Here is a 115,064-nt window from a genome sequence, read left to right on the forward strand (position 1 = left end):
ATGCATTGTCAAACTTTTATAACTGCGTGACTGAGATGATTAGAGGAGGTTAACATTTTTTTAGCATTGGAACTTCATGGGATGTTTGAATCTTGATTTAATCAAGAAAATGAGGATAAATGATTTTGCAATCCAGTAATCATAAATTTCTTTTCTCACCTACGAGCTCTATTCTACTACTTCTTCAGGAATAGCACTTGCCTTGTCTCTATTTTGTGAGAGAGAGAAGAGAGAGAGAGAAGAGAGAGAGAGAGAGAGAGAGATTTGTTGCCCTTGGATTTTAGCTCTTTTGTGCTTTTCATCGCAAAATGCAAAAAGTCCTCCACGCCGACTACAGTTTATTAAAGTAATAGAATAAAAGGCGGGACTAATAGGCAGCCTAGTACACCAAAAACCCTTTCCATTTTCAACGTAAGATGCGTGAAACAGAGTTTTTCCAACGAGTCGTCAAAATCCGTGTAAGCCTTTCGGCTCGGAAAAGTAACTCTCTATAAAATCATTATTTAACTATCCACCAATGAAACTGTATTATATACATAAGACACGCTAGGTATTAGGCTTTTAGTTTTTTCCCCTAACCTTACCCTCCTGTAAATGAGTCCGGTTTCGGTGCTCAGCAACTTGCTTGCTTGCTGAGCACTATGGTACTCATCATAAAAAAAATATGAGCCATCCAAATTTTAATTTGAATGGTTCCAGATTTTTTTTAATTTAATTTTTAATTTATAAAAATAAAATTTATAAATTTTTTTGATAAATATACTTATCATCAATCTGGATCTCTGGATAGTATTGATTAAATTTGAATGGTTTAATTTAATGTTGTAATTTTTATAAATTAACTATCTGGATGTACTCTGAACAATCCAGATTTAAGATTAAATTTTTATCTGCAAGGCCTAGATTTAAAGTTTTTATTTTTATTTTATATTTATTAAAATAAAACATTTATTAAAAAATTTTAATATTAAATCTGTCTCGTCCAAAGATATCTAGGTAATTAGTTTATAAACAATTATAATATTAATTGAACCATGAAGAATCTCAAATTGAATTAGTATTGTCCAAATTGATGGTGAATATATTATCAAAAAATTATTAATTTATTTTTATAAAATTAAAATTAAAAAAATCTAAAATATTTTTATAAAATTAAATTAAAAAAAATTGGACCATCCAAATTAAAATCTAGATGGCCTAAATGTTTTTTAATGATGAGCATCGCGGTGCTCAACAAAGCTGCTGAGCATTGAAACCGGACTCCATGCATGTGAGACAGATCATGTTAATGAAGAAAAATGAATAATTTTGATATATTCTTATTATAAAAACTTGGGGGAAAATATATTAATCATTCCAAGAAATATGCAAAATACCTTACATAATAAAACTTAGAGCTTTTTCAAAACACATTTTATATTTAAAACGAAAAGAGTACTATCGGAATTAGGTTCCAGAGAGGGGGATTAGTTTCTCATATCAGGTCAACCAAACATTTCAAAAATTCAACCTATGAAGATGATTATGTTACAAGGTTGTGCTGGAGCTAATTATGGTGTTTGTAGCGATGAAAACCAAGCTTTCCTTTAATCACGAGCGGGATCAAGCTTGTTCCTTTTTCCTTTTTTCTTTTGTTTTTTTTTCAGAGAACATCAACCTTAGATATGTCCAGACAGGTTTTTTTTTTTGAATAGAATGTCCACACAGGTTTGAAGCCAGTGAATGCCTGTCCTCTCACTTGTCACTTGTGTTAGTTCACTGTTCCTCAACAGACCTCATTTTCCGCCTCACAATCTTTACAGACTTCCAAACCAAAACAAACGTACACTTGAATAACAGCCGTTTCAGTTATTCAAAATATCCAAATCATCACAGCCATGCAATTTCAAACACTTTCTTCCTCTAACCTCTCCACCTCATTCTAACATCTCTGTGATTGATTGCCTCCTATTCCATCCAAATGGGTTGCTGCTTCAGCAATCCTAAATGCCCAAACAAGATCACCCAGATCACCAAAATGGTTCGCATGTCCATCAACCTCGTCCGAGATCTCCCGAAAAGAAATCAAATGCCACTCATGAAATTGACAATCAAGCTCCGCCAGGACTGCCGCCAACTGTGGTGGAGGAAACTGTGAAGGTTGTTCTCTCAGAAACAACCATTTCCAAACCTCAAGTTTCAATTTTGGTGGAAGAAAGAAGCACCCAGATGGCTGTGATTCAGCCCCGAGTCGAGAAATTTGAAAAAGTTGACGAGGTCTCTGAGGTGTCTCAAACATCAGAAATATGCAGTTTAAACGAGAGCTTTTCAACCACGACGACGACGACTCCAATTGCAGAAAAGAGGGAGGACGAAGCGACTAGGAAGAGGCTGAATCAACCTCCATTCTGTAATTTAACCAGAAAGCGTTCGTGCAGCGTCGATAGCTCCGACGGCAGAGAGAGGAGGTCCAAATCTCCGGCGAGAAGATCGGAGCCTTCACCGGAAAAGAAGAGGAGGCAGGGTGCCACGAGGTCAGTTCGCGGGAGGGAATCTGGTCAGGTGGCGACTAGGAAGCCTAATGTGGGCCCCAGAAGAGTCTGCCGCGACGGCGGCGAGGCATCTGACCGACGATCGAAGTCGCCACCAACCCGGCCAGTCAGTGCCGCCAGCGGTCGGAGCCAGGTCAAGCCACCGGCAAAAGCAGTGGAGAATAGTGAGAGTGACAGAGTAGGAGAGGAAAACGACGATGTTTCGAGGGAGCCGCAGGAGTCACTCGATAACCCACTCGTTTCCTTGGAGTGCTTTATTTTTTTGTAGATTTTGGCACAGAGTTCCTTTTTTTTGTTCTTTGCTTCCACTTTGCAGGAGCGATTTTGCTTTGATACAACAGCTTATGAAGTATTTCTTCAAATCTTCATTCTGGAATTTGTCCCTTCTTTTTTTCCCCCCCATGCGTGTGTGAATCTGATAACTGATTGCTGATCGTTTGCTTCTGTAAATACTCTTAGTCCACAATTTCCTGAGAATTCAATGTGCGTGAAGTAAATCAGAAAGAAGCTTTCTTTCAAAAGGATTTTCTGTCTGTTATTTGTGGAGACGAGGAAACACATGTTGTTTTCTATCTGTCTTGGGCTTCATCTTGTTTTAAAAGTGATGGGCACGACACAGACAAGACCAAGAGATGATGTGTGAGATCTTGAAACTGGGTTGATATGACATTTTGTCCATATTATTTTTGTTAAACCTGGAAACTTGTTCCGAGATCCACATTACTTAGAAGCCTCTGGACTACGCAAGTTTTATTTGCAAGGAACCAATGACCCTGAAAAAGTTTATCAACAGAGTTCCTTGAATCGCAAGCATCCAAGTCGCTATGCAGACACGGTTTTTTATGTTATTCTCTGACTGCATCACCCATTCTCACTGCTATCGAAAAATTTCCTTCTCTGTAATGCCGATGTCGACCGTTTTTCGGAATCTTTTACTCGTCCACGTTCCATAGAAAAGACAGCTCGACCTGTATATCCACATCTTACATTGATTCAACTACAACATAGAAGCACTAATAATGAGCAGTGAATGTTTTCGAGTACTTCATGCGTTCAAATTACTCAGCAGAATTTCTAGTGGAGTCGCGTGATAATCAAAATGCTTGAATCTTCACCGGCGGGGTAAGAAATTGACCAGTCACAAAGTTCACCTATTGATACTCAACATTCACATGGTGAAACTGTCGAGTTTGTGGCGATTGACAGTTTGACATTACCCATCACACCCCCACGAGGCCTCTGTGTTTAACACGTTATTATCAAATTTTAAATAACAGCAAAATAAATAGAAGAGTCTTGTGAATTTGTTACCGCTCAAGGAATTCATTGTGTCTCTTGGTTGGAGTAAATTGAAAAGGCCTACTCGGTAGGCCCATTCAAAGTGGGCTATGTAAAGTGAACTATTCTAGGGCCCATTATCTATCCCACGCTAAACAAACCATGATGGTGATGATGAGCTGAAACTGAAATGGCAACAGTAGGATTGATAAAGATTAGGTTATGTCACGTTGAACACCAACCCAAACTTCCCTGGGTTCTGAATTTGAATCTGAACCTAGAGACATTTTTTTTTTTACAAAAAAAGGTTGAGTCATACCTTTATTTTAAAACAACATTGAGAGAAGTATTTATGTAGATTGAGTGTGCCACATCGTTTATAATCTGTCTAATTAAAATGTTTCAAATAATTTAAATAAAATATTATGTAGTATTTTTTTAATTGATTTTATTTTTATAACAAAATTCACATTTAATTTCTTACTTTTTATCTCTTTATTATTATTAATATCATAATCAATTTATATTTAATGATATTTAAATATCATATTTTTATTGGATAAATCACAAATGACATAGTGTATCCGGTCTATTTAAGAATTCTTTTAAAATTGAATCTATTTTTATCAACCTTATCTTCCTTAGTGGAATCTCTCCACTACTTGACTTAAGGATAAACCAAATTATGCCTTTGGTTTAAAATACAAGTCCTGTTTAACTAATTTTATACGGATGAGCAAACAGACTTAAAAGTAGTTAATTTATTAAGGACTCATTTATTTAAGATTAAAAAATAAATAATTTTTAGATATTTTAGAGATTTTATAAAAAGAGATTTATTTTGTAGAGATTTTATAAAAATCAGACATTATCTTATGTTTAGTTACAATAATAAAAAAGTGATTATTAGTTAGTTATTTTTAAATTTAATGATATTCTCCTTGCTTTTTTTTATAAAAATAATTTATTATTATATTATTTAAACATTTTATGATTTTTTTGTATATCTCGCCTTTTTAAAACATTCTCTCTCGTCTACTGTATTAGATTAGTTTATGAAAATAATAAAAAATATGCTTTTTTTAAGATTATGAATATTTTTAAAAGTTTAAACAAATATATTAAAAACTTATAAAATAAATTTTTTCAAAAAATAAATAATTTTTTATGGAATAAGTTAAAATAAACAGGCCATAAATTACATTGCATCGCACTGTTATCCCCATTGAATTCAAATATACTAACCCTCCTACTTTTTTTTATGGGTAATAAAGAGACCACGTACTAGGCTCGAGGGCCATTAAATGTGACAAAACCAAGGGATAGAAACTCCTTTCACATCTTCAAACGCAAAAATCATGCCTTGTTTGGTATAGGAAAGGAGATTTTTATGAAAGTAGGAGTCGGAGTAAAAATGGAAGTGAGATAACAAATATATTTGGTATGGTGATGGAAGTGAAATAAAAAATAATAGGAGGGATGAAATTGAGTTCTCATAAAAATAAGAATTGGAGTTCCACTTCAACTTCTCCGGCCAAAATTCTCGCGTACAAGACGAGGCATTAAGGATTGATACTAACCCTCTCATATTTAATTGCAAATAGGGGTAAATCAAGAAAAAAAAAAAAATTGATGCCATGGACGTTATCAAATTGAACTTATTTGTTCGTATAAGAAAAATTTGGAGGAAAAACCTTATGGAGTAATTAAGCTACTACTTTAAAGGCTTTACAAATCAAAGTCCTTACTTAAAATTTTAAAAAACTATGAATTGTATTAAATACTCTTCAGGAAAAAATTAAAAAATAAAATTAATAAATTTTCAAGTCATTTTTTATATTTATATACGATCTTGAAACGTTTCAAAAGTAAATTTCTTTTATATTGTAAAACAATCTATTTTTAAGTATGGTTTATTATTTTTCATCCGACATTAATAATATTTTCATGCCATGATAGTGATTTCAATAATATTATATACTTCCTTCGTTCAAAAATATAATGTATTCTTAGAGGAGTTAAATGTTTAAAAATATAAGGCATTTTTAGTCTTTTGAAGTGTAATCATTGTCTTTTTTCAAAAGTGCCGCTATTGATAATGACTTTATATTCATTATAGAGTATTTAATAGAGATAAATATGAAAAGATAAAATTAGTTTGAAAATAGGTAATTATTTTATTGGGGTGAGATTCAGTTAAAAATACCTTATATTTTAAATGGAGAAAATATATTTTAATATTTGGCAGAGGATAATTTTATAAAGTTATGTATGTTTTTTATTTTAAATAAAGACCACAGCCTTTCAATAAGATTTTAATATTTTATGATCATTAATTAAAATTAATAAATTTGGAGAGCCTTTAATTATCATTTTTTAAAATGAAATCTAGGTTGAAAAAGAAAATCATTTTTTATGCTTTACAAAGCATTATTTGCGAGGGGATGTCACGTGGAATCATGAAAGGCGTCCACAATACGCGCTTGTGAGGGCGTGAATGTTTTATGCCACGTTTTATGTTAACTACTGTGAACAATAATTGTGGGGTACATGACAAGTACATATACCCTTACAATACAGTAAGCTGCAAGCCACAGGTTTCCCTTAAAAAATCATGAAGCCTCCGAAAATGACAAAGCAATAAAGCACAATGCAACAATCAATGGAGCGGAGAGGATCGGACCACGGTGTTGGACCTGGGCGCTTCACTGCTTCAAAATTTAAAATTAATCAGAATTAAATGAAAGGCAAAGAAGAGGAAATATTACATCCAATGACCCCAATAAGGTGTGAGCAAAATCAAATTAATTTTTTTTAATTGATTCGATCTATTTAATTTTTTTTTAAAAATTCAGTTGATCGATTTGGTTCAATTAAAAAGGTTTAAAATTAAATAAATAAAACTAACCAAATTTTCATATATATATAAATATGTAATAATTTATTAATTTGTAAATTATATATAGTTTATTAGTTACTTCAATTCATTTCATTCTTTTTAACTTTAATAATTTAAAAAGTAAATATATAAACTAATTAATAAGAGTACATGTAACTCTATTCTCACTCCTCACATTTTCACTCTTGTGTTGTGTTCTTCCTTTCCTCGTGACCTTTTGTTCTTTGGTTCTCTTTTGAGTTTCACCCCTCTCTGGCTAGCCTGACATCCCCTAAGTCATTGCCCACACTACCAATGAGCTCTTGCAACCTTATTGCCACGATCTCCTTGCTCCAATGCTAGTGATCTCTACTAGTTTAATAATGATTAACTCACCCCACCTCTCACCTCTCATAGACTCTCTCCCCTTCCATCTTGCTCTCTCCCCCTTTCTCATTAAGGAGTTGTGCTTCATCTCTTGGAGACTTCATCAGCTTTAAAACTTTGTCATTTGTCATCTAGGTTTTTGTTTTGGGGTTTTTTATGCTTTAATGATTTTTTTATTCTACCTTTGATGTTTGAATATTTTGCTAATTTAGTGTTTTGGTTTCTTCAAGCCATCATTTTTGCGTTTGATTTCTTCAATTTTTGAATGCTTTGCAATAGTGACTTGCCAAATATCTCCCATTTTAAATGCTTCATATTGTTTGAATGTTTTGTTGATTTTATACATTTAGAGCCTATAAATCGAATAGACCGACAAATTGAATTGTTATAATTCAGTTTGATCAAACATTTTGGTTCGATTCAATCCAAACATTTTATGTAATTCAGTTGATTAGTTTTGAAAATTTGACATCAAGCAGACCAAACTAAATTGATGCTCACCCCTACCTAGAGTTGGGAATTAGGGGGCCCAACATTTAAGGGTTTAAATTCTAAAGCCTGGTTATCTAAAATTTAACCTAATTTTGAGGCTTAGCCCTTATTTACAAGCTCAGGCCGGGCTCTTAAGCCATCTTTCCACAAAAAAATTAACATTTTAATTTAAATAGAATATTCTAAAATTTAATATAAAATAAATTAAAGTCTCACATAAAATTTGATAAAAATTTTAAATTTTAAATTTAAGTTGAAGATTAAAATCTTCATCAATATAAATCTAAATGCCATCATCATTTAAAAATAAAATATTAAATCTCTCAAATGTAGGTCCATTTGTCGAAGATGAAGGTGGAGATTTAATGTCAATTATATATCTCTGCAACTTCTTTTTCATCATCTAAAACAAATATTAATCAGATTGTGTTATTATTAATCAAATATATGTATGTGTGTGTGTATAAGATAACCCAACTTATCAAAGTTTGAAGGGCTACTCGAGCTCGAGCCTGAGTACGAGCCCCTTTTTACAAGGCTTATCAGGACTAAACTTTCAAGCCCGATTACTTTAAAAAAATTTAATTTTTAAAGTCTGCACTCTTATTTAAATAGAGTCTCTAAACTTGGCTTTTATTTTTGACTCTACTCTCACCCAACATTATCAAATTCATGATTTATTTATGATGAAGGAGTTTTGCTTACATTTTAATTTATTCAAAGGACTTTCATTATCAATCTTGTTTCTACTACAAGTCATATCGTAATGAAATCTACATATATCTTTGAGATGAGGCTTGCCCGATTGCTACCATAAACTGTTGTAAAATTTTCTGCCCTTTGACGTGATATATTGTACTCTCTTTGAATGTAAGGCATTTATCATTATGTTTTTTTTTTTAAGTATTCCTAATAAATAAATTATTTTATATTTACTTTTAAATAAAATATTTTATTAAATAAAAATAAATATGAAAAGATAGTATTAAGTTAAAGGCAATTAACTATGTTATGGAGGATAAAATTTAATTAAAAATATCTTCTATTTTTTAAGAGAGAGAGTAACGGTTTTTAAGAAATCACTACAACTTGTATCATGGCTGTAGTCCAAAAACTACTAGAATAGAAGGAGACTCTTGTAGCTAAAAAAAAAAAAAAAAAAGGTCCAAGGTTCACTTTTGGCTGGCTACTAAAAATAGGTTGCATATATCAGCGTTATGTGCATTAAGAGAACTCCAAAACGAGCAGCTTTGCCCTTAAGGATGTTTACAGTAGAAGGTAGATCGCCTAGTTGTAGAGGATAGGTGGAAAAAACTCATCAAAACTGAACTTTGGAGCATATTCAAGTCTCTACACGATAAAGATTGAATCATGTGGAACTTGAAACAGCAAGCTATATGAGAATTTACCAAGCAGGTACTGTTTGTTGGGATATCTGGTGCACTGCAACATCTTTCTTCGATGAGAAGTCCTTTAGAGATATTTGTGGGCTTAAGAATAGGAAGATCGCATTTGAGATAGCTTAAGATAGTTTGGGGCTTAGGAAAAATAATAACATCTTAATTTTCAGTACTTAATTAATATTAGAAAGAAATTATGCCATGTTAATTTGAATCTATCATCTAATTACTTGAGTAAAGAAAATTTTACGCGTAATGAAATAAAATCGGAGAATTTAATTTTAAGACATCTTTTTGTGGAAGGAGCAATTTATGAGATTGAGTAAGATTGAATAAGTAGGGTCTTAATTTTTTTAAGAAATTATATTTATTTAAATATTGTTTTAAATTATATTAAAACCAAATACAATTAAGATTTAATTTTTTATTTTAAAAAAAACCTTGACTAATATCAAAAAAATTATACTAGATGATTTAAAGTACCTAAAATAATTGATATATATATATATATATATAATGTGCAAATAAAATGAGAAAAAAAGATAGGATAAGTGAAAAAGGAGAAGATAAATAAATCAAAAGATGAAAAAAGATAGTAAAAATTATTTTTCTTTTTAAGAAAAGAAAAGAGAACAAACAAAATAAAAAAATTACTTTGAAACCAACTATGGGCACGTGGCTCACCATTAGTTGGAACAAAGATATATATAGGGGTGAAAATAAGTTAAGTCAAACTAAATTTTAGCTAAATAAGTTTGAATTTGTGTGATAAATTAGAAGTTTGAGTTTGGCTTGAAGCTTATATAAAGTTATTCTTAAAACTCAGGTTTGAGCCTACTTAAAGTCTGACGGGCTTAAAAGCCTATTTAAAAATATGTCTTTTAAATAGACTCGCATTTTAGTTTTAAGCGTTTAAATATATTTTAAGATTATTAGTGTAAATATATAACCTCGTCTATCAATTAAAATATATAATAATTAAAAGGATTTACCAACTATAATACAATACAATGTTAAAATAATAATATTACAATCAATATATAAATCTAATATGATTGAAAACATAACTAGAAATATAAAAAGAATAGATTGATCAAAGATCAAATGATGAAACTGATATATGTATGATACATTATATAGTGTGTGTGTGTGTCTGTGTCTGTCTGTGTGTGTCTGTGTGTGAAAGAGTGAGAGAGAGAGAGAATAGATCGGTCTATTTGGCTCCTAGGTTAGGCCTTAAAAAAAAGGCCTAGCTTGTTTAACTAAATAGGACTAATTAAAAGTTTAAATCTAGCATAAGCTTATTTATTAAATAGGTTAGGCCTGGCTTGCAGCAAGCCAAGACGTAGGCCCTTGATAGAGACATGGCCTATTTCCACCCCTAGGTATATATAATGGGGATGAAACCTTTCCTGTTCCTTCTTACTGGTGATTATCCTCATAAAAATTAGGATTATTCATTCCTTTTCATTTAATCTAATGGCTATTGCTTTTCTTTAAGGTTATTAATCTAAAAAAATTAATGAATGGGGACAAAATTTTAACTTAAATAATTTATGTCAAAATCTCCAAATACTAATCTCATTAAAAATCATAACTTAAGGTAATTAAGGGATTAACCCATAAAGAGATTACTAAGTTTAAAATTTTAAATAACAAGGATCCTAAGTTTTTTATAATTTGAAACAAGTTAAAAATCATTCTTAAATCTTTAATCAAAATAAAATATGTTACGGAAGCATGTGATATATCAAAGGAGTGAAAGAAGTTGAAAAATCTCAAGATTTTGAAACAGACAGTGTGCCACGGCTTGTGTATGATGCACCACGGCTTGTCAATCTTTGTGCCACGCGTTGCAACATATTGCACGTTATTAGACAACATATCTGTTGTCATTTGACAGTAGAATCGGGCAACTTTTAACATGCCTCGTTTCTCCTTACGAGGTCTAAATGAGATAATCTAAGTGTTTATGACAAGGTCATAACATAAACTAGCTAATTGCATGGGTTTCATTTTCAAATCAAGTCACATTGAGAAGTTGGATAGTCAAACACATTTTCACAAACTTTCACAACAATGGGTGTCTAAAACCCTATACAAGTGTCAAAAGTTATTTTTAACACTTAAACCATATTTATTGAATCTAGGACTAACGATATAACACAACATATGCACACACACTACTATATTACATTTTGACTCCTTAACCCCTCTCTGTAGAAAAGAAAAGAAAAGAAAAGAGAGATTTTAGCATTGCATTTCACCAAGAATAATTCATATCACGTTTAAAATAACCTTATTACACCTGTATTAGTATTTTGGCCCTATCAACATTTATAATTATCATAAATAATATCTCAGAACCTAAAATATATTCCAAACATCACAAACAATTATATAGTGCAAGTGTAAAACAAAAATGCATCATAATTGGCAGTATTTGATCTATCACACAAATAAATGAGAACGAGAGGCTTTAAGTAGGAATTCAAGATTCATAAACCTCTAGAAGCTTTTTCCTTTTTACACTTGAGTCAGAACCTGTAAAATGTTGAAGTAAAGCAGTGAGTCTAGCTACTTAGTAACTAAGGTACACCAGCCACATGCAATTGCATGTCAATTGAATAAACACACATATTTAAAGTTGATTTTCTCAAAACATAAGTATTACCACATGTAACATAAAATTGTCATTCCTTATTTAACTCATTGTCATAATTTTCATCTCAAATCATATAATACATTGTCACAAGACACACAGACATGTGACAATGACCCAATTTATTATTACGACTTGTCACAAACTTAAACAATCATATGACACGTTATATTAATAAATATGTGACAATGACCTAATCTATTATCACGACTTATCACAAACTTAAACAACCATGTGATACATCATATCAATATATATGCATGATTAAACCATTCTTATATCCTCCTTATTTCTTCCGATTGAAACTGTGAACTATAATATTAAATAGGGCTCCGTCCATGTCATCAAACTACCCAAACTTAACAATTGTAAGGTGTGATTTGGTCAAATATCACAGAACTCACCTGTAGACCACGGTTTCCTCCACTCTCTGTAACATCCCGATTTAAATTTTATTAGTTAATTTAGGTTAATAAAAATTTTAAAAATATTTAGAAATAAGTAAATTATTTGAGAGATAATTATTGAACTAATTTAAGATAAAATTATATATTAAAATCCATAGAAAATATAATTATTATTATTACTATTATTATTGTTATTAAAAAATGAAGAAGGAATAAAAAGAGAGAGTAGGGAATAGGTATACATATCCGTTTGTGTCAGTGGGTGTAATGTGTATACATTTACCAAGAAGAAAAGGAAATTTAAAAGGGAGAGAGAGATTGATAGATGAATATATATATATATATATATAGAAAGGGAGAAGATTTTCCATTCGTGTAGGTAGAGCTGAGAAAATAGGCAAAGCCTGTAAGGCCAGCTCATTAAGCTTAATAATTACTAAAGCCGAGCTTGAGTTTTAGAGCTTTAAAACAGAACATAGGCTTATAAGGGCTAGCCCTAATAGGCTGAGGGCCTAAACAGGTTAGCCCTGTAGGGCCGAGGGCCAGCTCGTTTAGGCCCATTTATTTATTTATGTTTTAAATATTATTTATTATAATAATATTTTTGATAATGTTTTAAATATTTTGTTGTTAAAGTAGTTTTTTTAGAATTAAAATTTACATAATACTTTAGTTTGTTTAATATTTTTTGGATAAAGTTTGGTTTGTTTAATTCTAGACAATGATATATTTAGACAAAAAAAGTAACTGTTTGATTTAATTTAGATTCTAGATAATAATTTGATTCATGTTACGTATGTATGTTAATATTTCTAAATTATATTTTTTAATAATAGGTTATTTTTTATTTATATAATTTTGTATTGTATGACTTAAATTAAGAATTTATAAATTTTAATGTTTTATTATTTAAAATAAGGGAATTTTTATATAATCAAGATATTGTTGATATTAAGAATTAAGATGTTATTTATGTGATTTAATATTGAAGTAAGATTTTATATTGTAACAGAATGAATTAATTATTTTTAATTCAAAAAATGAAAAAAATGTAAAAAGGCTTGAAGCCCATAGGGCTAGCCCTAAGCCCGTTATGCTTACGGCCAGACTTCAAATATAAGCCCCTTGAAAGAAACTTAGAATTAGACAGGTTGACCCTTTTAGGCCCTAACCCATCAAGGGCCGGCCCATTTTCCTAGCTCTATGTGTAGGATATAAAGCAGAGATTTAAAAATCAATGAACTAGACGGTTGGACAGGTCAAATTGTCAACCAATCAGCTAATGGTTTGGTCAAGCAAAAAAACTATTTAGGGAGTTAGGCCAGATTGGGTTGCTTTGAACTGGCGGTCAGATCGAGAATCGATTTCGGTTTTTAAAAACCAGATTGTTTAAAAAATGCCTTTTTTGTCATTTTTTTAAAAAATGACCAATTTTTTCAATCATTTGATATTATATTATATTATGTGGTTTATTAAGTAATGATAAACTTAAAATATTTAATTTTATTTTTAAGTTAAGTAGAAATTTCATATTTATTTCTTATATTTAAATTATTATATACATGTATAATTTTTTAATTTAATTATTACATCACGGTTCGACTATTGGTCCAACTCAATTGGATCATACGAACCATGAACCGTTAACCTTTGTGATTCAATATCTATTTCGATTATGAAAATATTGGTATAAAGTAAAAAAAAAAGATGAAGGGAGGAGTTTTATAGCGTGGTACCCACATTAAAAAAAAAAAAAACAACACCCACCCCTCTTTCCTTTTTTCAATTCCCTCTGTCTTTTCATTTCCTTTTTATCGTGCGTGAGTAGAGATGGAGAGAACATGAGTTACCGGTGATTAGGGAGCTAGTTTTTAAAGGTGAAACTTTCTAACAGGATATCTAAGGTGTAATTTTAAACTTTTTAAGACTATATAAGTACTTTAAAAAAATTTTAGTCATCCTTCTTCTTTAGTTTCTAATTTGGTGATGATGAAGAATTTAGAGTTTGGAAGAGGGACAAATTTATGTTAAATAAATGTAGTTGTTGAGGTTATTAGTAGTATAATAAATGTTCTAAAATATAAATTTGTTAATAAGATTTGAATTTGAAGCTTATGAGTTAAACACTAGACTTTATGGGTATATTTTTATTAAATATGAAAATATATTGACTTATTGAGGTTTAGATAATTATTTGAAATGAAAAATAGATTATTATGGCTATAGAATGATGATTCTATGCTTGAGAGTAAATTTACAATTTTGGGTATTTTCGTGTACGAATTTATGAAATAAAAAAAATTTTGATAGTAAAAATTAATTTAGAGGTTGATTTTACCTTATTAGTGTTTATTCATGACTAAAAGATGAGTTAAAAATTTTATTTGATGGTACAAACTCTAAATTTGTATTAATAATGAGATTAATAATTATGTTATATTCTCTAATTCTATTATTAGAGTTATTTTATTAGTTTCAATAATTGAAACTAATATTTATAAATAATATATTGTTTGTAGATTGTATTGTTGGTAAAGATTGTGGTGGAAGAAAAATTGTAAGGAACAATTTATCAAAAAATTGTAAGGAATAATTGAAACTAATAAACTAATATTTACAAATTGCTTTAATTTGTGATTAGTGTTGCTTCATATTATTTGTGTGATTATTAAAAATTTGTGAATTATTGTTAGAAAATTATTTTGTTATGTTCATGGAAAAAATTATGGAATGGTAAATATGTTTTTTAAATGTTTTTGCCAAGTGAAATGTTATGTTATGATATTGTTGAAAATAAAAAAAATTGTAAAGATTATAGTTTACAATTGTATAATGTGGATGTGAAATTTTTTTTTTTATTTGTGAGAAGTGTTGGAAGACTTATTGATGTTGTATTTTTGTGCCATATGGTACGTCTCTATTGGAGGCTCAATAGGTGGCTTGTAAGGGCTTAAACTAATTTACCTTTGATCAAGTAATTTAGCACCGAGCAAGGGCTACAGCTTGAAATTAATAGATGGAGATAATGATAGCTGTTTGTCATGCATTATAATATTACTTATATTTTTGTTGGAATTATATGATTATTGTTTTCCACTTATCAAGCACACATTTAACTATTTGTATACACTATCATAAATTGATATTTGTCATTGAGACTTTTAAGTCTCATTACATGATTAATAATTTTCAGGAGAAGAACTGTGAATGGCGTATGGAGAAGTCCCTGAAACTTAATAGCATATATCCACTATCTCTTTAAGTATTTTAATTTATAATTTTTAATGTGTTATATTATCAATATTAGGATTTTTTATTTATTGATAATTATATGAATGTAATGTTATAATCATGTCTTTCCAACTATTTTTGCTTTTGATACACTTTGGATGACTATAACTTTGATATCCACTTTATTTTGAATAGTTTAAAATGACATGGTAATTAGGCTGTATAATTGGCTTGTTTTGAAAATTAATTGAGCTATCTATTTTGATTATGAGTTTATGGTTTGTACTTGTTGGAATATAAGGTTAAAAAAATGTGATTTTAGTTTAATGACATATGGGAGGTTAAAATTTATTTGACGTATTGAATTGTGCAAACCTAAATCAATTATTAAATATTTTTATATTAAATTTATTGATATAAAATGTGTTGGATGACTGTAATCTAACTATGATAGTAATGTATATTAGCAGTACTAAAAATTATTTATGCTATTTGGAAAAGTTGATAAGTAGTTTTAAGATTTTAAAATGCATAACTATTTTTATTTTTCCTATTCTATTAGGTTTATTGTATTCTCAATTTTAAATAGATCTTTTGGGCCTTCACACTTATATTGTTTTTAATTGCTTGGGATTCCAAATCTTAGAAATGACAATTTAAGAAGTTTAAATTCTACTTACCATAATAGTACTTATTTATCTAGCTTAATCTTCTCTGTCATGGTAGTTATTTTACAAGTAAAATATTTTATAAAATTATATCTTATCATTTTCTCCCATGGTAGTAGAGCTAGGAATTTGGGCGGGCTGGGCCTATTTAAGCTGAGCCTGAATAAGCCCGATCCGAATAGGCCTGATTCTCTGAAAAGCCCGAATAACTAAGCCAGCATGAATTTCTTCGAGCGGCCCAAATACTTAAATTTGAATTTTAAAATCATTTTTAATTAATTTTTTAACTTTAAAATTAATTATTTTATTTTATAAAAAATAAAAAATAAATATTTTTGATCCTTAAACGATGCATATGACTCAAATATATGATATTTTAGCATAAAATGACTTAAAACTTAAAGATTTAATTAATATTTATTATATATTATATATATTTTTAAAAATAATCTTTTTTTATTTAGGTATTTGAGCTAGCTCGAATAGGTCTGGACATAAAAAAATTATAATTTTTCAACTCATTTCACATTTTCATTTATTCAATGTTAACACATTGAGTTTAAGATAATACACTACATAAGGGAGCATCAATCTCATTTTCACATTTAACACATTTATCTATCAATTTCAATTCAACAAAACTATCTCTATCTCATTTCACTTATCATAAATCAAAATTTATCATACTAATTATCAACTACTCATTTCAATTTTACATTGTAATCGAAATTCATTTCAAATTCATTTTCACATCTTTAGCCCAAATAAATCAATATGCCATCTCATATTTCATAGCATGTATATACATTCACCAATCACAACTATATGTGCAAATAAATGCATTTCAATTATAACGTAATTAATAAAACAATTACTTAAAATAAGATTCTCCCAATTATCTCAAATCTTTTAGAGGCTAAAGGTTTGCCCCTCAATAATTTACTTCTAAGCTTTTTTTTAAAGCCAAATACGGTGTTTGAATGATTAATCTACAATTAATCAATTTTAAATTCATGAACATTATCAACAACACATTTTCAACTCTCATACTTTCTCTTTTACAACACCCTTATTTCTCACCTTTAGGCTTACCTATTAGGTTTATTAACTATCTTTAGCTCTCAACATTATTAATGAGTCATTAAACCTCCTTTAATGGCACTACAACTTCTCCAACAACTCTCATTAATGCCATTTTCGGATATTTATGGCATTTACCAACCAACAATCTTTAAAACTATTAATACTAGGCTTAAATACTTTAAACAACTCTCATTAACTTCATTTGAGTCAGTGGGTTTGAACCCATAACCTATATGGACTGAAAATTATCTCTCATTATCAAACCCTAACTTAAATCCTAATGAAAATGGAAAGGAAAGGGAGGAAAGGAGTGCGGGACACATACCTTAATGATTGGGAGCTTCAAACCTTCTCAAATCCTCTATAAGATCGTGCCCTAGCAGAGCAAAGATGAGATCCTTTGTTTTTCCTTTCTTTCCCTTTTGTTTTTTCGCATTAGTTCACGACTTATTTGTGCATAACACATACCGTGCATCGCGACATGTGGTACAGAAAAGACAATCTCACGTTTCTTGGCCTTACTCATCGCGGCGCGTGTGTGGCACCGTGAGATGTGGCATAAGACTTTTCTACTTATTTTTCTTTACTTTTTGATGTCTAAGTGACCTAATTTCACTTTAAACTCAATTTATATGTAAAATTCTAACTAAATACTTATTAGTCTTCTCTGACACAAGCCATGCAAATCCTACTTAATCATTCTTAATTACTAAATTGTTAGGAGTCTAATCTTCGGGATGTTACAATTTACACAAAAAAACTTCGCCCTTCTAGTAAGGTACATAAATAGTTATTTTTACCATTTCCTAATTTTATCTCCATTGCAAACTTATTTCTATGACTCATTGCTTATTGTTTATCTCTCTTTCTATTTTTAATATAGGTAAAGATGAAAGAATTACTATTAAATCCCACACAAGTAAACCAGACATAAAAAAGTCTAATATAATTAGAAAAGTTTGTTGTATTTACATTGCTTTGAATCTGATATTTCAAGCTAAACTCAATGGGGTCAACCTGAATAAACCAAAAATTTTAAGTATGAACTTAAAAAAATAATATATTTTAAATGTTTGGACTTATTTATACAGACCAAAATATGTCCAAAAAAAATTTGGGCCGAGCTCAATCTAGTCTGGTTTAGTCCAAATACCCAAATAACATTTTATTTGTTCACAAAATATATATAATATATTAGATATTAATTAGTTATTTAAATTTAATTCATTTTATACTGAAAGACCATATATATTGGAGTACATTATTGTAGATATTTTTTGAAAAACATTAAAAATATTAATATTATTATATTTTTTATTATTTTTAATTTATAAAATACTTAGAGGTATAAGAATAATTTTTTTCATTATTTCTCACAACCTGACAAATTGAGATTCAAATCTTCATGTAGAAGTGCCCTCTTTGTGTCTGATTGCACGTTAAATAAAATTACTTTTAATAAAAGATATCTATTAATAGTTAAATATATATAATTAAGATTATAATGTATTTAAAAAACAAGAGAAAATTAATTACTTGATCCCAAAATTTTGACTCATTCAAAACTCAGCAACTAATTAAATAATTTTAATTAAAGTTGTTTTCAAAAAATAATTAATATTTCACTAAAGTAATATTCATGTGTCCAATCTCTAATCTTTTCGAGATCGGTCGCTGTGAAGGGAACGGAAGCAACGTCTTGGAACAATTTTGGCTCCCAAAAAAAAAAAAAAATAGAGGCTTGGAGCGATAGCCGTCAGATTAAATGAAAAAGAATGAATGGTGATGATTTTACCCGGATGATCACCAACAGAGAAGATCCAGGAGAGGTTCCGATTCCATATATAACACCCTTATTCCATATATAATTCAGAGTTTTATTTTTGTTTCTATTCATCATTTCCTTGATCATTTATCTTAATTATAATTGTGCAGAGTTATTCTTTTTCTACTATAACAGAGTACTACACGAGAGAGTTTCCTTATTTCCTACTACAATAGACATGGGCAATTAATTGATTGTAAGTTTGCTATAAGATCAAATACTTTTAGCCTTTAGTACTATGGTAATCTTAAATGTTATGTGAAAACACTTTCCATTGGTAAGGGTTTATGTTAGTCAACTATATTTATTCTAAATATCATGGTAAAAATAAGGGCAATCATTTTTCTACCTTTGATAGTTGAATCATTCATTTTCTATCATGATAGGTAAATCCTTTACTACTATAATAGAACAGGGTTAAGTGTGAAAAATTAGGTTGAGGTTGTTTCATTTTGGTAGCAAAGCTTCACAATTTGAGAATTTACGAAACCGTGCATTCATATAGTTGCATTGTGGCAGCAGGTATGTCTCCTTCATTCCCTTAGCTCCTAACTTATATACGTTATATTATAATGTTTTGTTATTCCTGCTCCTCTAGCTAAGGTGGGTTGCATATTTAGGAGGAGAGGAGATGGTGAACATCAAGAACACCAGGCATGTGCAAGTATTGCCATTGCCGCCGCCGCCGCATGACGACAGTGAAATATTGCGAGAACTGCAACAAACGGTTCCAGAAATTAACCAAATGGTGCGCAGACGTGAGCAAGTCTTGCGACTTCGGAATGGGAAGACAATTGGTGATAGGGATATAGGCTTATTTCGTCTGGCCAATTTGGCTAAGGAAACCATACAGATAAGTACTCAAAGACACACTCTGGAGGCAGCATTGCATGACCTCCCAAGACACCTACTCCAGATATCTCGAAAGTTTGGAAAAGCTTGAGTCACTTCAACCCTCCACCATCGGCTCGAGCTTGAAGCTATCGATTGGAGGAGAATGGATTGATCGTCTCGAGATCATTTACACAGCAGCCACCTACAACTCATAGCGGAGGGTCTTGTTGGCAGTCGAGCGCAAAGAGATGGTGGATTTTGCCAGTTCGTTGCCCAAAATTTGTTGGCAGTCATTGATTTTTGTCCATTGTATTATAATTTTTTGTCACAAGTCTGTTGCAGATTTGGTGTTGTATGTATATATTTTTTTTTTGAACGATGTGGGGGAATAGAGGACGAAGTGGAATAAATAATAAATTAATTTTGTCAATTTAATTTATTGAGTTTTGAAATTTGCTGATCGAATGAAAAAATTGAATCGAACCATATGATTGAGTAGAGTGAATCAACCAGCTGGAACTCAAATCGATTTTTGATTTTGGTGAGCCCCACAAGTGGGTTATAAAGTGGAATAAATAACAAAGAAGAAGAGGGACGCTGGGATGAGGAAGGACAGCACGTGAGAAACAAGTGGTGGGATTGTACTTTGTTGCGGTGCAAACGACATGTGGTCTTTTCTTCGATCTTTGGAAAATGGTCGGCTACTCCCTTCCCCACATCCATCATGCCAACATGGTAGCCCTCCATCAACCAAACCAAACCCATGTGATGTTCAAGCCCATTTTCTTCTCCTTTTTGTCGCTTTTACTGCTTTTGCATTTTAATTCAAACTTCATCTACCCTTGTGCTTCTCACCCAATATCCCTTCTCCAATCTTTTCACGCTACATTTATTTGTACGTACCATATATTTGTGCTTCTTTCCTATGACATTGGGTCACCTTTTTTAGAAATCATTTTTAACAAGCTCACTGAAATTAAGGTGAATGGGTTAGAATAATGAGATTATCTTAAAAATAAATTACTAGAGAATGTTTTGATGTTTCGGAAGAGTTTTAATAAAAATTGAAATACTGCACCTTTTTTTTTGGAATTTGCCGAATGATACTTTTAGAATTATATACCAAAAATTAAAAGAAAGTGACTTATATAAAAAACTAGAAAAGCTTTTTAGGATGTGATCTACTTATAAAAGAGAAAGACAAGAGGGAGTGTCACTTAAGTCTATCATTGTTTTTGGTTCCCAGATTGTTAATTTTGATGCCCAAATCCAACGCATGATAAAAGGCCTCCAAATAATCAAAAAGATATTAATTAACAAAAACTACAACTTTGAGCCACTAAGTTCAGGGCAAACAATGCCTCCACATTTCACTCACAATGCTCAATATATGAGATAAACTTAAATGAGTTGAATTTTAGGGATTCATTAGGCTTATGATATGCTTTCAAACTCAATGAGTGATTATAAATCACCCAACAATCAAATAATTACATCAGCAATGAGATTTGATCCTAAAATTTTGTAGGTTATGGGTCAAATTTTTACTAACTAAATCAACATTTATTAGTTGCTAATAATTTATTTTAATTAGTCTTTACATCTGAGCTGTAATTAACGTTGACTTTAGTTCATATACCATTTCCATTTAATGTAGTTTATATTTTTCTCACATTATGTTTAACTCATAACTTAATATTCGGGGACTACAGCAAGGGATTCCAAGAGTCTATTTTTGTTTGATAAAATGTCAGATCAATGTATAACTTTGAGACTATTCGGGTCTCTAGCACGCTTTACATGTTTCCAACAATTTTCCATATATAATGCAACCACACATAAACACAAGGACGGAGTTAGAAATTTTTATTAAGAGAGATTAAGATGATAAAATATATATGATAATTAAAAAATAAATATAATATATATATATATCACCGACATAATATAAATATTTTAACACATATATATTTATATTTAATTTTACACATGTATAACATATATATATATATATATATATAAATTTTTACTCATCATTTTTTATGGTATAAAAATGATTAGTTATTATGTTTACAATAAATATTTTAGCAATTTCCTTCTCAATATGAATTATCATTACATTGATGAAAATTTTATCATCCTTATAAGCATTAAATGTTTTAAATACATCATTAGAATTTAAAATTCTATTTAATGTAATAAGCTATATTATTTTTTTATTGAATTTACTATTTAATTTTTTTTCAATTGATAATTGTAGTAAATAAATATATCAACATATTAATAATGTTCAATTGTCATAAAAGCTTTATATCAATGAGATCAAATTTTATTGGAGTAAAAATCATATATATCATAAATTTTAATAGCTTGACTATTTAAAAAAAGTAATTTTTTTGTAAGAATATTATCACCAAACCTTTTAACTTTTGAATAAATAATTTTGTGATAGATATCAAATACATGGCATTCAATATATGTTGAAATTTTGTTACAATGCTTAACAAATTTTGTTAATAATAATTCTCATAATTTCTTTCAGTAAATATAAAATAAAAGCAAAATAAAATAGCATTAATACTTTAAGAGCATGTATAGTATTATCTTGTTAAAAATGAGTAGATTCTATGACAATCAAATCTTCGAGCTACTGAAATGGTTGCGATATACATATATAAAAGACTACATATTGAATTAAAATGAGAATTTCATCTAGTGTTTCATAACTTCTATAATATACCAAGTTAGAGGAGATGAAAATATATAACCTATATATTTTATTAAAAAAAATTAAAAAGTTAAGGGGCCATCGCCCCTACCAGTCCCTTCTCTCTCCACCCTTACTTAGACATCATCTTCAATTGTGTTAATTGCTTAATTTAGCCATAACCTATAACCCTTGTATAATTAAGAATCATTTCATCATATGTGGAATTTTTCTGAAAAAGGAACGGTGCAAATTCATTGAAGTAGCAAACGAATAAAAAAAGGAAGGGGGAGGGGACCAAATGGTAGGCATTGGCAATTTAAACAACACATGCATGTATAGATTTTTTTTTTTTAAAGGCCAACACATGTATAGATGAATTCTTTGAATATACACCAATTTAGAGAATTTATTGGTTAAACTGAATTTTTAGCTTTGATTAATTAGTACTTGATGTATTTTTTTCATGCAAATACATGAAGAATTTCATGATTGCAAGTAGAGTTCTAGGAACTCATCATGGTCAAGAACAAGTTTTACCACTTATAGATTCCTCATCAAGAGATTTATACATTATTTATAAAAAAGAAAGTCTCCTGAGAACAACGATGAGATCACTTAAACTAAGACATTTTTAGAATATTAATCAAACACTTACTACCTGGATCAACATTTAACATTCTACTTGATTGCTTTAATTTTGTACAAGAGTTTTGTTTGTGGAAAATTGATGTTTGTTTTTGTCAAATTTATTTTGTTTAACATTGAGTTGGTTCGGTCATTTTTTATTGTCAATATTCTTCTCGGGTTCTATTTACATGACAGAAAGAAAAAATTAATTTTAATCCTATTAATAGAATATTTCATTATTTTTAATATCCATTTTTAGCTTTATACGCTTATAAAATATTAGAAAAAATCATTAAAAATAATTCTTTTTGTAATTATTAGAGGGTATAGGTAAAAATTTATTAAATTTTATGATATAATTAATGAAGTTTAAAATTTTTATTGATTTCAGTCAAATATATTAAAAGCATAAGGTGTAAAATATATCATCAATATATAGAAAGCTATCATAAATAATGTAACTCCAAATATAAGTGATTTATATCCTTTTTAAGGCTCCCCCTCGTACATTTCATTGGGTCCTATGCAATTTTGTTTTGTTCCCTTCCATATCATGTTATCAATAGCAATAGGGTTACCATATTAGAAAGATGTAGACAATTTTTTTTTTAAAAAAATAACTAATTGTTATCTTCTATATGCACCACACATGAAAAGGAATCTAACTCTTGGCTAAAATGACTACAAAAGCCTCACATACATGTGAAAATTAAGATCGATCCCTGCACGTAGACAAGATCTGGAATTTTCGATGCCTTGGGCTATTCTTTTGTAAGGAACAAGGAATCTCTCCATTCATGGGATACTAAATTAAATAGTAGTTTTTTAAAATTAAATTATTACATGCATACATACATACACATACGAGTTTGATTTTAAGTTTAAACTCACGATCAATTGTGAGAAAAATTCCTTCTTCCCACTTTAACTCGGGTTGGTGATGTCTTAAGTAATATTTCGTTTTGTTAGACTTAATTATTTAATTTTAAAGTTGCGTTATATTTATGTTTTATAAAAAATAAAAACAAAAAAAAAAACTCCGGATCCTGAAAGACAAAATGATTGACAAGCCATTTATGTATCAAACGTCGGCTAGTTATTTGTGGTAATTCCAAATTCCACGCCACTCATGAGCACTCAGTCCCATCCAATTTCAACGCTTGCAATCGATTTAGGTACGTTCCTGTCGCATCCCTTTTTTTTCTTCTGATAAGAAAAAAAGGAAAGGAAAAAAGTGGGGGGGTCTGTTATCACTGTACTCCCTTTAATTCACTTACATATGTTTTAAAAAAACTATTTTTAAAATTTTGTAAAAATTTATTTATTTTTTATAATCTATTAATCTTAGTATCAGAACTCATGAGTCAAAACAATTATTCGTGTGTCTGATCACGTGACATGATTAAGTAACTCCGCGCGCGAACGCACACCGACTGAACTTGGAGGGTTAAGCAGACTTCATTGAGAATACTATATTTGATTACACGAGTAACATAAAAATTCGGACAAAAACTAGCTTGCTAACGAAATGATCAGTAGACATACTTAGCAAATTCAAAATACGACCTTAACAAAGTATACCCAACGAAGTAGCTTCTTCTCATTCCCGGGAACAGTAAGCAGAGCTACGAACACTTTTCACGGTGCAAGTGTTAAGAATCTTGAGAAGCACTTGATTATTAGTGCACCTAGGAGTCTTGAACTGGCTCAAAGCAGCCCCATTAGCGACGAAGTAATCTAGAATCTTCTTGAAGGTTCCTCTCTCCACCAAGCGAAGCTCGAGAGGTCCAATGGAATTGGTCTTCCTGGACACCACATACCCATGGTCTGCAAAAGCTCCATCCATCTCCCTACAACATTCCTCAAGAACCTCGTCCTCCACCTCACCTTTGACTTCCCAGTATATAACGTAGTGTCCCGGTTGGTTCGACACGTCAGCATAGCTCGTGAAGTCCACTAGCTCGGCTTTCTTTTGGACCGTGCTCAGAAGCTGCGAGCCCCTCTCTACCACTAGTTGGAGGTCCTTCTCCGTGTTCTTGTCTATGTTCACTGTTAGAATTAGCTTCCTTCTGCTTATGAAGTTCAGCTTCGGCGTCCTGTTGTGAAACCCTGCTACTTCCACCACGTCCCCTAATCGACATCTGTATAGCCCTGAAAGCGAATGAACGGGCATTAATTTGTTCGGTTCTAATCAAGTCTCTGTTGATTTGGTTTTGCGAATTAATGCATGATCAATCATGGGGTTAGGGATATGAAAATGACAATTCCGCAACCACCCACGGCGATAATTGTCAGAAGAGACATTGAAATGACAGCTACGTAACGTCGTTAATGGAGGTGGTAAAATGGCAGTATAGGTCACGACACATGGACAACCCGTGTGTTCATGACCAAATTATCGATGCCCCGACAAAATTTTTATCTCCAGTTTTTGCGTGTGATATTAGGCTTTTTTAATAACAAAACAAGAAGATCGAAGCAAGCGATCATGAACAAGGGGCAAAATAAATTAGATTTGGGCAAAGATATCGTTGAAATTGTTGAAGATGAAATAGTTAAAATTACCGGTGAAAGTTGTGAGGACTATTTCATACTTCTGTCCAACTTGAACCAGGGACAATGGGATTGGCTTGTCTTCCACGAAATCATCACCAGCCGAATTGCATTCTTGTGCTTTCTGGGATCTGTGGAGTGGTATGAATTCAAAGTAAGAGAAAGTGGGCACTACAGCAAATGTCACATTCTCTGGAGGCAAACCCGGATCCACATTAACCCCAATCCAGCTCTCTGTAGATCCATAATCAGCACTCACTAATGGCAAACCCTTTGCATAATGCCTTAGCTTTTTCAAATACGGCTCCATGGACCCTGTCATTATGGAATACACATACTTGGCATTTGGCCACAGCTTAGGAATTAAACCAAACCAGTTCACCTTTTCTAGTTCCTGGCATTTGACTTCTATTTTTGAAGCCAGAGACGGGTTTGGATCGGAGAGAATCCCCAGAACAGAATTTCTCACTCTGGGTACTTTAATTCTGGAACTCACAGTACCATTCCTGAGGTCGCAACATATTTCTCTCCACAGCTCTTCGAAGTTGCGAAAGGCTTGGACTATGCTGTAGACAAAGGCCGAGGTTATGAACTCGACTTGTTCAGAGTAAAAAAGGCCGAGGAGGAGGTGGCAATAAGTGACTTGTTTGTAGTCTCCTCCAGATATTACTTCGTCTGGACTGCAAGTAAAAGACTTCGTTTTCTCCTGCTTGATCTTGAACTCTTGGCTCTTGTAGTAGTGCGTTGTGGCCGTTCCTGCCGTTAAGCCTCCTTTTGTTTTGAACTGCTTGCTGCTATATATGAATTCTAAAATCCTCCCTCCTTCTCTTGTGGGATAAACTCTGCAATCATTATTATAATCAGCAAAAGATCGAGAACTTGAAAAGGAAAAGGAAAAAAAAAAGGAAAAAGAAAACGGTCAACAGAAACTGAGGAAGATTAAGACAAACTTTGATCTATAAGCTGCTGCTAAAGTGAATATTTGGAGGGTAGTCTGCGCGCTATGGTGGGTGAAAGGTACAAACTTCTGCCTCCCCTCTGTGGTTCCAGAACTGCAGAATATAACAATTCATCAGGAGAAAAAATGGAGGGTTTTCTTTCTTTACAAAGAAAGACGACAACTTTATGCTTCAACTAGCAAATTCTCAAGAGATAAAGTGACCGTACAAGCCCAAAGAGGCGTGTGCGGTCTGTATTTAATATTCTAATTCCTACCAACGTGACCATAAAAGAAGAGAGGAGGAAGAACTATACCTCAAGGAAAGGGTGGTTATGGATTGTTGAGTGAGTAAAGGGGCTGTGTCCCCATCCGCAATCCTCTGGATAAAGGGCTCAAAATCGGCATGCGATGCCAGAGGAACCACAGAAGTGAAAAGCGATTCCAATGCACAATCATCCATGTCTTGAACATTATAGTCCCCGAGCCATTTCTTGAGGTATTCAGCCCCACAGTTCTGCTTCAGAATCTTGGATAGCATCTGCGTCTGAACAGAACCAGCGTTGTTGGTTACATCTTCAAACCAGCTTATGATATCACAGACATGGCTGGTTCCGCCATTGCTACAACGAAGAAGCGGTTCCATCAACGACGATGCTCGGTGTTGAGGCATCAAGGCGAAGAAGAAGAAGAACGAGAAGGAGCTGTGTAGCTCTGAGTAAAATTTATCTGCTCGTGTATGGGGGGCCCGAGTAATTTGAAGATGGGAAACAGAGACGAGCAAAGGGAGCCCCCTAGTTGAAAGGTCTCTCTCTGGGTATATCCATAATATCAAGGAATTTTTCTTGCGTTTGAAAGGCTCAGCAATAAGAAAAGCTAAATGTCGCAGAAGCTCCATGGAGATGAAGATGGGGAAGATAGTTTATAGACCACAGGAAATGGGGTCGCCATTTTTAATGGTGGGAGAGAAATGGATTTCTTTTTCATGCGAAGATAGATATGGGTTGGGGCCTGGGGGCTACAAATACAAATGTGGCTAAGGGCAGCTTAACAATTTCCCTCCAATTTATTGCGTGAACCACCTTTTGAAAATCACACCCTACTCCGGTTACTCCTTAATCAATCTATATTATCAAAATACTAAAAAATGCACAAGTAATATACCGCTATCTCATTTCGGTATTTTTTAAATTATACGCAAAACAAAACATAAACAAAAATAAAAATAGGAACGAGGTTGGTTGCACTTGCACGTTTTCAATTTCATTTGGGTTAGCGGGACTGGGGACCGAGTAGAAGAGGTGGAAGGCATAGGAAAAAAAGTTGCTGACAGCAAGTCAGGCTCGGACACCTAAAGTTGATTAATCACTGCAAGGCTTGGAATTAAACTCGTGTTGAAGCCTAGGAGGAAGTCATTCTCTCGTTTTACGTTTGCAAAGTGTGTGATCTTCATAACTACTATTTCTCCTATGCAGCCACTAGATAGTAGCCTAGTGGCTACACACGAATTTCACTGTAAACAAGCTTAATTGTGATAAAGTTAAACTCTTCTCCTTACGACCAAATCTATTAATTCACCTGTACATCGATAAATCTTCTATATTTATTAGGAATATTTATAGATTGAATTAGATTGGTCGAAAACTTGGAAGTAGAGTTGTTTTATTGACATTGATGAACCTTTTCTTTTTTCTTTTTTTTTTATTATCTAAAGCTGTCATGATATTAAAATAGAGTTTGTAAATGAGCGAGCCTAACTTACATTGGCTTGATTTATATAAGCTTTTTTTAAAAAAATAAGCTTGGTTACTGCAAAATTATTTTTTTTTAAACTCAACTCTTATTAATCAAGGTCAGTGCTTATGAGCCCTTTTTTATTTTTTAAAATTTTTTAAATTTTTTAAATTTAATTTTTATATTATAATATTACATATTCTTTTTTTAAAATACAAAATATAATGTCAAGAAATTAAAAATAATTCATATAAATTTTATTTTTTAAATATAATTATATATTTTATTTTAAAGTCTACATTTAATTTGAAAATTGATTTTTTTTTTTTTAAAGGTAAAATAAAAACAGGTCGCCTGAACCGAACTCATTTTTACATGATCTACGTGGGTTGAGTTTAAAAGTTCACTTACATTGAAATTTTCTAATTTTTCAAGCTCAAGCCTTAAAAAAAAAAAAATCAAACGAGCTACCAGCTAAACACAATCCGCTTTCCTAACTCTATGTTAAAGTATTATGACACAATATCAGATTAAGTTGCTATATTTGGATTCACGGGTCCAAGGGTCCAATAACATTTTGTAAAGAAAAAAAATTATTTTTCTATTAACCTATTCCCAAGTTTACGGAATCTTCACTATAGTTGTTTTCTCATCCATACTTACCTATCTTGAACTTATTTAATTTCGCATTAAAAATAACTAAATTTAAGATTTTTGGTGAAAGCGTGTAGTAAATTTTTTGTAGTTGCAAAACCATACACGCATTTTCACAAGAAGCAGTTAAGGGAAAAGCCTGGCTTGTATAGAAGGACAAGATGGCAATAACTAGTATGCAAGCGTTGTGAGATATTCATGTTCAAAAGAGACGGGGACATCAAATTTACAGGTCTAATCTCACTCAATTGAATTGACACTTCAAGTCTAATATATTGCAGTATTGCTGATCATAAAGAGGTAAACACAGTTAATGCAGTGATTTAGTTCCTTATTGAGAAAGATTTTCAATAACCCTACTCTAGATAACTCCAATTAATCAAAGATCACGCACTCAAATATCAAGACGAGGATGGTCCGCACAAGATTTTCACGTGGCAATTTGTGGGTGTCTTCGCTTGATAGCTATTGTTTATGAAGTCATCATGATATTTCCGATTGATCACTTGTCTGATCAGAGATTTTGGAACTTTATACATTGCCCAGTTCCTTTTTTTAGTGGTTACTTTTAAAGATATTTTTTGGTTTTTATTTATCTGTCATTGTAAACAATATGGCATTATTTTTTTAATTATCGTATTATCTTTACTAATTTTAGAGTTCCACAACAACATTGATTATTAGAAGTGAAAATATAATTGTTAGTTTATATACTTTCAGTGTGTTTTAATATTAATCTCTATTTTTTATTCTAAGTTTATAAAATTTTATTGATATACAATATTAGTCTTTATATTTATAAATATGACCGTAAAAACTTAACAGTATCCAACATGAAAATAAGCTGTGTTACTTCTTGTGTTAAATGTTAAAATTAGGATAGGCAATAAAAAGGGGGAAAAATCAAAATGTTAAATCAAAATCTTTAAATTTGTAATGGATAAAACTTTAAACATGATTAGGGCTCGAACCCAGCCCTTATATATTTAACAATTTAATGGAGAAATATTTATCTATTTCTCTCGGTGCCTCATAAGTGATATTCTTTGCTATCGATGAAGCTTGCTCCTTACACTAATAAAAAAAGGAAAAAAAAACTAGGGTAGATGGACAGTAAGATTAGTGGCTATTTTACTTATACAATATGTCTAATTCATCTCAATTTTATAACTTAGCAATAGAATTTATAGAGTTATATATATATTAACATATTTAATTTGGTCAGTGATAATAAATACTAACATTGTAAATAAATGAAACTTAAAAAATTCAAAGCAATGAAAAAATAAGTATAGAAATTAATATTAAAATGTGAAAAAAAATAAGGGCGAACACTTATATTTTTCCTCATTAAAATAAATTAAGGAGACACCAGAAAAAAATTAAAAATTGGCAGTTGGATTAGCATTTGTATTTCCTAATGCCCCACAAGGTATGGGGGAAGTGATTTTGGTGAAAATGAACATAAAAATGAAGATGGATATGAAAACAGATATGAATATGAAATTTAAAAACATGTTAGGCATAAATATGAAAACATGATTTAACTTTTAATTAATATATGCATCTAAAATGAGAAAATACAAAAACACCGTCCAAAATAATAATAATTAAAAAAACTCCAGTCCACCTCCACCTGAATGAACAACAGCATTGACAAATCTGGCATAATCAACAACCCAAAAACTATGTGCAGAAAGTAGAAGCAAAAATCAAATGTAGCAAGTAGAAGAAAACGGTGAAGCGAAGGTGAGGGAAGCAGAAGATATCACCATTGACCTTCAATGGTTTCTAGATCGTAAAATCATTGGAGGTTGTCGGAAGTCATTGATTGCAGATCTGGAGGATAATTGTAAAATTCTAGATTTCAATCGTAAAGTAATAAATTAATTTTAAGTAATTTTGGGGCATAGAAAAAAAATCGAGGCATAAGAAATTATTGATAGAAAAAAGATAATGTTAAAATTGTTATATTTAATGAAATTTTAATATAGTTAAAGTGTTTTATATTTTGGGACGGAGAAACTTTTTAAAAAGTTTCCTATAATTTAAAATAAATGTAGTATTAAATAAAATAATACTTTCTCTGTTTCTATTTATAAAAAAAATTATCACTTTTTAGTTATTTTTTATATAAAAAAATTACTTATTTTAATAAGTATTTATTACACATTTTTTAAATCAACCCTCATAATTTACATTAACGAGAAATAATTAATGCACACTTATATTAATTAATATAAAAAATTTTAATTTAATTTTTTATTTTTAAATATAATTATTATAATTAATTAATTTTATTAAATGTGATATAATTTTTCTTTTTTATAAATAAAATAAAAGAGAATATGTTTAAAGAATATATATATATATATATATTTATATATAAGAAAGTGGGTGGTTGTGGGGGGGGGGGAAGATGTAATACGTGTGTATCTATAATTTATAATATTATATATATATATATATATTAATAAATTATATTACATGAAAAAACAATAACGAAGGAAAAGGTCCGTCCCATTGATTAGACCTCGTGAATGGTACACGCACCTATTGCACAATTCCTTCATAGCGGCGCTGTGTGGACACGAAGGAGAGGGGATTTGTGGTGCTCATCATTCAGAAAGATTTTTAATTTAGATGATCTAATTTTTTTAATTTTAATTTTAATTTTATAAAAATAAAATTTATAAATTTTTTAATAAATATATTCATTATCAGTCTGAACAGAACTAATTTAATTTAAGACTTTGGATAGTTCAATTCAATATTATAATTTTCATAAACTGATTATCTATGTATACTCTGGACAAGATAGATTTAATATTAAATTTTTTATAATTTTTAATTTTAATAAATATAAAATAAAAATAAAAATAAAAACTTTAAATTTAAACCTTGTAGATAAAAAATTAATATTGAATTTGGACTGTACATCTAGATAGTAAATTTATAAAAATTATAACATTAAATTGCACCATGCAAATTAAATCAATACTATCTAGATTGATGATGAATATATTTATTAAAAAAATTTATAAATTTAGATGGCCTAATCTAGATGGCCTAGATCTTCTTAGATGATAAGCACCACGGTGCTTAGCAAGTGGATCCAAAGAGAGGATCAACATCACAAGTGGTGAGTGATTTTAGAGCTTAGGTTTTGCAAGCAGATATTTTAAAGATGGTTGGAGACTTTTCAAGACTATTCTTTTATTGAGAGCTCTCTTTAATTAACTCAAAGGTTTTTTTTCTGTATGTACAAACCATATTTAATATGGTGATTTACACGAGTATTGCTTATTAATTTTATTTGATTTAGTATTATACCCATATATAGACTATATTTGTGTGATAAATTGTTGAGAAATAGTAAAGAATATGATTATGAAATTTAATGAATTACTTAATCCTGCCTAGTATAATTGTGACTTATAGCCATGATTCAATGAGGTACTATGTTTTTTTTTAAGCCTACATGTAAACTATGATTGTTGCATATGTATGACATGCGTTGGTAATGGGTTGAGGAGATGATGCTATCGATGTTAATATATATATATATATATATATATGATTAAATGATTACATAATTTGCCTCCACTTTTTGCATAGTGGTTGGTTTTATGCAAGGCATCATTTCTCAATGCTTACTTGGCTAGGTTTGTAAAGGGAGAATATAAGATAATGACACCTTCTTATTGGATTCTTTAAGGAAAGGAGTCATAATTTAAGCCTAAACTTTGTATCTTTAGTTAGATACATCTCAAGCACTGAAGATGCTTTGGTTAGTTCAATGTGTAAATTAGATCACGAATAAGCATATGGTTTTAATTAATAGTATAGGGTTGGATAGGGTAATAAGTGGCTTACTTATTTTGTGTATTATCTATTGCGCATAACTATATATGATGAATTATAGCCTATAAATTTGTATGCTCATATTTTATGGTACTGCAATTTTATGCATACTTGTAGTTAATTATGTATTGTTGTTAATCTGTACATGGATGCTAAGATTTTAAGTTGTTGAGACATTAGTGCTTACCCATTTTTTGTAATATTTTAGGTAAGCCTAGTGAAATATTTGAAAAGCTTGGGGCTTATCTTGAACAAGCCTCAAATCCTATTTTAATTTATAGAATAATCATTTGTTAGTATAGAATTTATTTATCATTTGGATTTGAGTAGGTAACTTGTTTATTATTTATTGAAGATTTATAAAAGCATTGTTAGTGGAGGCTTGAGACCATATGACTTGCATGACTAATTTACTTGGAGTAGATATTTTATTATAAAATTTTATCATCTAGACTTTTATTGAGATAATTATTTAAGTATTTGTGTGTACAGGTTTTAATAAGCCTAAATTTTATGAAATTGAATATTTAATTTTAGGTTTTTTTTTCATTTATTATGTTAGACTATCTTCTATTATAGTAGGGTGTTGTTTATAATTTTAAATAAAAAGGTCAAACTTTTATAATTTTAATAGCCTTTTAATTAGTTTAGTCCTTTTCTATTAAAGTTTGTTTTTAATTATATTTTTATTAGGTAAATTTTTCATAACCACAATAGCTCTTGAAAATAAGTTTAACTTTTTTTTTTATCACAGTTATCTTTAAAAAAATATAATAAATTTGAGAACAGGTTTTAATCTTTTATACTGTGTAAAATATATTTTGTTTTATTTTATTTTTTTTGTTTAAATTTTTTTTATCACTGTAATATTTGGTTAAGTTTTTTTCTTGTAAAATTAGGGTGTTACAATAATGGTTTTCCAGATCTTACGTTAATGGCCTGACGCCTCTTCCTTGACGCTAGAAGTCCATGGGTTGTAAGATGAAGTAGAGAAGAAGACAAAGCTGGAGATCTGCAAAACAAATGAGCCATCATCTTGCTTCAACTAGATGCAACGGAGAAGACGAAGTAGAAGCTAATGGAAATCGTCAACCTTCAACATAGCGACCACAATGGCGGCAACACCTAGTCTTCCCATCGATCTTCTCACTGTCAAACGCACGGGGTCTTCTTGCCGCCATAGATGGATGGAGTCCAAAGTGGAGGTGCAAAAGGGTCGAAAAGTTGGGTTCCATGGAAACCAATTCAACTTAGTTTGATGGAAATCAATTTAACATGAAAGTCTAACTCATGTAAACCAAACGGATAAAATCACAACTTCCTTACCCACTTCCAATTCCTTCTCCATCTCTTCAATTTCAGCGCACCAAACGGACCTCAGTCGTGTGTTAAAAAATTCATTAGAGCCTTTCAAGATATATATTTAATTACAGTATTATTTTGTTCAGTTCCCGTTATTTTATAAAACAACAATAACTGTTCAGTGCCCAACTTAACAATTACATGCATACACATACTGCTAGTAATTAAATAAATTAATGATCCATCATGATCTTATGACTGAGCACGTCAATGATGGACCTCAATAATTGGATATGGTAGTCCCGATTTCAAACATACATATCAAATTTCGAATGTTAGAAAATGATTCTCTATACCAATAATTTGTGAGTTAAAATGGTTAGCATTTTATTTTAGTTGACAGAAATAGGAGAGAATAAAAATCCCAAGGGTGTTCTGTGTGATGAGTGACGTGTCGAATGTTTATGTGATTTTGAGATGTTGTATGGGCAAGAATTAAAGAGCTGGTTGCTTTTTCTGCATCACAAATTCACAATGTGAGTTGGGACGCAAGCAAGGTTGGCATCCTTCATGATTCCGAAGAGGCAGAGGTCAAGCCATCGCTTTGACTTTTTTAACCTTCATCATCCTAAAAGGCCGGTGGGATTAATGTCTTGATTCGGTACTTATTAATCAATAATGTCTTATCATTACTTTTTGGTTTGCAGTTTTTTTAATTAGAACGAGAAGAAAATAAGGAGAAAATAAAATCAGAAAAAATAAATAAATTTTACACTTGTTTATCATTCAAACGAAATGTGAGACTACAGGGGAAAGAAATTGGTGAGTGCAGAGGAATTTAAATACATCCATGTATTCCTTTTTCTTCATAATCCTTGTGCTTGCATTTTTCTATTAGTAATTGAATGAATTTTCCTTTGTTGGTGTTTTTGGCATCATGTTAAATCCAATCTAGCACTTGTGTACCGGTTTGCCCCGACTTTTATGGGCATTGGGTTACCCGGAGTTAGGTCCTGACATGCAAAGCTCTTTTTTTTTTTTTTTTAAATCATACGAACACCCATACCAAATCATATGTTTTTGTCACTCTAAATTATTGTAGTTTGGAAGGGAACGAGATTGTCTTTAAAACAAGACTAAAAGTGCAATTATACCCAACTTCAGTGATTATTATTATCTGTTAACATGATCTTCCAATAAATGCTCGGTTCACGAAAACTGTATGGCCAGAGCAGTCAAGACATGAATATGCCGTACTCCATAATTCATGAACTGAGAAGATTCAGCTGAAAAGTGAAAAAAAGACTACTCCTGACTTTTTAAGCAGGGCATTTGCAATTATTTTCATGCATGTTAAAAAAATAGAAAGGGGAATAAATATATTAATTGGTTTGCACATCAATCTTCATATGATAATTTAAATATCAGGATCTTTGATTTTCCGTCTAAGAGGTGTAAGAATTTTTATACTTACACATGACTTGATTTGTTATCATTTTGCTCGGATTTTTCTGACCTTTTATAAAAAAAAAATTCATTTAGTCTCATAACAAATTGACATGCTTTTATACTTTTACCCTTAATCCCAATTACCACCTAAAATTTTAAAGAATTGAATTAAAAAGTGACAATTTATGCTCTCGTGTTTTAGAATTGCATGGGAAGAGATGCTTTTTCAATTCAAGTTTACCAAGTGCTGTATTTGTTATGAAGAGTAAGAAATAGCATTTATAATGGGATTGAATAAGAAATAGTTTACCAAGTGCAAGTCTTGAATAATAGAACAACATATAGCTTCCCCCCTTTCATCACAAGCCACTTGATTTCTCTCTCATAAACTACTTACATTCATTCAATACGATCATTCTCAATACACCCCCTGATTAACAGGCACTATCAGAAAGATCAGAAGCCTCCTCATGCAAAATCAAATCGTCACATTCGATACCATTTCCAAAATCTAATAACAACGCAGGCTTACAAGTTCGCCTTATATGGCATGATAATTGGATGCTACAATTCATAATAACCCTCCTTCAGGATGGGTGTAAGGTCCTTTTGTTATCAGATTTTAACTAATGTTATTATCTCTTGCAAGATATTAATAATGACGTTGTAATTATTTAAAAAAAAGAAGAAGAAGAAGAAAGAAAGCGGGATGGCCTTTGGCAGTTAGGCTCACCCCCCCCCCCCCCGGTTTTTTTTTGGTAGGAAAAGAGGGCTAGCCTTCCCCAAGTCATATACCATCCTTCTCTCCCCAGCCAACTCCATCTGCTACTCCTCTATTCACTGTTACAATGTCCTGCCACATTATTGATTCTTCGTTGGTTCTGACACACCACTCTCTCTTGATGAGGTCTCTAGTGGCTGGGTATCAGACATTGAATTGCTGATACTGTTCTTCCATCTCCCCGGATATTCTAAGATATACCACTCGCACACGTGCACTTCCCCCATATTGAGCAAACAAAATGCGTGTGTCAAAGACTTGGCAGATGTCATCAACCACTATCTTAAAGAAAGGCACTAACACAGGAGCTCCTTACTGAAAACACTTGACAATCCACGAGCCTTCATATTCATACATGCATTACACAGCCTAGGCAACGTCTAGCCAATGAAGTCATCTGTCAACAAGGTTTTGGAATTTGACCCGTTTTTTAACACTACCCATTCGATCATACCCAATACCAATCTTGCTATGCATCAACTTTATGGCTAAATCTGCATTCCCGGCTTTCCTCAAGGCATTAATAAGCACAGTGCGAATTTTTCCAGGTATTTCCCTGCCTCTATCCACAATCCCATCAGCTAATTTGCAGGCTTCCTTCACACGTCCGGATTTGCATAGCACATTGATCATGTCTTCATAAGCCGTCTCAGGAATAATCCCCATCGGGGCCAGCTCATCCATGATCTTACATGCTCTTGCTACCTTGCCAGAAAGGCAAAGTCCGATTGAGAGTGCCCTAAAGGAGGCTGAATTCGGCGTGATTCCTTTGTCAATCATCACATCCCACAACTTCAGCGCCTCCTCATTTCTATGCTCATTGAAAAGTCCACTGACGAGTATTGTGTATGTATAAACTGTCTGTTCGCAACCTTCATCCTCCATCCGCTTAAAGAGTTCCAGCGCTCCATCCATTCTCCCACACTTCGACATGGCATCAATAAGGGCATTGTAGCAATAAGAATCCCGAGAGCATCCCTTCTCTGCCATCTCTTCAAAGAGCTTCTCAGCTTCATCTACTCTGCCTGCCTTCCCTAGACCATCAATCAGACTGGAATAGAATACAGCATTAACTGGGATGCTGTTAACACTACAAAACTTAAAATACTCCATGGCTTCCTCTAACCTACCGCACTTGCATAACCCGTTGACAATGGCTCCAAAAGTAACTTCATCTGGTTTGATCTCATCCATATTCATCCTCTCAAACAGTTTCATTGCCCCTTCCATGTTACCACTTTTTGCATAAGAATCAATTAACGCAGTATATATAGCCTTGTTTGCTTTATGACCTCTGCGAAACATAGTCTCGAACACGGTATATCCTTCTACATATTTACCTTCTCTACAGAGCCCACAGATTACTAAGCTATAAGCATGAGGTGGAATTGCCAATCCTCTTTCTTCTAATTCTTGGTAAAGACTCAAGCAAGAATCAAAATTCCCTTCAGAATAACACGCCTGAATCAGAGTCATATATGTAATCTTATCAGGCTCCACGTTTCGATTTTCCATGGCTCGAAGCTTCTCTAATGCTTTCTGGGTTTTACCAGCTTTACAATACCCTTTGATAATAGTGTTGTAAGTTACGATATCTGGTTGGATTTTTCCATCTTCCATTACCTCAAAAACCCGCTCAGCTGATTCTATAAACATGGAATTCACCAACCCATTCATCAAAAAATTATAGGTATACAAGCTGGGTTCTATGCCATTCTCTTTCATTTGACGCCACACCCACAGTAATTCCTCAACCAAACCAAGACTACCAAAACTTTTAACCAAAGAATTAGCAGATGAAACTGTCATCAAGAAACCCATTTGTTGTAGCTCCGCAAAAACATATCTAAACCTGTTCAAGTCGCCTGATGACAACAAAACATCAATTATAGATACATAGCAATCGAGAGTATGGGCATACTTCTTTTGCTTGCCAGCCCAGTAGAAGAAACGCAAAGCAAAATCAGGGTTTCTATGTAGCTCAGTGGATCGTAGAACATGTGCAATGAAATTTGGGGTCAATTTGATGAAAAATTTGCGGCAGTAAGAGTCCAAATTGGCTTCCATATTTGAAGAACCATCCAAAAGATTGATAATTTCTTTCAACCACGGTGAAGGCTCTAATTTTTGAGGAGCTGAGACTACATCAGAGACATCACTGAAGGGTTCTACCCATTCTGGAGGAGGAAGGGAGCTAGTGAACACAAACCTGTGCTTTGTGAAGAAACAGGATGTATAATCATAGTATGATGAATACGACGTTGACTTGACATTTTCACACAGATTTAGAGGTCGACGAGGAACAGGGATCGCTATGACAGTCAGGGGAGTTCGCCGTAGCAGCACAGGGACTCTTCTCATTAGGGTTTTGCCACACCGTAAGTCCGTAAGACTTGACCCCCCACATTGTAAACTAACACCAAGTCATGTTTTATAACGCGAACGGGACAACGAATCGGAAATGTTAGCGGCTCACAAGTTTATAACCCGACAAGTTGGACTGGCAGTTAAACTAATAACCTAATAATTAAATAACAAATAATATATATATTATGAGAAATAAAATACAACAATACAACAACGCTACTTGTCATTAATAAAACAAAAACATCACAATGTGTTCTATTCAAGTCATTAATACAACAACGCCACAAGTTCACAGGTACTACAAAACAAAATCCACATTCACAATATCATAACCCATAAGTCATAATTTCATCAATCATCAAAGATTAGTGGATCTTGATTAATCCAACAGAAAATTAATCAAAGCAGAGAATATAGCCTTCCAAGAGTTCTGAGTTTTTGACACATAGCACCAACACCACAAAGCAAGGCAAAACATGAAATTATAAAAAGTTTAGCTTTTCATGCCAGCAGTATGAGCCTGTAATTTGTCCCTTTTTTCCCCACAAGTCCAAACATTGTAATTGTAACTAATATCTAAATGATGTTACACGGGTTGGAAAAAATCATAATTAAAATCAGCATTTTGTGGCAGCAATAATTTCTGCAACCTTCTTCGGAATAATGAAAGTAAGAAGTCCCAGCGAACCAACAAAAGCCAGTACAGACAGTAGTCAACCATAATTATGAATGAAAGCAGAATACTATTAAGCATGTTCTTGGTTCTATGACGTGCACCATTGCAGAACGAAACATCAACGTGTAGCAGACATAATTATATAGTTCAGACTAGGAATATGAAGTAATGCTGGCTTTCATAAGCCAGGCATCGTCTGAAATGGAAGATTTCCACATAAATTGTGACATCTGTGTTTGGTCCTCATTCTCTTTATTAGAACACATTATTGACAGTTTTTTACCTATATGAGCATTTTATCTTCCTATGTGCATTAAATAATTTAAATGTATCATTAGAATTTAAAATTCTATTTAATATTATAAGATCTATCATTTACTTATTGAAATTATTATTTAATTCTTTTAATTAATAATCATAGTAAATAAATATATTAATATAGTAATGATGCTCAATTGTTAAAATTTTTTTATATCAATGAGATTGAATTACATCCGAATAAAAAGTATTCATATTATAAATTTTAATAACTTGATTGTTAAAAAAAATAATTTTTTTAGAAGAACACCTCAACCATAACATCTTAACTTTTAGATAAATAATTTTATTGTATATATCAAACACATGATGTTTGATATATTTTGATATTTTTGTTGCAATATTTGACAAAGTTTGTCAATACTAATTTTTCTAATTTCTTTCATCAAATATAAAATAAAATAAAAATAAAATAACATCCATATTTTAAGAGTCTGTGTGGTATTATTTTGTTAAAAATAAATAAATTTTATGATAATTATATCTTTAAGCTATTAAAACAATTGCACTTTACATACATAAAAAATTATATATAAAATTAAAACAAAAATTCTATTTAGCCTCTCCAAAATTTATATTGCGTTAATTTAGGAGTCAAAAATATAAATAATTAAAAAGTTAGGAGACCATTACCTCCTAACTTCACCCCTATCTACCATCTCTCTCACAACAACTTGTAGCGTGTGATACAGTAACCAGCAAGCCACAACTGTTGATCCAAACAAAATAATTATAGAAAGATAATATTCCTTCTAAATCAATTTATAAAATATTTTTTAAAAGTAAATTATAATCTAAAATATCTGACACTTTATAATAATTAAATTATTTTTTTAATTTTATGTCTCCTTGATTAGCATAATGATATTTAATATAGTTGCATTATTATTTAAAGGTAAGGGCAAAAAAAAAGTACATATCACTTTTTTTTATGATATAAAAAAATTATTCCCTCTATCCTAAATTATAAGACGTTTTTAAAAAAAATTTAATATTTTAAAATATAAGACACTTTGACAAGAATAAAGTTTCCTTAATGATATTTTTTTAATATTACCCTTACTATATATTCTATTTTTTTAATATTTTTTATTAATAAAGCATTAAATGAATGATATTTTTAAAAGTTTATATTTTTGTTTGAAAAAAGTAAGATTGTAAAGTATATTTAATAAATTTTATTGATATATAAGATGTTATCTAAAACTATTTTATAATTTAAAATGAAAAAAATATTTTTTTAAAAACACATGAAACGCTTAAAAATTTTTTATAACAACGACGGGAGAGAGTATTAATTAATACAAAATATAAAAATTCTATGAATCGGGGGAAAAAAATGAATGAATGGGAACCACGGTTTCCTACGGTCGACGCAGCACCAGAAAGCGGCGAGCAATCAAATTTTGACTCGCAATTCATGTTTTCTTCTGGAAGAGGATTACTTGCTCTATAGAGTATCCCACCCAATCCCATCATCCGATCCAGCTTCTCGCATGGCTTCTCTATGTGGCGTTCACGCTCCAAGAGCTCTCGAGTTTTCGCCAGCTCCCACTCAATTCCCCAGACCCCAAATCTCTACTGCAGTCATATCTTCTCAATTCTTCCGCCAAAGCACCCCCTTTAACAAAATCCACCGCCATAGCAGAACGAGAGATTGGGTCGTCGGCTCCGTCACGGAGGATCGGGAGGTAGTTCCGGTAAAGGATGACGGGTCAGAGGACACCGAAATCCGTTTAACTCTACAAGGGTCCGATGAACCTGAGGGTCTCTCAGCTTCTTCGTCGTCGTTTTCATCCAAAATGGACGCAGGTGGCGGTGGTGACGATTCTGATCGACTTACGAGCCGAGCAATAATGCAATCATGGTGTTGGGATTTGGGTCTTTTGCTGTAACTAAGTTACTAACAATTGACCATGATTACTGGCATGTGAGTTTCTTGACTACAAAGTGAATTTTAGTTTTCCGTTTGAAGTGTTACTTTTCACTTGCAGCTAACTGCATTTTAGTTATTTCTGTATACAAAAGTACATGCTAATATAATTCCTATAAAGACTCCGTTATCGCTTTACTTTGGGTTAGTGATGCGCTGACCCGCTTAATAATCTTTAATTATGAACAGTAATGCGCTTATCTGAAGAGTTGTCGGGATTTCTACCTGTTTTTTTTAATCGAATATAGGTATAGAGACATAACACTTTTCCGGGGAGATATATTTCCAGGGAAATATAATCGAGAGCGAAGATTAAGACATTTTAATAGTACAAAACGTTCCAGAAGATCCAAATGGGCCTCAGATGGACTTTCATAAACAAAGCAGGGAAGCGTGGTCTAGTACATCTTTACGAGTGCAAGCTTAAGAACTACTGTCTAATTGTACAAAGTCTTATATTTTTGATAGTCTAATTCAGTACTTAAGAAAACGACCAAGCAACGGTGTAATTTCTTTATAAGATATTTGAAGAACTGAACAAATATTATCTTCTTTTTATTCAGGGTTGGACCCTTTATGAGATACTAAGGTATGTACCTGAACACAATTGGATTGCTTATGAGCAAGCTCTGCAACAAAATCCCGTCTTAGCCAAAATGGCAATAAGTGGGATTGTATACTCCATAGGAGACTGGATAGCTCAGGTACGTTGCTGAGATGTTGACTCAAGAAAGTCAGTAATGCTCATCACACATTAGTTTTACTAACTCTTCAATGACCTCTTGGTTCTTACTAAATGTGCAGTGCTATGAAGGAAGGCCTCTTTTTGAGTTTGATCGGACTAGATTATTCAGGTCAGGCCTTGCTGGGTTTACTCTTCATGGATCTCTTTCTCACTACTATTATCAACTTTGTGAGGTGATTATTGCACTAATTTGGTTCAAACAAGAAAACAGGGTGATATGCTGTATGTGACTGAAATTATTTGATTGTTTTACAGGCTATTTTTCCTTTCCAAGGTTGGTGGGTTGTGCCTGCTAAGGTTGCTTTTGATCAAACTGTGTGGGCGGCAATTTGGAACAGTATCTACTTTGTGGTTTTGGGATTGCTACGAGCAGAATCCATAAGCAACATATATGGTGAACTGAAGTCAACATTTTGGCCCATGCTCACTGTGAGAAACCATAACCATTAATTTGTTTTGCTCATAACTAAACTGATTCCAGATGTCATGTATGATTAACTATCAGTTTGTGGACTTGATTTTAATGACATTTTAAGTTCATACAGAAGTCAAATATTTCCAATCTGAAAACTTGGCTTTCTTTGATTGGTGTGTATTCCATTCCCCTAGACTCAAATGGTTATATTTGTTGCTCCTGAAAGCTTGGAAGACAACTTCAGGTCATACTGTATCTTAAGGATCTCTGATGCTGCAATCATGGTTTTTTACTATGTTTATCTGTTCTATTTCTATAGGGTTTTCGTCTAGTGAACTGGAGCATGCAGCTGATTGAAGATGACACTTTGGCCTTTCTATACCTGATTGCTCCTTAATTTTGAACTTTACAGTTGTTGCTTCTCATCCATTCAAGAAGAGGGGAAAAAATCAAATAGTAATTTAGTTTTATCTTCCTGCCTAAAGACTTAAAAGGGGTAAGGGGAAAAAAGGGAGAAAGTAGCAAGGAGAGACAATTTATTTAGCATAGTAAACATTTTAAAGGGTGAGTAGTTATTTGATGGTAAACCAAACTGTTTGCTTTTGTAATTTTTCCAGTTCGCACATACTTGTTGATTAAATTTTGATTCTCATCCTCACGCAATTGATCAATTCTTGACGATATCCGTTGTTTATGGTTAACTGTGTTCTACTATATTCATCTAACAGAATGTGCTTTTAACACTGCTCTAATATTTCGCAGGCAGGGTGGAAGCTTTGGCCTTTCGCACATCTGATCACTTATGGTGTAATTCCTGTGGAACAAAGGCTTCTTTGGGTGGATGGCGTGGAGCTCATCTGGGTCACAATACTTTCAACGTAGGCACCTTATGTTGTTTTAACTTGAACTATTGCACATGAATCCGTCTGCCATGAACAGCACTAAAGCAGTATTATAATGTTCATATTTTATTTGGTTACTTAATAATCCCATACTGTCATTTCCATTTTTGAATGGTTGTTTGAATGTAAAACTCCATTAATAGACCTGTCAAGCCCATATGTCTTTTCTGAATATTGAGTGCATCGTTGTAGAAATGTATCTATTTTTGATGAGTATCTTTGCTATTTGGTCACAATTGTCATGAGTCTGGTATTACTCTGAGCCTTGTACTTTTCTTTCCGTGTTTAGCTATTCAAATGAGAAATCAGAAGCTCGAACATCTGAAGCAGCCGCGGAAGCAGCATTATCTAATTCTTCAGATAACCAGCAGCATGAGAACCGAAGGTATGAACGGATCCGCATACTCTCTCGGAGGCCTTATTGAATGAAAAGGAAACTATTCGGTGCATGTTAACCGTTGTTCATGCATTAATGATCTAATGCATTTGTTTACTAGTCAAGACGTGCTAAATAACTCGTCCTAAACGAGGCACGTAATAAACGTACCATATACTCATCCTTATGCAAAGCCGAAGTCATGCGTTCCAATAAAAGGAAAAGAAAATCTCCCATTCTCTTATTGATCTAGTACATGGTGACTTGAGTTAATAGCTGCAGCTTCTTGTTTACCTTGTCTATTACCAGGGAAAAATGAGTTGAAGAGATGGAATCTTGGAAAACGTGAATTGAAGGCAGTCACGAGAGTCACCAACCTTGCAAAAATGTTTGATTCAATGTTGCTACTAGCCTGCAGGGTAGTTCACATCCTTATGCCGTTGTGGACTACGCTAAGTTGCAGTACCAGATCGAGAGAAGAATATATGATTTCATATATGAATACTTACACAAAGATTGTTTATGCTTGTTCTTCTGCCTAATGATGCGTTGTAATGACTGAATCTACCTGTATGTATAAAGAACGCCTTCTCTTGCATCGACTGGTGAGGAATATCTAAAACCTCCATTAATACCAGCTAGTGTATTTTTTTTCAGTTGTTACGTATGTTATAGTTGGCATTAAAACAAAAGCTTCTTATTTATATAAACATGTGAGTCTGTTTACTGGAAGCTACTGGCACCTACCTAAATTTGTGTAAATTCATTTATCCATGCAGCCTAAATTCCTCTTTTAAGTGCAAACTGTCAATCTGTATATCTATATATATAATCTATAACATGTCACCTGATAATAAGTAGCGCATTTCGCTTTAATATATATTTTTATATTAAACTGAATATGTATAAATTTCGTGGTAAGCAGACTCATTTTTTTTATAAATATACTTAAAAAATAAATTCAAAATTATATTACACATATTTTTAACTAAATCGGTTCAGAAATTGGCAATTCAATTGAAGTCTTGGAGCTTCTTCTTTTTGGGGAGATGGTGACCTGTCCGACTATAAGAGAGAGTTTGATTTGGACTTCCGTGGAAATAGCACAATGGGTTGGGTTGGAGGCCCAACATTTTCCGGAGCCTCCCTAGTACCCCCTGTTTTTGGAGTTCCAGTGTCTTCCCGGGTCGCAACGGACCTTCTTCATCCTCTGCAATTGGAGGAAAATATAACAGATTCGTCATATCCCAAAGGCTTCAGCTGTGCAATTCGAACTCATGGCGAAGCTTGAAGAACTGGATGATTCCAAGTCCAAAACTACGAAAAGGAATCATGGATCTACCCGATTCTTTGTCTTCGTTGACCACCTCTTCCTCTTGATCTTTTTCGCATTCTTAGTCTTCATCATTTTCAAGATGATCGGCATTTGAATTCTGATGTAGGCGAAGCACGTTGGTCTGTTCTGAATCAGGTATCCACTATTTCCAATCATCCCCTCTTTTAATTTTTAACTTGCCGCACCGCTATTTTGCTTTCCAAATTCATGATACTCGTTATTGCTGCGCACTGGTGCAGGGATAAATGGTATGGGTACCGACTACAATCCTGTAACCTTTAGTGAGCTCATGTTGTAATTTACAGGGCTAATTCTCACATTTTCATTTTCATCCAAATTATAAGTTCTTTAATCTTTTTTCCCCATGCGAGTGAATGAGAGTTCTCTTTCTGTGTTTACCATTTCATCCTTGCAATTAATATGCTGCTCTCTCTCTCTCTCTCTCTCTCTCTGTTTTTTTTTGGTGAATATGCTGCTCTATTTTACATCTATCACGTTGTACTATAGAACAATGCTATTCTCTATGTATTAACTTGTATTTTACTTGTCAAAGTTATTGGACAAAAATATGGAACAACGCTTCCAACTTTTTTTTTTTTTTTCAGTTGGGTGTGGGTGGGTGGGTGGGTGTATTCTGGTTAACTCCTTTTTCCCCTCGAAAGTTTTAACTCAAGAATTTACGGTGTTACAATTTCCTCTAGCTTGTAGATTTAGACTGATAACATTTCTCATCTTGAGATTGTATTTGTGTATTTGGTAACCTTCCTTCTTTTCATGAGCAGGCTTTCCCTTGTTTTGTTTATCTTCTTTCTTGCTGTTGGCAGGACTCTCGTGACAGCTAGGCTTCGATATGGATATACTTGCAAGGGGAAATGTGGCGGTAACTGTCAGTTTTTTGTAATCTTTGTTTTTTGTTTTTGTTTTTGGCCAAGTATTGAGAAATATTTGCTTTGTTATTCTGAAGCTTGTGTAATTGTATTCCCCTTCTCTTTTTGCCTGTCATGTAATACTCGTATGTCTCAAGTTTACAATTGATGGAATCCTTATTGATGTCTAATGTCGGTAAGATGATCTAACCCTATCTATTTTCTACTTATCATCATTTACCCAGACAAGGATGAATAACTATGGCAGCTAAAATCTTGATCAAAATGCCAAGTATAGAACTTAGATTGCGTGGGAAAGACTCAGATCAAAACTGATAGTGACGGGATAGTCATTTTTCTTTCTCTTGGACGTTGAAATGGGATTTCCTTTGGAAAACAATATTATTCCTGATCTTTGATTTTGAAATGAAAAGACATATTAGGGATAAAACGCCTTATGTCTAGTTATAATCACTAATTAATTACGGTATGCAGCGTTTTAATCATTCACATAAAATTTCTTGCATTTGAAATTGATGAGTTAAGGTCCTTTTCCTTAATTTGTTTTTATCGTTTTAATTATTACTATTTTGTTGGGATGGGGTAGGGGTACCAGGGAAGAGAGGTTGAGATTATTTAGGCGTAGGCATTACTTTTTCCGTTATTTGGAGGATTGAGAGTGGGGGAGACTGACCCAAAACTACTATTCCGCATGCGATAGATTCCTAGTAGTTAGGTGATGTCACTTGCTTATCCATGGCACGCCTGCCTGTAGCTTTCAATAGGAGTATTCATGAGCGAGTGTCTTCAACAGGAGTATTCATGCGAGATGCGATTGAAACACTCTCATCTCAAAAGTTATCCTGTCCTGTTATGAGTTAGGATAGAATAGAGACAAGATTAAGATGTCTTGGTGTCCCAATAAATAAAATAATATAAAAAAAATTTAAATAATAACATTCATTAAAATTTTAAATCACATAATTTATTAAGTTTAAAATTAAAATAATACAAGGACATAAATCACAGCAATTTAAAGTCTAACTATTGAATTATATTAATCACAACTACATATTATAATAGTAAATCTAAGTGATCTTTATGCTATAAGAGTAGCAATAACAGGCAAGTCAAGTATAATATCATATTATTGTTCTTCTACTTTAATGGAGATGTATTAAGCTAATTACTCTTCTAAAAATAAAGTAAAAAATACATTATAAATAAAAATTACTAAACAGATGGATATAAGAATAAATTATTTAATATAATTAATATATTATAAAAAAAGATATCGTCATTTTTATTCCATGTCATTAAAATTATCAATATAAAAAAATTTTAATTTGAAATTAGAATTGCAAGTATTGAAATTATAATTGATATAATTAATATAAGTATAAATTATATTAATATAATTAATATATTTATAATAAAAAATAATATATAGTATTATTCGGGACGAGACGGGACGTCCCAATGATAATTCCGCGTCCCGTCTTGTCCTGAACCTCTTTTTTGTCCCATCCCGTAAAGTTTCATTTTAATTATTTTTGAGTCGGGACAAGAACTGTCCAGAAATGATTAGAACGATATCAGGTCAATCGAGACGGGTTCAAGTTGAACACTCCCAGCTCTCAGTGTTTCATGAGTTGGTGAGCAAAATTAAATGACTTTGTTGGTTCTAGCAATCTTTAAAATGTAAATTGAATAAACATGTGGCTGATGTGGAAGTGTGCAGCTGAAGGACTGTGACGTGAAGAGATTCATAGATAAACTCAATGCATGGCTCATATAATGAGATATTGATTGTTAAGTTCTGTCGTCGAGGAATTCTAGGTAAGCTCAATACCGAGCTCTATAATATTGATGAGTCATGCATATGTGTTGGGCACTAGTGGTAGTAATGTGAACATTTACTTGATTCTGGAAGGGAAGCCTGGGTCAATTTACCCCTGCTGATATTCTCCTTGCTGGTTGGTGAAGTACGTTTGTAAGATTAAACCCTATATTTCCTTTGTTATAACAAATTCTGGGTACCCCATATTAGTGTAACCTGGACAACTAATTGTAGGTGTTTTCATTTTCAATTTCTACTTTTCTCGATGCAAGTCATCTGCGTGTGAAGATTTGTTTCCTCCAGAGTTTCTGAAGAAACCCAAGTCGCATGTATAGCACTAGACGATGAAGAATTATGATTCAGGATGCATGATCAGCATCTACTTCGGGAGCACTACAAAATTACAAATAGCATGAATTTGTAACTCACAGCATGTTTATTCATCACGAACAGAGTAGAGCTTAAAAACTATTAAGTTCCACTCCCTGGAGCACACTTAATTATGACTAGAAAACGTAGCATAGATCGATTTAAGTAAGAAATAACACAATCTAGTTTATTTATTCATGCATGATTGCTTGGTAGTCATAACCGAATGATCTCAGGGAAGAACAGGTGTCGGAGCTCCACCGCCACTAGTTCCAGGATACGGGACCTCATAACCTGGATTCGGTACAAAGATATCATCACCACCTGGAACATAACTGCGTCCGGTCGGTCCTGAACCTGCTTCGATGCCTCCACCGGTGCTTCCACCAGTGTAGGGGTAGTGAGGAAGTTTAAATTGAGGCGGCAGTCCTACACGTCCAATTCCAGGAATATAGGCATCGCCACCCGAGTGAAACAAGAACTCTGGCTCTTTCTTGTCCTGGGGTTTAGAGTTCTTAGTAATGTGACGTCCGGCAGCAACAGTGGCTAGCAAGATGTAGGAGATGAGAAGAAGTGCAAGGAAAGTGGAATTGCACTTGTAAGCCATTGTAGGAGAGGAAATTTGTGGTGATATGTTTTTGTGTTGAAGCCACATGAGAATGGCGCCAATTTATAATCAGAGCTTTGGTGAAGTTGGATGAAATACGACGGCGACTTAAGATGGAGTCGTCTGAAATAAAATGGGGCACCTTGGTAGTTGATAATTTGGTGCTTAGTTAAATGCATTACACTTGGTTTAAAATGGTTTGGGTATCACTTTTATTACCTGCTTGTTTGGGAAATATTCACCAATGTTGCAGCGGCCAGTAATGGAGATTCCAGTCGGCTGATTTATGAGCCGACGCTCGAATAAAACTTTGATTGCTTTCCGCTGTATTTGTTGATGTTATCTACCCTCTTAGATACGGTTCTTTTTTCCTCATCGTAACAGATTACCCATAAACCTGTTTATGCATCTATTTCTCTCCGTATAAAGAGAGATTCATCCTTTAATTTCAAATTTAAATTTGAATTAGAGGTTTTTACTTTTTAGTTTAATCTCCGAGGAGTTTATAGACTAAAAATTGTTGAGAACTGCTCCACTTTCACCTGCTGTTATTGTGTCTTGGTGGGAGAATTACATTTAAATCTCACTCAATACAATTAATTACTTTGACAATTTATGAGTTGTCATTTCCTAAACTCAGTTGTTAATATACTTAGGAGTAATTAATTGTATTGAATAAGACTTTAAAATAATTCTCTCTTTTTTTCCCATTATTTTCTTTATCCAACCTTCCCGTCTGGCCTTTGCATCAAGTGAGAGAGAAGATTCGGTTCAATTTTCTACATGTTTGCACCTGGCAGTATTGACTTTATCTCCTCCATTAATTATGCTTATTTGTTTTGTCCATAACTTCTACTAATTAAAAATTGCATGATTCCAGTCTTAGTTTTACAAATATATTATCCACTTTTTCCCCAAATAGGTGCAAAACCGTTGAAAGATGCATTTTTTAAAAAAAGGGGGGGGGGATTGGAATAAAATGTTGTTAAATGTCTGCTAACAAATTATTCATCGAAGATATAACTAACATATAAACATGCCATACATCGAAGGACGAACCAAGTAACAAAATCAGCTAAAATTTCTCCAACAAAACAGTTACTTCTTTGAATTCACATTTCACAGTATAGCTTGAAGTGTTACAACAAAGCATTCTCATTTCTTGTCTACAAACCAAAATCCAACAGGATTCAAGGGGTTGGTCTTTCCTCGGAAAATCGAGGAAGCTGGACCAGTGAATTTACACGGGTCACACCTTCCAAACCTGACCAGTTTTGATCTTCTACAGATGATGTCGCTCCATCTTCGACGTCTACAGGCAGCCCTCCATAAGTCTCATTTTCATCCGAGGATCTCACAGTGAAGTTCCGGTGCAGAGATGGCTCAGACTTCTGGCCGTCATCTGATTCAACTGGATTGCCGGAATGGTTGCTCTGGATGGTCGCTGAAGAAAAGCCTGGCTCATCATAATCGGATTCTGAGTCCATCTTCCCGTCCAAAAAGAGACAGACCACAGCACAGTCATCCATCTTTGATGTTGGATACTTAAGCTTCCACTCCCGAGCTGCGGAATCCACCAGAATCCTAGCAGCTGATGATCGAGTCGGTGCTGAAGCTATTATCTCAACCACCTCTTCATTGCTCAACACGTCCCACACCTGAACAGAACAAGAGAATCATTTGTGTGAAAGCAAAAGATGATGACTCATCCCTTCTATGAAGAATAAGGGCAGCATACATGTTAAATAGAAACAATTTTTACAGGTTAAATTAGTATTTTGATTCCTTAAATTTATTAAGTTGATCTGGCCTTATAAGTCTATTTCATGCAACAATAAGGCTGTCAATTCCAACTATATGAGTCATGTGCATGGCACGATAGCAATGAGTCGCACTGTTCAAAAGTTATAAATGATAGACACATTTATATTGATATCGATTGATAAGCATGGCATGTATAGTAAACTATTCAACTACTGCCAAATTCACAAACATGAAGTCTGGTGCTAATACGAAACCCTGTGCGTCTGTAACTGTTTAAGATCAATGTATAAATACACTAGCAAGAAGCAAAAGTAATCAAACAAATCGAATCAATACATAAATTTGATGCCTAAAATTATTATTGATCCCAATCTATCCGGAGAAATCTCTGCACGCAGAGATTGATAGTATTTAGCAATAAACTAGAAGAATCAATGAAAGACATAATAGAAATCAATGGAGAAATAAATTATAAGAATGGAACCAGGAATTTACCCCATCAGAAGCAAGAACAATGAACTGATCTTTGTCTGTAAGCAGCCGATGAGAAAACTCAGGTATGGAAATCACACCATACTCCTTCAAGCAGAAATCTCCAAATGCTCGAGCCATTGCTAATCCTGGTGCATCATCAAAAGGCAACCACACTCTGGGAACTTCAGGCTCATCTTGCAGTGCAAATACTCTGCCTTTGCACCGTTTAATTCTTTCCGCTTCCCCTTTAAAGATTTAACAGAATTAGAGTAAATTAGCTTTAACAACAAAGCATAAACAGCACGAGGAAACAATTAATGAAGGCAGTATATCACACACTTGGCAAATCAGGCTTCAAATCAACAGTTAACTGAATGGCCACCATTGAATCATTGCTGTCTTTGGATCCCATGATTGCTCGCGAATCCCCAATGTTCCCCATGAACAGATTTGAACCCTGTAGAAGTGTAACAGCAAAAGTAAAATAAGAAAAGGGGTAAATAAAAACAAGAAGAAGAAGAACTCAATCACATTTAGAGACTTCATAGTTCACACAAACCCTGTACTAACCTGCTTCACTATAGTGACAGCCGTGCTCCCACTACAGAAGCAGTCCAGATTTGGATGAGACCTAAGTTCTTTGTCCATTGCCTTATAAGCCTTCATGAAAGCTTCTCTCCAGAGAGAATTCACAATATCCTCAGCAGAACAATCCTTCTCACAGACTCCATCATCAGTATTCCCATTCGCTTTGAAACAAGCTTTGCCTGAGCCTGACCCATTTCTCTTCGATTCACAAGAATGCAAAAATGAAAGTAGTTTTACAGGCAAGGTATCCCTCACATTGCGTGCAACGACATGACCATATGGACCATGGCCATCAAAGACACCGCAGAAAATGGCATCATCCGAAATAAAGTCCTACAGAAACACAGGTCCAAACAAATATATGTATGAAAAAAGGCGACGGAAATAAATTCATCCTTGAATCATTGAGAAGAAGAAGAAGAAACTCACTTCCCATACAATCATGGCATCCTGATTGATACCCTTTTTGCCTTGCTGTGTGAATATGCAAGAAGTCCGGCTCTTTCCATTGGTTAAGATTCGATTAGGTAGGGACGGAAGATGCTGCAGAGCAATGACATGATCAGAGAATGTTCTCCTTGTTCTCTTTTGCCCACAGAAACCAACTTCCAAACAAGATGGAGAGATCGTGTCACCGTTGCTCCTACTACTACAAGTACTCCGACTGCTTGTGGAGACACAACACCCCATTTGATCAGCTCCACGAACAAGGCATCTGATCCAGTGAAATTGAAGCCAAGTTCCCTTGATTTTTTTCCAATACAGATCTCACATAAACTTCTGAGATCGCAAGCCAATAATAGTCAAAATTCAAAAAGTATGACCCACTTCACACTTTAATGTCCGAAAATGAATCTTTCTAGCTTAGTCAAATTTGATGATCTGCCAGCGGTTCTGCAAATGAATGATGAAAACGGCTTATAGAAGAAGACAGGTAAATCAATGGATAACTTAAGGTCTCAAAGATCCTAGCCTGCATGTAAAAATAAAATTAAGAAACTCAATTAATCAATATGTGTGAATTTAAAAATCCTAACATGAGATAAAGGAGCGGAATATACTGCCAAGGAAAGGAAAGACCGATTATTTGTCTTTCATAAGAATTCCCATCGAAAGCATCAAAATGGAAACTATGAAATTATTTAATCCAGAAACTAAGCTTCAAAATTTTAATTTAAGCAGATGAAACCAGAAAAGCACAACTATTAGTCTATCAACCCGTCCTCTCTAGATTTTTCAAACCTTATCATTCTCCGTCTTTCCTTTCCACAGAAAATAGATCTCTCAAGTCACATTGAGAAGGGGAAGGAGGAAAAGGAAGAGCAATCTCACAAGAACCCAACTTTTAAGCGGAACAGTGAAAGGAAAACGAAATTAAATTGTGAAATAGAGATGAGAACATTAGAGCAAATAAACTTGAAGTAAACCTACCTGGGAATGGGAGGAAAAGCCCGCCCATGAACAAAAAATCACTTAATTGGAAACAGAGATCTTCACTGACTTTTCGTCGTTTACTTCTGCAACAAAGAAGAGCATAAATTTGGTAAATGGCCCCTTTTTGAAATGAGGAAAAAAGCTAAGGTAAGCAAAAGAGCGCAAGCTCAAGTTTTCTCACTACGGAACGACAGGAGGAAAAGTGAAAAACGCAAAAGCAGAAAAGGACGAAGCAAAGTTATAATCTCGTCAACAAAGAATCCCGCGGAGACGCAGAATAAAAATGCATTGGAGATCGGGTAAATATTACACAATTATCATAATGACAAAGACCCAAAAGTAGAAACAGTAAACCCAGAAATGTGAATATCTTTTTTTAAAAAAAAATTCCCACCATGGTGGTGAACGTAACAAACGAGGGTCCAGACACAAACACCAAAATAGCAGAAGATACTAAGAAACTACCAACCCAGAGATAAGAGGCACTAAACTGAATTAGGGAAAGAAATTTAATTAAATTTTCAGGAATTGTAAAATTACAAACATTCAACATAAGCATTGCACATTGATCAAAACTGGTAGAAAAATAGAAGAAATCAATCGTGTTCTCTTCGGTCATCCCGGCCAGAAACAAAGTCGAAAAGCCCAAACCCCAAGAGGGCAAGGCTCTACTATGAGCAGCGATCCACCAAAATCAAACCAAAAAAGGCTCATAAGTCATACCCGCAAAGAATTTCGGATGGAGGAACTTGGAATCGAGCCTGCATAAGTAAGATGAGAAATGACGATGGGTGGTTACTTCAAAAGGGAAGGGAGAAGAGAGGATTAGGAAGGCTAGAGGACACCCATCACCTTGGGAATGGAGAAATGAGGCTTGAGATAAAAGGATAAGAGAGCAGAAGCAGGGCAGGGCAGAGAGAGAGAGAGAGAGAGAGAGATGGAGAGGGAATGAAAACAGGAAAGGGTAAGAGAATTAATAAGAGTTGATGGTGAAGATGGGCGGGTGGTGCATTAATTGCAAGAGAAGGGCATACAGAAACGCAAGGAAGAAGAAAGTGAGAGTACAAGCAGGGGAAGAGAGAGAGTAGGGTTATTATTATTAAGTTATGTGATGGTTCAAGGACGAAGTTGCTTACCCCTCGACCATAGGTGGTCATTACGTACCTTCAAGTATTTCATTTCTTTGAATCAATTTCATACGGAGATACCCAACAAAGCGCGTATAGTTCGATTTTCCTCGCATTATGATGTTTTTTCCTTTCATCGAGCCAACGTTTTCGTGAGCAATGGGATTAAGGCGTTGGGGTTGTGGAAGATCCGCGGCACAGGCCAAAATCCGGCACTGATTATTACTTATTAGTGTCTCTTTTACTTTTTCTTCCTTATATATATATATATATATATATTAACACAAGACCGCAGCGCAAGGAACAAATAATAGGTATCTACATCCTATATGACAATATTAAAGTTGTTTTCAGGCATTTGATGAGCAAGAGAATCAACGCATTTTTGCCTTTTCTAAAAATATAATCAACAATAATAATTTAATTTTTCATAATAAAATTTTTAATTCTATCAATGATCCCAAAGAGGGGATAATTCTAATAGAAATTGTCTTTGATAAACGACAAAGCTTTTAAAAAATTAAAGTAACTGTAAATTTTGATTAATTTGATATTTTAATAAAACTTAATTTCTTCTAAGACACTCCAGAGTTTGACAATAATACTTTGATAACATATGATATATTTGGAGAAGTTCATAATACAATTCCTTTAATTATCATGTGTGAGACTTTTACAAGTGACGGCCCATTGATATTAGGTAAACCATCATCCTTTTATTTATATTATTTTGTATTGGGTTCTCTTTGTGTTTTATTCATGAGGATGTTTAACTCATGTAACTAAATATTTGTTTAGGATTATTATATCCTGATTTCGGATTAGTGAATGATAATTTCTATCTCCATTTGTGTTAATGTCATTCTTATATATACTTATTTGTTCTCAAACACGAAGAACTTGATTAAGACTTTCTTTTAATGTTTTAAAGGCATTTAGGAGTAGAAAATTTAGACCAAGTTAAATGAATCACGAGGGATTGAGTATTCGGTCGCTGAATACTTTTATTGCCTTGTGAATAAAAATATACCTACTAATATAACACAATCACATCAGGGCTTGCACTTGGTCAAGCCTGATACAAAATTCACCTAAGAAACTGGGGGTTAACATGATTGGAAAGCTCTTTGTTGCTTGAAGTCTTTAACTAGTAATTAAGAGGCGTAAATCAACACATATAAATTTAATTTCAATTAAGGATGAAAATGGATAGTAAGAAGCAGTTGAGCCAACAATAATCCAAGTCGCGACTTAAAATCTACTATAACCATTTGCATTGACCATGGATTAAATTTGCTTTATTGTTATAGTTACATTTTTAAAATATTATAGGACCAAAAACATAAGCTCCGTTGATTTCTGCATAAATGTAGCAGATAGAAAGAAAAATAATTATATCCATGCATAAAAAAACAAATGCATATATTGATGATTTTAATCGAATAAAATTAAATTTTAATGAAAGGAAAGATGTGGCAATTTGATTAAAAAAATTAAAAAGGAGAGGTTGCAATTTTTGGTTAAAAAAAAAGGATGGGAAATATTTGGATAAATATTATATTAATACAAGAAATAAATAGGAGTAGACGAGGAAAGTAAGATAGACTCGCTGCGAAAGGGAAAGAAGGGGAGAGATGAAGAGAGACAGAGAGGCACGCGTCCACTGACCGATACACTGGGACACGTGACGTGGCGGTTGAGCAATTTTTTTAAAAATGGACCACTATCATTTGAAAATAATAAATGTTATAGTCCGTTTTAAATTAGAAAACATTTTAGAACAGATTCAATATTCAAAATATACAATACTTTAATAAAAATAAAATTTCATTAATAATATTTTTCATTACTCTTTTTTATTTTTAATATTATTTTCTAAGTGAAATATTAAATGTTGAGCATTTTTAAAATTTACATTTTTATTTAAAAAATAAAATTTTAAAGTATATTTAGTAAATTGTATTAATATATATAATTTTATTTAAAAATATTTAGTAAATTGAGAAGGGACGTATAATGTAGTAATTAAGAATTATTATTTTCTATTCATGATTAAAAAATCGTCAATTTCCCAGGACTCGACTGTCAAAGAGAAAATTCCCAAAAGTTCAATTTCTATTCTACGAAATCCTTGATTCTTCACAGCATCACCTTCGCCATCTTTTGCGCAAAAGAACAAGTCGATACTTTTCTAATTTTATATATATATATATATATATTTTACTGTTAATATGTAATATATAAAATTGAGACAATGAGAACAAAATTTTTTTAAATTATGTAAATAATATTTTAGTTTCTTGAAATTTCATAATTTTTTTAAAATTTTTAAGGACTTTTCTATCATTAAAAAATTAATATAAATGATCAAATTATACTTAATTCAAACTTACGAATTACTATTGAATTCTTGCGATTTAAAAAAAATAAATTTTAAAAAAATTATTAATGACAATTGATATTTGTAGCACTTGAGAAATATTAGTATTTTAAATGCAAACTTATGAATTCTTATTGAATTCTTGTAGTTTTAAGAAGAAAAATTATAAATTTTAGGATAAAAGTTGTGAAAATATTTGAATTAAGAATAATTTAGTCATTTATATTAACTCTTTAATGATGAAAAAGTACTTATAAACTTCAGAAAAATTATGACATTTTGAGAAATTAAAATATCATTTACATAATTTTAAAAAATTTTATTATTATTTTTCTTATAATTTTTTTAACAAGACACTGGTATATATTAACATAAATTGTAAGGGATCAAAGCTCATACCATGTGAGTTGATTGTAATTGTTTTATTTTACTCATTTCATTTAAAAATGTAAGATATTTTTAATTGAATCTCACATTCTAATAAAGTCATCCATATGATTATTATTACAAGACACTCTCAATTTTCACGCATTTTGATATCATTAAAAAAAGATGTACTTTTTTTTGTTACTCTTAACTTTTAATACTAATATAACTATATTAAATATATTTAGCCCTTCGTATTAACCAATAAAAAGTAAAATTGTAAAGGTAGTTTAAATGTTACAAGTTATCTTACATTTTAGACAAAGAATTCCTTCTAAAAAATATTCTACAAGTAGGACCAGAATTGAAATAATTACTTGTCCTCAACTTAATGTCATTTCTTCATATTTACTTATATTTAATAAGATGTTTCGCTTTAAAATAAATATAAAATAATTTATTAAATATAGACACTTAAAAAAATACAATAATTATACATTGAAATACTAAAAATATTAGCTAAAAATGTCTAACATTGTTTAATATCAAAATTCTCTAAAAATGCTTTGTATATTTTTCAATGGAGGGAGTATATGTTTAGATATTCTATAGGTTTTTTTCCATTTTCAACCGCAAAGTTTAAATTAGTTGTGAGAAATTGTGTGTGTGTGTGTGATGAAATATTTTTGGGGTTGATCTAAGTTGCACAAATACTGATACACAGCATATTTGATACATTAATACTTTTTTTAAAAAAATATAGAATATGATACGTTTTCAATATGTGCAAAAATATATATATATATATAATCATAAAAATAATAAAAATATAATCTCAATTTTAAAAAATCCAACCTAGCATGCATATATAGTTTTTTATAGTAATATCAATCAAAATATAATCTTTAATTATACTTTTATTCCATATCTGCCTAATTGCCTGCCACATAATCTTTGTTAGATAGTTTCATATTCAAGATTTATACGTCAAAAGATTTTATTCCAACATTTTCATAATTAAAAATATAATTTTTATCGTTTCATTATATTTAAAACTTATTTTTTAGTGAATCTAATGTTTGACTTTAAAGCAAATCACATAAATATATTAGAGACAAAAAAAGTTAATATTACAATATTTAATAAAATCTAATTTCTTAAAAATAGTCTCTAAGTATCAGTTTTAAAGTATTAACTTGTAATTTAAAAGAATTGGATACGTATCAAAAATTAATTTTTGTAAAATTAAAAAAATAATATTTTGATACCTCATAAATACATATTGAAAAAATATTAGTGAGTATTGATATTAGGTACAATATCAATATGAATATAAATATGTGAGATAATTTAAAGTATAGGTATTTTTATAGGTGCTGATGTTTCAAACAAATGAGTGGCGTTCGTTTTGGTAGCTTGTCAAATAAATATAGAAGAAACAATCATTCTTAGTTTGAAAAATGAAGGGGGAAAAACAACGGGTTCTTCATCTGAATGTGAGCTAGCCTGGCTTCTTTCCATCCTTTCAATCAACGGAATAGAATTCGTCGCATCTTTTTTATAATATTGTTGCCTTTATCGACGTTACTCAAAATAACACGAATATATCATCGCGTGTTTTTCAAATTGACATATTTATTTACATTTTAAATAAAAATATAGATAAATCAGTTCGATTTATATGTCTTTTTTAAATTTTCAAAAGCAACATTTATTAACATTCTTCCAATCCTACCCTCATTCATGAATAATGTAAACATGCTTTAGTGTATTAAATTAAAGATAAATTTGATAACAGGTTAACAGTTTGATGTATTAACTGTATTTCTTAACCCGTGTGTTAAAAATCATAAAAAAAATATCACAATAAAGAAGAGATGGAGTAATATTTTAGGTTGAGTATTAGAATAAAAAATTATCTTAGGTACAAGTTGAAGGATGGAATTCGCTGCCTGGGGACGTTTATTTGAAGCAAAGGCGTGATGAGAGTATGCGTTGACGGGCAAATGGAAGGAGATGGATGGTCGACGGCAAAGCTAAACCTTGTTAATAACAAAACAGGAAAGTCAACCAAACATTAGACTCAATAATTGACCTCGTTAATTATATCAATTATTAATTAATAATAAATGTGCGTGCCTATTTATATCCATCCATTTGTAACGTGGGGGGTGTTCGAACACGGCCCCGTGCTTGCATGCACGCTTACATCCTAGCCTAGTTAATTAGGTGACATGATCACTCCTATTTTATGTCCTTAATTAATTAATTCGTATTTTTACGCCCAACAAAAACAGCCCAATCATGTTTAACACTTGTCTACGCTTGCTCAGTTGACGGCGTCTGTGTATGTAGGAGTTACTTACTTGTTACTAATGATATATATATATATATATATACAGATTCATCAGAGAGACGACCTAGCATGGTCAATTTAACAATAGTACTGGACTGGTCAAAAATACTATAATATTGGGAACTCGCATTTTGGTATTGGACAATTATTAGGTTTCATTCAACACCAACTCATATCATTAGGAATATTATAAGTCCACGCGTTTCTGCTTTTTAATTGCACATTATTCACTCGTCTAATTTAACGCACACGCTGTCTTAATTCTCTTCTTTCTTTCTTTTTTTTTTGAAAAAAAAATGCCTGTGATATTTTGTGATGGCTTTGGAAAGGAATTGAATCAACCATGCATATATGCATGGAGAGGATCAGAGTAGAAACATATGCAGTTTATCAACTAACAACGTCTATAGTTAGTATGAGCAGGATGATTTTTGGAACGAGGCTTGTCCGATGGATATATAATCACATGGCGAGTTTTTTTAATTAGATTTTTTGTATAAATTTAATTTTTTTTTTCCGTTTTAGTTAGCCTTATTTGACATGATTAGACGGGGCAAGAATATCATAACCACGCAGTTCTGGGTTACATGAACAGTGATCATTTCCATATGATCATTTCACTCTCCAACGCAACCTTTTCGAACGGAGATTGCGACAAATTTAACTTTAGTTTATTTTAAGTGTACTTCTTTCAGATATTTTTCTCAATTGACTTTACACTTTTTACTTGAATTTTTTAATATAAATAATTAACAAGAATGGTATTTTAGAAAAATGAATGCACACTTTTTATAAATAGCTAATTAATAATTTTTAAAATTTATGTGAATTATCTTTTAGATTAAAAATATAGATTAAATGGATGACGCCCAACACCTTTTAATCTAACCAAAACTCAAATTGACTCCTCTCCTATTACTTACTATTCTCCTATTTGCGTGTCTTTTTATCAAGAATCTGCCTTCCTTGCGTGTGACAGTAGCGATTGAATAAGTGGGTGTCGTATGCAATACAAAGCAGAGAGTGGATGCTGTGGTTAGAATGCAGAGTTGATCATATCAATGAAACCAACTGTGAGGTGCCTCAAAAATTAAATAAAACGGAAGCAAGTGGTGATTAAAAAGCGTCTCATACTTTTCACGATGAAAAATATTGAAAAGTGAACAAATCACGGGTGCCCGACCTGCTTTTTAATTGTTGGTGTGGGGCAGTGGAAAGAAAACGAAAAAGAAATAGCAAAAAAAAAAAAACTGCTTTTTAAATCGTTTTGGGTGGAAATACGTTGGCCATAGGAGAGGTCGATTGAATCCCCACGTTATATTATATATATATTTACATTGCCGTATTTGGATGGCTAGCTAGAATCCATATCTTTGCTTTCTTTTTTCAAATAATAAAAAGATGATTAAAAAAAAAGAGCATTTGGCACGACTTTTAGTTATGGTCTCTCTCCAACTTTATAACAAATTGGGGGAAATTGTAGGGCCGTTAGCCAAGAACTTTAATATATGTAGCTTTCTAGGTAGGTACGTTTTGCCATCATCATCTACACTCCCCTCGTCCTCTTTACTCACTTTCTTCAATTCACACCCCCCCCTTTTATACAATTAAAAAAAATTGTGAATTATAATAATTATAATTATGTTTAAAATCAAAATATTTTAATTAAAAATTCTCTTAATTAATGTTTACCTTTTTTTATTTTACTTATTAATATTATTTATAATTTATATTATGAGGCAGAGTTTATTGCTTGTAATAAAAAATCAATAAAATATAAGATAGTTTCCCTTAGATTTGAAAATGGAGAAAGTACACGTTAATGTCTCATAATATAAAAATGTTTTTAAAAAATAATGATTCATTAAGAAAAATTATTTTAAAATTAACTCTCATTATTTCACTTTTAATATATTTTTTCTCCTTTGTTAAATAAAAGATAGGCTAAAATGTACTCTTTCGTTTAAAAAATGTAAGGGATTTTTAATCGAATTTCATTCCCGAATAAAATAGTTACCTATTTTTTAACTAATTCTATCTTTTTATATTTATCCCTATTAAATACCCTACAATAAATATAAAGTCATTATCAATAGGAGTATTTTTTTTAAAAAAAAGACAAAGTTACATCTCAAAAAACTATAAATATCTTACATTTTTTAACATTCAACTCCTCAAAAAATATATTATATTTTTAAACGGGAAAAGTACATTTTATTCTATAATTTTATATAAGATTTTAGTTTAATCCCTTAATTCCATAAATTGTCTTTGGCTAGAAATATTTTTAATCCTTAATTTTATATAAGGTTTAATTTTCAATCTCTTGAAATTATAAAATATTTGTTTTAGTTCCTTAACGTTAATATCATTAGTTTTTCACAAAAAATTTTCATATTAAAATTTTAAATATTGATAAAATATTATCAAATATTGGCATATTATTTTTAATTTTTTAAATAGTAATAATTAGAACAAAAAATAATTAATAAAACCAACAGTGTTAAGGTTAAAAATTAAAAAATAATTTATAAAATTAAAGAATCTAATTAAAATTTTATATAAAATTAAAAGATGAAAAATATACTTTAACCTTACCTTTTCAGCCCTTTAACTCTAACTTCATTGGTTTTAAATGATTATTTTTTATATCAAAAATTATTTTTTTAAAAAAATAAATTTAACTTGTCAATATTTGAAAATAATTTTTTAATGAAAGTTCATTGTAAAATTTTTTTTGTTTGATATATAACTAATGATATTAGATTTATAAAATTGAAAAGACACTTCATAAAATTAAGGGATCAAAATAAAATCTTGCATAAAGTTAAACAACTAAACATATATACTCTAACCTAAAAGATATTTTTAAAATTTTATAAAAAAAATTTGAACAATATTTAATTAAAATACGATAACCTATTTTATAAAGTGGAGAGGAGGGAGTATTATTAGTATACCAGTATCTAAAATAAATACCTACGTGCTCATCGGTTAGCCTCACACAACAATGGTGACAGCATAGGGAATTTGAATGTTCGCCACAACTTTTTATAATATGATACATCCCCTTACTCTTGCATATAGCAGTTCGTTGAAGGAGATTTTACTCGCAGTTATTATATATATATATATATATATATATATACTTGTCAGCCGTATTGAAATGAGAATTATGTCAACACCAATAAAAAGGAAGTCACGAAGTTGGCACTCTTCTAATAATTGTGAACTTATCTGCACTGACAACATTTGTTTTTATGGGCCTGCGTCTCTCCCTATAATCATGACCCAAGCGTTTGTTTATTATTATACTATTGAAGAATGAAATATAGAATTAGAAGCGTTGAGTGAAATATCTTGAATTCATTTAGCCAGCAACAAAAAGAAAGCACTGGAGTTGCTTTTGGGATGTTTAATGAGAAAAGGTAAACAACAGTGGAAGTAGTACAGAACAGCATGATGAGGAATTTTAGGCATAGCTTGTTTGTGAAGAATGTTTAAGGGCTAATAATAAATCTCTCAATCATGCTTGATTGGTGCGCCATTTCATATCTATCAATTTGAAGACGTGGACTCTTAACTCAATCATGCCAACCATGAGGCCCTCCTCTTTCAGCTTATTTTTTTTACATTTTCTTTTTAATTTTCTGAAAATAAACTCACTGATAAAGCATCCATTTCAAGTTCCCCCAGAATAGGCATGTATAAATTCAATTTACATTTGATATCATATGCAAAATTGGTATCAAGCGACATTTTTCATGCATTATGATTTATGAACGACAAATGACTTCTTACTCATCCTGCACTGCAGTGCCAATGATGGAGAGAAGGCCCATTGGTTCTTGGATAGAAGAGTGGGCCTATGTTCTTAATCCATGGATTGTTTTGGGCCAACGGCCCAACTACCTTTCATCCAAATGATGTCCCCAAGACCCCAAGGGTGACTCTTGCACGTGAGAATGTGTTGATTTTGCATTGTGGTCGGCAGGCGACATTATCAGCTCAGTCTACATTTTATTCTCTGTCCCAACATATATATAAAAAAGATAGCGATTGCCTATTCCAGTCCCTCCTTATTTTCATTTCACCAAACTTTCAGTCGGATCTGAACCAATAGAACCTTGAAGCCTACATTCTAACTTCTTCATTTCAAATTTCCAATGCTTGAATTATTCAGTACCTCAATTGCTTGTCTGAGACTGTCGCTGCTGCTTCTTCTTTTTTTGTTTTTTTGGGGGGGGGGGGTATAACAGAAACAGTTTTTTACACTAGAATTTAAGTCTGCAACCGAAGCCAAAAATTTGTTATAGGCCTGATCTAAACTATTTTTAGCTAAAAAATTCTTAACAAAAAAAACAGGACTGATTTTTTTTTTAATAAGATACATGAGGTAGTTATTGGGAATGTCTAGCTCAAAAAGAAGTGATTTTTTATTAAGACGCGTAGGGCAGTTGTTGGGAATATCTTATATCTTAAGCTGGATATAAAATATTGTTGAAAAAGGAATGTTTTCAGCTTACTTCTACAAGCTAATTGAAATACTATTAATCGACAAATGGTATGTCAATTAAATTCATTACAAAAAATATACCTTTTATCATTATTTCTCTGGAAACAAATAATAACTAAATTCGCTAGCATGCACATACACGACCGCTCGTCTTATTTGTTTATACTTGGGCAATCAGATGCTTATATTCGCTTTAACCAATTCTTTTGGGGCGAACATTAGATGTTCCATTCAATTGTGCAAAAAGAGTCATGAAAAGTTGACCAACATGAGGATGCATGAATGAGTCTCAGTTCTCAAATAAGCTGCATCTGCCTCAAGAAATCTCGCCCTGATTTTGCAATATATATATATATATATATATATAAAAGGTCCCCTTCAGAAAGAGGATAAATATGGTTGTGTGTAGAAATTCTTATAGACTCGTCGTACTACTTTTAGTTTTGAAGTTTCAAGGGCTTGGATAGTTGGATTTGATTGAAGAAACATGGTCCTGGCCAATTGGTTTTTCCCCCGAAGGATTGAGATGGGTTCCCAGATTCAACGAGTTGGGTCACATACCCAAGAAGCATTGGGAATATGAAAGTCAACACGAATGTTAGACATTCATCGCCTTTCCTTATTTATTACTTCTTTCATTTTAATTATAAAATATTTTTTAAAAAATTAATATTTTAAAATATAAAATATTTCAATAAAAATAATGTTTCATTAACGATGCTTTTAATATTATCCTTTCTATATATTCTCTCTCTTTAATATTCTTTTATCAATTAAGTATTAAATCAAAATATTTTTAAAATTTTATATTTTTATTTTAAAAAAAAATTATAAAAAGATATTTAATAAATTTTATTAATATATAAATTTTTATTTAAAAATATTTTATAATTTAAAATGGAAGAATACAAATTCAACGCTTGGCCATAGCTATAACATTTGCATGTCCGTCACTTTCTGCTTTTTTTAGTTGTTTATTACTAAATATTGACCATACATAGGCAATGGCCTAGATCAAATCCTTTTTTCAAGAATTTACATCGTTACACTTTTTGCAAGAAAGATGCTTCATAACATTGGAACGAATTAATGTCAAATACTTTTTTTTTGTCAGCCATAGTATTCTCTTTTTCTAAAATTGATATTCAAGATATAGTTATGCATTAAATATTACATATTTTTTTAATGTGAATTCGAATATTAATTTGAAAGATTAATTTATTTTGTTGGATCTAACCTCGGTTGGTTAATGTCAAACACCTTGATATTGTGTTTGAATTAATAGAAATTTAGATTTGAATCAAAATTTTTAATTACATGCATAAAAGCCATATGAATTTTGATATGATTCAATATTTTTTATTGTAATTTTTAAATTGTAAATTTTCTTTATGACCTAATTATTTGAAATGTTAACTATTCTCTAACTCGTTTCCTTCATATTTTTTATCATTATGAATCTATTACTTTCATATATCTTTTATATCTGTTATCATCTCTCAACGATTACAGAATAAGTGCATGTTCATCTTTTTTAATTTCTCGTTCCTATTTCAAATTTCAAGTTGTCTCTCTTCTTCCTTTGTTTTTTTTTACGCATTTAAACAAATGATTTTAAATACAAGAAGTTAAATGTAAGATTTAAGATTTTAAATTCAAATCTATCAATTCAAATGCTAATTTTTTGTTGGCCATTTCACATTTTCTTCACCTCATCCATTTTTGAAATGTAATATTATAATAATCTAGTATCTAAAACTAGAAGTTGGTGGAAATTTAATAGGATTAAGAGGCTAAAAGGCCTAAAAAGTTTTATAAAATGAGCACTGAATACTCTTACTATTTCAGTTAGAGTAATTTTATTCCAAAACTTTTAAAAAGAGACTTATTTGAGCCCATCACTAAATTTCAAAAATGTTGCATATTAAAATCAAAGTTTAATCAAATGGAAGACAAGTGGTGCTTATTGAGATTAACTGATCTGCCTTGAGTTCTCTCCCTCTCTCTAAATCATTCCCTCTGCATACACAAAGAGCCATGACTAAAAGTCTCCCCTTGTGCTCTTGTAGGCTTGTCATATTTTTTTTTTAAATTAATCTTAGTTAAAACCCCTACCCTTACCCCATCAAGTTTGATACTTGAACACCCCCAAAATTTCATATGAGCTCTCCCTTTCTACCCTCAAACTTTAAATTTCAAAGTCATTCATAACTATTTACCCTATAATTGGAGCTGTCAATTAGGGCCAGTATTAATAAATTTGATTATTCATCAATGCTCTATTTTGTAAGGCCCGACCTTGACTCTCAAGGCTGAAGGCTTGGTCTTAATTTTTGTTGGTCAATTTAAAAAATAAAAAAAAACATATTTATAATTCTAAAAAAATTATTATGCATACAATTAAGTCTAGAAAGATAAATTTAAGTCAATCTACATCATAGCAAATATGTAAAACTTAAATATCAAAATCAACACTAATAAAAATTAGACATTGTTAATATCATCAACTAAAATTGATGATTATCGTTATTATCAATATCAAGTTTAGGATTTTTATTTCTTTTAGCTAGACACTTAGTCTTTTACTTTTATTTTTTTTCATATTGATTGTTTTAAATTAAAAATAATAAAAGGTTTAAAGGACAGTTTCTTTTATTTTTGGGCAGGATATGAATTATCATTTTCTACCTTAAAGTAATTGCCTGCCCCGGCTATTTCATGACTTAAAAGGATTGGCTTGATAGGCTCGATCCTAATTAACAACTCTATCCATGACGTGGCTGAGGTTATTCCTGGAGCACAGAGTAAACATGGCGCGTGTGGGTGCCAAAACTATAAATGAAAGAATCAAAGTGAAATACCAACGTGAAGCCGACGTTGTGAAATGGACCAAGAAAGGATACTGCAGGATGGTTAGCATCCCAAATTCCAAGGAAGTTTTGGGATGCTCGTGAGGTGGAAGAAGAGGTTCAGTGCATTTGGGATGCGAGCTTAAATGCAGGCTGTGTATATATATAATTTAGACACAGAGGATTTAAAGCTCGTGTTTGTTATGCGTATGGGATATTTTGGTCCCAATTGAGTGTAGATTCACTGGATTCATAAACATGTATTCGTAATCTTCCTTTGTCTTATTCTTCACTCTCCTACGTCCCGACGTTGATGTGCCAAACGTTATCCCCAGAGGGCAAAACTACAAATCTTACACGTACTCGTTCTTATCTCCACAAACGAAATACATCCTCCTTGCTCCTTCTCTTTCACGTATCTTCACATTCCTGTACCTAGATGAGTTTATGCCCTCCATTATATAGATGTATATTAATATTAATTGAATGTTGGTGGGAAAAAAATATATCATTACCTTCCAATTAGGGGTGTTCATAGGTTCGGTTTGGTTTGGTTTTGGGCAAAAATCAAACTGAACTGAACCATTCGGTTTACTGATAATTGAGACCTGATCGGTTTTTATGAAGTTTGGTTTGGTTCGGTTTTATTTTCGGTTTGGTTAAGGTCTTGATCAAGTTTTAATGCACTTATTTAATTTTTTTTCCTTTTCTCCATCTTCATAATGGTGCTATGTACTAAAATTAAATTAATTCTTTTTGACTCCTTTTTTTCATAAATAGAGGTATAAAAAATATAATAAAATTTCAACGTGATAACAATAATTAATCATAAAAATTGATATAAATTTTTAAGATTAAAATTATTTAATATTATGTATTTTCATTAAAATCCTTTGAAAATATTTATCTATATATCTATATTTTAATAAATAATGAAAAATTTATTATACAAAATTTAAAACAAAATGTTTCTTGTAGATAAATTGAATGCTGAGGCTTTTAGGTTGTAAATAATTAAATGATGATCATAGCATAATTATTATAATTACTTAATATTATGCATTTTCATTCAAGTATTTTAAAAATATTTATTTATTACTATAAAAATTCAAAACAAAATGCTTCTTGTAGATAAATAGTTATATATTTTACAAATAAATAAATAAAATTTTTTTAATCAAGTTTGGTTCGGTTTCTAGTACTCAAAACCGAACTTGAACCGAACTAATCGGTTTTTATATCATAAAAACCGAAACAGACCTGATTGTTGTTTGGTTTTGATCGGTTTTTGTCGGTTTAAATTGATTTGGATCGATCCTTTCGGTTTGGATCGGTTTTGAACACCCTTACTTCCAATGATGTATATTTAATAGGAGACAGAGTATAAAACTTATATTAATTTTAAGACAAATTAATAAGTTTTAAAGTCATCATTAATCACAGTAAAACATGTAGGAGTTGACTAACGAAGGAGTATTATATTGTTATGAATTTTATATTATTATTATTGTTGTTGTTATTATATATTTACAAGATAACACTTATGGTAAGACTTATCGATAGCCTTGAGCCTGCAGGTAAAGACTGGTAGAGGAAGATTAAAAAAAATACTTATAAAAATTATTGAATATAATTTTTTAGTTAATAATATTTTTAAAAACTTAATTAATGATAGAGCGTAATGACTTCGTGTCATTTATGTAACTGACCCCACCTATTGAATAAGGCTTGTTGTTGCTTTACAATTGATAACATGTGCAATTGTATGGACAAGGTCAACGTTAAGATATGGCTGAAGGAATTATTTCCTCAGAGGAATGAGTAGAAATTCAAGCAACCGAATTTTCTTGATGTACGTAGTTCGACTACGCTATAGTTTTAATAATCAGTCCTCTTGACTTGGGTGGTTGAAGGAGTACAAACCTAAAAATAAAAATGAAAAAGAAGAATAGATAAACTTCAATTAAAGGTATAGCAAATTATAGGCATGCCTTAATTAGGCGGAGAATTAAAGCCTCAATCTCCGCCATTTAGTCCCTCTTTTCTATATATATATATATATATATATCATCAAATTAAATACGTGAACAGCCACAATTATGAATTAATGTCACCATTGGAATAAAAAAAAAACCAGCAAGAATTTAATAGTGCGACTAAGAAAATAAAAGTGTCTAATTTAGATGGCGGGTAAAAAACCAAAAATCATACTTTCCATAGTTTATTCTATAACATTTTTTTAATAAAAAAACTAATATCAGATTTCTTGAGGGATATATGCAATATACAATACTCCATCCTTAAGAAAACGTTTTTAAATTGGGTTCTTTAATGATTTATAAAGGCATTGTTACAGGGAATAGCTTGATAAAAGTTAAAAAGTCCGAGAGTTGTGGTGGTCCTAATAATCAATAATGTGACGAAAGTGACCCCTCATTATATTTAATAATTTGCCGACTTTTAGTAAAAGACAGATTTGAGGGCAGAGGCATGATTCACGCCTTGCTAAAGGACGCCTCTCCCATATCTGTTTATTTTTATAAATTATATTTGCTGGTGTAAAATTGTTGTTCATAATGTTACGAGGGAATTTTTTTCCTGAAATTTAGTGATCCAGAAATTTTGGCCTTTTAAATTCCACAAGAGGAATGCTTGATACACCTTGCAAGCTCTATAGTATTGTTTAGCAGATAACCGCGGCTTTTAAGAAAATTCTAACTAGACTAATTATATTATTGCCTTTTTTTATCTAAAAGATGATTATATATGTGCCTTACCAGTTACAATTATCGATGAGTAAGTGAAATGATATTAAACTGCACAGATAGACATAGTCCATCCCTGAATTAGTGTTAGCTTAAAATATGCTCTCTCTCTCTCTCTCTCTCTCTCTATATATATATATATATATATTCCTTCCTTACATTTTTTAAAGAGTTAAATATTAAAAAATATAAAATATTTTTAATCTTTCAAAGTGTAATCATTACCTTTTTTTAAAAAGTGCCCTAGATGAATCACTTTATATTTATTATAAGGTATTTAATAAGGGTAAATATAAAAAGATAGAGTTAGTTTGAAAGTAGGTAATTATTTTATTAGGGAATAAAATTCGGTTAAAAATATCTTATATTTTTTATCAACGGGAGTATATTATTTTTTAAATTTATCCTTAATAATAAGGTTTCTTTCTCTTTATTTGTTGACTCCTAGAATAAATCTCAACAGGCCATTAACGATTTTGCCTTTAGAGGTAACTTATATTTTGAGTTCTATGTTCTTCAAGAAGTCACTTTTATTTGAAATTAGAGATCGAATAATTTATTTTTAAAAATTTTATACCATGCAAGGCATGAAATTCACTAATTTACATTAAAAAAGTGACTGTGGAAAAAGTGAATGATTTATAATGTCTTATTTAAATATTAAAAAAAATCCACAGGTGAAGTTTAAATAATTTAAAATTTTTTATTGCAAATAGGATGGGTAGATTTCATTAACATAGAGATTAATTCTCTTGAAGAAAGGTACTCAAAATAAATGATAGATCTCTTTCAATTAAGTTGATATATATACATATAAGAATTAATATTCAAACTCCCAACCACTCGCTTAAGCAATGATAATTCCTACCAATACTTCTCACGCTAACTTTAATGAGTAATAATTTAAAAATTTTAATTGCACGTTTGATAAAAATAGATATTTTTTATTAACCTTTTGAGTTTGAATTTTACAAATAAAAAGAATTATGTTGAAATTAATTTTTGCCATTTAAAGTTACAATTGACATAAATTCATATTAGCTTGTAGTGTTAAATAATGAATAATTTTTATGAAAAATACTTGAAGAATGAAAGGGTGAAATCAGGATAAAAATAATAATAAAAGAAAAAATTGTTGAAAAAGACTCCACCACAAATTAATTTGCTGACAAGAACTTGAAAAAATTTCTATGTAAGGTTCTTCACTGGTATCAACTCAATCACCCAAATGACCAAATTACTCTAACTAAATCCTCTCAGCTCGCCTCTCCAATGGGTCTATCATGATCTTCATTTGTGACTTCTACCTTTTCATCGACAATGATGAGGCGCGATATTTTGTTTGCAAATCCTAGCTCCGCGCCTTCAAAGACCTCTCCTTAGACTCCATTTTCAACCTTGAGAGCCATTTTGATTCTTCCATTGAGTTCATTCAAGTTGCACTGGTTTGTCACTTCATTAATTTGGGTTCATCTTCAACCTCCTTACACTCTATCTTTAAGGATCAATTTTTGTTCTCTCTCACCTCTTTTTGTTTCATGGGTAAAGGTATATTGAAGTTTTTTAACTCTTTGGGTTTATCTTCTCCCACTACCCGTTTGAAAACTAGTATTTTTATTGGTTATTTATTCTTGAATTCTTAATTGAAATCTGATGGAATAAACCAATTATCTTATTATCGCATTATGTGAAGTTTTCTACTTATTATGGTCCCTTTGTTCTTCAATACTCAAATAAAAGTACATAATCATCAACGTGGGATTATTTGTTTATCTTGCCCCCTTGTCAAACTATCTTTTTTTACTTTTGTTTCTCAGGTAGATCTCCAGTGTTTCGATTTGGGAATTGGTCTCAAACTGAACATAATTAGCGTTAAAGCACCTTTCATGGTCTTGCTTGCAAGTTATTTGGCAATTGCAAGTTTTCATGTATTCAGCAACTAAGGGAAGATATTTGGAATGTGGAAGAACTTGAGCTTAGTAGTTCATAGGCATCTTCAACTTTTGAACTAGATCTTTACTATGCAACGTTTATTAATTTTATTTGAAATATGGGCACAAGTCTAAACAAGCTTTCTTTGAAGTCAGAGTGAACTTACTTTTGCAAAATATCTATGTATGTTTTTCTGTTAGTTTTTAATTTGTTATGTTTGTGTTGCTACTTTAGCTGTCGATGAGATTGAAGTCGTTGCTTCATAGATTGAAATTGAAGAACACCAAGGTTTGAAAGATTTTTGCTGATGTTATGCATGAATTCCTAGCACTTTGTGTTTTGTGTGTGTGTGTGTGTGTTATTGTTATGATCTTTTTTCACTGTAGATGAATATGTGAATACTTTGGCAATTGGTGTTCATGAATTTGTTCAAACAGTCTACACAAGTCACACTTTATGTACAAGAAAGATGGTTATGGTATGAGGCTAAAAATTTTAGTGCTTGAAATGGTAATTCTGAAGAATTCAAAAGGTTCTTATTATTATGAAGAACTAGAAGAAGATTCTGAAGAGGATCCTATTGAAGAAGAAGAGAAAAAGCAGCTAAACAAAATGCCAGGATGAAATGGGATATACACAACTAAATTCATACAAATGAATTCTATGGTCTGAATAGGTTTGAAGAATTTGAAGGCTTTTAAAGATCATGCATGGAAAAATGACTTATGGAGGCAATTGTTAATTATTTTAAGAACTGTAGTTGTTTAGGACTTCTAAGATGTAATTAAGTGGATTTATTGTGTATTCTCTTATTATAATGTAATGTAATTTATGTTGTCAAGAAATGTAAAAATATTGTTTAATGATAGATAAATGGATTTGTTAGTATTTAATTGTTGTTCTTTATACTTTAAAATTGTGTGATTAAACCCTACATATAACAATAGTGGCCATTGAAAATATTTATTGGCATTTTCATGAAAAATTAACAAATTTTTATAATATCCATTTGTATTTTTAGAATATCCTTTGGTGTTTTTATAAAAAATGAGCAATTTTTTTTAAAATATTCATTTGTGTTTTCGTAATATTCATAGGTATTTTCATGAAAAATGAATTAATTTTTTTTAAAAAACCACTTGCATTGTCAAAATATCCCTTAATATTTTCATGAAAAATGAGCAAATTTTTTAATATTCATCTATGTTTTCAAAATATCTATAAATGTTTTCATAAAAAATGATTAAATTTTTATAACACATATTTGTATTTTTAAGAATATTCTTTGGTGTTTTCATGAAAAAAGAAAAAAAAAATTATAGAATATGCATTTGTGATATCCTAAAAACACAACATTGGTATGATATTCAAATCCCAAGTTCTAAGCCGTATTTGAATATACATTTGGATATCTTGAAAATACGGTTTAGCTTTCATTTATTCGAATAATTATTTTGGATGTCTTGAAAATTTTACAATCAATATCATATTTTAGGACCATATGCAGGTATCTTCAATCATATATGACTCTTCTTCTACGATATGCAACTGTGTTTCAAGGAACTACAATTGTTCTTCCATTTAATTGAATATACATTTATGATACTTGAATATATAGAAGAAGATTGTATTTAGTTGAATATCAATTGCGCATTATGGAAAAAATATCGTATATACATCCAAAGGCATCCATAAGGGATTTTAACAATGGAAATTCAAATATACAAAAGTAATATTTGAATATATGGAAGAAAAATGCATTTTGTTGAAGAGCAATCGCATATTGCGGAAGAAACGTCGCATATGTATCCAAACGAGTCCATAATGAATTTTAACAAGACATATTCGAATATGCAAAAGTAATATTTGAATATGTGAAAGAAAATTGTATTTCGTTGAAAAGCAGTCACATATTATGAAAAAAACATTACATATGCATCCAAATGAGTTCATAAGGAATTTTAACAAAAGATATTTGAATAGATAAAATTAAATTGTATTTTGTTGAAGAGTAATCATATATCGTGAAAGAAACATCGCATATACATCCAAATAAACATTCAAGAAATATTTGAATATATGAAAGAAATATCTCATATGCTTCAAACGTGTTTCATGGCTCAATAAATTACTATTGCAAGATCTTTTTTAACATATTGACATCAAAGGACATTGTATTAAGTATTGACATGAAATTATTAACAGCAAATGACTTAGTGTGAAATATTGACAGTGAAAACCTTGTTCAACTTTTGCTAAATTCTTTTAAAAAAATTAGTAAGGGCATTTTTGTCATTTAGTCCTCAACAATTATTGATAGCAAAGAAGCTTTTTTGAAACATGTCCTAAGTCTTTATGGGCAAATAAATTTATGAAGAATTTCAGCTAAAAACTTGAGAAGACCTATAATTTATGGTAGGTCTTTAAAAAATTTAAAATTTCAACCAGTCCTCCAAGAATAAATTGAATGTGAAAAAAAACAAAAATATCCTCCATTCAAATATTTTAAAAAATACCAACCACCGTCGTCAGAGCACCACTGCTGTTGACCGAAGTTTCGCTAGCTATGACAACCACTGGACTTGTAGTTTAACTTTAAAATTCATTATTACAAATTACAAATATTTAAATTACAGGTCTAGTGGCTGCAGTCATCGATAAGGCTCTAGTCACCAGCGGCGGTACTCCGGTGATGGTGGTTGGTGATTTTTTAAGTATTTGAATGGAGGGTATTTTTGTCTTTTTTACAGTTAATTTATTTTTAATTTAGTTTTGGAGGATTGAATTGAAGTTTCATATTTTTTTAGGACTCACCAAAAATTACATGTCTTTTCAAGTCCTTAACTGAATTTCTCCCATAAATTCACAGGGGGTCTTTTTGAACAATTTTTCCTAAATAGAATTTTGCATCACGCTGTGGGAAAAAAAAAACGACGTCTAAAACAATAAGAAAAAACAAATTAAGACCCAAAAATTTAAAAAGGGAAAAAGCAAAGAAATGTGGGAATGAAATCCAAACGGCAAAAGGCTAAGGGAGAGAACGTCCTGCACAAGTATTATTTTTTGGCAAAACATGTCGATGCTTTATTTTAATGCACCGATTTTTGTTAATGTATATTTATTTGAATAAAAAATAAAAAATGTGATATTTTAGTTATGTCGAGGTTAATTATATTTTATTTCATAGAAGTTAATAAATTTTTCTTTTATCTTATAGACATGTATTTTTTTCATTTCTCTTTTGTAAAACCAAATAACAAAAGAATAATTATTTTTATAAAAAATTAAATAAATTGGATTTCAAAAATTCACTAGAATCAGAATGTAACTCCAAAGTCTAAAAATCTCTTATTAAAATGCTTACAGTAAATTGCCCCTAATGAGGTGATAAGGTCGCTGAATTTGAACCCTCCAAGCCAATTGACCGACATTTATTGATGAAAGAATAATATATTCCGTTTTACATAAAAAAGGAATAATATATTCTGTCCACGACAAAATCAAAAATAGGGAGAACCACAAATAGTCACAAGAAGATTAATTAATTTAAATTAAATTTTAGGTATTAAATTTTAAAAAATTTTAAATTTATCTTTCAATTTTATAATTTTATTGTGATTAACTAACAAATTATTTTTTAAATTTTAACATGATTAAAAAATAAATAAATTTTTTTTTTCTTAAAATTTAAAATATAAATTATAAATTTATTATAATAAAATTATAAAATTGAGGATTAAATTATAAATTTTTAAAATTTGATACATGAGCCTTGCCTTAAATTAAGAAGACTTTTCTGTCATTCTCCCCCACAAATATCTATCGGCTTAACTCGTCAACAGTTGACTGCAGATTGGTGCGCACATGATGGCCACATCTGAATGTCGATCTACATAATTAATTAAATTTTTTATATTTCATAAAAATATAAAAACTTACCAGTGTACATTATTCATTGTTTATTATTAATGTAACTTAATTTTAAACTCTGCTGCACGTATATTCCACCTAGTTTTTATTTTTTGAAGTATCAAAGTTTTAACTTGTTATTAACCTTTGTGCTTCTCTTTTTATTTCTAAACTGGTATTGAAGCTTCTCTTTTTATTCTTTCCGGCCACCTCATAAAAAGTGCCTTCTTGAGATTCATCATATAGACTGAAAAATTATTAAAATATTATTATAATACTTTAGTTAAATAACTTCCTTTAAATGAAAACCAATCCATGGAAAATGTGGGATGGATTCATTCAATAAATGAAATAGAAAAAATTAATCAGTCAATCCTTATAATTTTAACCTAATTATAACTTAATTCCTGAAATTTTGAATCGATTATAAATTAATACCTAAACTTTATCTATTATAATTTAATCCCTGAAGTTTCAACCTCTTAAATATTGGTCCCTATATTTTAAAAAATAAAATTATAAAGACTAAAAATATTTTAAAATTTATTACTAATTTTTAAATTATTAAATCCTTTGAATATTTATAAATATTATGAATATTAAAAGTTTAAAATATTTTTAATTTTTATAATTTTATTTTTTAAAATATAAGGATCAATATTTAAGAGGTTGAAATTTTGAGAATTAAATTACAATAGATAAAGTTCAAAAACTGATTTATAATTAAGTTAAAACTTTAAAAATTGAATGATAATGAGTTAAAATTGAGAGATTAAGTTATAATTGGGTTAAAACTGTAAGAATTAAATAATTAATTTTTTCAATGAAATATCTACTAAAGGGTAAAATAGTAAAAATAATCAATGAATAGCTGATCTTTTTTTTTTTTCTCTTTTTTTGACCGAACAATTAATAGCTGATTGAAATTTCGAAAGCAACACTCATTTCTAATCATCAAAATATGACACTTTTTTATGAATATGAGGGAGCTCTACACAATCTCCGTCTCGCGGTCCTTTCCTTCACGCGGTTTCGCCCGGCTTCATCCTGCCCAACCATTCCAATCATATTTCTCTTACACTCAACTCAGCACTACTCGAAGCTTCAAAAATCAAAATTCAACATCACTGTATTGCATTTTAAATTCTAACTTCTTCCCGTTTTATTATAATTTTTTTTAAATTTCAAATCAATATTTCATAATACTTTTTTCTATTTTGCTTTCATTTAATTCAACACTTTAACTAGTTTATTGATTGCTATCAAACACTTGTACGTTTTCCAGCGCAATTAAATAAGGAAAAATTGATAAAATAGCTTTACATATTTACTGTATTTTTTAATCTATGTGTGAAAATCTCAAAACATGAATATAATGGAATGGAAGGAATAATTTATTAAAATATAGAGTATTACATAGTACAATCCTCTTTTCTACACGCATTTGCATTTTATTTGAAATATGGATACTTTTTTCCTCCAGAAAAAATATATACTTTCATTTAATTTTGATTTTAAAAAACTATTATCATCTTTAAAAGTATCTACTCTAAGTAACACTATATTAAAAAAAACAAAAATCACAACAGAAACGTTATTAAAAAAAAAACAAAAATCACAACAGAAACGTTCTGAAGTGCATTCATTCATTTTATGCATGATATAAATATAACCGGCCTTATAAAAAAAAATCGGTACACAAAAGTTCATCCGATTTATCCTGAATTTAGTTTATTGTAAATTAAAGTATTAAGGAACTTTTATGATTTTATTATATGATTGAATAATGAAATATTTTATTTAAGTTTAAAAAACGAAAAATACATTTTTGTACATTTAAACGGACTCTTTCCATATTAAAAATAGTTATTAGCTTTCACATGCTCTAATTTGACTGCAAAAATGAGTATTTTAATCTCCACATATAATAATAATGTATATCATTTGACACGCTTTATTTGTTTGAAAAAATCAAGAACAAATGGTCAAGTGATCATTTATGTTGAAATATTGTTTAAAATACATTTTATATCATGTGAATGGAAGCCAAACCCTCAATAGTCAATGCTTTCGGAAAACTAATTATAATTATAATTATAATTATAATTAAATAAATTTAACATTCCTAACCCAGATTTACCTCCATTTTTTTTTCAACATTTTACCTAACTAACCATAAAAAAGGATTCAGCTTTGTTTCTTTAACTAACACACGTTTTAATAGATTTTCATTAGATCGCGAATTCATGACTTAAAAGTAACTGGATTCATTAAAATTTTTATATTTTATATTTATGCTGTTACCATTCGGCACCGGAATGACAAAGTCTCTGTCTGTCCTTCGCTAAACAATGCTCTTTGCAATACTTTGCTCGAAGCCAGACGAGCTATGAGTTGTTTATATTAATTAAGAAATAGTTAGTGCATCTATGTTGATTTTTAATACATATACTTCTAAATCAAATTAAAGTCCCATGATATATTCTCTTTCATCCCTATTACGGAGCATCTCTATCCATTTCACTATAACTAATAAGAGGTGATTAAATTATTAACTTTATTTAAAAATGTAATAAATTTTTAACTTTACATTTATTTAAATAAAAAATTTAAATTTATATCACATTATCTCTTATAATTAATGAGTATAAATAAAAGTAATATTAAAAAAATATATAATTAATACTCTATTAAGTATTTTATATTAAAAATGAAAAATTATTCTATAAGATGCCCTTTAATAATAGGAGAGGAGGGAGTATTAACTTTTTTAATAGATGTAAGTAAAAATTATTCTAATTCTCTTGTTAGGAATTTGAATTCGGTTGCTCCTAACAGTGGTTCGACTAAAATCAATGTTGATGGAGCTTGGGTAGATGGTGATAAGCCTGCTGGTATGGGAACTGTTTGTAGAGATGATAATGGGTTGTTTATGGGTGGTGTTTGTAAGAAGATGTCAGCAGGGACCTCTTTCATGGCAGAATGTTTTGCTTAGAAGAATGCATTTTCTATGCGTCAAAAATTTTTTGAGTATCATGTTTGCTTTGAATTGGATTGTAAAATTTTATTTGATATGTTGTGCAAGGATTCATCTTTGGGCTGTGAATGGCAGAGTGTGGATGTATTGCAGGAGCTGCTTTGTTTAAAGAATGTTCTTAAAGATTTTAGTTTCTCTCTAGTTGCTCGTAAGGGTAATAAACTTGCTGATTTTCTTGCAGGATTTGCTAGAAAGGGGATGTATCATGTTGATTGGATGACGGTGCCTCCATCCCCTTTGGCTTCTCTTTTTGCTGTGGATCTGAAAGTAGCTCACAGAATTTTTGTTTCTAATTCTTGTATTATGAACAAAAAAAAAAAGGTTAATTGTTTTAGTATTGCTCTGTGTTATTGTTTTGTTTTTTGTTGTTTTTCTTTTTTGGTAAGCTTGTGAGTTAGTTTGTATTTTAAATTTTTTTGAGTGTTTATTTTGACTTCAACTAGTAGTGTTTGTAATTCTTTTTGTTGATTAATAAAATTAACTTTGTTTGGCCAAAAAAAAAGAAAGAAATTGACACAATTTATAAGGGAGGGGAGAGGGGTGACTCTGTTTTTTCCCCTTTTCCTTTCTACTTCTCCATTTCCATCATTCATGTCATTTTATCAGATAATTTTTTAAACTGAAAAAGTTAAAAAAAAAAAAAACAGAGAGATCCCCTCCCACATGAGAGAAGAACAACAGGTGAACAAGTTAGAATCTGTTTAGGTTTTCACATTTCACATTCTGAAAGTTCAAAACGTGGGATGTTGTTTGGTTATTTTGTTTTATTCTAAACTGATTTTTGAAAAAATGCCATTGAATGTGGATTCACCGAAAGCCACTAGGGGAAGCTTTTTTAGTTTGAAAGTGGGATTTAGCCATTTAACAAAGGAAATAAAAATGTATCTAATTTTAAATTGACCATGATACCCTTTACAACAGTGAGTGACTTGATCCTCCTTACACTGGTTCATCTACCGATCGGAGAGCAAGTTCTCCGTCGTCCACCTCTCTCCTTCTTCTATTCTCCTTTGGCCATGAAGATTCTATCACCCTTCACACTTGTCCTCCTCCCTCCTTCGCCCGCATCTCTTCTTCTCTTCTCCTTTCACCTCTCAACAGATCGAAGAACTTACTTTTTTTTCCAGTTTGAGTTCTTCATATCAGAGTCATCAAAGACAATGAAGACTTTGATTCTCCAAACTAGATCAAGGTTGCATCTTCTTCACGGTGTCATATTGCATTTCCTCCGATGATTTTAGTCGGTCGTTTTTTTCTCCAAGGTGCTTTTAGGAACAGTTTTGCGTCGGTCATCACTTCTTGTGTATTCGTGTTCCTCAATTCTCACACAGGGAAGAGGATTTTATCTTGTCTAGTTTTTATAATTCTATCCATGTCTTTACTATATTCATCCTTTTATATCAATATATATATATATATACATTTGTATGAATTGTTACCAATAAAAAATCTATATAAAATTTATGAAAACAGGACATTTGGTGGATTTGACTTTTAAATAGTACTCTAACTTGTGCTCTTCACTTAAAGATCAAACTATATATTATATAATGAATAATTAATTGTGTTAATTTTTAGTATTAATGTATTTTAACCCATTTAATACATCAAATTTTATATTTTTAAAATCTTATTATTTAACCTATCAAATTTTTTGTTATTTAACGTTTTTATAATATATATTTTTAAAGTATTTTTAGTATGAAACATTTTTATAACATAAATTATAAATCATAAATATTAATGTCTATTTGGGTAACTATGCATTTAGAAGTATTTTTCATTATGTATAATTTAAATAATTTTTAATTTATTAGACTGACTTTTAAAAATTTATATTTAAATATAAATTTTATTATAATAACTTATTTTTATTAAATTAATTTTAATTAAATAAATTCTTAACAAACTGACTTTTCACTAACGAAAAACAGTCATATACTTGGTCAAGAGAAGGACTCCATTAAAAAAAACAAAAACAAAAAACGATGGCATGGAAGGTGGGAAATCTTCATAGGTAGCAACGCGTGAGAGTGGGAGGAAGAAGGATGAACCTCATAAACCACGATCAGATCCCCTGTTCCTTCTTTCTAGAATCCCACAGCTCTGCCCTGCTTGGATTATTTTATTTTTGGTACCGAGTCCAGACTCGTTCTATTTCTCATCGTGACCTCGTCTCAGTCTCGTCGGTTTGCTCATTGCTTGGTCAGCTTTTTTTCTTTCCCGCGAAATTCGGTTGCTTTTCGGTCTTCCTCTAGTAACACATCGTCTCGCTGTAACCTTTAAACAGGGGTTTCTGTTGAAAACACACCCAATTTTCCTCCATTTTTCTCTTTCGGTTTCTTTCCTTTCACGTTTTTTCCTTTTTGATTTTATTTTTATGCGCTCGCGAATCCGTGTGTGGTTCCGTGATCCTTCCGGGAGGGCATTTACTTGGTCCGTTTTGATTTGGTCCCAAGATTCGTTCAAGGGGAAAGCGTCGGCTCGTTAATCCTGAGAAGAGCGTTCCTTAAACATTGAACAAAGCAGAGTAAGATTGAGTTTTCTTCAAGGTTTAGTAAAATAGCCAGGGAAAGAGAAAGTCGTCGTCATCGTATTTGGATACATCAAATTTTGCAGGAGGCACAACGTTGCCGGCAAAGTCACTGTCCTTGAAAACAAAGAGAGAGAAATCGAAAGCCAGATTGAGTTTTCGCGGAAAAAGTTGGCGTCTAAAAGTCAAAAGAAATGCAAGTCATTTCTGTTCGTGGCGAGTGATTTGCATTTCAATTCTATCCCTCTCTCTCTATCTCTCTCTCTCTCTCTCTCTTTGTTTTTCCCCTCCCCCGACAAATTTTCTGCATACATTTTTCTCTCTGCCTTCCAATTTTTTCTCTGAGATTCCGGGGGGAGAGATTCTGAAACCCCCCTTCTCTCCATTCTCCATTTTCATCCCCTCTTTCTCTCGATCACCATGATTTTCGACAAGGTCTCGACGCAATCTAACCTTGACTGCTTCCTCCGGTGTATCACCCCCGTCGTTCATTCCCAGTTCCTACCCAACGTAAGTTTTTATCTTCGAGTTTGCGTTTGATTACCCAGACGATGAGAAAATCTCAATATATTTACATTTATGTGCCTGTGTTTGTTGTCACGACACAGTCGGAGATTAGAAAGCTGAATCGGTTATGGCATCCGTGGGAGAGAGAGAGAGTAGAATACTTGAGGCTGGGTGATCTCTGGAATCGCTACGACGAATGGAGCGCCTACGGAGCCGGAGTCCCCATCGCCTTAAACAATGGGGAGACCCTTGTCCAGTATTACGTCCCTTACCTCTCTGCTATTCAGATTTTCACCAGCAACAGATTCAGGTACCTCCATGCCACTCAGCCCAGATCAAATAGCACCAATGTTGTCCTGTTCAGAATGATGGAAGAATGAAAGTTTGATGTTGATGATTGGGTTTGAATTTTTCAGGGAAGAGACAGAGTCAGGTGAGTGTGAGACGAGGGATTCTTGCAGTGATTGTTACAGCGAAGAGAGTGAGAGTGATAAGTTATGGAGATGCGATGGTTCCTTGTCCTCTGAAGAAGCAGGGTTTGAGCAAGACAGTCTCTGGCATTTGAACGACAGATTGGGTCATCTCTATTTCCAGTACTTTGAAAGATCAACTCCTTACGGCAGAGTTCCTCTCATGGATAAGGTCCGTTAACTCTTTTTTTTTTTTGCCCTCGTCTGATTTTGTTTTGTTTTCTTCAACGCTATTGATTAGGTACAGTAGCAAAAAGATAATCGTTGTAATCACCAGTCACCACATTGATTGGCAGATACCACTCTGAAAAGTTCAACTGTAACTTTTGACTTTTCAACACCAATCTGCAGACTCATTTATTATTCCTTTTCCTTTCTGATCTTGTCAAAGCCATCTCTTTCAAAAAACTGTTCTCTTTTGTTGGATACGATACCCTTCATTGGATGGTCTGGATTTCAAATTCTTCATGTCACCGACCTGTGTAAAAGTAAAATGGAAGGAGATTCGATCAGCGAGTGATGGACTTTATTTTCTTTCAGATCAGAGCTTTAGCTGAGAGATACCCTGGCTTGACGTCATTGAGAAGCGTAGATCTCTCGCCAGCTAGTTGGATGGCAGTTGCTTGGTAATTTGTCACACACACATGTTTATACATAATCTTGAAAAGGATTCATGATAATTAGTTTGATCGAATAGTAAGTACTAATTCTATCTTTTCAGGTATCCGATATATCATATTCCAATGGGAAAGACAATCAAAGATCTTTCCACATGCTTCCTCACTTACCACACGCTTTCTTCTTCCTTCCAAGGTACTGTCCCTTTCCCATTCACGCTTCCCTCCTCGGAATGTTTGCGTCCACCAAGTTTTCCTTTTGTTTCGAAAACATCTTACACGAAAAAAGCACATGACTGAACTCGTCGCAGTAACAGATTATTAGTCCCGTTGAAAGTGTAAGCCATGAAAACAACACTGAACTTAACTGTGTTAGCTAATAGCTCAGATAACATTGAAGGCAGCCAGATTGAAATGAAAAGGTGAAAACTTGGGATCGAATTGAGAAAAAGATATATAGCTTTTAAGAACGCAAAGAACAACATTTTTTAGGGAAAGTGGAGGTGTGTGCGAAAGAAAATGCAGTGAATGGTGAGGGTGTTTGTGTATGCAGATATGGACATAGAAGATGAGGTAGAAGGAGGGAAAGCGAAGAGAAAGGAAGGGGAAGGAATATCTGTGCCACCATTTGGATTGGCCACCTACAAAATGCAAGGCAATGTGTGGATCTCCGGCAATAATGGGAGGGACCAAGAGAGGCTTCTCTCGCTCTCGAGCGTCGCAGACTCATGGCTGAAGCAACTCACAGTCCAGCACCCCGACTTCAATTACTTTATGGGCATTCGCCATACCTAAAAACACACAGAGTACTCACAAACCCTATGAAAGATATATATATATATATATATATAGATATAGATATCCCTTGTGGAAAGCACGCGACACCTAAAAATGCCACCTTCTAGGGGAGATTGTTTCATATTGTCCTGGATTGGACTAATGGAGCTTTTTCTTTCTTCCTTTTCACTATTACTCTATTAGAGAGAATGTGTGTCTGTGAGGAATGAGGATTAATCTGTAGTATGCTGTTTTAACGCCTGAGAGTCCACTTTAGGGTAACTTGATGAAATGACCCTGTTCCTGTTCGGCAATTCCTCTGTTCGCAGAGGCTTTGCTTGTAGAGATCGATTGTGTATTGACGATGATTTGGTTGAGGTAAAAAAAAAAAAAAAACTTAAGACTGGTTTTGCCTCTTTTGTTGTGCGATTTAGTTATTTATCATACATCAAATGAGAATCCTAAAAGAATATTAACATTAAATTAAGACCTTCGAATTGTAAACAGCTTCGTGACCCATGAAAAAGAGGGAGGAAGGGTTTGGTAGTGGTGGGTTGTAATGTTTAAACACGATTGGTTTGGAATTGCGTGTGGACCAGTGGAGCGGCAAAAGGGGGTCCCCAAAGGCACATGGAAGAACAAGATATTACCCTAAACTCGATACCAACTCATGACGTGTTTAAATACAAGCTAATTTTGGCTATTTTACATAATTTAAAAACATGTCTTAAATATATATATATATATATATATGAAATTATGTTATTTTTACTTGCATATAAAAAAGAAAAGAAAAGCCGAGGGAGTAGTTATCATGGGGAATACTCATATAAAACACCTTGAAGAGGGCCCTCTGTTATACTTTATGATGGTTAAAAATTCGCTCCTTCTTGTTAGAAAATCTAAAGCACATATATAGTAGTAAACCTAAAAGCAAAAGGTTTTTTTTTTTTTTGGATAACATAAAAGCGAAAGATTTAATTAATAAAGAGACAGGCTAACTTGGAAAGCTACGTTGCTGTAGAAATGAGACTCTTCACATGAAACAAACATACATATCGCTGGACTCGTGACACCCAAATTAAAACCTTAAGACGGCAATGGAAAGACCCAAAAATAATGTCACGTACTTGACCTGCCATATCGTGACATGGTTCACGATCCATCTGTATAATATGGATCAGTGGTTACGACCGAAATTAGCATCCGTATTCATTGTGAGAATTCTTATATTCAATCTGCCTGGGTCAAGATCACACTTGCGTTTCTACAGAACTTGGATAATGCCACTGAACAAGAGCTTAAATGCAGAGTGCCAGGAGTGACAAATCGTTTCGGTGACAACTTTATCAACTGTCGCGATTTAATTGAAATGCCATTAAATTAAATTATAATAACTTGAAGAGAAAACAAAGCAACAACCTACGTTGTCTATCATGTCGTAACTGTACTAGAATGGGTGCAGCCTAAAACGCGTTGGATTATTTCATCACGAGGAATGGAGAACACGACCAGACTGGTATGTATATAAATTAGTGGAAAGAAATAGGAAGAGCGAGCAGACTGAAAACTGATACTAATAATAGGAGGTAAGTGTAGATGGGGAAGGTTAATAACAGAGTGTTCTGACTTTTGAGCAATAATGGAGAAGTGGAGGAAGCCGGAAAGCCATGAGGGGTTGGTAGAAGAAGAAGCGACATCCATCTACGTTGTTGTCACTTTGCACATGCACGGTCTGTCCATATGATTCAATGCAATACCAGCTGTGCACTACTTCACTCCACTCCACTCCTGCTTTCCCCTGTTTGATAACCCCTTCGTACTTTTTCCCTTCAACCCTTGCTATTAAATTTTTTAGCTGAGCTGTTGATCCATCCTACGACTATGATTAGACACAGCAACTGATTTTTGTTTTTTTTGCATTCATATTTCCTTGTTCACTTCGATTCCTTATTCAACTGTAATTTTTGCGTTTCGTGATTTGTGAACGTGGTCCTAAATTTTTGCCCATATTTCGTTACGTCATGCATATGTACAAAAGTTAATGATACACGTTTAATTATTTTGATATACGACGTCACTCCACGATGGTGCCCTGCTATTTTTGGTTGCTCTGTTTTCCCTCAGCTAATGCAAGATTCCGGGAAAATCTGTAGGAGGTGACTTCTGAACTAACCTTCTTGTTGAGATGGGTATAAAAAACCTCTATAATTTTTTTTAATGACGTGGCTAATTGGAGAAACGACGAGACGAGAATATGAATGCTGCAAAAAAAAAAAAAAAAAAAGCGTATCCTCCAAAATGAAGAGGATGGAGATAACAAAGATGTTGGCGTGATTGAGTGTCTTGTTGCAATGTCATGAATGTGTAATACAATACAAGCAGATCAGAAAGAAACAGAGTGAAAGCGTGCAATGGAGAGAAATGGAAAGAGATAGGGGGTTTGAAATGAATGATGAAGTGGGGATGGGATAGGAATAGGGTAGACAGGAGGGCAAGCAAAGCTTTTAATATTGCCGGCAACTTGGCTTGAAATTAAGCTTGATTAAAAAATTGGACAAAAATCAGGCTTGAACGTCTTACGTTAGTGCTTCCATGTTAAAATGTTTTTGGATTTTTTTTCTTGTTTGTGGAATGTGGAACTATCACGTCATATTCTCTCTCTGCTTTTTTTATTTTTTGCGTACGCTTAAATAATGATACAGGATAGCTCTAAAATGGCAAGCGGAGAAAGAGGAAGGCAATTCAGGAGGTCCAACTTTTATGGTTGATACCCAAGAGAAGAAATTGAACTTGCCCAGTTAAAGAACCATTTTGGATGGGCCCTTTATTCTAAGCACAATAGACTTCTTGTTGGGCTTACATGTTCAAATAATCAATATTCAATTTGGACCATGAGATCGAATGTCACAAGTCATAAAATAATGGCAAAAAAAAAAAGTCTTTTTTTTCAACCGCATGTATCATTGCCATTTTGAATGTCTGGTGCTTGCAGAATCATGAGCCGATCGTCAATATCAATCAATAATAATGTGGGAAAATATTACTTTAAAGGTATTACATATGAAAAAAATGTTCGGTGGTGAACGCTGGTTACATAAATAAACATATGATACTTTTATTTTTAAAAACGACATATTTTTTATACATGTAAATAGATTTATAAAAAATTATAAAAATTATAAAAATATAATTTTAATTTAAAAAATATCCAACCTAACACACACATACACATATAGTTCTTTATAGCAATACCAAGCAAAACAATATCATTAATTATACTTTTTATTCCATCTAATTGCTCACTACCTAATCCTTGCTATAATAGTTCTAGTTTGGCAACCTGTTTTAGGAGAATAATACTGCACAGAGATTATGGGCTTGTTTGGCAATTTGTTTTGAAAATAATTTTATGTTCTCTAGAATGAAAAAAATGTTTGGTAACTTATTTTTAAAAAGTGTTTGGAAAAATAAAAAATAAAATATTGTTATGGGAAAAACACATATTTTAAGTGTTTTGAAATTATTGTTCTAGAGAATATAGAAAAATAAAAAAAAAACACATCTTTATTTATTTTTTGTTATCAAAACATGTTTTATAAAATACCAGTTCTAAGAACAATAAAACAAAAATGGTTTCAAACAAGCCCTGTATTCCTACATTTTTATAATTAAAAAAATATAAATTTTATCCCTTTATTATATATAAAACTTATTTTTTTAAGAAAAATCTAACCTTTAACTTTAAAAGTAAATCACATGAATATATTAGAAACAAAAAATTAGTATAATAATATTTAGTAAAAATTAATTTTTTAAAAAATAGCCTCAAACTATCAGCTTTAAGGTATTAACTTATAATTTAAAAATATCGGATACATATTAAAATTTAGAATTTGTTAAATTAAAAAATAATATTTTGATGCTCTATAAAAATGTAAAAAGTATTAATGAATATCGATATCACATACCAATATAGATACATGAATGCTTTATAGATTTCTAGTTCCACAACATTTTTGTTTTTTGAAATAAAGGCCTCAATAACGGACTGTATAGTTGAATATCTTATATATTATTGATCATTTTTTACCCTACTAATGATTATTGATGGTAATTGGTTGAAAAAGAGAAAGTACAGCGTAGTACTGAGTGGCCTTCCACTTTGTATATTTCGTGCCCCGGCGACCAAATGTATTAAGCTCTTTAAAAGGGGTCGTGTTTCTGGTCCTATCCTAGTCCCTGGACCACAAATCCAATTTTATTACGCTTTCTTGAAGTCCTTCATCTTCATACAAGTATGCATGTGCAGCCAATGGCCCAAGGCTTTCTGCGAATTACAAGCCCCCGCCCCTAAATAGCCTAAACCAATATCGCAGGTACAGTGCTATTTTATTTTTGCTTCTGTCGACTAGGTGAACGCTAAATATATCTTTTAACAAGAATTGAACTTTGTTCAATTAATTAAAGTTAGCGCAAGTGATAGAAATTATCATCACTTAGAGAGAGAGAGAGAGAGAGAGAGAGAGAGAGAGAGAGAGCATTCATCACATTGTGAATGGATGCTTTGCTCTACTTTTTAGTGAATCAGTACGTGGTACATTACCTTAATGAGATGGTTTACTTTCCATCGTTTTTAAGGCGGCAGTTATTTAATGATACCGTGGGATTCACGCATGTTAAGTATGCTGACTTTGCTGAAATGTTGACCAAGGTTGTAAAAATCAAATCAGTCATTGAATTGAAGAAGACACTTAAGAATTAATAATCAGATCGTGATCGAATCATTTATTATTAAATTATTATATTTACATGTTTATATATTAAATATTGCATTACAAGTAATATAGAAGATTAAATTTATAAAATGATATTTAATAAAGTTTTTTTTTAATGAAAAATCATTTTATTGGTATATAATATTGATAACAAACATTTAAAAAGAAAAAAAAAGCTAAATTCACAAGATCAACACTATATAAAATTATAGATAAATAATTAGAAGTCTAAAAATTAAAGATTTGTATTTATATTATAAAAATAATTTAAGGATTAAGTAAAATAATTAATAAACATTAACGATAATAAAAAAAAAAGCATTCTTTTGCATAAAAATTAATATTATTGCTCCTATATCCAAGTCCCACGTCGAACAATCAAAGAAGAGAGTGGAGGAGCATTTTCTATACAAGAGAGTCTTGGGTCCCAGTGTACCGCGCGCAACATGTAACTGAGGCGTCGTTTGGCAAAAATTACAGCTCTGGGGTCATTGGTGTAGTAAACAAGAAGTATGGTTTTTTTGTTTTTGTTTTTTTTGGTTTTAGGTATGAACCGGTTTCGATTTTTAAAAAACTCCACAACACAAGAATAAACCAAATGATTCAAGACCGTGTTAAATGACTTTGTACAAATCTCTGATTGTAAAAAAGCTCAGCATTCTACGACTTAGGAAACCTTACAAAATAAGTATATATGGTTTATAAATGTAATGGAATTTCCCTCTTAACAGATTAGTTTTTTTCCCTTTTTATAAACCTGCATGCTTGTAACAGTTGTAAAGAAGAGGACTGCTAATAAAGGATTTTAACTGACAGAAAGTCAAGTGAAGTATAAAGAGTACAACCATTTGGGATGTCAACTCTCGAATTAAAATTCATTGCTATGGATTCCACACCAAGGAATCTCATGAGATAAATGTGAGGGAACTTTCCCTTCTAACATGTTAATTTTTTGGTATGGATTTTCTTTTTAAATTTTTGTTTGTGTGTTTGCAACATCTTTTGAGATTAAATTATTCCATAGATAAAAATAAAATAAAATTGAAGCTCCTGCAAATACTTTATAGACCAAAATATTATAATCCATGATAAAAGTAGAGTTTATTGTATAATTATATCTTGAGAGTCAAAAAATTTTATTTCCAAACTGCTCCATTACTAATAAAGAAATAATTAAAAATTTCCCCATGCATGGCATGGATCGGAGGAAATTCTAATTTATAAGGAGAAGTTCAACATATATATCTATATCATGTGAATGTAGCTGTTAATTAAGAGGACATGCTCAAGTCTTTTCTTTCTGGTAGATTGTTTAGTTACGTGTAGGATAGAAATAGAAAAGACGACACATATAACCTACATGTCGTCATCTTATTATTCCAGACTTTCTTTATATCTCTGCTGATGTACAGTAATCAAGGAATGAGGAACTGCAGTGTGAATTTTCATTTGTAATTATCATTTTCTTTCTAAGCTCAGAAATAAGATAATTGATATTTAATTTTATCAGACGCAAATTGATGAGAGGAGCATTAAAAAGAAAAAATAAATAAATAGAGGCTTAACATGAACAATTTGGAAAGATCAAGAGCTGCATTGCTTGGTGGGACATTCCACTCGTGAAATTTGTGCTTGTATTTAATTTGTAGCATGACAACTAAGAACAAAAAAGAAAAAGATCAAACATAATTGAGAGAGAAAAATAACGTGTATTCATTTTTTTATTTGTTATATTTGAAATAAACTAAACATCATTAACATATAAATAACCCTACGCAACGTCACTGCTAAATTAGCTGAAAGGGATTTAGTTTATAGGTACTCACTACTCATTCGAGAGACCGTTTTGTCCATTTCCTGAATAAATATTAAAATTGTAGCAACAGAAGGGATGGAATTATATATCCAAATGGGGGAAGTCATCAATATATAAAAGGGGTAAAGGGTGATTATAATGTAACATCGATCGCCAACGATCATACGTGTTCGCCTCTTTGCGATTTTGTTTTTGTTATTTTTTTGCGAAACTATATGCATGTTGTTCATTTTGGTTAAAAAAAAATCATATCAGAAAGCAATACAATATCAATTCAGCCAAAATAAGCATACCAAATCAGCTGGTCCAAATTTCGTCGTTGATATTTAAAAGAAGAAAAATGTTATTCTCGGCCGAAACAAACTTAACACACTCTGGATGGGTCTTGCGTCTCCAAGCACTAAACAGGGAAAATTACTCTATCATTCCAATACAAGAAATATAAAAACAGAACCTTTTTTATGAAATTAGTCTGAAGACCCATGTCATTCATTGAAATTATCAATTATTGCTAGATATATACCTCCTCTGGACCTTGATGTAAGTCTTTTTCTAGAAGTTCTGTTTAGTACTCCAAAATATAAGGTATATATATATATATATATATATATTTAATTACATCATTATTTTATTAAGTAATTAGTGTGTCTTGAGTAAGTTGTTTGTTATATTTATCACACTCAAGGATATGATTGAAAAAATGTGAAAATTTTTCAAAAATCAAGATTTGAACTAAAATTTGTTTGGATACGTAATAGTTAACATGACTTATATGTTATATTGTGATTTGTAAGGAGTAGTTGTTAACTTTTATTGCTTAACTATGAATTGAAAATTCCCATAAACAATTTTAATACAGTAAATTGCCAATTTTGACGAAGATATGGGACTTTAAGTGATTTTCCTCGCTAAATATTCATATATAGACCATATATTTTATCAGGCGAGAACACACACACCTTTCTCAATCTTCTCTAACGTCGTTCTCATGCATATAACAGTGATGATTATAATCATCAATGAATTTTTTTTTTTGGCGGGGGAATACTTTCACCCCCTCTAGCCCCTCGTACGTTCACGCTCGTTTATTTCAATAATGTCTGAGTCTGATGCTTGCTTGTAACCATCGAGATTGCTAACAAGATAAACCCATTACATAAACAATAAGCAAATGATACAATTTCAAATTACATGTAAGTCCAAAATCCTATGCGACAAAATATTTAAAAATGCCAAGCTTCAAAAATGGATTAGATATATAAAAGCAAACAAAATTTAAAGTTTTATTACGTCATAACAGGCAGCGTTAAAGAGCAAACAATAAATCAACCACCACCACTGAACTAATTTATTATCAGTAACCCGCCACACATGATGCAAAGTAATAAACCCATCCGCCCACAAATAAGAAAATTCTCCCCCCACCCACCACAAATTCAAAAAGGGAAAGCCTCAATAATGGATGGTATGGCTGGGATTTTGATGATATTATAACGAACAAAACCGGCTTCTTTCAGCAACTTGCCCCACTCTGCTTCGCTTCTCTCCTTTCCTCCTGTCGTATGCGCCATCATCAGCAGATCGAATGCCATCCTCGTATTCTCCAACACTCCACTTTCATTTTCCTCCTCCAGCACTATCTCCACTATTATGATCTTCCCCTTCTTCTCCTTCACTGCTTCTTTGCTCTTCTCCAGAATCTTTATGCAGTGCTCGTCGCTCCAGTCATGCAGAACCCACTATATACGACACAAACAGGCAATGCATACTCACAACCTCTGCAAAATGCATTGTTTGGAAAAACAAAGGTCGGAATTCATTAATTTAATCACCTTTAGGAGAATAGCATCAGCAGCAGGAACGGACTGAAACATGTCGCCGCCAACATGGGTGACTCCTGGGCGCTGATCTGCCGTGGCGATGACGTGTGGCAGATCAAAGTTGATTCCTTTGATGTGGGGATGTGCTTTCACTATCTCGGCCACGGCGCCGCCAGTCCCGCCGCCGACGTCCACCAAAGTTTCTATGTTGGTGAACCCGTCTTTGTACTCCCGCAACAACGCTTCCATGATGAACTTAACCGCGCATGCCAGACCATCGTTGAATATCTTATTGAATGCTCCGTTTTTGGAGGCGAAGTCCCATATCTCGCAGCCGTGAGCCTTCTCGAAGGCGATCCCTCCTTCCCTCGCACAGGCGCTCAAAAAATGCCACGGGGCGAGCTGCCACGGATGATTTTCCATTATAACCATGGGAGCCAAGCTGAACCGGGAATCATGGAGGAGCCACATGGATGCCTCTGTCAACCCATAAAGGGCCTCACCGCCGTCGGATGGCCGGTGAACGCTGAAGATTTTCTTTCGGACGAGTGACCTCATGATGCGGAAGAGGTAGGGTATGTCGGGGGAGGCGGGAGATTCCAAGGAGGCTGCCAGTTGGGACAAGGTGATTGGGCAGTCATGAGAGTGGATGATGTCGGCTATGCGGAGCTCCACGGCAGATTTGAGCGCCATGGAGTCCACAAACCCAAAGAGGCCGTCCCAGATAATTGCTTGGCTCTTTAGAGAAGCCTCCGATAGTATTTGCGTGCCCTCCATTGAAGCAACGTGCGTGCTTGAGACTCTGTATAGAGGAAACTATATCTTTATATATGCAAACAAAAATGTAAGGAAATAAGAAATGGACAAAAGTGTAGGTATAATTGAGTGTAAACCAAAGCTACGGAAATGGAGGGTCTCTTGATGGTGTATATAATTCACTCAAAGGTGGTGGAGCCCAAGAAAACCTAAAAGGTGTATTCAGTGTCTGCAATTATAATACAAGGCTTGCAATTACCGGGAATGGAGTGTCTCTAGTATGAATAAAGAATACGAGAAGTAATTTACTCGCTCGTTGACCCAGAGATGGTGGATTAGAAAATAACCTCCAGAGTAAGTATTTGCAATAATACACGCCTTGAGCCTTGTGGATCTTTGGGATCTGCCACGTGAAATTATGAAATCCCCTGTGGTTAACTGTTCTTCTTGTTTTTTAAGGATCGTTCATGTCACCCACCCTTACATTGACTTCGCATCGGTTTTTTAAACATCAAGAAGAGACATAAGCAGTGATTTCGTGTGATTTTATAGCATCCCACCCTTACATTTTATTTATTTCTTTTTCAAATATGTGGGAGTAGTTGAAACAGTGGAAATTTCCATTCAGGAACATTTTATAAAAAAAAACTACCACTTTCAGCTTGTTTTTTATATAAACAAAATCACTTTTTTTAATGAGTATTTATTATAAACTTCTTAAATTACCTCACATAATTTTATCATTTATAATCATAAAAAATAATTAATGAAGGCTTGATTAACATAATTAATAAAAAGTATTGTAGTTCAATTATTTTATTTTTCAAACACAATTAATATAGTTGATCAATTTTTTTAAACTATATGATATAGTTTTTTTCCCTACAAATAAAAACAGAGGGAGTATACAGTTTACACATGAGAATAATAATAAATTTTAATTTCATTGTAATATATCATAAAATATTAAAAGTCACAAACCTTAAAAATACCAGCGCTAGTTGGGCAATAGGGTTGTTGGTTGATGGTTTATATGGCCTGTATCTTTGAGATCGAGGCTAGAACTTGAATCATCCCCTGCCTTGTCACTGATAATACCCAATCTACTTTGACAGTGAATCAAACAGTTTGCAATATTCGAAAGGGTAGATGATGCAACATTAGAAGGGGGAGGGGTTGATGGATGGCAATCGGTAGACAGTGATGAAGCACAGAGTTGTGGTGTTGGGGCGGCGGCGAATGTGCGTTTGCGCTGCAAAACTGAATCTGGCAAGAGGTTAAGGAATTTTTGTATTGTGAATTCGAAATTTTATAATGAGATGATCGAAATGATAGGGAAGTTAAGATAACGAAAATAATGGAAGAGGAAAATGAGGAGAAAGTTAAGGTAATGGAAGTTAGCATTATTAGAATAGAGATAATGGGAGAGAGAATTAAGTGATAGATAAATAAGATAATGAGAGTGACTGGGATAATATTGAATAACGAAAATTGGGTAACAAAATAACTTGTAATTAAAATATTAAATTTATTTCCAAAACTTATATCATAGGTTTGCTTCAAAATTACGGTCTTGTGAAAATGGAGACTTGTTATCAAAAGAACCATGCTTGTATTAAACTTATAATTAAAATAAACTTCCATCTACATCGTTTCACAATTAAATTATAGTTAAGAATTAAAGTTAATTTCATAAATTGGATTCAGGGTGGAGAAGAAATTAGTTTAGATGTTATGGTAACGAATGAGATCATAATTGAGAATATTAAGGGATAAGGAAAAGTGATTTCTGATCGTTTTAGAAATAATGTTATTATTATTTTTAAAAAATTAATGCTAATGTACAGATAGCCTAGAAATGTAGCATTCCTAAATCATACATGCATTGCTGCTAGTGTTTTTATTTTTATAGATATGTAGACTGTAACATCTAGAAAAATTTAAAATAGTCCAAATAATACATATAATTATATAAATAAATTATAAGTTTAAAATTTGAATTTTAATAGTTAACTTATTATTTTTAAATTATACATCTCTCTTATACTTATAAATTTTGGGATAATATTATGTGTCTTTTATGCCTTGTTTGAATTTAAGTATATTTATTTATTTAAAGATAAACATATAATAGAATATTTTGATAAAATTAATAATACTAAAATATATATGATATTTTGATGCAGTTCTTAGTAATCAATAATAATAATAATAATAATAATAATAATAATAATAATTAATTTTTATTAAAAAATAATAATAATAAATAACTTAAATAAATTGGTATAAAAGAGGTGCTTTTCTTGAAGAGAAAGCCACCATTTGGCACATGTGACACAATAGTAATTTCTTTTAGGAGAAGCCAAACCCAATTAAATAAATTTTGATAAGAATGCCACCTATCATGACTTATCCCTTAAGAATTCTTAACCCCTTTTTCAAACCAACAACACTATATATACCCCTCACTCTTATAAGCACACAAATATAAAGAAATGGGAGGCAAGAGAGAGAGGTGGAGAGAAAGAATGTGAGAGAGAGATTAGATGACGGAGAAGGAGAGAGAGAGAGCACGAAGAAGATGGCAAGAGAGATAATACCAAGAGATAAAATATAGAAAAAATGTATGAGAATTGATAAAAAGAGATTATAGAAATTGAGAGAAAAACATGCTAGAAACAAATAAAAAAAATGAAGAAAGAAAGCTAGGATAAATATTAAAAAAAGGTCAATATCATCAAATAGAAAAGTTGATATAGGATAAGATTCTTGTCTTATTGAGATTTATAGTTTTTTTATTTAAATATAAACATTTTCTCCTATTTTTATTTCTAGGTAGGTTATTTTAAAGATGTTCTATTACTAAGTTTTATTTCTAGCTAATTATAAATGTTCTACAATTATTTATTGACACCTCTAAATGCAATCTTTTGTATAAAATCATTAATAGTTCTAATTTTATAGATGATATGATTGTGGAATTTATCTAATTTTGGCAATCCAATACTTTTATATTTTGTGGTTTAGACCTCTAATCATAAACTTTATGTTGTTATAATTCCTTTTGAACTTAAGATTTCACACATAAAGAAGTTACTGGTTTTATGTGGATTTCTATTTATATTATTTATTTAGATTTATGATGTTTCAACATATAATTCAAGTATGTTTCCAACTATTATATTTATTTAGATTTATCATCTTTCAACATACAATTCAAGGATGTTTTGTATTGCTCCAAATGTTTGGAATTTCTTTATAAGTATTCACATCCAAAAGATTCTAATTTAATAAATTATATGGGAATATGCAAAAGAAAATCATATTAATGTGTGCTAGCATCCTTGAGATAACCTCTATTTAAGTGAAAATGGGGTGAGATTTATTCATGTGGATCCACACCGGGAGACACCTTGGTTATGCTTAGTGCTATATTTTGGATTCTTATAATTTTCAAATGATAATCACATATGATTATAAAGGGAAGATGATCTAATTTACTAGAATATTGTAAAATCTTTTATTAATTTTTATAAACACCTATTATGAATACTTGTATATTTTTATGTGAATTTCAGTATAGACAAGAGTGAGAAAATTATTTTTTGCACATGAGGTGGTTAGACCATTATTAGCTCAAGCTTGATATACCTTATTGAGTTTGTAATTCTCACTTTATTTTTCTATCGTAATGTGTCCAGATGTTGATTACCTAATACATCGTTAATAGCTTGTCAAGAAGCAGTACAAATCATGCTTGGATTCAAGATTTGTTGTTAGATCATGTGTATATCACACAAGGATATGGTTACATCAAAAGTTCAATTATTGAAGGAAGCAATTGTAAAATTTTTATAAAATTTAATGACAATATATATATATATTATTTAATGAGACTTTTTCTTTTTATATTTCATACTATTCATGAAATGGAAAGAAAAATTTTGTGGCTCTCTCTCACTTCAAGATTAATTTTTTTTCTAGTTTTAATTTCTATACATCAATCAAATATTAATTAATTTTAAAATTAGGGTGTTACATAGATATGTAGATATAGAAGACATAATTGTGGGACAAAAATAATATATTGAAAAGTTTTCAGTGGATTCTTACAAGAGAAACTTTGTAGCAGAAAAATTCATAAAAACTTTTTTTAAGGGGGGAAGCAAAACAAGAGAAAAAATAAATAATTTACTGGGAGGGGTTCTCCCACATGAGAGTTGAACTAGAATATTGACATGATGGTGGAGGATTTTGATGCCGAATTTGCAGGAGGGAAATTCATTTTCCCACATTAATTCTCTGTGTTTGTAATTCGTGAGAAAATTCACGAGGAAGATGACTCTTTCAGGTTTTTTAGGATTATATGATGAATTTTTCTACGATTGTTATTCTTGTATATGAACTAACATGACAGCAGTAAGATAGAGCAGCAAGTCTGTTATTCTTGTAGTGTAGAGAATACTACACAAGCCATGAGATTAGTGGAGGGCAATTTAAGTCAATGGTCCTGGAGCCGAGTGTTTAGGACTGTTTGGTGGCTGCTGTGGATCTATAGATAAAGGACGCTGGTGGAAGACAGAGACTTAATTGGGACAATTCAGCTTCTTGAAAAGTCTAGTTCCCATGGCTATAGCCTATAGATGCGTTGCTTCTACTCATGGTTTTGTACATATGAACGTTGATGCATCTTTAAGCTATGCGAACAGTGCCGCTTGGGGGGGATTGCCAAGAAATGCTGAAAGAGAGTGATTAGGGGGTAATATACCTATCAATATTGTGGAGGTGAAAGCCATCCAATATGGAGTCCAAGTTTGCAGAAACTTGAATATTCAGAGGGCAAGGATTTACTCAGATTCTGTTGATGCAATCAACCTCATCTATCGAGGGGTACAACGATCTCATCCTTTTATGAGGACATAGCAGGAGTGCAAGAACTGATATTTGCGTAGGGTGATTAAAAGGTTCTTCATGCTCTCCGTGAGGCAATGACTGCTGCAGACCACTTGGCAAGAGTGGCGCACGATTCTCCCAGTGAACTGACCTAAATTTCTCGAAATCCCTAGAGGGTGTGAACCTCTTATTTTATCTAACAAAAGTCAGATACTAGTCTTTTTTTGGCTTTTTCATTTTTTCCTTCTAGCTCTCAGCTAGCCTCTTCAATTTGGGAGGGGGGGAGGGAGAGACCAGTGAGGCATTAATGGATAGTAGCTCTTAATGAGATGTAAACTAAGTTGATGTTTGTGTTTGCTGGACTAAGGTCCACCCTTGATGAATTAGACCAAAGAAGTGAAGGCCCAAAACCCAATAAATAAATAGATCAGGATGGGTTAATTACTAGCCCAGTGCCACGGTGTTTTATCAATTTGCTGGATACATGTTAACCAAGGGAGAGCGTAAGCAAATAAGGGATCAAAATTATCAATATATCCCCTAATACTCCTCCAGCCGGAGCCGGCTATGTCATCAACTCCAGACTCATTTCACTATGCTACACTACAGTTCCGGCTTGAGATCACTCCACGGCTTCATTTCAACCTCATCATTATGAGAAGATCCATTGTTTTAACTTTTGGTTAATATGTATAGCTTCTGGTTAAAAGGGCGCTTCCAGTACTTGTTAGGATAATTTTTTTAAACTTCAAGTTAATATGCATACCTTATGGTTAAAAGGGCACTTCCAGTACTTATTAAGATCACCTTTTGTTTTAACTTCTGGTTAATATGTATACCTTATGGTTGAAAGGGCGCTTTTAGTACTTATTAGGATCACTTTTTGTCTTAACCCCGAGTTGATATGCATACACTTCTGGTTAAGTTTTAAATTTCTTAGGTTCACTTTTTTATCGGTGAAATGGTGCTAGCCAAATATTTTGTCCAACAATTTAAAGGCATATATCTCACAAATATTTTGTTTTATAATTCTGTTGATAATTAATTGTTTTCTCATTTCCTCATCTATATGAAACTTCATTTCGAATGTACAAATTTAAATGGTCACCAAATTATGCCTATATTTTAAATTATATTTCATGGAATCGAATTTTATACTAAGTTGGAAAGATTGTATAATCAAAATAAAATGGAGACAGATTTATCTGACAATTATGATTTGTGAGCACAGAAGTATAATGAAAAATATCTTTAAAATAACAAAAGAATTATAATGCATTATATCTGACAAGTAGCTTATATTATAATATCCATTGAGAATTAATTATCTCTACTTTTTATCAGATATATAAATCTGAAGATTGTGAGTTGATTACATTGAAATATAAGGGATATATCATTAAAATTGGGGGGGGGGGGGGAACTATAAAGGAAGAGACTGTTAAAATTTATGCCTTAACTCTTAGAAGAGTACAAGATATCAGAGTTTATCTCCCTAGATCATCAGCTTCAGAGTGTACAACACCACAGAAGGGGCTACATATGGGGCGGGTTTACCATTATACCTGTTGAGTACTGTGTTTATCCAGCTGTCTAAAAATGTCTCTCCCTAGGTCTGTCATTAGAGTTAGTAATTTAGGCGGGCAAAACTTATTCGAGTCGAGTTCAATTGGAGTCAGGCTTATTCAATCGAGTTTGAAATATTCTATCCTTTTAAAAAAGCTCATATAATCAAGCCCAACCATAACTTTTTTCAGCCAGATTTAAGTTTAGCCAAAATTATCAACTCTAAATCCATACAAAGTTAAAAAAATTTAGATGCCAAGCTTATTTAAATTGAGTTTATTTGAATTAAGCTTAAAATATGCTATCCTCTTTAAAAAATTCATATAGTCAAACTCGACTTTAATTTTTTTCAAGTTAGTTTGGGTTGGCTTATCAAGTTTCGTCCAAATTATAGGCTCGTCATCAAGCTACAGTAGAAGCAAATTTGGATTATATTACCCAAAAGGTGGTTAGCTTTTCTTTTCCTTTCTTTTATGCTTCTAATCTACTTTTGATTTTCAATGCAAAAAGCTAGAAACCTTTGTGATATACTCCCTCATATCTCATTTATAAGACACATTTTAAAAAATTTATTTAGTCTTATTTATAAGTTATGTTGCGGTTTTTTAAGTAATATTTAAAAATATTTTAAAATTACCCTTTATGGAGAAAATATAACATGACATCACTTTTTAAATTTGTTATATAAAGGCATATTTAAAATTTTATACACTTTTCTCCCTTTTTTTATATTGGTATTAATGAGGTTGATAAAAATGATTCATAAAGAGGATCAAAGAGTGTTTATTAACCTAAGGACAAAAGCTTCTTCCTCAATACCACACGTAAGCTATTTTTCAATTCAAAATTCCCTCGCATTGTTAACTTTTTCATGCCATTTTATTGCCCCATCCCCGTCATCCAAACTTTTAATTTATGCTTTCACTTCTCCCCTCTCCACCATTGACATCGCAAATGATGGCTCTTCTACTCGGTGCAGGTTTGCATTGTCCTCTTATGTGTAGCAAATGGGTCATGTTCAATGGCTTCGAGGGATATCAACATCGCTATGCTTATGGTGTGAAATTATGTTTTTCTTGGGCTATGTTCTTTTCTGTTCATATTCACTATATTATCATGGGCTAAATTGATATGCAAACCAATTTTCGTTGGTTTAAAGAGTTAATGACATCAACAAACTAATTTATTTAACGGGTATGAAGGTGTATATATGTCATTTCAAGTTAATCCCCTTTTTAAAAAGAGAGAATCACATTAACGAACCCCTCAAAAAAATTATTCATAAACAAAGACCAATATAAAAGGAATTGTTATTAAAATAAAAACATGACTTGTTTTTTTTTTATGGGGTTTTTTGTTAGTTCCTGTTTGTGAATAATTTTTTTAAAAGGTTCTTGAATGTAATTTTTCCTTTTGAAAAGGGCAAACAGAACGGTAGTGCAGTAGGAAGGACTTTTGCAGCTCTCAAGAACTACAAAGCGGATGGAAATAAGGAGATGATGGCAATTGGCTTCATGAATGTGAACGACTTCCTTGCTTCCTGTTAAGTTACAACAGGTATAACCAATTGCTTAGAAACTAAAAGCCCCCCAAAAATGAGACAGGAAAATTTATGTATGACTAATGGTATCCTTTTGTCATTTATTTGGAGAATCGTATATTGTCCGATACAAGATTTTATCATGACTTGGACATGTGAACATTTTTTTCGGAAGTGTATGTGCTTCTTCATTATTTTCCCGACTCAACCATGAATTCAGGTGCTAGATCAACGGTCAATAGCAATGCAGGAGAAAAATCAACAGTGTCAAATATTGTAGTGTATGTGATTGTTATGGTGACATTCCTGTTTCAATACATTTCGAATGTCGTACAAGGAGCAATCACAGTCCAACTGGCAAGTTATTTTTAATATCATCTGCAAAGTTCGTCTTATGTTTAGACGAAATTTTTGCTCACTTATGTTTAGACGAAATTTTTGCTCACTAAAGAATTTGCAGTGATGCAAAAAAGTTTTATGATTAATAATTTAATATAATCTTTTTCATTTCAAGTGTTGAGTTGGCCTCTTGTAGAGGTGTACAATGGTCCAAACCCGGCCTCTCTTAATCTCACGGAGAAAATCTAAGCTAGATGGTACAGGCTAAATGATTTTTCGACATTAAGCATTTTCGTCTTTGCTATTACTATCATCATCTTATGTTGATCATTAATTCTGTGTACATTCTTTTAGTATTATTTAATCATTGCAACTGCACGTCTGCTCTCAACAATTTTGGTTTGCTTTTTTATCCAATTTAAGTACAAGAAATGCCAAATTAATACAATAATATTGATGGTTTGAATACTTACTTGAAAAATTTACATTCTGTTAGAACTATCCGGGGAGTTAAAATCTAGTACTGCCCCAAAATAAAAAGGGATCGGAAGGGAAAGATTATTAACTATAATTAGTAATGAATGATCACGTGGGCCTGATGATAAAATCAATTATTGAAGAATCAGACTTTTACAAAGAACTTTATGATATATATGAGTAGCTTTAAGATGGGGGAAAAAAATACAGGACGGGACAAGAGAGGAGCATTGGATGCCTTGGGAAATAGGGTTAATCAAATAGGGTAAGCTTGGATGATGGATAAAAGAGAGGGTGTGTTGATGATGTGACAGCGAGGGAAGCCAGCTTGGTGAAGCAGATTCTTCCACTCAGATTCAGTCCTCTCTTTGCCGCCTGAGGAATGTGCTATCATCAACAAGTCGAAGAGTAACCCTATGTCATCGAACAAGCCTTCACCCTCTGCCTTCACCACAAACTCTGCTATTATCACCTTCCCTTTTTCTTCTGCTATTGATTTCTTGCAGTTCTTCAGTATCTTTATGCAATCTTCGTCGCTCCAATCATGCAGTAGCCACTGCATTTCAGATCGTCAACCATAATAATCAAAAAAATATTATGCGGCCATGGCGTTTTGGGGGGGGGGGGAAGGCTGTTATGGTTTTTCCAAGAAGCGATTATTAAAAAAAAAAACATTATAGAATTATCATTATTATCTACCTTCATGAAAACAGCATCGGCAGGAGGGATGGAGTGGAACATGTCTCCTCCGACGTGGGTGACTCCGTTGTATTCAGGTGCGGTGGCCACCACATGAGGCAGATCAAAGTTGATGCCTTTTATGTGGGGATATGCTTTCACTATCTCCGACACCGTTCCTCCGGTGCCGCCTCCCACATCCACCAGCGACCCGATGCTCTCGAACCCTTCCTTGTACGCCGATACGATCGCCATCATCGCCATCTTACCCGTACACTTCATCCCTTCATTGAACAGCTCGTTGAATTCTGCACTCTCCGCCGCCAGCTCCCATATCTCACGGCCGTGAGCCTTTTTGAACGCCACGCCTCCTTCTCTCACGCACTGGCTGAGATAGTGCCACGGAGCCACAAGGGTTGGGTGGTTCTCCATGACAATCATGGGTGCTAGGTTCACGGCGGAGTCACGCAGGAGCCACCGGGAAGAGTGAGTGAGGCCGTAGAGGGTGTCTCCCCCGTGGGATGGGCGATGGGCGGAGAAGATGTTGCGGCGGACGAGGAGCCTCATGATGCGGGCGAGGTAGGCGGTGTCTGGAGATGGAGCGTCGGACAGAGAGGCGATGATCTGAAACAGGGTGATCGGTCCGCCGTGGCGGTGTATTATGTCAGGAATGCGGAGCTCCACGGCGGATTTCAGGGCCATGGAATCTACGAAGCTGAACATGTGCTTCCATATATCAGCTTGACCTTGTAATATCAAAGCCTCCTCCCCTTCCATTGAATTCTCTCCCATCTCTCTCTGTTGTTCTTTCAAGATTGATCAGAACAAGATGCTGCAACCTTCGTAAATGGTTAAATAGAGATGAAGAAAGCTTCCGAGGAGAAAAAACTCTCTAAGTAAGGGAACATAAAGTGTATTACCTTACTAGACGTACAATTTTGCAAAATGTTAACATTCTAATTTAGATATTTCAGTGTCTTTTTTCTTTTTAGAAAAATCATGATATTAAGTTTCCTTCATTAACAAAATTAAGCATAAGGAAAAAAAAAAAGTGATGTGACTCTCAAATTAAATACAACATTACAATGTTTATTTGGAGTTTTGGACATTTCCGGTTTACCACCCACACCAATTTGAATTTCTTGCCTTAAGCCACTTTTAAAATTAGATCGGTACATTCAGCGGTGTCTTAGATATTAGCTTTATTATATCATCCATTGTTGTTGTTATTTTGCCTGCATGTTATTCATTCCAATATGATTAATTACTCCCTTCTAAGGGGGTTTTCTAGGAACCTCACTTTTGTTTTTTTAACCAGCTAGAAACCTCATTTGGTCCCACCCAGTTATAATACTTACTTTGTTATATTCTATTCATATTATTAATGAAAGTATTTTAAATAAATCAAATATTTTATTTATTTCATCTAAAGATATAATTTGAAAGTTGTGAAAATTTTGAAAAAATCAAGATTTTAACTAGCTTTTTTAAGAAAAGTACAAATTAGGTAACAGTGATTACTATTGTGTTCCGGAGAGAGTATTGGCTAACAATCTGCAAAATTGCCTATAATTTTTATAAATTTTACATAAATACGTTACATCCTTTTTATAAACTAATTATGTTATATTTTAAAATGAATTAATATCTTAATCCTATAAAAATTCAGTTTGTAAATAAAAAACTGTTAAAGTCAAAGCCATTTACAAAAATAAATTGTCACTATATTAAGATCCTTTGTTGATGCAACTAAATTTACCAAAGAAAATCCTTCAGCAGTTTATAGCACGTTACGTAATGCTCACTTAACTGGAACCCAAGAGTTGGTAAGTAGTCATAGTCCATTCCACTAAGATTAAGGGCTGTTGGTGATATAATTATTTTTAATAACTAATAATTATCTAATAACAGGGTTTAAACATAAAGATGAATTGATGAAAGGATAGTTTTTTTTTTGAAATATTATACATGAGATGTTAAAATATTAAGGATCATTTTACGGTGATTGTTTTTGTGCTAATACTTTTATAATCTAAAAATATAAAGATCTTTTTTGGATGAAATCACCCATTCATTTCATCTTATTTTTTATCATGTTGTATTTGTTGAGACAAATATTTTAATGATAACAAAACCAAGAAAAATGTATGTATTACTTGTGCAGATTCAATATCAAGAATCAAGTTGAATGAGTATTTAATATCTTGTGTTGATTTCTTACTGTAGGCATTTTCATTATTCTTTATATACTTTTTCCAAAGAGTTTGAGTTACAAAAAATGGCTTTATTTTGTCATTGAAAGTCCTGAAAATATTTTCTAAAGGTGAAATGTAACAGCTTACTTGTGTAAATAAATAATATATTGTTAAAATTCAAGATAATTATGATTGCATTGTGATAGTAAGCACTCATTAAAATTTATGTTTATAGTAAACAAATTTTAGTGTGATCTTGAAAATTCTCAATTGGAGGCAAGCTGAGTGGCAGGCCAAACTGAGATAAACCATTTGTGTCCAACTTCTCCTCTCATTTATAAACTCATTTCTTACTTTTAAGTGTGTGCTTAAATTATTCTATTCTTTATTTTATCTTTTAATTGGGAACAAGATTTTAACAAATTTTAAGAATACACAATTTACGCTCCTCTTGAGTGATTCTACAGTATTCTTCAATGTGAACACACATGACAAGAAAAAAATGTTGAAGACATTGATTGATATTTTTGGTAAAATTACCTGCGTGTTCATATTGAAGAACACGACATGATAGCTGATAAGGGGGAAAAAAAATCAAAATGAAGGGGGTATTTCACCCAAAAAAAAATATCTTTATATTTTAAATTTTGAATTCACCCACCAGGTAAATTCACCTACAGTGTAGTGTCTGCTTTTCCGTTTTCCTGGTGACCGTGTGTATGAAGAAAGTGATTGATATCATTGATTTGTCGTCAGCTAAAGGCCAAGATAAACAATTATTGTTGGGTACTGTAGTCCAACTTTTTCCCCTTTTTTTTGGGTTTATTTTGTTAATGTGGTGTAGTAAATAAAAAAGCAAAAGAATAAGGTGGGTCTTGCAATGAAAGAGATACATGTAGAATCTATAAAAAAAAATTATTAATATAAAATTTATAATTAAAAATGAGTAAAATATTTTATCTATTTTTACTTTAATTAATGATACTTTTTTTTTTGAAATCTATATAAACATTTCTTAATATAGATAGTTATAAAATACAAACTTCTCTTTTATTTTTAAGATTTTATTTTTATCTACCTAACTATTAGTTGATCGTTAAGTCACATATGTTAGACTAAAATAACTCTATTTAAATATAAATATTACTTAAAAATTATTTAAATTACCAAAAAAATTATTTTTTATTATGTAATTGTATTTACTTTGTAACTTTTTTAAAAAATTAAATATATAAATTGGTCAAAACAAATCTTCATAGACACAATTTATAAACTCAATAAAGAGAAAAATGAAATAAAATAATTTAGGGTAGTTAAATCAGTCTAAATAAATTTGAAAGTTAGAGGTGTCAAGAGTCGGGTTTGATTATAAATTTTTTATATATTCAAATATGTCAAACTCATTATGAATTGAGTAGCGTGATTTAAAAAAGTAATGTATGAGACCTACTATTAAAAAATGTGAGTGGGCCTACATTTATAAATTTTAAAAATTTAAAGAAGGTGTAACAAATAATAAAATTTTTATATTTTAAGAGATGATGTAGGATTTATAGTAAAAATTGATTGTAAATGTAAGATTTTTTATGAAATAATAGGTGTTAGATATATAAAAAAATTTATATATTTATTATTAACACAAGATAACAAATCAAAATAATTTGTGTGAGGATATATAAAACAAGCTTTTGTTTATATTCTTTAAATGCATAAAGAATAAAAATATATTATTCTATTATTTATATGTAAAAGTAGATTATAGCTTGAACACCCATTAAAAATATTGATGTAGTTATGTGCCTCAAATCTGATCAAAAAAAATTATAAGCTACAAGTTAATTATATAATATTAATGAATTTATCTTTCATTGCATGTTTAATTTTTTTTAATAATCATTGTGTCACTTGTAATGCTTATATGTATGATTGATAAGTGGTAGTAAAACATGAAATATATTATTTGCTTGATTTAGAACTACTATAATTATAATTTATAAATAATATTATCACATAAACTATAGTACTCCCTTTGTTTTTATTTGCAGGAAAAACTATCACTTTTTACTTATTTTTTTTATATAAGTAAAATCACCTATTTTAATAAGTATTTATTATACATTTCTTAAATCACCTTTTATAATTTACATTAACAAGAAATAATTAATTCTTTCTTATATTAATTAACATATGACATTTTAGTCTATTTTTTTATTTTTAGATATAATTATTATAATCAATTAACTTTCTTAAACCGTGTCATGTAATTTTTTTCTTATATATAAAACTAGAGAGAGTACTATTCATTATAATATATATTTTATTTTCATTAAGGTGATATATGAGGCAATACATTTTGAAAAAGAACAAGTTAGATTATATTTTAAATTGTAGGATTTAAAAAATTTTAAAAAATGATGCTATTTTTTATTACGTATAAGAGTAATGCATTACAAAATAGAATCTGTTTCTTATAGATATTATTCTATTAAAATTTTAGCCCCACACTTGTTGATCATGGAGATATCATAAGAAACAAAAGAAAAGAAAAAGAAAAAATGTTTCTTAAATTTTAATATACACAAGATAATACATTCTCAAATTGAATAAATTACTATTTATATTTTTAATATGTTCAAACATAAAAAATTTTAAAATAAAATATTTTTTAGATTTTAATTTATACAAAGTAATAAATTGTAGAATAAAATACACTGGCATCCCTTTGTTCTGTTAAAATTATGAAGACTTCTTTTTTATTTTTAAAACTTACCCTTTAGTCTCATTTTTAATATGGTTAGGAATATTATGTTAAGTATTATAAAATATTTAATTTATTGTTTGTATTAATGTTGAAAAAATTAAAATTAGTAATTTACTCCTATAATCTATTTATCTATCATCTCGCTTCTTAATTTAAGAAACTTCAAACAATTTTTAACAAAAAAAATTTTAACAATTAAGTATGATCATAATTTACAAATTTTTTCATCAAAATTATAAAAGTTAAATAAACATAAACATAAATTATATTAACTAATTTATCTCTTATTTTAGTTAGTTCTCTTTTTTGTATATACATGTTTGAAATATTATTTTAATAAACTTACTCCCTTCATCGCATTTTTTATGGGTTATTAGGGGTTAGATGTTAAAAATACAGGACATTTTTAATATTTAAAGATGTAATCATTAACTTTTTTCCCCCAAAAGTGTCTATAGTAAATAAATAATTTTTTATTTATTTTATAGTGAAACACTCAATTAAATAGTAAATATAAAAAGATGATGTTATTTTGAAAACAAATAATCATTTTATTGAGAGTAAAATTTGATTAAAAATGTCTTATATTTTTTAAAAGATAGAGTATGCATTTAATTTAAAAAAATCCTAAAAAAATTAGTTTCTATAACTAATAAGTTTAAAATATACAAAAATTAAAAAGAATATATCAAGAATGGTAACTATCACCTAATGATTAAATAGGTAAAAATAAATACTTAAAAGTAGAATACATATTTATATTTTATAATTCTTAACTATTGATATTAAGAAGGATTTGTATAGATTTTAAAAATAAAAAATATTTATAATTAAGATAAAATAAAGAGAAAAGTAATATATTTTACTTTACTTTAAGGATATTAATAAAATAATTTTTTAATATTTATTTCTATTCTCAAAAATCAAAATGTTTCCATGCATCACACGAGGTATAAATCTAGTTAGAATATAAGAGTAGCATTGGATTAATTTGTAATTAATAATTACATATTTTATTTAGAGCTGTTAATTAGAGCCGGCCTTTCAAGGGTCAAGGCTTAAACGGGCTGGCCCTAATAAGCTCAATTGTATGTCAAAATTTTATTTTATAAGACCCGAACCTAGCCTTCAGGGCTAAAGGGCTGGCCCTCAGGGCCTTGGCCCTATTTTTTTAAAATTATTTTTTTAATTTAAAATTATAAAAAAATATATTTATAATCATAAAAAAGTTATTATACATAAAATTAAGTTTAAGAAAATAAATTTAAATTAATATACACCACAACAATAAAGAAAATTAAAATATTTAGGTCTAATATCAAATAGCAACATTAAAATGAATACCAATAAAAATTAAACTTAATTAATATTATCAGTTAAATTTTAATAAATAAATGAGGGATGGATGAATACATTTAATATGTTTATTTCTTTAAGTTATATATTTAATCTTTTATTTTTTATATTATAATTTTTTAAAAAAATAATAAAAGGGCTTAAAAGGGAAAGGGTCGGCCATTTTATTTTCAGGCTTAAAAGGGCCAGTCATTTTAAGCCCGAATTACCATTTTTACTTTCAAAACAGCAGCTTGGCCATAATTATTTTCGGGTTTAAAAGGGCTGGCTCGATAGGCTCGGCTCTAATTGACAGCTCTAATTTTATTGATAAATAAGTATACATTTTGAATTATAATTAGTTAAATTTATTAATATTCTATACCTATTTTAGTAATTTTTATATATTTTCCTTCAATCGCTCCATTATAAAATAAGAAGAGATTTTGACATATAATTTACTCATATTTTACTTCGTTTATACTTTGCAGGAAGAATTGAAAAAATAAACTAGAGAACAGAAGAAAGTAAGAAAATGAAGCTCTTATTATATACATACATACATGTGTGTGTGAAAGAGGAGAGAGAATAATATATATTGGAAAATAATATTTTGGTATTTTAGAACAACCAGAAAATTTTATCTGCTAGATATTATAAACAAGGGCTTTCATGGTTATTCAAGGGGAGCCAACTTCATAAAGTTAGGAAAAAGAGCACGGGACCTAGAGAAGTTTTTCTGAGCTGAAATTTTTCCCTTTGCTTTATTCTTATTATTTTGTTTATATTTTCTGTTGAGATGTTTTGTATTTACTATATGGGCTTTTGTTAAGCTCCCAATCAAGATAGAAAGTAGTGTCACTGAGATAGATTTTGCTCTTTTATTTGATTATTTCATTTTTTCTCACTGAACTTAATTTCTTATCTATAGATTTGAATGTTTCTATTTATAATTACCTCTCTCATTTTAAGTACTCCTTATATAGATGGCTACTATATATATTATTTGTAGGTGGTTCAATGAACTGATTGGTGAAAAACTTATATAAATTTAGAGAGACAGATGCAGATAATTAGATTAGGAATAGTTTAGGATTTTGGGGTGGCATGGATCATATTTTCATGATTTAGTCAAAGAGTAAAATTTAATGATAGTTAGATTTAATTATAATTAAATATATTTTAATATATTGAAAGGTAATTAAGATAACTTAAAAAAATTGTTACTATAAAAGAAAGAAATATAATTAATTGAGTTAGAATTATGATGGGCAAATTCAGATTTCTAGCTCTCGTTTTATTGGTTGGTTCGTTCCTTCCGTCGCTTTTACTGGTTCTTTTGTATTTGCATTGTTTAAAATTTAAATTAGTTATCATTTTTAAAATTACTTTTCCCGCTTTTGTGAAATAACAAGGATAGTTGCTTTCTCCTAAAGTTGATTCCTATAATATTCTGAAATTTATTAGCGTATCGATCTCATACACTGGCGAAGCTGGTCAGTGGCAGTAGTAATTAATGTCATAATGCTTATTCTAGAAGCTCATATGGAAGGGTTGGGTAATGGAGTAACTTTTGCATTCGTTTTTTTAGCGGCGTGGTGATATATATGCCATCACCATTTGTGAGTTCTCACATCAGTCGAGATGGAGTTGGTCACAATTGTCAAACTAATTGAAATTGTAGCATAGATTAAAGCTAAGGTTGGAAATTGACATGCACCGACCTACATTAGAGCTAGAGGGGCCAGTGGCCCCACAAGCCAAAAAAAAATCCCACGAGAGGATCCAAAAAATGAATGCGCGCCCTCAAAAACCTTGCTTTGCGCCCATCATTTTAAAAATTTCACTTACCTCCGTATAAAAAATTCACTTATTTCTTCTGCGGTCTAAAAGATTAAAAAATGTATAATATTAAAATTTAATTTTTTTTATTTTATTATAATTTTATACTTTATGCATTCTTTTAGTATTTAATTTTATTATGCTATATCCTTACTATAATTTTATAAATATTTTAGAATAATTTTTTTAAAAAAATAAATATTCATTTTAATTATAAATTATGCTCCCACTAACTCATTTTTTGGGTCGTCACGGTCATGATATCAATCTAATAACAACAAAATACAATATAGTGCACATGCCACCCTTATATATTCTTGATTAAGGACAAATACTCCTGTGTAGATGTATTGCAAAAGTCTAATTCATAAACTTTAATTGCAGTGTGGGCTTTGCAATGAAAGATTGTTGGGAAAGAAAATTAAGGATCCTCTAAAAATATTAATCTCAATTAAGATTATAAAATTTTAAAATTTTAATTAAGAATCATGAGATTTAAAAAAAATATAGTTTGTCTTAAATGCCCTTGAAAAAAAAAAACTCAATTATGTTGAATTCTCATAAATGTTATTTTCACAATATACGTTAGCAATTTTCTCACATTAGGTTATTGAATTTTTAAATAGCATTAGTGAATTTTAATTTAGACTAGTCACTTTTCGTTAAACAATTAATTTTTAAGTGGAGTTTTATTTTTTCACAATATACGTTAAATTTTTTTTAATCTGATTAGTAAATTTTTAAATGACATTTTTGTTAAACAATTAATTCATAAGTAGAGTTTTATATTTTTATAATACACGTTAAAAATTTTTTAAATCGAGTTAGTAAATCTTCAAGTGGTATTAATGAATCACACCTTATGTTAGTGAATCTCAGAGACATTTAAGACAAACTATATTTTTTTATCTTAATTAAGGATCATGATCCTTAACTGAGATTTTAAAATTTTATAATCTTTATTTAGGATTAATATTTTTAAGAGATCCTTAATTGTCATTTCTTCAAAATTGTTGGTGAATTTGAGATCCGGTTCTCAATCCCGTCTAGTTTGGTGTTTCTTTGTTTTTTTTTTTTTTTTCTTCCTTTCTGTCGGGTTCTACACTCTTATATACCAAAAGCAATAAAAATTAATTGGGCCGGCCCGCTACAAATGTAGCCATGCTGGATAGGTGCAAATTTTATTATTCATACTTAAAATTTGACACATGAATTAGCAAAGATAGGTGCAAGCAAAATAGAAGAGTGGAGGTTGATGAATGGTTTCAGAGTGGGTGAGCCTCAATGATGGATAAGAAAGAGGGTGTGTTGATGATTCGAATACGAGGGAAGCCAGCTTGGTGTAACAGAGTCTTCCACTGCGACTGAGTCCTCTCTCTTCCGCCGGCGGAATGAGCAATCATCAGCAGATCGGTGACCAACCCTGTGTCGTCGAACACTTCGCTCCCGTCCGGCTTCAGCACAAACTCTGCAATTATCACCCTCCCTCCCTCTTCTGCTATCGCCTCCCTGCAATTCTTCAGTATCTTTATGCAATCTTCGTCGCTCCAATCGTGCAGTATCCACTGCACGCACCATCCCGTTCCATCAATTCACATTCTCATCTCGTTTTCATAAATTCAGTCACATTTCATTCTATTTCTATCTGTGTGTGTGTCTGTGTGTGTGTGGTTGTAAAGCAGGCACCAGTAAACACTCTGAAGCGTGCGGTGCAGATTCCCTCAATTGAGGTGATATTTCCAAGGGGTATCATTTCTTTCAATGCCTGTCCCTGATTTGTCTCCTCGCGGTTTCCAAAATTCGTTGACAGAAAAAATCCCTGTCCCTGTCACTCTATATCATTTTTCCCACCTTAGATGCGATCGTTGACTTCTACTTCAAATGCCCACCAAAACGGATAAAACATAAAGAAAGATACGCTAAAATTGTAGGTTGACAATTATGCGTCACGCAGTACAACCTTGTAGTAAAAAATGGGTTTCGTTCGAGACTTTAACGTAATCATCAATATCAATAATATCGACTCATTCGATCTTCAATAATGAGGAATTCGGGTGTCTGATCTCTTGCCTGTATATATTTTTATGATTACCCTTTAGTTATTTACAAGTCCATTTCTAGTTACATGCTCCAGCCAATCAATATTATAAGACATTTTTTAAAAAAATTAATATTTTTAAATAAAAACACTTGGTGAGAATTAATTACATTTTCTCAATAATACCCCTTAATTAAACTTCTTTACATTACTATAAGAGAAAGTGTAATACAGATTTAGAAAAATGTTATTTAGATATAGATAATATTATAAGTTTATTCTTTTTTCAAATAAAATTATTTAATTATATCTTTTCAATTCTGGTGAGATAGTTAGATATATCTTATAAAATAAGAATCTGAGGGAGTAGTTCTTAATGAAATTCAACTATTTATAAATTAAAATTGATGAAACATTTGTAATTCATTTTGAAAATAACCATTTTCACTACTTTTAATATTTCAAGTATTGTTGGGCTCAATTCAAAGTAGCTTTTTCAAAAATATTCTTTGTATATTCATATGAATTCGAATGCAAATAATCTCTTATTTTAGCTTGATCGAGGGTAATTTTGAAAAAATTATAAAAAATATATTTAATTATTTCCCTTAATTTATCTAAAATATTAATGAATAACTCTTCATTAATAAAGACGAGGGGGGAATAGATTACACAAATAGATTATGAGAAATTAACATGTTATAATTAATGGCCATATATAATTTCATATCTGTGTATGTAAGAAATAACCTAAGCACATGCATAGATGTGGTGACAGGTGGTCGATAAATTCATAAATTTTAATATTAAGAATAATATAAAATTCGGATATATAACTGCGGGTTCGTAGTTACCTTCATGAAAACAGCATCAGCAGGAGGGATAGAGTGGAACATGTCTCCTCCGACGTGGGTGATCCCATCGTATTCAGGCGCGGTGGCGATCACATGGGGCAGATCAAAGTTGACGCACTTTATGTGGGGATAAACTTTCACTATCTCCGAAGCCGTCCCTCCGGTGTTCCCTCCCACATCCACCAACGATCCAATGCTCTGGAACCCTTCCTCGTACGCCGATGTGAGCGCCCTCATCACCATCCTCGCCGTACACGCCATCCCGTCGTTGAATAGCTTGTTGAACTCTGGGCTCTCCGATGCTAACTCCCAGATCTCTAGGCCATGAGCCTTCTTGAACGCCGTGCCACCCTCTCGCACGCAGCGGCTCAGACAGTGCCAGGGAGCCATAAGGGTGGGATGGTTCTGCATGAGAAGCGCGGGGCGAGGTTCAAGTCTGAGTCACCAAGAAGCCAGCGAGAAGAGTGGGTGAGGCCGTAGAGGGTATCTCCGCCGTCGGAGGGGTGGTGGGCGGTGAAGATGCTGCGGCGGACGAGAAGTCTCATGATGCGGGCGAGGGAGGCAGGGTCGGGAGAAGGAGCGTCGGAGAGGGAGGCGGTGATCTGGGAGAGGGAGATAGGTCCGCCGTGGCGGTGTATAATGTCGGAATGCGGAGCTCCACGGCGGATTTGAGGGCCATGGAATCTACAAAACCGAACATGCACTTCAATACATGAGCTTGACCTTGTAATATCAGAGCCTCCTCTCCACTTGCATGTTCTCCCATCTTCTGATCTCCCTGTTCACAGTACTCGCATAGAGAAGCAGCCGCCTAGTTATAGAGAACTCAAGCAAGCTTACGCTCGCAAAACGAAACTATCCCAAAGTCCTCCGCGCGTAAAGTAAATTTCTTTTTTCTTTTTTGATAAACCGCGTAAGTAAATTTTAATTAATTCATACATTTTAAGAAAATTTTTTAATCCTAGAAATTATGTCAGAAATTAAAATGTTAGATTAAAATATCTTTGTGATTAATCTTTAGTACATGAAGGAATCGAGTCTGTCTATTAAAAACAAACTCTTATTTTATGAGACAATTTTAGAACAAAAAGTGATAAATGTTTCTAGAATTTTATAGTTTTGCTTTTAAGAAAACAATCAACCATACGTTTCAATTTCTCAAGGGGTACAAACATGTTCATGTAATTTACAAATTATTTTTTACGGTATGTACATATCATTTAATTATAATATATTTCACACAAGGGTTCATATTTGTTTATGCGGGGGAGATAATGGTGAGGTTGATAGTCCAGGTTTGCCGGATGGAATGAAAAAATACACTACCCATCATTAACTATATATACATACATATATATATATATATATGATCCATCAAGACTTAGTCATCCATATATAGATAGCGTTGAAAATCGGGGAGTGGTTACGAATTACAATATGTCAAACTTTGACTTGTCTTGTGACTTTCTTTAGGCTGGTGCTGGGTTGACACGAAATGCTCAGTTGCATCTGTCTAATGCCTATCTAATTCTTATAGCAAAGCACAATTTCAAAGCACGCTAATGCAAAGATTTGAACAGTGTGCCCTTTCTTTTCTTTTTTAAATTTGTTTAAAAAATAGTAATGAATAATTTTAAAATTGTAGACGTGAGACCCATATTAGAACAAAGCTGTGAGTGGGACTTTTTATTCAAAAAATATGAAGTGAATGCGGAACTGTAATTTAATTAATACTCCTTTCATTAATAAAATGTAAAGTATTTTTAATCGAATCTCACCTTCAATAAAGTAGTTACCTACTTTCTAACTAACCATATCTTTTAATATTTATCTCTATTAAATATCCTGTAATATATATAAAGTAGTTATCGATAAGGGTACTTTTAAAAAAAGTAGTGATTACATCTCAAAAAACTAAAAATATCTTATATTTTTAAA

General features: G+C 31.6%; 8 protein-coding genes and 1 pseudogene across 15 annotated transcripts; 2 read left to right on the plus strand and 7 right to left on the minus strand.

The window, feature by feature from the left end:
• Positions 1-24,452: 24,452 nt before the first annotated feature.
• LOC129312612 (indole-3-acetic acid-amido synthetase GH3.10-like) lies at positions 24,453-27,504 on the minus strand. The gene is made up of 4 exons (XM_054955279.1): positions 26,821-27,504; positions 26,517-26,618; positions 25,579-26,408; positions 24,453-25,164 (listed from the first exon to the last, which is right to left on the minus strand). Exons 1-4 carry the CDS (start codon positions 27,399-27,401, stop codon positions 24,614-24,616), a joined length of 2,064 nt encoding a protein of 687 aa, XP_054811254.1. The 5' UTR covers positions 27,402-27,504; the 3' UTR covers positions 24,453-24,613.
• An 8,473-nt stretch (positions 27,505-35,977) lies between these two features.
• On the minus strand, positions 35,978-38,717 carry LOC129313409 (pentatricopeptide repeat-containing protein At1g03560, mitochondrial). The gene has a single exon (XM_054956472.1). It carries the CDS (start codon positions 38,646-38,648, stop codon positions 36,681-36,683), a length of 1,968 nt encoding a protein of 655 aa, XP_054812447.1. The 5' UTR covers positions 38,649-38,717; the 3' UTR covers positions 35,978-36,680.
• Positions 38,718-40,982: 2,265 nt separating this feature from the next.
• LOC129313412 (uncharacterized) lies at positions 40,983-44,675 on the plus strand (annotated as a pseudogene).
• A 3,799-nt stretch (positions 44,676-48,474) lies between these two features.
• Positions 48,475-49,127, minus strand: LOC129313413 (putative cell wall protein). The gene has a single exon (XM_054956481.1). The coding sequence runs from the start codon at positions 49,083-49,085 to the stop codon at positions 48,663-48,665; it is 423 nt and encodes a 140-aa protein (XP_054812456.1). The 5' UTR covers positions 49,086-49,127; the 3' UTR covers positions 48,475-48,662.
• Positions 49,128-50,100: 973 nt separating this feature from the next.
• Positions 50,101-54,480, minus strand: LOC129313410 (probable protein phosphatase 2C 52). Of its 7 annotated transcripts, none has more exons than XM_054956478.1 (7): positions 54,462-54,480; positions 53,295-53,380; positions 52,293-52,757; positions 51,846-52,196; positions 51,615-51,732; positions 51,297-51,520; positions 50,101-50,695 (listed from the first exon to the last, which is right to left on the minus strand). In XM_054956478.1, exons 3-7 carry the CDS (start codon positions 52,551-52,553, stop codon positions 50,228-50,230), a joined length of 1,422 nt encoding a protein of 473 aa, XP_054812453.1. In that variant the 5' UTR covers positions 52,554-52,757; positions 53,295-53,380; positions 54,462-54,480; the 3' UTR covers positions 50,101-50,227. The 7 variants fall into 7 exon arrangements, with proteins under 7 accessions (XP_054812453.1, XP_054812451.1, XP_054812449.1 ...); XM_054956476.1 differs by having other exon boundaries at positions 52,293-52,836; XM_054956474.1 differs by lacking the exon at positions 54,462-54,480 and adding an exon at positions 54,021-54,352.
• Positions 54,481-80,520: 26,040 nt separating this feature from the next.
• LOC129313495 (uncharacterized) lies at positions 80,521-83,852 on the plus strand. Its single transcript, XM_054956676.1, has 6 exons — positions 80,521-81,577; positions 81,676-81,884; positions 81,991-82,216; positions 82,585-82,670; positions 82,766-82,857; positions 83,215-83,852. The coding sequence occupies exons 1-6, from the start codon at positions 81,488-81,490 to the stop codon at positions 83,454-83,456; spliced, it is 945 nt and encodes a 314-aa protein (XP_054812651.1). The 5' UTR covers positions 80,521-81,487; the 3' UTR covers positions 83,457-83,852.
• A 7,439-nt stretch (positions 83,853-91,291) lies between these two features.
• LOC129313494 ((R,S)-reticuline 7-O-methyltransferase-like) lies at positions 91,292-93,828 on the minus strand. Of its 2 annotated transcripts, XM_054956674.1 has the most exons (3): positions 93,590-93,828; positions 91,865-92,654; positions 91,292-91,771 (listed from the first exon to the last, which is right to left on the minus strand). In XM_054956674.1, exons 2-3 carry the CDS (start codon positions 92,627-92,629, stop codon positions 91,469-91,471), a joined length of 1,068 nt encoding a protein of 355 aa, XP_054812649.1. In that variant the 5' UTR covers positions 92,630-92,654; positions 93,590-93,828; the 3' UTR covers positions 91,292-91,468. The 2 variants fall into 2 exon arrangements, with proteins under 2 accessions (XP_054812649.1, XP_054812650.1); XM_054956675.1 differs by lacking the exon at positions 93,590-93,828 and having other exon boundaries at positions 91,865-92,733.
• Positions 93,829-101,536: 7,708 nt separating this feature from the next.
• Positions 101,537-102,987, minus strand: LOC129313692 ((R,S)-reticuline 7-O-methyltransferase-like). Its single transcript, XM_054957002.1, has 2 exons — positions 102,123-102,987; positions 101,537-101,979 (listed from the first exon to the last, which is right to left on the minus strand). The coding sequence occupies exons 1-2, from the start codon at positions 102,891-102,893 to the stop codon at positions 101,680-101,682; spliced, it is 1,071 nt and encodes a 356-aa protein (XP_054812977.1). The 5' UTR covers positions 102,894-102,987; the 3' UTR covers positions 101,537-101,679.
• Positions 102,988-111,388: 8,401 nt separating this feature from the next.
• Positions 111,389-113,826, minus strand: LOC129314315 (xanthohumol 4-O-methyltransferase-like). The gene is given in 4 exon segments (XM_054957720.1): positions 111,389-111,799; positions 113,127-113,551; positions 113,554-113,769; positions 113,772-113,826. Coding segments are annotated over 4 exon segments (996 nt in total). The 3' UTR covers positions 111,389-111,499.
• Positions 113,827-115,064: the final 1,238 nt, after the last annotated feature.

Source organism: Prosopis cineraria, unplaced genomic scaffold (genome assembly GCF_029017545.1).
Source record: "Prosopis cineraria cultivar Desert tree isolate PC_DT_omini unplaced genomic scaffold, ASM2901754v1 PC6, whole genome shotgun sequence".
Taxonomy (NCBI): Eukaryota; Viridiplantae; Streptophyta; class Magnoliopsida; order Fabales; family Fabaceae; genus Prosopis; species Prosopis cineraria.

What these genes read in the sequence shown, in the direction of transcription:
- LOC129313413 (XM_054956481.1), bottom strand. Translation starts at nt 49,085, where the DNA reads ATGTGGCTTCAACACAAAAACATATCACCACAAATTTCCTCTCCTACA.
- LOC129313409 (XM_054956472.1), bottom strand. Translation starts at nt 38,648, where the DNA reads ATGAGAAGAGTCCCTGTGCTGCTACGGCGAACTCCCCTGACTGTCATA.
- LOC129313494 (XM_054956674.1), bottom strand. Translation starts at nt 92,629, where the DNA reads ATGGAGGGCACGCAAATACTATCGGAGGCTTCTCTAAAGAGCCAAGCA. An exon ending in CTGATGCTATTCTCCTAAAG is followed by an intron (nt 91,772 to 91,864) that starts GTGATTAAATTA and finishes TGTCGTATATAG; the next exon opens with TGGGTTCTGCATGACTGGAG.
- LOC129313495 (XM_054956676.1), top strand. Translation starts at nt 81,488, where the DNA reads ATGATTTTCGACAAGGTCTCGACGCAATCTAACCTTGACTGCTTCCTC. An exon ending in GAGTTCCTCTCATGGATAAG is followed by an intron (nt 82,217 to 82,584) that starts GTCCGTTAACTC and finishes ATTTTCTTTCAG; the next exon opens with ATCAGAGCTTTAGCTGAGAG. An exon ending in AGTTGGATGGCAGTTGCTTG is followed by an intron (nt 82,671 to 82,765) that starts GTAATTTGTCAC and finishes CTATCTTTTCAG; the next exon opens with GTATCCGATATATCATATTC.
- LOC129313692 (XM_054957002.1), bottom strand. Translation starts at nt 102,893, where the DNA reads ATGGGAGAGAATTCAATGGAAGGGGAGGAGGCTTTGATATTACAAGGT. An exon ending in CCGATGCTGTTTTCATGAAG is followed by an intron (nt 101,980 to 102,122) that starts GTAGATAATAAT and finishes TCTGAAATGCAG; the next exon opens with TGGCTACTGCATGATTGGAG.
- LOC129312612 (XM_054955279.1), bottom strand. Translation starts at nt 27,401, where the DNA reads ATGGAGCTTCTGCGACATTTAGCTTTTCTTATTGCTGAGCCTTTCAAA. An exon ending in ATAACCACCCTTTCCTTGAG is followed by an intron (nt 26,619 to 26,820) that starts GTATAGTTCTTC and finishes TATATTCTGCAG; the next exon opens with TTCTGGAACCACAGAGGGGA. An exon ending in GCAGCAGCTTATAGATCAAA is followed by an intron (nt 26,409 to 26,516) that starts GTTTGTCTTAAT and finishes TAATGATTGCAG; the next exon opens with AGTTTATCCCACAAGAGAAG.
- LOC129313410 (XM_054956478.1), bottom strand. Translation starts at nt 52,553, where the DNA reads ATGGGGTGTTGTGTCTCCACAAGCAGTCGGAGTACTTGTAGTAGTAGG. An exon ending in ATGCCATGATTGTATGGGAA is followed by an intron (nt 52,197 to 52,292) that starts GTGAGTTTCTTC and finishes GTGTTTCTGTAG; the next exon opens with GACTTTATTTCGGATGATGC. An exon ending in TTTGAAGCCTGATTTGCCAA is followed by an intron (nt 51,521 to 51,614) that starts GTGTGTGATATA and finishes AAATCTTTAAAG; the next exon opens with GGGAAGCGGAAAGAATTAAA.